Source organism: Coregonus lavaretus (genome assembly GCF_964263955.1).
Source record: "Coregonus lavaretus genome assembly, chromosome: 14".
Taxonomy (NCBI): Eukaryota; Metazoa; Chordata; class Actinopteri; order Salmoniformes; family Salmonidae; genus Coregonus; species Coregonus lavaretus.
The window spans coordinates 35597933-35710238 of NC_140001.1; the positions used below are offsets into that span (position 1 = coordinate 35597933).

Consider the following 112306-nt stretch of genomic DNA (forward strand, 5'->3'; position numbering starts at 1 on the left):
TAGTCTCCAGACGTCTCGTTGTCTTCCTGCCTTTGGAGTTTGGATTCATCTTTATGGTCGTTTCTGCTTGTCCCCTCTCTATTATTCGTTCATCCTCATCTCTGATGCAATAATCACCTTCCTGAATGATCACTGGAAGCTGAGGATAAACGTCCTTAAACTTGGCTTCTTTCTCATAAGGTGGGGGTGTTTTTGCTGAATCCATATATGAGAAAGGTGTATTGACTTCTGCAATCATTTTTTCTGTCACCTTCACCTCTTTTGCCATTTTCTCTGCACCTCTGTCTCTCTTATCTTTTGTGTCTTTTATCAGTTTTTGTCCTTCATTTTCAAAAAGCTTAAGAACACCCAGCTCTCTTTGTCTTTTTTCTTTACGAAGTTTTCCTTTCTTCCCCTTCTTTTGATCTGTCTTATACGTGGATACAAGCACTTGCATTATCTTGATGACGTCTGGATTAAGCGTGCCTTCCAATGGCCATGGTTGTTCAATGTCAGGCCAACGTTTATTCCATTTTTCAGATAATTATCGGTGTGCCCTATAGACACTCCCCACTTTTTGCGTTGTTCTCAACGCAAACTAATTTAGAAAATTTAGAATGGAGTTCCTATCACACAGCAAAAAGAACCAGCAAAATGCACGCATAAGTAATTTAACGGTACATCTTGAACGCACACACTCTGGACTCACAAAACGACCAGCGCCCAATGATTTAGTGATAAAAAGCTCACCTCTTTTGTTTTTTGCCGGCTTCTTTGAGCGGTAGTCACTTTGTAGCCCAGGAGTGGAATGCAAAGAAAAGACGTAACACGCCCCAAAAAGAATAAAAAATAAAATAAAACTACCTCGTCGCCATTAAATGTAGTGTCTAAAAGACACACCCTTGCTGGTCCATGCTGTAATGATAAGGAATCCGCCGACACTGTACTCTGTTTTCAAAGGTTTATTATAACAAAGGTTCCAGCATCAGCATTTGACAGATTCTGCAGATATCTGTGAGACAGCACAGCCAATCAGTGTTTTTGCTGTTCTCCCTTCTCTGTTCAAGACATGGCATTTATATCATACATGGCCAGAGCATGGCGTGATTCTAACATCCAATCCCTGGTCTTTTCTACCTTACTCCTCATATCATATTTCCATAAGTAATGATTTCCAGATGTTTCCAGCACTGTAGAATAGAGTTACCTCATTTTGCCACATCAGCAAAATCTTAGGGCCACGTTTCCTACTTTATCTAGACTGTTTAAGATACTACAGCAGCACCCAAGGGGCTTGAATTTTCGAGATCTACCCTTAGATTTGGCGGTGACGTGGTGTCCCCATGAGCAACAGAACACAGAACACAGAGCCAATCACGCCGCAACTAGAGAACATTACCAACACCTACGCTCCGTATTTTCTGCTGGCTGCCCAACCACCACAGAAAGCACTGAGCTAGGCTGAAACACCTGCATTTTGGAGCTGCCTTACTCAATAAAGCAAAAAGGAGACCATGTTTGTATCAAGCAAAGTGCTTTATGCATGCTCAGTTCTTGGGTCTCGGTGGCTGCCCGAGTGGAAATTTGAAATGGAAGTTATGGAACTCCCTAGCGTGGTTCTTTTTATGGGGAAAAGTCCTCAATGAAACTGACATTATTAGGCTAAATGTGGAGAATTATACATTTGTCTCTGTTGGCCATCAAGTAGCCTATTAATGTATATGCCATTGTAGGCTACCATTTGATACAATAAATATGTTGAAATAACGACATCACTGGAGTCATTGCAAATCAATTTGTGCCACTTGTGTAGCCTACCTGGAGCTGGCAACCAAAAGCCTATGACTTCAGTTTGTTGTTGTAGTCTTGTGTTGTTATGAACTCATTAGATTGACGGTAACAGGTGTCAGATTATAGGTAAAACAAATTCTAAAAAAATAAACACTGTTGTTGACAGGCATACTCAGTTCATATCCCAGGAGACTGCTGAGGGGAGAACGGCTCATAATAATGGCCAGAATGGAACAAATGGAATGGCATCAAACACCTGGAAACCATGGAAACAATGTGTTTGATGTATTTGATACCATTCCAGTCATTACCACGAGCCCGTTCTCCCCAATTAAGGTGCCACCAACCTCCTGTGGTTCATATACATATTGTTAATATTTAGTTCAGTGATTGAAATTATGACCCCATCCTCAGTAGCCTATTCCAGCAGGCTATTGGGAAACACAAGCACTTCTTATTGTGAAATAGCCTCGCTATTCATGTTGAATAAATTAGTCTGTTAATTTGAACTAAGCAAGCTGCTAAATCGTTCAGTTTACATCTTGCCTACATCTTGTCTAGGCTACTGTAGATCTGAAATTAGACGTAGGCCTATCAGGGGCTATAGACGACCTGCCTTTAGCTAAGCAAACTGGCAAAATTTGAATTACAATCATAAACCCAGATTTTCATCTGTAGCCTATGCCTATTGAAATGATAAGTCAATCTCGCAAATGGGCCATTTATTACGGGTTGTAGTGTTAACATCTGGCACATAATAACAGCACAATTGCCAGAAAATAGCCTAACATTAGTTTTTTTATGTTCATCCAAGTGTTTCTTGCACAGAGATTTCGAGATCCTCTGCCCAACTTTCATCACTCAAACTATCCTGTCGGATTTATCTTTATTTTTTTGGGGGGGTTGTATCATTTGATTTACACAACATGCCTACCACTTTGAAGATGCAAAATATTTTTTATTGTGAAACAAACAAGAAATAAGACAAAAAAACGGAAAACTTCAGCGTGCATAACTATTCACCCTCCCCAAAGTCAATACTTTGTAGAGCCACCTTTTGCAGCAATTACAGCTGCAAGTCTCTTGGGGTATGTCTCTATTAGCTTGGCACATCTAGCCACTGGGATTTTTTCCCAATTTTAGTCTCATCTGACCAGAGTACCTTCTTCCATATTTTTGGGGAGTCTCCCACATGCCTTTTGGCGAACACCAAATGTTTGCTTATTTATTTCTTTAAGCAATGGCTTTTTTCTGGCCACTCTTCCGTAAAGCCCAGCTCTGTGGAGTGTACGGCTTAAAGTGGTCCTATGGACAGATTCTCCTTTGGACAGATACTCGCTTTGCAGCTCCTTCAGGGTTATCTTTGGTCTCTTTGTTGCCTCTCTGATTAATGCCCTCCTTGCCTGGTCCGTGAGTTTTGGTGGGCGGCCCTCTCTTGGCAGGTTTGTTGTGGTGCCATATTCTTTCCATTTTTTAATAATGGATTTAATGGTGCTCCGTGGGATGTTCAAAGTTTCAGATATTGTTTTATAACCCAATCCTGATCTGTACTTCTCCACAACTTTGTCCCTGACATGTTTGGAGAGCTCCTTGGTCTTCATGGTGCCGCTTTCTTGGTGGTGCCCCTTGCTTAGTGTTGTTGCAGACTCTGGGGCCTTTCAGAACAGGTGTATATATACTGAGATCATGTGGCACTTAGATTGCACACAGGTGGACTTTATTTAACTAATTACAGTATGTGACTTCTGAAGGTAATTGGTTGCACCAGATCTTATTTAGGGGCTTCATAGCAAAGGGGGTGACGCACCACTTTTCCGTTATTTGTATTTAATAATTTTTTGAAACAAGTTATATAAAAAAAAATCACTTCACCAATTTGGACTATTTTGTGTATTTCCATTACATGAAATCCAAATAAAAATCTATTTAAATTACAGGTTGTAATGCAACAAAATAGGAAAAACGCCAAGGGGGATGAATACTTTTGCAAGGCACTGTATAAACCTGGTTTGAGCCCTGAATTCTGATTGGCTGAAAGCCGTGGTATATCAGACCATATACCACGGGTATGACAAAACATTACTTGTTACTGTTCTAATTTCAGTGGTAACCAATTTATAATAGCAACAAGGCTTTAAGCAATGGGGGGTTTGTGGTATATGGCCAATATACCACGACTAATGGCTGTATCCAGGCACTCCACGTTGCGGCACTCTTGTGCTTGTCTCCACCCCCCCACCAGGTGTCTCCCATTTGTCCCCATTATTCCCTGTGTATTTATACATTTTCATTTTAGTCATTTAGCAGACGCTCTTATCCAGTGAGTGCATACATTATTTTGATATATATTTATTTTCATACTGGCCCCCCGTGGGAATCGAACGACAACCCTGGGGTTGCAAACGCCATGCTCTATCAACTGAGCTACATCCCTGCCGGCCATTTCCTCCCCTACCCTGGACGATGCTGGGCCAATTGTGCGCCGCCCCATGGGTCTCCAGGTCGCGGCCGGCTACGACAGAGCCTGGATTCTGGATCTCTAGTGGCACAGCTAGCAGTGCCTTAGACCACTGCACCACTCGGGAGATGTTTTATACCAGTGTTTTCTGTTTGTCTGTTGCCAGTTCGTCTTGTCCCGTCATGTCCTACCAGCGTGTTCCCGTGTTTCCTGTGCTCTAGTTTTTGCTTTTCCTAGTCTTCCCAGATCTGACCTTTCTGCCTGTCCTGGCCCTGATCCTGCCTGCCTTCCTGTACCTGCCTGACTGTGATTTGGATTACGACTCTTTGCCTGCCTTGACTTATCTTTTTCCTGCCCCTTGTACTATAATACATTCTGAGACTCGTACTATCTGTCTCCTGTGTCTGCATCTGGGTCTTAGCCTGAGCCGTGAAACATATACCATACCCCTTGTGCCTTATTGCTTAAATCATAGCATTCAAAATAGTTAAATCGACATCCATTGATGGGAAATGATCTGTCGAGTTTAATAAAGGCAAATTATATTTTCTCTTGCCACATATTCAAATTCCTTTATTACGTCATAGCTTGCAATAATTATTATTTAGAGGAAAACTGAATTTAGCTTCTAACGTCGTTACAAGTTACTATGATATTCCTTCTTAATTGGCTCGATAACGTTATGGAAAAAGGGTTTATTGTATAGATATGGCTACTCCTCTCTTGCTGTGAAAAAAACTAAATTGGGGCTTTTGGGCTGGTTTTGCGTGGTCATTTGGCTAGAAATTTGAGCTTAACCTGGCAACCCTGTCTGCCTGTTTATGCATAGTTTCTGGTGTTGCACAGACAACTTCTCCCACCCTCGTTTGAGGCAGAATTTAGTGGGAAAAGTCGCTAAATGCTATCAAAACCAAAGAAACCCTCAGTGTCAAAACCCAAAGGCAGCCTGAAAAGTATCTGAATTTAATCGCTAGAATCTTTTACCAACAAAAGTCACTGGAGGGGTCTGAAAACTCCCTAAATATAGCAGCAAAAGTTGCTAAGTTGGCAACACATATATCATTCAGGTAGGCTACAGTAAGTGTAATGGAGTTTGGGCAATGAATGGGACATGTATAGCAGTAGGCTTTATTATTGACTTGGTCACTTCTTTTTTATGTCTGTCTGTTTGTCTGTATGTCTGTCTGTCTGTCTGTCTGCCTGTCACTGCATGTCTGTCTGTCTAACCTAACTGTCTGTCTGTCTGCCTGTGTCTATCTATACAACATAAATACAGTGATTTTATTATGTTATTACATTATCGGTTGAAGTTATTACACAAGTCATGAAAAACTTGTTACCCAGTCCAATAAAAATTTATTATATTAGGGGCAACAGATTATTACATTATTGGCTCAGCATTTTTATAATATTATTGGCAAGTTATAGAAATGAAATGGTTACTATATTATTGGCAGTTATTACATAATGGACTAGTCATAAATGGGGCAAAACAACTACACAAAATCAAATTTCTAACCTGCATCCAATGTGTTTACAAGATGTAGCCTAATGTTGAGCAAATCTCCCTTTTCAGGAGGAGTTAAAACGAGATCAAAAAGGTCTGGAACACACATCGCATCCACTCTTCTAGGAACACTAATGTGCCCAGTGGAATACCTGATGCCATGTTTTTAGCACCTAATTTGTGGAGTGCTGAAGACCACGTTGTCATTGTCCAACCCAATGACGATGACCTGAAGACCTGCAAGCAGGCCTGCAAGTTCCTGACTTCCATCCCATGTGATGAGGACGTTTTCGATCTATGCACATTTACCATCGATTACCATTACTATTACCATTACCATTAGGTTTTCCAAACAGTAAATCAGAAGCACTTGAGTTATATATGTCATTAAGGGATATTCTCCACCCCCAATTGTTTGAGTAGGCTTTTGTTCTGTCTGTGTCTGCCAATCTGGATGGATGGTACATCTCCTTACTCAACCTGTTCTTCCCGCTGATGGTACCCCTGTCGACCCTCACCTCCTGACAGAGGGAGATCCACGTCTGGGCCCCTCAGATGAACATTGTGGTGTATGTGGGAGACAGCAGCAGGGGCATGGTTATGATATGACACAACCTATTTGTTTGCTACATTTCATTCCCTTGTTGCTATGGTTTTAAGGAGCATGAACTACAGAAGACCACTAAGACCTTCACTAGTATATTTACTATTAGTCCAAGGGCCACCCACCAAGCACCAGAAAAGGGGTTTTGTGACCCAGAAATTGGAACTGCTAAATATTGACATCATTTTGTGGATAATGTTATTAAGTTGAAGAACTTGTGATCTACAACTTGTAAAATTTGCACATTAAAGAAATATTATAAATCAAATCAAAGCGCATATTGGGTAATTTCCCCTAGCAACATTATGAGGTTGCCATGTCACATCTTGGATACAATTGTTACACACGTTCCTTTGTCCATGCTTGCAGAAAGTAAAGCATGTACCGAACCGGAGGAATCCCAAAATAATACAAGATAAAAAGCTGTTGAAACACGCTAAATAGATTTTTCTCAGATGCCAGAACAGCGCTTTATTTAGCTTTCAGGTACCTTGCTTGTTTTGAGAGCTGTGTTAGCTAACGTTAGCTAGCAAACACTGTCTTTAGTTTGGCTAGCAGGCAAGAGCAATAATGGCCCTTGTAGGCTTAACCTTTTACTGCAGTGGGCTAAATCAGGGTCACAGAGTGATTCTTGGTAATCTTAAACAAATCTACTTTGAAACAAAAGTATACACCTCACACACATAGTTATGGGCTTAAACAAAAGACACATGTCAGATATATTGAATTATATTCAATTCTGAGTTTGCATCCCAATATTACACTTTATATACATCACAGAAGACTGAAATATAACAAAACTGATTGACATAGAAACACCAGATGTTTGTCGGTTGTAAGAACATTTATTTTATTAATTATGAAATTATGAAAACTATTAATAACATTCCACCCATGAAGCCAAAGAGGGTGTTTTTGGTTATTGACTGCAGGAAAGGGCTACTATAGCTGCTAAAATGTCTTAAATTAACTGGTTAAAACATATTTCCTAATTTTGGGGTTAATCTGGATCAGTGAGGCAATGTGTTGCTTGAGCTGATGCAAGGACAAACACCGAATGCAACAAATAGTTCTGTGCGCCAGTGTGCAACACTGGAAATCTGTTTGACAAATGGCACACTGCTAGTAAGGTAACTGATTTTAACTCTCTCCGGGAGTTAATCTTGTTAGAAGAGTTAAAAAATTGCTTACCCGAACACATTGTAGTTTACTTAAACGAACAGAAAGTATCCTCACAGTCGGAAGCATCTGAGTTTGTGTTGACGCACAAGAGCGTGTTTTCGGCTCGTATGGAGAGCAGGGCCGCGGAGTTGCTAACTCTTAGCCCTAGTCGTCCAGCAGTATATCCAGCATGCCCGAAAGATGTGCGTCACTGTTTCTATTGTCATAAGGTGGGACATATGGTTAATGATTGCTTCCTGCTTAAACGCAAACAGGGGATGCCTCTGCATGCCTGGCCGCCAATGAGTGTTGGGCTGATTCATACGGTTGTTACGCCGGAATCAAAACAGATGCCTAATAGTACATGTGGTTTGAAAGTCCCAGTCCCAGATCGCAGTTATGAACCGTTAATTTTTGAGGGTTTTGTTTCCATATCAGATGACGAAGCGTCTCAGCGTCCGGTTAGAATCCTTAGAGATACTGGTGCGGCGCAGTCGTTCATACTATCTGATGTGTTGCCCTTGTCCGATAATACATAGTGGTTCCAGTGTGTTAGTACAGGGAATTGAAATGGGATTTGTGCCATTGCACTTTGTGAACGTACACTCTGAGTTAGTCAGTGGATTGTTCAGATTTGGAGTACGTCCTATGTTGTCAGTAATAATGGTCAACGATATTGCCGGAGGAAAGGTGATACCCGTATTGGAGGTATTAGATGAAAGTGACCAGTCTCTCTCTGAGGAGCTGGCACAGAGTTATCCAGATGTGTTACCCGCTTGTGCTGTCACACGTGCTCAAGCACGACAAGTGAGTGACGTGATAGATTTGTCGAACACGATTCTATTCAGAGAGTGTGACCCAGAGGATAGCTTGTGTGCTACCTCTGGTAAGGTGGTGCGGTCTGACCAACAGCCCAGGGAAGGGAAGAAGTATATGGAACTTGTTGCTGATGCAATATAGTTACCAGTCACTCGTAAGCAGCTGATCGCTAACCAGAAGGTTGACATTAACCTGGCTAAATGTTTTTCTAGTGTTGTCTCAGTGGAGGAGCTAAAGAAGAAAAACATGGCATACTTCATTGATCAATCGAACATGTGATGGTTCAATCGAACATGTGATGGTTGATTGTGTTGGACCATTACCGAAGACACAATCTGGTAATCAGTTTCTGTTGACAGTTGTGTGTGGCCACCAATTACCCAGAGGCCATTCCTCTGCGAAGGATTACTGCTCTGGTGGTGAGTAAAGCTTTGATCAAATTCTTCTCAACTTTTGAGTTACCTAAGGTGGTACAAACTGATCAAGGTACGAATTTCCTTTCTAAGCTTTTCAAACAGGTGTTAAAATCCTTGTCAGTTACACACCGTGTGTCAAGCGCACATCACCCAGAGTCTCAAGGTGCACTTGAACGTTGGCATCAGACACTGAAGTCTATGCTCCGTAAATATTGTTTGGAATCTGAGAAGGATTGGGATGAGGGAGTTCCTCTAGTTTTGTTTGCTGTCCGTGAGACGGTACAGAATCCCTAGGGTTCAGCCCAGCTGAACTGGTGTTTGGACACACAGTGAGAGGACCTATGAAAGTCCTTAAGGATCCGTTTTTATCACAAGAGTTGTGTGCGAAAGAAAATGTGTTGGACTACGTTAGTCACTTTCGTGAGCGCCTACATGGTGCCTGTGCTCTAGCAAAGGAAGCGCTGTCTTCCTCACAGAGACGTATGAAATGGCACTATGTCAACCAGGCTGTTTCTCGTTCGCTGCAGCCGGGGGACCAAGTTCTTGTATTGTTGCCTGTACCAGGAGCATCATTGTCAGCAAGTTGCTCTGGTCCTTATGTAATTGAAAATAAACTAAGTGAAACTGATTACGTGATACAGTCTCCCGATAGAAAGTGCCAATCTCGTGTGTGCCACATTAACATGTTGAAGACATACCACACCAGACCCATCACCCAGATAGACAGTCCAGAGAAACTGTCCGAATCGGCTGTCTCTATTGCTGCTGCGGCTGTAGTGGGAGGTCATGTTAATGATGTGGACGGAGATGGTTTGGAGTTGCGCAATACTCAGCAGCAGTGTGCTAGATTGCCCAATTCAGAGATGCTGCTGTCTCTCCCGTCAAGCCTGATTAATTTAACGGACGGACAGTCAGATGATATTGTGAGGCTATTACACAGCTTTCCATGTCTTTTTAATGATGTTCCTACATGCACAAATATGTTAGAACATGACATTAATGTTGGAAACGCTGCACCTATCAAGCAACATGCTTATCGTGTCAACGTCTCTAAAAGAAAGATAATGAGGGATGAGGTCGGTTATTTGCTGGAGAATAACCTGGCTATGCCAAGTTCAAGTCCTTGGAGTTCTCCGTGCATTCTGGTTTCCAAACCTGATGGGACATCCAAGTTATGTACAGACTATCGAAAGGAAAATTCTGTCACAGTGCCTGACTCGTTCCCGTTACCCAGACTGGATGACTGTATTGACACTGTGGGTGCTGCTACTTATGTAACCAAACTAGATCTTCTAAAAGGTTAACCTCACGTGCCTCCGACATCTCTGTCTTTGTGACCCCAGACCACTTCCTACAATATTTATGTCATGGCATTTGGGATGGGGAACGCACCAGCCACTTTCCAACGCCTGGTTAACACAGTATTGGCTGGAGTTCCTAATTGTAGTGCCTACCTTGATGATCTGGTAATTTATTCAACTGAGTGGTCAGATCATATTAATACTCTAAGGGTAGTGTGTGAACGTCTAGCAGCCACTTCTCTAACCCTGAACTTAGTAAAGTGCGAGTTTGGGAAGGCCACTGTTACTTATCTCGGTAAACAGGTCGGCCATGGTCAGGTGCGCCATGTTGATGCCAAGGTCTCGGCTATAACTGCATTTCCCGCACCTACTACCAGAAGAGAGCTACGCCGCTTTTTAGGGATGGTTGGCTACTACCGTAGTGTCTGTAAAAATGTCTCTGCGGTAGTTGCTCCATTAACGGATTTGCTCAGTCCTGTGAGAAAATGTGTATGGTCTGCAGATTGTCACACTGCTTTCAACACTGCTAAAGCACTCTTATGTAGTATCCCTGTTCTTGCTGCTCCAGATTTTGAACGGCCGTTTAAACTTGAGGTAGATGCTAGTGCCAGAGGTGCTGGTGCTGTTCTACTGCAGCCGGACCAGAGTCGAGTGGACCTTCCTGTCTGTTATTTTTCGCGGAAATCTAACAAATGTCAAACTAACTATTCAACCACTGAACAAGAAGCTCTAGCTTTGTTGTTAGCTCTGCAGTACTTCGAAGTCTATGTTGGTTCCAATGCACTACCAGTGACAGTGTATACTGACCATAATCCCTTAGTTTTTCTCCACCGTATGTACAACCAGAACCAACGCCTTGTGCGTTGGGCACTTGTGGTGCAAAATTATAATTTGGAGATCCACCATAAAAAGGGTTCGGATAATGTGATGGCAGATGCTTTGTCTCGGGTTTAGAGATATAGGATTTATTTTCTATCCAATGAGGATGTTTTTGCTCTTTGAATTTGTTTTGTGTGTGGTGATAGTACATGAGTCGCAAACCATTGTAGGTTTGCTCTTTTTAAGGGTGGGAGTGTTACGGATATACAGTGGGGGAAAAAAGTATTTAGTCAGCCACCAATTGTGCAAGTTCTCCCACTTAAAAAGATGAGAGAGGCCTGTAATTTTCATCATAGGTACACGTCAACTATGACAGACAAAATGAGAAGAAAAAAATCCAGAAAATCACATTGTAGGATTTTTAATGAATTTATTTGCAAATTATGGTGGAAAATAAGTATTTGGTCAATAACAAAAGTTTCTCAATACTTTGTTATATACCCTTTGTTGGCAATGACACAGGTCAAACGTTTTCTGTAAGTCTTCACAAGGTTTTCACACACTGTTGCTAGTATTTTGGCCCATTCCTCCATGCAGATCTCCTCTAGAGCAGTGATGTTTTGGGGCTGTCGCTGGGCAACACGGACTTGCAACTCCCTCCAAAGATTTTCTATGGGGTTGAGATCTGGAGACTGGCTAGGCCACTCCAGGACCTTGAAATGCTTCTTACGAAGCCACTCCTTCGTTGCCCGGGCGGTGTGTTTGGGATCATTGTCATGCTGAAAGACCCAGCCACGTTTCATCTTCAATGCCCTTGCTAATGGAAGGAGGTTTTCACTCAAAATCTCACGATACATGGCCCCATTCATTCTTTCCTTTACACGGATCAGTCGTCCTAGTCCCTTTGCAGAAAAAACAGCCCCAAAGCATGATGTTTTCACCCCCATGCTTCACAGTAGGTATGGTGTTCTTTGGATGCAACTCAGCATTCTTTGTCCTCCAAACACGACGAGTTGAGTTTTTACCAAAAAGTTCTATTTTGGTTTCATCTGACCATATGACATTCTCCCAATCCTCTTCTGGATCATCCAAATGCACTCTAGCAAACTTCAGACGGGCATGGACATGTTCTGGCTTAAGCAGGGGGACACGTCTGGCACTGCAGGATTTGAGTCCCTGGCGGCGTAGTGTGTTACTGATGGTAGGCTTTGTTACTTTGGTCCCAGCTCTCTGCAGGTCATTCACTAGGTCCCCCCGTGTGGTTCTGGGATTTTTGCTCACCGTTTTTGTGATCATTTTGACCCCACAGGGTGAGATCTTGCATGGAGCCCCAGATCGACAAAGATTATCAGTGGTCTTGTATGTCTTCCATTTCCTAATAATTGCTCCCACAGTTGATTTTTTCAAACCAAGCTGCTTACCTATTGCAGATTCGGTCTTCCCAGCCTGGTGCAGGTCTACAATTTTGTTTCTGGTGTCCTTTGACAGCTCTTTGGTCTTGGCCATAGTGGAGTTTGGAGTGTGACTGTTTGAGGTTGTGGACAGGTGTCTTTTATACTGATAACAAGTTCAAACAGGTGCCATTAATACAGGTAACGAGTGGAGGACAGAGGAGCCTCTTAAAGAAGAAGTTACAGGTATGTGAGAGCCAGAAATCTTGCTTGTTGGTAGGTGACCAAATACTTATTTTCCACCATAATTTGCAAATAAATTCATAATAAATCCTACAATGTGATTTTCTGGATTTTTTTTTCTCAATTTTCTGTCATAGTTGACATATACCTATGATGAAAATTACAGGCCTCTCTCATCTTTTTAAGTGGGAGAACTTGCACAATTGGTGGCTGACTAAATACTTTTTTCCCCCACTGTAGATATCCTGTTTTTGTTTTATCCTCTCCTTCTGCCCTAATCACAGGTGTCCCTTGTTTTCCTGATTGGTGGTCGTTGGTGTGTCCCACCTGTCCGACATCCATTCGTCTGCTGATTGCTGAGGTGGACCAATCAGTGGACACTCCTCTGTATTGCACCACCTGTTTCTGGTTTTTTCTTACCATATCAAATCCCCTGGTTTTAAAAGCCAGTCAGTTATGTTTTCTGACAGAGACTCTTTTTCATTGTGAGTATGGATACTGTGGTGTCTTGTTTTTGTGTACTCACTCGTTTGCTGTCTAGTCCATATTGGACCTATGTTTGTTTGTGCCTGGGAAAAGGGGGGTTTAGCAAGTCGCCCTTGGGCATACACTACCCGTAGGAAAACCTTGTCTAAAAACACTAGTTAGACCTGAGCGTAACACACACTGTATTTTTTGTATGGTCAGCAGTAAGCTTAGCGGTTCTTGAGGCAGGCAAGATTAGTTTAGTTTTTTTGTACTTTATTGTTTCATTCCTTGGGTCCAGCTCAGCCCCTTTTCCCCAAACCGTTTTCCGTGTGTTTATAATACTTTTGTGTTTGACGGTAGCATTTGGTTGTCGGTGTATTTTGTTCTCACTGTTCCTCGTCAATATTCTAATTCGCATGAGTTATGTTACGGATCTCTTTTCCATCCACCCTTTTAAAGCCACGGGATTCGTAACAATGACAAAGCCACCAGCCACACTGCTCGTTCTGTGCGTGATTTCCTGCAAGACAGGAATGTCGGTTCTGCCATAGCCAGCGACGAGCCCGGATCTCAATCCCATTGAGCACGCCTGGGACCTGTTGGATCGGAGGGTGAGGGCTAGGGCCATTCCCCCCAGAAATGTCCTGGAACTTGCAGGTGCCTTGGTGGAAGAGTGGGTTAACATCTCACAGCAAGAACTGGCAAATCTGGTGCAGTCCATGAGGAGGAGATGCACTGCAGTACTTAATGCAGCTGGTGGTGCAGCTGGTGGCCACACCAAATACTGACTGTTGCTTTTGATTTTGACCCCCCCCCCATCCTTTGTTCAGGGACACATTATTCCATTTCTGTTAGTCACATGTCTGTGGAACTTGTTCAGTTTATGTCTCAGTTGTTGAATCTTGTTATGTTCATACAAATATTTACACGTTAAGTTTGCTGAAATTAAACGCAGTTGACAGTGAGGACGTTCCTTTTTTTGCTGAGTTTATATCCTAGACAAGGCATTAAGAAAAATCTAGCTCTCATTACCATATTAATTGGGATACAGTGGTGTGTACAAAAATCAGTGGTCATGGTTGATATGCATAAACATTTCTTCATAATAAAATGATACATCAGTACATTATCACTTATCTACCTACAATATATTTGTCTGGCTAGCAAAAACAAAGCAATTTTCCTCCGTTTCACTGTTGCCGTAGTTACTGCGTTTTGCCTTTGTAGGTCAGTATAGAGATGTGATGACTAGGAATGAAATGATAAAGTCATCAAATAAAACAAATGTAATACACACAACTGAAATATTTTATTAAAGTAATGCGAATAAATGATGGTTAATAAGTGATAAGCAGTAATGGGTAGTCACTACCATGATGGGACTTTGATTAATTGTTTTATTCTGTGTTACAGCATTTAACCCACATAATGCATAGTGCATTTAATGTTTAAAAAAATTATAGAAACCAAAATCGAAAACCGTGATTAATTTTAGAAATAAAACCGACCTCAACAAGCACTAACCACTCAGCACTACTACAGTGAGAATGCATGAGCAATCAATAAGGATGTACTGGGTGAAGTTGGAATCCTGTATTGACATCATGTACTACAGTAGATGATAGGTGAGTAGTTCAGTGCACCCAGTCCAGCCATAACGCTCTCCCTCCCTCTGTCATGTAGTATAGATTTTTCTGAATTACAAAAAGCTGTCATGGGTTAACCCATCCATAGACAACATTCTGACAATGTTGTTTCAACCTCCTGATGTGGGGAGGATATCATAAAAGTTAACATGAAGTAGGCTATTAGGCTAATTCGCTATAATTGAATCAAAAACATTGGACTACCTTAGTTTAATGATGATATGGTTGCCATAGTGCTGTGAGGTAGCCTAGGCAGAAAGCTCTGCAAATATTAAATTGTTTTTTTATAGCATTTTTGTTTTTTGTTTTTGATAACTTCTTGATAGATTTACTGAAATGGTGGTGACTCATGGAATTGCAGGACTGATATTTGGCTTATATGATTTGAATGATGCAGCAACACCAGATCAACAGCATCGGCTTTTGGCCAGCTGCCCCAGTACCTAGAGGGAAGTGGACTGTGGTGTGAGGGGATGCAGAGGCTGGCTTCGTAGGGGGCTTTTCTGGACCAACTGCTGAGGTGCGGTGGTCTTACTGCCACTTTTACAGTCACAGGAGCATCACACAGGTGGGGGCTACATTTCAGTAGTGACGATCCAGCCTACCTACGGAGGAGGAGGAGCTGTGACTATCGAAGACGACGAGATGCCCGACGAAGAGCTCCGTGGCCTGTCTGTCAGATATCTCTACCTCCCTGCCTGGCTGTACCATCTATGCTGCCTACTCTCATCATCCAAAGCTGTGGAAGACCAAAAATTGCCAGATCCCTATGTTTGTTTTGTCAAATAGTTTTGGTGATTTTGTTTTTAAAGTGACTTTGAAAATCTACTTGTAATGAAAAGTGCTAAATAAAAGCAATATTTTTAAAATTTTTTATAACTGATGGTTTGTGTGTGTGTGGCCCGAGGGCAATTAGTGTTCGATAGAAGTACAGTGGGGGAAAAAAGTATTTAGTCAGCCACCAATTGTGCAAGTTCTCCCACTTAAAATGATGAGAGAGGCCTGTAATTTTCATCATAGGTACACGTCAACTATGACAGACAAAATGAGGAAAAAAATCCAGAAAATCATATTGTAGGATTTTTAATGAATTTATTTGCAAATTATTGTGGAAAATAAGTATTTGGTCAATAACAAAAGTTTCTCAATACTTTGTTATATACCCTTTGTTGGCAATGACACAGGTCAAACGTTTTCTGTAAGTCTTCACAAGGTTTTCACACACTGTTGCTGGTATTTTGGCCCATTCCTCCATGCAGATCTCCTCTAGAGCAGTGATGTTTTGGGGCTGTCGCTGGGCAACACAGACTTTCAACTCCCTCCAAAGATGTTCTATGGGGTTGAGATCTGGAGACTCCAGGACCTTGAAATGCTTCTTACGAAAACACTCCTTCGTTGCCCGGGCGGTGTGTTTGGGATCATTGTCATACTGAAAGACCCAGCCACGTTTCATCTTCAATGCCCTTGCTGATGGAAGGAGGTTTTCACTCAAAATATGACGATACATGGCCCCATTCATTCTTTCCTTTACACGGATCAGTCGTCCTGGTCCCTTTGCAGAAAAACAGCCCCAAAGTATGATGTTTTCACTCCCATGTTTCACAGTAGGTATGGCGTTCTTTGGATGCAACTCAGCATTCTTTGTCCTCCAAACACAACGAGTTGAGTTTTTACCAAAAAGTTATATTTTGGTTTCATCTGACCATATGACATTCTCCCAATCCTCTTCTGGATGCACTCTAGCAAACTTCAGACGGGCCTGGACATGTACTGGCTTAAGCAGGGGGACACGTCTAGCACTGCAGGATTTGAGTCCCTGGCGGCGTAGTGTGTTACTGATGGTAGGCTTTGTTACTTTGGTCCCAGCTCTCTGCAGGTCATTCACTAGGTCCCCCCGTGTGGTTCTGGGATTTTTGCTCACCGTTCTTGTGATCATTTTGACCCCACGGTGGTGAGATCTTGCGTGGAGCCCCAGATCGAGGGAGATTATCAGTGGTCTTGTATGTCTTCCATTTCCTAATAATTGCTCCCACAGTTGATTTCTTCAAACCAAGCTGCTTACCTATTGCAGATTCCGTCTTCCCAGCCTGGTGCAGGTCTACACTTTTGTTTCTGGTGTCCTTTGACAGCTCTTTGGTCTTGGCCATAGTGGAGTTTGGAGTGTGACTGTTTGAGGTTGTGGACAGGTGTCTTTTATACTGATAACAAGTTCAAACAGGTGCCATTCATACAGGTAACGAGTGGAGGACAGAGGAGCCTCTTAAAGAAGAAGTTACAGGTCTGTGAGAGCCAGAAATCTTGCTTGTTTGTAGGTGACCAAATACTTATTTTCCACCATAATTTGCAAATAAATTCATTAAAAATCCTACAATGTGATTTTCTGGATTTTATTTTCTCAATTTGTCTGTCATAGTTGACGTGTACCTATGATGAAAATTACAGGCCTCTCTCATCTTTTTAAGTGGGAGAACTTGCACAATTGGTGGCTGACTAAATACTTTTTTTCCCCACTGTACATCTCGATCATTGATGGTGGAATTGGCATCCAGTGTTCAATTAAATGTTATAAATTTATAACTGACGATACACATACAGTGCATTCGGAAAGTATTCAAACCCCTTGACTTTTTACAAATTTTGTTACGTTACAGCCTTATTCTAAAATTGCTTAAATTATTTTTTCCCCTCATCAATCTACACACAATACCCCATAATGACAAAGCAAAAGCAGGATTATTTGCACATTTATTACAAATAAATATATTTTTTATTTAATCAATTTTAGAATAAGGCTGTAACGTAACAAAATGTGGAAAAAGTCAAGAGATCTGAATACTTTCCGAAGGCACTGTATGTTATGCCCTGGTCAGCTAAAAGGTACAGTATGTGAGTGAGTGAAGAAATTCCCATGGTCACATGTAGGATAGTCATATAACACATGAAGGTTGATCAGTCAACCCCACCACCACCCAAAACAGCCTGTAGCCCAGCCCCAATCCCAGTTGTCCTGTTATTGAGCCATCAGAGGGAGAGAGGGCAAGATTTGAAAGAGAGAGAGGGGGTTAGGAAGAGCGAGAGGGTCAGAGAGAGAGAGAGAGGTTGCGAACTGAGAACAACTTTTCCCCATTGTTTGGTTTGGTGTTGTCAATAGTTAATTAGATCTCCAGTGATAGGCTATTTTATCATTGATGCATCCCTGCAATTAACAAAAGACCTCTCTCTCTCCATTTGCTCATTTCAGGCCAGGAAACTACGCCAGGTAAGACATCTTATTTTATATATATTAACCTGTCCTCCAGGTGTAGTTTAGTATGCTTCCATTTGCAGAATCAAGACTCCCTTGCTGGAGATGGCATATAGAAACAAACGCAACTCACACTGTCAACTACTTACTGAAATATAGACAAGTCATGATTTCCTGAAGTCTGTATAAATTGTTGAAACTTGATGATTTATTAAATGAATTTGGGAAATATGTTTTACTTGTAGACTTTGATATTCCACCATATATATATATACTGACGTCTGTCAATGGCTCATATCTTTTTAATGTTCTTTGTGAAATAATGTTTGAACAGAAAATTGTTTAAAAGCAAAACTTCTAAAGCAATTTGGTTTAATGGAATAGCATTGCTGCTAACTGATGAAGAATGTATTAAAAACCATTTTCATCTCAATTACTGAACAGGCCTTAGGAAGCAGAATTTATTTATTTTAATATTGTAAGCACTTCTCATTATACTTTTATTTTAATATTGTAAGCACTTCTCATGATACTTAAAACTCAGAGGGGAGGCCTTTTTTGGGTGATAGGCTTGTGATTGTTTCAGCAACAAACATTGTAATATGTTAGGCAGATGTAACAATTGAATGTACATCAGAGAGAGGTGGGGTGAGATAGGAGGGGGAGAAACTGTGTGACAGGACTGTTGTGTGTGTGTAGTGCACGTGTATTGAGGGGGAGCGACAGAGGGAACGATAGAGAGACAAAGATAGACAGAGAGCGATAGAGAGAGAGATAGAGAGAGGGGGGGGGGGGGGGGGGGGGCAGAGCGCAAGATAGAGAGATAAAGGGAAAGAGAGCCAGAGGGATCGAGAGAGGAACAGAGAGAGAAGGGGGGGCATAGAGAGGGTGAGTGAGAGAGAGGCCCAGAGACCTATTTTTGGTATCTATCAGTGTGGCTGCATGTCCACATTAAGTGCATTTGCAGGCCCATCGATCATGCTGGTAGAGCAGAGAGGTGACGGCCTGCAGGTCCCACTCAGCCTGCCCACTGGGTGTGAAGGACAGTGATGTGACAGGACTAATTACACACAGGAAGCCAGCACGAACAAGAGCCACACAAACTCAACACAGCCTCGACAAAGCCTCAAAGCTATTCCCCACTCTGCCTGTTAAAAGAATAATCCACTCAAAAATTATCTTTGGGAATTTTTTTCATTAGTCCACTGTTGATACAGTCCCAAAATGTCAGCAATCAAGTTTAAGATATAAGACTTTAAAAAAGCTAATTGTAACTTGCCACATCATCATGATAATGCAAAACGCATCATCATGATGATGTGGCATCATGATGATGTGTTCTTTGGGAAAAGTAAGCCACAGTAACATGAGTAGCCTAAGTATTGCGAATGGCTTTCCCAGTTGACCCCATATCTAGTGGTATGTAAAAATCTAATGTGCTGAAGTACTCTGCTTATCTGTTTTAATTATGCATCTTTCCATTGAGTTAGCCTCCCATTTAATTATTTCCTCATTGATCTGTGATCATCAGCAGTCAATGCAGAGGTTTCAGCTGGGTCTCTCTCTCTCACACACACATGCACGCACGCACGCACAGACAGACACACAGACACACACACACACACGGACACACACACACGGACACACACACACACACACACACACAATAGTAGTATATAGTCAGTCACAACCGGACACTCTTCTACATATACAGTATCTACACTCCCCTCCATATGTATTTGGACAGTGAAAATATATTTTTTAATTTGTCTCTATACTCCAGAATTTTGGATTTGAGATGAAATGTTTAATGTGAGGTAACAGTACAGAATGTCACATTTTATTTGAGTGTATTTTCATACATATCTGTTTTACTGTTTAGAAAATGTATTTGGTCCTATATCCCTAGCATGCAATGACTACATTAAGCTTTAAAAACTTGTTGGATGCATTTGCAGTTTGTTTTGGGTTATGTTTTGCCCAATAGGAGCTGAATGGCGAATGATGACTGAGGTCATTTTCTGCCAATAGTGTGCAAAGCTGTCATCAAGGCAAAGGGTGGCTACTTTGAAGAATCTCAAATATAAAATATATTTTGATTTGTTTAACACTTTTTTGGTTACTACATGATTCCATATGTGTTATTTCATAGTTTTGATGTCTTCACTATTATTCTACAATGTAAAATATAGTACAAATAAAGAAAAACCCTGGAATGAGTAGGTGTGTCCAAACTTTTGACTGGTACTGTATATATATATATTTTTTAACATAATGGTTGTGTAAGCTGTGCTTAATATACACTGTTATTTTGCACGTCCTTCCCTTCATCTTGTTTTTCTTCCAGGATGGACCATGAGCGAATGGTAGACCGGGGTATGGGGGGCATTCACCATCGATATGAGGAGGAGGGTGAGTGAGATACAGTACATCAGGCTTTCACCTAATCTAAAAATACTGTTCCTCATTAAAACAAACATTTTGTATATGTAATATAGGCCTATCATGATGGAACAGGTCAAACTTTTTCTTGCTTACAAGAAGACATGAGAGATGTCTTAAAATAATCGACAAGACAGTTCAGATCAGTTATAATTTGTTTTTAATTGCGTAGCATTCATCATTTTATTGTATTTAAATATCTAATGTATATTTATTAGATCTAGTCATTTGTGTAAATGTGCAATTTATCTATTGAAGGATTAATTATGTTCTATGTGATGATAATTGGCAGTAACAAAGATTAAAGATCAACATGTGATGGGCATTGGATACCATTTTATATGCAAACATGGGTTTGCATGTGTGTGTCTGTGTGTTTGCGTCTGTGTGTGTGCGTGCATGCGTTTGTGTAAACGTGTGTGTGTTTGCATGTACTTTCAGTTTGGATCACTATGTCCTGAGCAGGCCCCTATCTATCCATTTGCCAGCAGGGATGTGTGTTGTTCCAGCAATGATTTCTCTGTATTTAGCTTTGCACTGAGGAGGATGTCACAGAGTTAGTTAGTACTAGGCTTCGCATGCTAGGATCATTTTTGGCAAGCTTCCGGGCTCCTTTAGGTAAATAATATTCAATTATTTCAACACATTATTTTGCCAATAATGTTTTACTGTAGTTGTTGCCTCAAATGAACTTGATCATGCACTGATATTCAAAAAGGAGCCCATTGGAAAGCTACAGTACAGTCGGTATCAAAGTAATATACAACAACACAAAAGTTGCCATGGTTCTTGTTGTTTGTAGCTGACAGGGAAACATGACAAAGTACAGTGGGGAAAAAAAAGTATTTAGTCAGCCACCAATTGTGCAAGTTCTCCCACTTAAAATGATGAGAGAGGCCTGTAATTCTTCATAGGTACACGTCAACTATGACAGACAAATTGAGAAAGAAAAATCCAGAAAATCACATTGTAGGATTTTTAATGAATTTATTTGCAAATTATGGTGGAAAATAAGTATTTGGTCACCTACAAACAAGCAAGATTTCTGGCTCTCACAGACCTGTAACTTCTTCCTTAAGAGGCTCCTCTGTCCTCCACTCATTACCTGTATTAATGGCACCTGTTTGAACTTGTTATCAGTATAAAAGACACCTGTCCACAACCTCAAACAGTCACACTCCAAACTCCACTATGGCCAAGACCAAAGAGCTGTCAAAGGACACCATAAACAAAATTGTAGACCTGCACCAGGCTGGGAAGACTGAATCTGCAATAGGTAAGCAGCTTGGTTTGAAGAAATCAACTGTGGGAGCAATTATTAGGAAATGGAAGACATACAAGACCACTGATAATCTTCCTCGATCTGGGGCTCCACGCAAGATCTCACCCTGTGGGGTCAAAATGATCACAAGAACGGTGAGCAAAAATCCCAGAACCACATGGGGGGACCTAGTGAATGACCTGCAGAGAGCTGGGACCAAAGTAACAAAGCCTACCATCAGTAACACACTACGCCGCCAGGGACTCAAATCCTGCAGTGCCAGACGTGTCCCCCTGCTTAAGCCAGTACATGTCCAGGCCCGTCTGAAGTTTGCTAGAGTGCATTTGGATGATCCAGAAGAGGATTGGGAGAATGTCATATGGTCAGATGAAACCAAAATATAACTTTTTGGTAAAAACTCAACTCGTCGTGTTTGGAGGACAAAGAATGCTGAGTTGCATCCAAAGAACGCCATACCTACTGTGAAGCATGGGGGTGGAAACATCATGCTTTGGGGCTGTTTTTCTGCAAAGGGACCAGGACGACTGATCCGTGTAAAGGAAAGAATGAATGGGGCCATGTATCGTGAGATTTTGAGTGAAAACCTCCTTCCATCAGCAAGGGCATTGAAGATGAAACGTGGCTGGGTCTTTCAGCATGACAATGATCCCAAACACACCGCCCGGGCAACGAAGGAGTGGCTTCGTAAGAAGCATTTCAAGGTCCTGGAGTGGCCTAGCCAGTCTCCAGATCTCAACCCCATAGAAAATCTTTGGAGGGAGTTGAAAGTCTGTGTTGCCCAGCAACAGCCCCAAAACATCACTGCTCTAGAGGAGATCTGCATGGAGGAATGGGCCAAAATACCAGCAACAGTGTGTGAAAACCTTGTGAAGACTTACAGAAAATGTTTGACCTGTGTCATTGCCAACAAAGGGTATATAACAAAGTATTGAGAAACTTTTGTTATTGAACAAATACTTATTTTCCACCATCATTTGCAAATAACTTCATTAAAAATCATACAATGTGATTTTCTGGATTTATTTTTTCTCATTTTGTCTGTCATAGTTTACGTGTACCTATGATGAAAATTACAGGCCTCTCTCATCTTTTTAAGTGGGAGAACTTGCACAATTAATGTGCAGAAGAAGAAGAATCTTTTATAGAATGCAAATAATTAATAACAATGCATTTGATTTGTCATTCATGATATAAATAAATGAGTGGTTTATTCATGAGGGAAACAGACATGAACACTGTATCATCAGTTATTCATTGTTTGTTTCAATGATTGAACATTTATAGAAATGTTCCTTTGTGTACCAGGGGTTAATGAATGATGTGATGGGACTCAGTCATTGTGTGTGTCTGTCAAGGTTGTTGCTTGGCTTTTCTAGGTATTGTACAGTACAACTGTTATTAGGCCTTGTTTGATGGATTTTTCATGTTTTACAGTACATTTCCCTCAGTGACTTTAATACAGTTTGTTTCCAGACCATTAGTCCATCTGCTTTGGTGTCCCAATACCCAACTTTGATGTTAACATAACTTTGCATTACTGTTCGTCCACAGACCAGCAGAACATCTACATCGGTGTCCCGGTGCCTCGTGGGTACAGACGGAAGCGCCGGCGAATAAGTTCTGCAGGGGGCCGTGAGGCGGGGAACATGGAGAGGGGGGACAGTCACTATGACCACCACAGACACCATGACCACGAGCATGATGACAGGGACAGATACAGAGATATAGACATAGAGGAGGGACTTGGGGACCCACACGGCATCCAAGTCCCTCAAGACATCAACTGCACAGGTAAGTCATGGTCTGCGTCCCAAATGGCACCCTATTCGCTATGTAGTGCACTTATTTTGACCAGGGCCACAATCACATTACACTCCAATGCCTATGCACCATAACAACCAATGATCAGTGGCGATTTTAGCATGTAAATCTTGGTGGGGCAAACTCAACATTATTTTTTTAAATGCATGCCAGCAAAGCCACTACACAACCCAACACAACACTAAACAATACATTAATTGCACTATAACGGTGACAAACGGTGCCCACAAACTGTCAGGGCCTACATGAAGCTTTCCAACAGCAGAGCTTTCTTTTCAGCACCTTGGAGTGAATCCTTACCACTGCTACACCTGGCTATCAGCGGAGCCTTGTCTGGCAGCGAAACAGTTCATTCAGCCTCATTTAGTGCCTTCAAAAAACATAGCTGACATGGCTGACTTGCTTAAACAAATGTGGTTTCTACTGACAACTGGGATGTACAAACTATGGCATAAGGGAACGATGAGCAGATAAGAGGCAATCTGTAATTTTGATTAAGACATTAATGAGCAAGCTAAGACGGACGTAGTCAATATAACTATTTGTTCATCACTTTTGAAATGTACAGCGATAGAATTCAGAACATGGGCTGTTCTTACAGTATTCTCCCTGTAAACTAAGTCAGAACCGTAGAATAAATAAAGGGGGCATATAAGTGTGAAATGAAAGTATTCAATGATGACATTTATCTAAAACGGGCTATAGGCTACACGTGCACCACCAAGTCAGAACAGTATGCTAAGTTATAAGGGGGAAAGGGACCATATTATTAAGGTGAGGCACATGGGCTACTAACAGCTTACTACACATCATACACTTAGTATTACTTTCTTAGCTACAGTATACATATCTCCCTGGCGTATTACATCATTTATGCAGCAGCATACAAGACATTTCCGGAGTCACCTTGTTGTGCTGTGCCCACTTGAACAGGAAGGTTGCGCGGCGGTCCTTCTTGTAGGCAAATTTTGTCATCAAAGCATGGCATTCTCTGGATTTATGGTGCTTTCAAGACAACTGTGAACTCTGATAAAAACAAGGTTGAATCATGACGTCATTGGTCTTCAAGTCGGAGCTCTAGAAAGAGGCCTGAGTTCCCGACTTGGAATTCCGAGTTGGATGACCATTCAAAACGTATTTTCCCAGTCGTAGCTAGTTTTTTTCAGAGTTCCCAGTTGTTTTGAAAGTCAGATTTCACAGTTCCAAGTTAACAGTTGTTTTGAGCGCAGCACAAAGTATGCAAAGCATGCTTCATTGACAGCATGGCCAATGTTGAATGTTTATAATTTTAAGCTTGGAAAAGAGACCCTTAATCACAGACTTGGGACCACACAGCCACTCCACTGAATAGCAGGCTAGTGATTGCTTTGCAATGCTTGCATTAGCCACTGATTCCTTCCAAACCACTCATTGTTGAATTTGCAATTTCCAACATGTCGTGTAATGTTTAAGTCCAATGGCTGATGAGCACTGATACGTTTTATCTATATTTTCTCTTCATATGACAAGGATTGAAAAGGATTTGCCAGAAGATTGTCTATCGTGCTAGCTAAGATTTTGAAAGTATGATGTTGACATGATCAGTCCAATCAAAGCTACGGTAGATATAACGTCATTTGACGTCATTTTATCTGTGGCCAATGACCTTGAGCCTTCTTGGATGGGCACTTCTAATGTAAATCTCTGGCAGCACCCAAGGGTCTTGAATTTTTGACCACTCCCTGGAGAATTTACGGTGACATAGTGTCCCCATGAGTGACAGAACACTGAGCCAATTACGGCGCAACTAGAGAACATTACCAACCCCTACGCTGGCTGCCCCACCACCACAGAAAGCACTAAGCTAGAATGAAACACCTGCACTTTCGAGCTGCCTTAATCAACAAAGCAAAAAAGAGACTATGTTTGCCCCACCTGCCCTGAATGATGGGTCGCCACTGCCAATGATGTATATTTATGGGCAATTCCATGATAATGGAATTGCGCTGAGACTCAGATTTTTCACTTAAAATGTATGCCAAACATTTATTGGAAGAACTGTGCAGATGCAAAGTAAGATTTACACCCGGTAATGGAATTGAGGTAACGGAATTTCATCATGGGTCCCTGATCTGTACTTCACAGAAATGCATAAATTATGGATATGAATATCATTCTCTTCAGGGTGATGTATCTTAAATCGGTAGGCACACAAAGGTATAAATATGCATGTTTTGATATTATTCTACACACTGGCTATTATTTTAATGAGCTCTGCCCCCGAACAAGACCCAATTTGGTTGGTCCGGACTGGACCAAATCTGAACCAATCATAGACATGTATGTTTCACAAGTTTGGACATCAAAGTACAGCATAGAAGAGTATAGTAGAGTTCAGTTCAGTACAGTAGACTACAGTACAGTACACTACAGTAGAGTTCAGTGCAGTAGAGTACAGTAGAGTTCAGTACAGTACAATACAGTACTTGTGTACTCAACTCTAGTGTGCTCTACTGTACAGTACTGTACTGTGCTGAATAGGAGTGTAACGGTACACATATTCGACCTCGGTTCTGTGTGCACTGTGAACCCAAACGAACACATAAAAAAACATTGTAGGCTAGAGCCTATGCACACATTGTAATGCACACGCCTATGCACACGTTGTAATCAAAATTATAATCTTAATTGGCACATTTCAAACTATCCTTTTGTGAGGTGCAGCCAGGGAACTAGTTCTGTATGATGGCGAGTGGTGGGGTCGATAAACCAGAATTGGAGGATCCTCTATCATTGTTTAAATCTCCAGTTTGGGAACCAGTAGCAGCCAAAATGTATTGAACTTAGTAGGTAATCAGCTAAACGTTTTGAATTTATTAGAACATTAATTAATTTGCCCAAGATGATAAGACATGAATGAACAAAATGCATAAGTGATTCGTATTTTCCTTTTACTGTCTGAAGAGGCAACAGCGTGGGAATGCCCTGTCTGTGTGTGAGCGTTTGACGACCACTACAGTATGTATCCGTTAGCGATGATGCTAATGACAACGTCTTCTGGTAGATGAAAGGCTTTCCCAAAAACCTTCTCAATTAAATGTTAGCTACAAAGTAGTCTATGCATACCTGGCCCGATGATATCATGATTATTTGCATCAATCCAGTGGTGATTTGTTCAGCAAACTCTGCAATCACATGTGTGCTTCAGAAACACCGTTAACCAAGCAAGGCTCTTGCTGGTGGCACCTAAATTAAAAGGTATGTACACCCAGAGTGTTTCTGAGATTTTTCCCAGAGCTAAAAAAAACTCCTGATGTGGTTTCATTATAGTTGTGGACTTAGAACCTCCACATGAGTTGTTTTTCTTTTCAGAAAGTGTGATTTTGAGAGTGAAAACCTGAAAAACATGGAAAATCTGAAACCTGGAAAAACAAAAACTGAGAAAATGGAATAACGCAAAAAATACAAACGATTGTATAGGGTCCTACATCATATGGCTCAAGATCTATTCCTGGGTTAGTTTTACATATTTTTCCAAAACAAAAATGAACTACAGTAACTGTTTGTTGTGATGAGTTTCTCGGGTATCAAGTAATTCATGATGCAAGAAGATATTTAACACTTAGCTGGGGAGTTCATATAAATATTTAATAGGTACCATGGTCCGCAAAACAAACAAAACAGTGCTTTGCCTCTTGCCATTCCGAACTACTGAACAAAGAAACCCTCTCATTTATATACCCTCTGTTACACGTTTCTTCAACCACATCTGGTAACCATCAGTGGGCACTCCCTTCTCTGATGTTATTCCCCTTTACCCAAGTCAGTATATCATATCCATCAATCATTCTAATATAAACATCAGTAATCTCCCTTCACATAATGGAATGCAGACTCTGTGGCACCAAGAATCATTTATCTACTAACTTTAACCTGGTTCCCACAACACTATGAAAACCTCATAACGATCCCCCTTTTTTCTCTCTCTCTTTTGTGGTAAGTAACATTACTCAGATTTAACATCACTTAACCACAACAATTCACCTATAACTTCATAAAAATAAAATGTTCTACAATCAGTAGTATAGATATACATGTACTAGATCAGAGTCTAAACCATGCTACCAAAAAACATACATAGAAATACATTCTTAACATCATGACATCACCCCCAAAAATACAAAGATACATGACACTTCCTAAGTTGCATGTATATTACAATATATTCAAATGAATATATCTAAATAAAAATAACTTCAGTCTTCTTCATCCATGTTCATTCAGAGGAACCCCAAGCTATTCTCTGGTCATTTGGGGTGCTATTTGATCGACTGAGATCTTCAATCCTGTAAACCTTAAAATCCACGTTATACATTTCCAACTTAACATTCCCCATTCCTCAATCAACATTATTAATGGACTCTAAACTGGAATAAGATGATATATATTAAGAATTATTACTCTTAATGCCTTCCTGCATGTCTCTAATATTTCCCATAGCTTTAGTTAAATTCCCCAAGACCTTCCTAATCTTGATGGCCAGCATGTACAACATGTATCCCCTATTTAATCAAATACATTCCCCCTCTATCTACTATAATAGCATCCAATGCTATGCGATTATCAATTGCATAGTCTAATGAGTGACATCTCAAACCCAATTTCTTGAAAACCCATAATTGTTAAAAGGTACCATGTTCAACTCTGACTTTGTTCTCCTAATATGCCTGAGAAGACATATACAGTATTCACTCTGTTTTCACTCCCTGTTAAATCAGTACATCCTTGAACTAGTTAGGATTGAAAAATTCAACCACAATCAGATCATATGAAAATAGCATAAACATTCCTATGTCTCAAATGCCAAAACTCCATGATAGGAACCAGTTAAGTACTTGCCTAGCAACATATATGTACCACTCTAAACATCCATATCAATACCACCCAATACTCCAAATGTATATAATGACTAATATGATAATACGTTAACGCGTTTCAGTCACAATCCTCGCATTAACTTCCATGTTTCAAACAGTATGATTCAACAATGTCTACTCAAAATAAATCATATAAGTGTATCTTAAGACATTAACATAATGTATCACTGTTTTAACATAATACCTATATAAGACAGTTCTCAATTGTTGAAGCAATATCCTTCATCTTGAAAATATTTATACAAATACATACTAATGATTTACTTAAATCACTCAGTCATCTTATAAATTATAACCCAAAACCAAATTACTTAACTCAACCAAATTTAGAATGACAATTCTCATTAATTCACTTGGTCCTTATCAATGAAAGTTAAAACCCTCAACTTTATCACCCATTACAACTATCAGAATATACACTTATATTAACATACAGTATAAATATCCATAATTCTATTATGATCTTCCTCATTCTGATAATAAATATAGATCACCCTCTCAATGCATTCTTAATACTATTAATTTAGCAGTGTATATACCTACTACACAAATTAGCAAATTTAGATAAATCAAATTTTTTATTAACACAGCTAAGCAACCCCTTTTTTCTCCCAGCACTTAAATCTTCTGGCGTCTCTCCATTATGTTCTACAGACAGCTTCATAGTTCAAAATGAATTGCCCATGACAATGTCACAACTACAATGTCTCATCCGAGTCACCAGCATCTCTACACCCCATTGTGTCTTATCCATTTGCCAACCATTATACCTACAACATTAGAAATGTTGCCTTTGAACATATATTTCTCCATTCTCACTCAATGGTGGACTCCTTTCCCACTCATTTGAGATAAAAACATGATAAAATCCATTGATAGCTTCTATTGGCTGTTGTACACAAGTTGCATATAGAAGTGGTGCTTTACAGAAACATCTTCAACGCCTCTGATATTCATATTCTGCCGGTTCATAGGTTGTTTCTTTTATTTAGGTACACACCCTTCTAGGCCAAATTATCCCTGCTATGCATCAAGACACCATCTGTTTTTACCTCACTAGAAGACAAAACAAAACAGTTTAATTGATTTCATTTCTAATCCAAGAAATCCATATAAACATTTACTATATGACAAATTATTACCAATTATTCTTAATACCAATTTCTAATATCCTCCCCAATTTCTATTAGGTAAACCCTCCAAATACATAGAACTGAATGATGTGCTAGTAAGGTGCTTCTTGAAATTCTGGAAGATCTTGAAGTTCTTGGAGGTATGTAGGTATGTCCCTCTAACGAGGAATCAGCGCGAACACTTAGCTCATCAGTAGCATTCTCCTTGACATCGTCTTCCATCAACTGATCCTTGTCAGCTCCAGCATCCTCAACTCCCTCATCTCTAGGTCGTCGGTTCCTTGTAGTACTCTGTTACAGTGTTTTACATGATGTATTTGGGCGACCAGGTATGGTCCTTTTATCTCTGAATCTTCTTCCGTCACTATATCTTTTACATTTTACCTTTTTTTTTTTTTTTTTTTTGTCTTATCCAGAGCGACATACAGTTAGTGAATGCATACATGTTTTTTTGTTTTGTATTTTTTATACTGGCCCCCCGTGGGAAACGAACCCACATCCCTGCCGGCCAAACCCTCCCCTACCTTGGACGACGCTGGACCAATTGTGCGCCGCCCATGGGTCTCCCAGTCGCGGCCGGCTGCGACAGAGCCTGGACTTGAACCAGGATCTCTAGTGGCACAGCTAGCACTGCGATGCAGTGCCTTATACCACTGCACCACTCGGGAGTATGGTCTAGGACAGTGGTCACCAAACTACGGCCCGCGGGCCGGATACGGCCCGTCAGCACATTTGGCCCGGCCCTCTGAACAATACCAGAGACGCTATCGGATTTTTTTCCTATTTGGCCTCCAGAAAAAAAATCCTAGGCCCGGCCCTGTCAAAGAGAGAACGGAATAATGGCGAAAAGGTTAGGTAAGAGAAAAATTGATTCAGAATGCAGGGTATTTAACCTGCAGTGGACAAACGATTATTTTTTTGTTCAATGCAAAGAAAAGGCTGTTTGTCTCATCTGTCAAGAGACGGTGGCGGTATTCAAAGAATACAATCTTCGCCGACACTATGAATCCCGTCACAAAGACAAGTACGATAGCTTGCAAGGCCAAATACGAGCAGACAAACTCTCAAAGCTAAAAAGTGGACTACTATCTCAGCAGAATACATTTGTACGCCAAGCTCAGCTGAACCAGGCATCCGTTCGGGCCAGCTTTCGGGTTGCTAAACTGATAGCAAGCAGCGGTAAGCCTTTCACTGACGGAGAGTTTGTTAAGAAATGTATGGATGCTGTCGCGGAGGAGGTGTGTCCCGAGAAGAAAGATGCATTTAATGCCGTAAGTCTGTCGGCGAGTACAATCACCAGACGCGTTGAAGAAATCGGGAGTAATGTATATGCCCAGCTGCAGCAGAAGACGAAAGAATTTGACCTTTTTTCATTAGCACTGGATGAGAGCACGGACGTGCAAGACACAGCGCAACTGCTCATTTTTATTCGTGGAGTTAGCGCAAACTTTGAGATATGCGAGGAGCTGGCAGCCCTCCAAAGTCTCAAAGGGACTACAACGGGAGAGGATATTTTTGACAAAGTGTGCCAAACCATGGAGAAGTTGGACCTGGACTGGTCAAAGCTAGCTAGCATCACGACTGACGGGGCTCCTAGCATGGTGGGCGAAACTCGCGGTCTAATAGGACGCATGAACCGGGAGTTGGAAAAAAGGGGTCTCACCGCCCCGCTACGAGTCCACTGCCTAATTCACCAGCAAGCACTGTGCTGCAAAGTGTTGACGTGGGATTCTGTAATGAAGGTTGTGGTGTCGTGCATAAACTTCATCAGAGCAAAGGGACTTAAACACAGGCAGTTCCAAGAATTCCTGTCTGAACTGGAGTCTACGCACGGAGATGTGCTGTACTACACAGAGGTCCGATGGCTGAGCCGAGGCAGAGTTTTGAGGCGTTTTTACGAGCTGCTACCCGAAATTAACGCATTTCTTCATTTAAAAGACAAAACGGTCCCAGAGCTGATCGACCCAGAATGGAAATGGCACCTCGCATTTTTAACAGACGTGACAGAAATACTTAACAGCCTTAACTTGCAGCTACAAGGCGAGGGGAAACTCATTTGCGACATGTATTCACACATAAAAGCATTTGAGGTGAAATTAGCGCTGCTTTTGGAACAAGTGAAAAAGCGCAACTTCGTCCATCTTCCTGCTACCCAAAACCTGTCGACAGAGAACCCAGCGGTCCCGTTCCCAGCTGAAAAGTGCGTGGAAGCACTGGAAATGCTGAAGGCGGAGTTCGGTGTGCGATTCAGTGAACTACATGTTCATGCAAAAGAAATCCGTCTTTTTCAGAACCCCTTTGTTGCCAACATTGATGAAGCCCAGCCTTCATATCAGTTTGAGTTGGCTGAGTTACAGAACTGTGATGTTCTGAAAGACGCATTCAAGCCCAACAGTCTCATTGACTTCTATGCCGCCCTCCCAAACGACACATATCCAAACATCAAAAAACACGCAATGAAAATGTCCACAGTTTTTGGCAGCACGTATATCTGCGAGAAAACCTTTTCTCGCATGAAACTGCTGAAAACTCAGATGAGATCAAGATTGACAGATGAACATTTGCATCAGTGCTTGAGACTGGCTGTAACTACAATGGAACCTGATATTCAACTTCTCACCAGCCAGATGCAGGCCCACAGTTCACACTGATGAACATACATAGGTAAGCTCACTTTTCTGACTTGAATGAGTCATTCTGAGCATAAACAAATATAATCATAATAAAATCTACTGGGATAAAATCCATCTTTACAACCATACTGGTAGTGAAATGTATTGTGCTGTGTAGGTGCTGTATCACTTAGTTCAGTTTCTCAACCTGCTTCCTTTGTGGTTTTCACAGGGAAGTTGATGAGAGAGAGCTGCAAACAGCGGTGTCTACAAGCCTACTGGAACCTACAAAAGGATTATAAGGAAGGAACACAAGAACTTTAAGAGACTGCTCATATGTGTCAGAGAGATTCTGCTCTGACAACTGAGCTGAACTTTTATCTGTTAAGATTGTGCATGGCACAACAGAAAGTTAATGTTCCATGGCTTTTTTTTCTATGAAGAACCCAGAGAGAGTTATTTAGTTATTATTTATTTCATAAATAGTGTTATTTATTTCCTGTTTTTTCTGTGAAGAACTCAGAGAGGGTTATTTAGTTATTATTTATTTCATTAATAGTGTTATTATTTGTTTCCTGACTTTTTTTCTGTAAAGAACCTGGAAAGGGTTATTTGGTTATGTGTGGCTTTCTGGAAAACAATACATTTTTTAAGCTCCCCTACGATCGTCACACTTTTTCTGTTACAAACTGACACCGGCCCCCCATCAGAGAAGGGAAAAGTTATGTGGCCCTCACAGGAAAAAGTTTGGGGACCCCTGGTCTAGGATCATGCATAGTCCTTCTCCATTTATCAACATCGCTCTGTGGAGTGTGTCCTTCTCGCATCTTACCACTAGGGAAGTTGAGATTCACTGCAAAAACACACAGACACAAACACAAAAACAATGCTCCGCAGTGGCGATGCCATCTTCCTCCTCTGAGTTAGAATAGTCTTACATTGGGATACATAGATCTGGGAATCTGTCTCTGCTACTTTCCCCTCCATCAAGGTAGCCAGCAACACCTATTACTGACCTCTCCACCTTGAGATTAGCAAGTGCACATTCTTGCTTGTTGCAGTCATCAGTTTCATAGACAGGCCTCCTCTACATCCTGCCTTATACCACAAATACATATTCACCTAAAACATTTAATCTAACCCATAATACATTAATTATTACTGCTCATATTCTTACTACAATATGCAAATTCACCAAAAAATCCTCATGCCATCAGTACTTCCCCCCTTTGGACACATGACTCACATCGTGATTCATGCGTTCAAAACAAAAGAACAACATTGTTTATTAAACCAAAATAATAAATGAAATTAAAATGACAACATTTGATAATACCTTAACTTACTTGTATCCCATAAAGTAATTCAAGTAATATCCACCTTGACTAGCGACAGTTATCCCTCATTCAGGGATAGCGCTCTCTCTCTGTCCTTGTCATGGTTCGACTCATATACAGTGAGGGAAAAAAGTATTTGATCCCCTGTTGATTTTGTACATTTGCCCACTGACAAAGAAATGATCAGTCTATAATTTTAATGGTAGGTTATTTTGAACAGTGAGAGACAGAATAACAACAAAGAAATCCAGAAAAATGCATTTTAATGAGGGAAATAAGTATTTGACCCCCTCTCAATCAGAAAGATCTCTCGCTCCCAGGTGTCTTTTATACAGGTAACGAGCTGAGATTAGGAGCACACTCTTAAAGGGAGTGCTCCTAATCTCAGTTTCTTACCTGTATAAAAGACACCTGTCCACAGAAGCAATCAATCAATCAGATTCCAAACTCTCCACTATGGCCAAGACCAAAGAGCTCTCCAAGGATGTCAGGGACAAGATTGTAGACCTACACAAGGCTGGAATGGGCTACAAGACCATCGCCAAGCAGCTTGGTGAGAAGGTGACAACAGTTGGTGCGATTATTCGCAAATGGAAGAAACACAAAATAACTGTCAATCTCCCTCGGCCTGGGGCTCCATGCAAGATCTCACCTTGTGGAGCTGCAATGATTATGAGAACGGTGAGGAATCAGCCCAGAACTACACGGGAGGATCTTGTCAATGATCTCAAGGCAGCTGGGACCATAGTCACCAAGAAAACAATTGGTAACACACTACGCTGTGAAGGACTGAAATCCTGCAGCGCCCGCAAGGTCCCCTGCTCAAGAAAGCACATATACAGGGCCGTCTGAAGTTTGCCAATGAACATCTGAAAGATTCAGAGGAGAACTGGGTGAAAGTGTTGTGGTCAGATGAGACCAAAATCGAGCTCTTTGGTATCAACTTAACTCGCCGTGTTTGGAGGAGGAGGAATGCTGCCTATGACCCCAATAACACCATCCCCACCGTCAAACATGGAGGTGGAAACATTATGCTTTGGGGGTGTTTTTCTGCTAAGGGGACAGGACAACTTCACCGCATCAAAGGGATGATGGACGGGGCCATGTACCGTCAAATCTTGGGTGAGAACCTTCTTCCCTCAGCCAGGGCATTGAAAATGGGTTGTGGATGGGTATTCCAGCATGACAATTAGCCAAAACACACGGCCAAGGCAACAAAGGAGTGGCTCAAGAAGAAGCACATTAAGGTCCAGGAGTGGCCTGGCCAGTCTCCAGACCTTAATCCCATAGAAAATCTGTGGAGGGAGCTGAAGGTTCGAGTTGCCAAACGTCAAAACCTTAATGACTTGGAGAAGATCTGCAAAGAGTAGTGGAACAAAATCCCTCCTGAGATGTGTGCAAACCTGGTGGCCAACTACAAGAAACGTCTGACCTCTGTGATTGCCAACAAGGGTTCGGCCACCAAGTACTAAGTCATGTTTTACAGAGGGGTCAAATACTTATTTCCCTCATTAAAATGCAAATCAATTTATAACATTTTTTACATGCATTTTTCTGGATTTTGTTGTTGTTATTCTGTCTCTCATTGTTCAAATAAACCTACCATTAAAAGTATAGACTGATCATGTCTTTGTCAGTGGGCAAATGTACAAAATCAGCAGGGGATCAAATACTTTTTTCCCCTCACTGTAGGTCAATAGTGTCAATGTAAACGTTTTGCTTTCCTTCCCAACATGGTCTTTAACCAGGGACCCTCTGCACACATCGACAACAATCACCCTCAAAACACCATTACCCGTCGCTCCACAAAATCTGCGGTCCTTGCAAAGCAAGTTAAACAACTACTTCCATGTCACCACTCTAAATGCCACTAATTCGCACCACTAACTAGCTAGCCCTTTCACACCGGTAACATTCAACCCCCTTTGACTTCCTTCTCCTCAGCAACCATTGATCCTTGTACTCCAAACGTAACCCATTATGTCCCTTACAGCTCTCTCACATTTCAGCAAGCCTCAATGGCTAACACCCGCAGACAAAAACATGGAAATTCTTCCATTCTTTTACTAGTAGACCAAATAAAACACATTTTCAAACAGCGTTCTGCATTTACCTCTATCGTAGGGTTTAAAAACGAACTTAACAACATTAACAATCCTAAATTGCTGTAGTAACTTCATTTTGGTACAGTTTATCTGTTACGATATTGTGTCAGTAATACTTCTGTAGTTACCTCAACCCAAAATTTGCTATATTCCTCAGTCAATGTTATCTTTCATACTCTGCTTCCTTCCAACACTGCTTCATTATTCCTGGTGTTTGTTTCTAAGATCTTAGCCACAGCTCTTCTGAAACCACCAATCCGCCATTATTAGAATACAGCAGATCTAGGTAACTGTCCTTTCTAAGTAGGCTACAAGTAATACCAAACACTTGCTGTATTTGACCAGCATATATTGAATTTATATCCATAGTATTAATATACCATTTATAGATTGACATTACGCCACCATTCTCAAATCGTTTAATCTAGCAAACCCGTAGGCAATGCAAAAAAAGACTACCACGAAATCGTCTCGCTATTCCTGTTAAATAAGTGAGTCTATCAATTTTAACCACGCACGCTTCAAACCTTCTCTTCGACATCACCAAACCAAATACTCTGTAGTATCCATTCAAGCAACACATACCAGCAGCTGAATTACTCTCAGAAACCCAGATTTTACTCTATGCCATTGAAATGACAAATAAATCCACAAATAGCGCAAATACAATGGTTTGTCATCTTACCATCTGATACAAAATGAAGTTCCTTCCCTTCACCACCTTAGCTCCACACTGATAATTTGTTTAATGGAAACCCTAAATTGGCTTTCTACAATATTATAACTTACGTCTATAAATTCCACTCCTTATCTCTATCACATGATCTAACAACGGTACAACTTAGAAAACACGTATTCATTATTTCCCCATCCATGACGTACGTCTACGTTTGTGTGAGCAAGTTAATACATATATAACGTTAGAAACTTCTAAGTACTCACATCCAAGAATCCCTTCGTGGTTTTTAATCAATTCTCAATTGACACAAATCACCTTTTTCAAATACAATCCCAGCGGAACCAAAAAAAACTGACTGTAGTTTCCACTACTCTTTAAAAGATCCTCACAATCTCCATACCACTCCTTGATATTCTATGACTTAATTCTGTTATATATCGTAACTTCTTATCCAAACTTCTATCAAATTATCATACCCATTTTTACAACTTATTATGCACCCCTCAGATTCAAATTACTTTCTGCTATTTGTTCATAAGATAGCCCATGTTGTCCCATTCAATTACTTAACTTCGTTAGCTGACTTTTTCTCCTTATTACTTATATTTCCTTGCCATTGTGCGCTCATTAAATCGCATGCTTTATACGCCTCTTTCATATAATGTATATTCCATTTCGTGTTGCTTATGACGATATTGTCAATTACATATTTTCGTGATATCTGTAACTTATCCCTTTAAAAAAACCTTAATCATTATCTGTCCATGGGATAAATCACCAACATATGGTCCCCCATTGAAAAATCCTAATTTACTTAACATCTACAGTCGGAAGTTTACATACACCTTAGCCAAATACATTTAAACTCAGTTTTTCAATATTCCTGACATTTCTAATCCTAGTAAAGATTCCCTGTCTTAGGTCAGTTAGGATCACCACTTTATTTTAAGAATGTGAAATGTCAGAATAATAGTAGAGAGAATGATTTATTTCAGGTTTTATTTATTTCATCACATTCCCGGTGGGTCAGAAGTTTACATACACTCAATTAGTATTTGGTAGCATTGCCTTTAAATTGTTTAACTTGGGTCAAACATTTCGGGTAGCCTTCCACAAGCTTCCCACAATAAGTTGAGGTCATTGTCCATTTGGAAGACCCATTTACGACCAAGCTTTAACTTCCTGACTGATGTCTTGAGATGTTGCTTCAATATATCCACATGATTTTCCTTCCTCATGATGCCATCTATTTTGTGAAGTGCACCAGTCCCACCTGCAGCAAAGCACCCCCACAGCATGATGCTGCCACCCACGTGCTTCACGGTTGGGATGGTGTTCTTTGGCTTGCAAGATGCCCCCTTTTTCCTCCAAACATAACGATGGTCATTATGGCCAAACAGTTCTATTTTTGTTTCATCAGACCAGAGGACATTTCTCCAAAAAGTACGATCTTTGTCCCCATGTGCAGTTGCAAACCGTAGTCTGGCTTTTTTATGGCGGTTTTGGAGCAGTGGCTTCTTCCTTGCTGAGCGGCCTTTCAGGTTATGTCGATATATGACTCGTTTTACTGTGGATATAGATACTTTTGTACCTGTTTCCTCCAGCATCTTCACAAGGTCCTTTGTTGTTGTTCTGGGATTGATTTGCACTTCTCGCACCAAAGTACGTTCATCTCTAGGAGACAGAACGCGTCTCCTTCCTGAGCGGTATGACGGCTGCGTACCATTGTTTGTACAGATGAACGTGATACCTTCAGGCGTTTGGAAATTGCTCCCAAGGATGAACCAGACTTGTGGAGGTCTACAATTTTTCTTCTGAGGTCTTGGCTGATTTCTTTTGTTTTTCCCATGATGTCAAGCAAAGAGGCACTGCGTTTGAAGGTAGGCCTTGAAATACATCCACAGGTACACCTCCAATTGACTCAATGATGTCAATTAGCCTATCAGAAGCTTCTAAAGCCATTACATCATTTTCTGGAATTTTCCAAGCTGTTTAAAGGCACAGTCAACTTAGTGTATGTAAACCTCTGACCCACTGGAATTGTGATACAGTGAATTATAAATGAAATAATCTGTCTGTAAACAATTGCTGGAAAAATTACTTGTGTCATGCACAAAGTAGATGTCCTAACCAACTTGCCAAAACTATAGTTTGTTAACAAGACATTTGTGGAGTGGTTGAAAAACTAGTTTTAATGACTCTAACCTAAGTGTATGTAAACTTCCAACTTCAACTGTAGACTCTTAGCTTTCATTTGACACCCAATTTGACATGCTCCTATGAACTTCACATATTGGTGCTCTTGGGTCCTTTTACATGAAAATTACCGTATGTCTAATCACACATCACAAGTGAGTCATGATCACATTAAACATGGTTTCTATTTGTTTGATACCATTCCATTCACTCCACAAATGAGTCACATCACACTCCAGTGACTGTTGTCATCATAACAACGCTGACGGACCGGAAATGTGACACTACAATATTTCAGCTTCAATAGCCAGCTGTTATTTCCCTTGAGATAACTGCATATGTTGTCCTGTTTTGGGGAGTGGATCTGTGACTTACAGCAAACAAAATAGAGAGGCTAAAATATATAATAAATCAGGGGGAGTTGGAATTGCATCCCTTAGCCAGAACACTTACCTCGTTGAATGGAATTGAGGCTGTTTTCACTATGTGAGGATGTCCACATTGCTCAATGTGATGTAATTGAGTTCAATGCAGCACAATAGCTTGAATACACAGTTGTTATTTTCAGTCAGCTTGTTAGCTGGTTTAAGAGGGACAGCTGCAATCTTAGCAGAGGGCTATTATACTGTATATACAAGAATAATAGGAACACTGAGTCTGAATATTTGAGAGAAGAAATACAAAGACATTCAGGACAACAAAGTGTTGGGAGATGAAAGCTTAGAAAACACTAAATAAAGAAAAGTAAAATAATTTTGGGAAATAAAGAATGTTTTAAGAACTAGACCATTTGATGTCCCCAATCTCCCTTGTGTGAATGATACTACTATGGTGACAGGCCCTCTGTCTACCAGTACCAGTTAGTTTCTCACACTGTGGTTCTAAACTGTTTGTGTCAGCGAGTTTCTTACAGTTGCTTACAGTTGGATAGGGTTTTTAAAAGTGTCAAAGTTGCGTCAATTCAAATCTGGTATTAGGAACAAAAGAGGTCAACACGACTTCTAAGATATACTAGTATTTTAATTAATGTAAAACCTTCAATGGTAAATATGTCGTTCGTATATACGGGCTCCTTGAAATACCTCGCAGGGCACTCAGAGAACTAATCCATTGTTTCAGATTGTTCTTCAAATACGCTTGACAGTTCTCAGTTCCCGCTCTCTGCTGGCCAATCAGAGTAGAGACTGAGCGTGGTTTAGACTTACTCAGCCAATCCGTTGGCGCACCGGCTAGTCCCAGCCCCTTGGCGCATCCCTGTTGCCAGGCATAAGTTCTTATCATAACAACCTGTCATGGTGAGAAGAGCCAGCTCCCCTAGACACCATTCCTACGTCCAAGAAAGGTTCACAGATCACAAAGAAACAGTATAGTCTATTATTTGGAGACACAAATTATTATCTTATCTTACCCCCTAAAACAGCTCTTCACATCAATCACAGCTTGCCAGGTGACACAACCCACATCAGCACAGTCAAGAATGCATTCTTTCTAAGTTAGTCATCCCATCAATTATGAGAATAATAAATCCCCCACAAAAGTAATATCTGAAATTAAGTTGACTTTGTTGTACCAAATGTCAGTAGCCTACTTTGTTCTGCCTACTAATTGTACCTAACCACTTTGTTAAATGAGCCCTCTAACTTCTCAACCTTGTCCAATGCAAGTGGATAGAGAACAGAGCATTCCTCTAGTCTACACAGTGCATTGACCATAATAGACTGGTCTCTCCCTTCATCCATTGATAGATCATGGATGATTTTAACCAGTTGGGTAAAAACTTTATCCAATGGTTTTTCCTATGCTGAATATTTGTTTGCCCAGTAGTTTTGATGTTTTCTTTGTTGGGAAAAATTAAGCATTCAGCAATACTGTCCTTCCTCATAGAAATAGAATCACTATAGTGATACGATTATATTTATATTATCCTTTCCCATAGGCTGACTAATTAGGTACTTTGTTGGGACTAATGCATATAAACAGGCAATGAAACAAGAATTCCCTCCCGGGTTGGTTCCTGTTGATACAATGATTTAAAGCCATTGATCCGTCATGGTATTTTACAGCTCAGTGTGTTATTATAGAAGGCAACATCCATCCATGGTTCCATCCATAGGTTAGGTTAGAACACTGTGACCACCAGCTGCAGTGCAACACTCGCTACCCCCTCTAACTACAACCCACATATGGTGTGCGTCCCAAATGGCACCCTATTCCCTATTTAGTGCACTAGTGTGGTGCCAGGACAACAAACTCTCCTTCAATGTTAGCAAGACAAGGGGCTGATCGTGAACTACATCGATGGTGCTGTAGTGGAGCGGGTCGACAGTGTCAAGTTCCTCGGTGTCCACATCACTAAGAATCTATCATGGTCCACACACACCAACACAGTCGTGAAGAGAGCATGAACATGCCTCTTCCCCATCAGGAAGCTGAAAAGATTTGGCATGGGCCCTCAGATCCTCAAAAAGTTCTACAGCTGCACCATTGAGAGCATCTTGACTGGCTGCATCACCGCTTGGTATGGCAACTGCTTGGCATCCGACCTCAAGGCGTTGCAGAGGGTAGTGCGTATGGCCCAGTACATCACTGGGGCCAGGTTCCCAGCCATCCAGGACCTCTATTCCAGGCGGTGTCAGAGGAAGACCCTAAAAATTGTCAAAGACTCCAGCCATCCAAGTCATAGACTATTCTCGCTGCTACTGCATGGCAAGTGGTACCGATGCACCAAGTCTGGAACCAACAGGACCCTGAACAGTTTCTACCCCCAATCCATAAGACTGCTTAATGGTTAGTTAAATAGTTAACCAAATAGCTACCCAGACTATCTGTATTGACCCTTTTTGCAGTACCTTTTTTGACTCATCACATAAGTTGCTGCTAATGTTTATCATCTATCCTGCTACCTAGACACTCTATCCCTAGTTATATGTACATATCAGTGGCGGTTGGTGCCGTTTAAGATGAGGGAGGATTATAATTTTTTTAATGAGCATGGCCTTATTTCTATTACACCATATTGGACTGCCATTCATATTCCATTCACCCAGCTCAATGTAACATCAATAGGTTTAGGCTACTAAATGATACTTGAATTTACCTGATACTCATCAAGAGGTTGCTACAACCTGATCTAGGGTGTAATCATTAGTCTAACAGTTTCAAACAAGAGTTACAATTGGACAAATTCAGGTATGTTTATCCCCGTTTAGTTCCGTTTGCTTCCATTTCAGAAACGTGTTTCAACAGAATCGGCGGAATGAATACACCCCTGATCACACACTAACACAGTTCACATTCATAGCAGCCACATACAAACAGCATGATCCCTTTGACTGTTGTATAATTCCTTCTCACATCTACGTGCTCTCCTCCTCTCACCTTTTCCCTTCACTTGTGGACTTCAGTGCACAACACATCAGCTGTCTGTGACCAGGCAAAATAAAACGTTCCAAGCCAAACCTTCATATCATAACCGCTAACCGCTACACACAGCCTACATCATTGTCACCATATTAGCTAACGTCATAGTCAACATAGCTACTAGAACTAATGCATTAGTAAACCCACTACAATCATGCAGTACAGTCAGCAAGCAGTTTAGCAGTTACACCGGCGGGCCCCGGTGTCAATAAATGTAGATGGGTAAAATAAAATAAAAAAGCAGACATTGAATATCCCTTTGAGCATGGTGAAGTTATTAATTACACTTTGGATGGTGTATCAATACACTCAGTCACTACAAAGATACAGGCATCCCCCCTAACTAATTTGCCGGCGAGGAAGGAAACCGCTCAGGGATTTCACCATGAGGCCAATGGTGACTTTAAAACAGTTACAGAGTTTAATGGCTGTGATAGGAGAAAACTGAAGATGGATCAACAACATTGAAGTTACTCCATAATACTAACCTAAATGACAGAGTAAAAAAAAGGAAGCCTGTACAGAATAACAAATATTCCAAAACATGCATCCTGTTTGCAATAAGGCACTAAAGTAAATCGCAAAAAATGTGGCCAATAAATGAAATTTTTGTCCTGAATACAAAGGATAATGGCGCCGAAGGAGATGGCTGCCGTTTTACGGGCTCCTAACCAATTATACTATTGTGTGTTTTTTCACGTTATTTATAACTTATTTTGTACATAATGTTTCTTCCACCGTCTCTTATGACCGAAAAGAGCTTCTGGATATCAGGACAGCGATTACTCACCTCTTACTGGACGAAGATTTTTTCTTTAACGAGTTGGATGCGAAGGATTTTCTTCAGACACCCGACAAGGCCCAAATCCCTGACATTCGCATGAGAAAGAGACAGAGATATCGGGGACGTAGGTCGGGATGCCTTGTAAGGATCCGACAGAGAGTACGTAATCTGCCTCTACCATCAGTCCTATAAGTCAACGTACAATCATTGGATAACAAAATAGACAAACTAAGATCACGGATATCCTACCAACAGTACATTACAAACTGTAATATCTTATGTTTCACCGAGTCGTGGCTGAACGACGTCGTGGATAACATACAGCTGGCGGGATATCAAATCAAATCAACTTTTATTTGCCACATGCGCTGAATACAACAGGTGTAGACCTTACAGTGAAATGCTTACTTACAAGCCATTAACCAACAATATGGTAAAAATAGCAAATAATTAAAGAGCAGAAGTACAATAAAATAACAATAGGGAGGCTATATACAGGGGGTACCGGTACAGAGTCAATGTGCGGGGGCACCGGTTAGTGAAGGTAATTGAGGTAATATGTACATGTGGTTAGAGTTAAAGTGACTATGCATGAATAATAAACAGAGTAGCGGCAGCGTAAAAGAGGGGGATGGGGTGGGGTGGGGTTGGAGGGCAATGCAAAAAGTCTGGGTAGCCATGATTAGCTGTTCAGGAGTCTTATGGCTTCGAGGTAGAAGCTGTTAAGAAGCCTTTTGGACCTAGACTTGGCACTCCGGTACCGTTTGCCGTGCTGTAGCAGAGAGAACAGTCTATGACTAGGGTGGCTGGTGTTTTTGACAACTTTTAGGGCCTTCCTCTGACACCGCCTGGTATAAAGGTTTTGCTCATCTGAGGTAGAGTATCTAATGATAAGCTATAGACCACACTATTTACCAAGAGAGTTTTCATCTATATTTTTTGTAGCTGTCTATTTACCACTACAAACCGATGCTGGCACTAAGACCGCACTCAATGAGCTGTATAAGGCCATAAGCAAACAGGAAAACGCTGGTCCAGATGCAGCACCTAGTGGCGGGGGACTTTAATGCAGGGAAACTTAAAGCCATTTTACCTAATTTCTACCAGCATGTTAAATGTGCAACCAGAGGGAAAAAAAACTCTTGACCACCTTTACTCCACACACAGAGACGCGTACAAAGCTCTCCCTCGCCCTCCATTTGGCAAATCTGACCATAACCCTATCCTCCTGATTTTTGCTTACAAGCAAAAACTTAAGCAGGAAGCACCAGTGACTCGGTCAATAAAGAAGTGGTCAGATGACACAGATGCTAAGCTACAGGACTGTTTTGCTAGCACAAACTGGAATATGTTCCATGATTCTTCCGATGGCATTGAGGAGTACACCACATCAGTCACTGGCTTCATCAATAAGTGCATCGATGACGTCATCCCCACAGTGACCGTACGTAGAGCGAGACTCTAACCCAGACACTTATAAGAAATCCCGCTTTGCCCTCCTACGAACCATCAAACAGGCAAAGCATCAATTCAGGACTAAAATTGAATCGTACTACACCGGCTTCGACGCTCGTCAGATATGGCAGGGCTTGCAAACTATTACAGACTACAAAGGGAAGCATAGCCGCGAGCTGCCCAGTGACATGAGCCTACCAGACTTACGTCTATGCTCGCTTCGAGGCAAGCAACACTGAAGCATGCATGAGAGCATCAGTTGTTCCGGACGACTGTCTGATCACGCTCTCCGTAGCCGATGTGAGTAAGACCTTTAAACAGGTCAACAGACTGATTACCAGGACGAGTACTCAGAGCATGCGATGATCAACTGGCAAGTGTCTTCACTGACATTTTCAACCAATCCCTGACTGTGTCTGTAATACCAACATGTTTCAAGCAGACCACCATAGTCCCTGTGCCCAAGAACACTAAGGTAACCTGCCTAAATGACTACCGAACCGTAGCGCTCACGTCTATAGCCATGAAGTGCTTTGAAAGGCTGGTCATGGCTCACATCAACACCATTATCCCAGAAACCCTACACCCACTCCAATTTGCATACCACCCCAACAGATCCACAGATGATGCAATCTCTACTGCACTCCACACTGCCCTTTCCCACCTGGACAAAAGGAACACCTACACTACCAGTCAAAAGTTTGGACACACCTACTCATTCAATGGTTTTTCTTTATTTTTACTATTTTTTATATTGTAGAATAATAGTGAAGACATCAAAACGATGAAATAACACATATGGAATCATGTAGTAACCAAAAAAGTGTTAAACAAATCAAATAATATTTTATATTTCAGATTCTTCAAAGTAGCCACCTTTACCTTGATGATAGCTTTGCACACTCTTGGCATTCTCTCAACCAGCTCCATGAGGTAGTCACCTGTAATGCATTTAAATTAACCGCTGTGCCTTCTTTATAGTTAATTTGTGGAATTTCTTTCCTTCTTAATGCGTTTGAGCCAATCAGTTGTGTTGTGACAAGGTAGGGGGGTATACAGAAGGTAGCCCTATGTGGTAAAAGACCAAGTCCATATAATGGCAAGAACAGCTCAAATAAGCAAAGAGAAACAACAGTCCATTATTACTTTAAGACATGAAGGTCAGTCAATACGGAACATTTCAAGAACTTTGAACGTTTCTTCAAGTGCAGTCGCAAAAACCATCAAGCGCTATGATGAAACTGGCTCTCATTAGGACCTCCACAGGAATGGAAGACCCAGAGTTACTTATTTCATAGTTTTGATGTCTTCACTATTATTCTACAATGTAGAAAATAGTAAAAAATTGAGAAAAACTCTTGAATGAGTAGGTGTGTCCAAACTTTTGACTGGTACTGTACGTGTGAATGCTATTCATTGACTACAGCTCAGCGTTGTGTCAGCCTATTAATTATGAAAATATACAAAATTCCTTATTACTAGGCTATTCAAAATCAAATACAAATACAAAAACTGTAAGCCGCCCTGCACAATCAATGAACCAACAGCATCCCCTAGGGCTGGCTGTTCGCTCCCAGACTCGTGGATAGAAATGTTGGAGCGTAGCATAAGGTAACCAGTCTATCCAGTATGCATAATAATACAGTCCACACTCAAAGGCGAATACTCACATTTGTTTAATTTTGAAGTATAGGTTAGACCAATTATGTTCCAAAGACATCTTTAAATCAGTTTTGTTTTCTGCTTTTCTGCCATGCGTAATATGTAAATAATAATTATAAATAATATGTGGTAGGTTATGTATTGTATAACAACACCACAATCATCATTTTAATTCATGTTTTTTTTTTTCGGGCTTGGGCTCATAAGCCTATGCATATGCATAAGCTCTAATAGGCTATGCATATTGTGTTTTGAATGAATCATCACCTTAGAAAGCCTGTCCATTTAGTTTCGTTGTGTTAGGCTTTGAAACAACATCCACAACGACCATGTTTTCCACTCAGTTTCAACCTGCTTTTGAACTTTCTTCAAATTGATCATCACAGTGAGGTGAGTTTTTAAAGCATGATACTGTTTCCATGATAAGTGTGTGATGTGATTTTTTTTGCATTTGCATTGATGTCAGAATGGTTAGAGGGACAATAGAGCCCTGAGTACCAGGCCATTAGCAACCTGATGGTGGTTAGGGTACTACCAATGTATGTCCTGAGTGCATAAGAGATTACCTTGACTCAACGGTAACGTGGAATTTTACTGCGATCATGACTCATTACTGCCGGTGTGATGGTAATGTTGTCACTGCAACAGCCCTATTCCTGAGTGGCCTAGTTACAGTTTTGATTTAAATCGGCTTGCAAATCTATGGCAAGACTTGAAAATGCCTGTCTAGCAATGATCAACAACCAACTTGACAGATCTTATTTTTTATTTATTTTTTATTTAACCTTTATTTAACTAGGCAAGTCAGTTAAGAACAAATTCTTATTTACAATGCTGGCCTACCAAAAGGCAAAATGCCTCCTACGGGGACGGGGCTGGGATTAAAAATAAAAAAATTGTACAAAACACACATCAAGACAAGAGAGCCTACATAAAGAGAGACCTAAGACAACAACACAGCATGGCAGTAACACATGATAACACAGCATGGTAGCAACACCACATGACAACAACATGGTAGACACAATCTTGAATAATTTTTAAAGAATAATGTGCAAATATTGTAAAATACAGGTGTGCAAAGCTCTTACAGACTTACCCAGAAAGACTCACAGCTGTAATTGCTGCCAAAGGGGATTCTAACATTTATTGACTCAGGTGTGTGAATACTTATTGTAGTGGCAAGGGTTCATTATTCTAAAATCCCACTTCTATAAACACCTAAATACAGGTTTGGTTCCTTATGGGTTTCCATAGATGAGGCATTTTATAATCTGGAACATTAGCAACTACATAAGTAGAATACTATAGAGCTACTAGGCCTCTTCCATCAGGTGCAATCACCTGTCCTAATGAGTTACTGACACTTATCTTTACCCATAACCCTTCATTCTCTATTCTTACAGGTAAACCATAGGTGTCCACCAGGTGTCACAATAGCATCCATAAAAGGCTTCTGATATACATACTGTATTTAACATAATGAACATTGTACATACATTCATCTACAATAATAAGCATTTTCTATAGATTTCTATATCTTTCATAAAACAACCCAAATAAGTTAAATACTTTTTTTTTCATTTTTAACACTTATGTAAATGATATATTTCTGTATTTCATTTTCAATACATTTGCTAACATTTCTAAAAATACATGTTCAGTTTCTCATTATGGGGTATTGTGTGTAGATGGGTGAGGAAAAAATCAATTGAATCCATCTTTAATTCAGGCTGTAACACAACAAAATGTGGAATAAGTCAAGGGGTATGAATACTTTACCTCACTGTATGTCAGGTCGCTGAGTTGGCCTAAGCATTGACCCCTCATGGTAGAGACCAAGCCCTCTGGTCACAGATGTTCCTGTAGGATTGATAGAAATGCTGTCAAGCTCAAGATCAGATCATTACCATTGAAGTGAAGGGTAAGAGAGAACAACACGTTTTTACACTTGCTGATCCAATTTATCAGCTTAATTTATCAGCTTACCATCCCTTCATCCCTGTGTGTCTGTGAGGAAATATAACAACCCAGTAAAAATTCAAATATTCAGCTTGACCTTTTAAATATTAGGAAATGTAATCATTACCATCTGTTGTTACACAATTGCTTGAAACTCTCCGCTTAATAAGTGGGCAGACAGGGCAGAGATTACGCATGTTTATATTTCAGATCCATAAAAGTCAAAAATCTCCAGAGTAAATATGAGTCTGTCAAGCAGTAATGACGTCTGACGTGTGTGTGTGTGTTTGTCCCAGTGTCCCCTGCAGCGGAGCGTCTCCGCTATATCCTGGGAGAAGACGATGACATGCCCACCCCCACCCTCTTCACTGAGATGGACACGCTGCAGCAGGACGGGGACGAGCTGGAGTGGAAAGAGTCTGCCAGGTGACTTCTGACCCATAGATCACATACAGACATACAGAAACATACAGTAAAAGCCAGCCTTGACAGCCAATATCAAGTATGTCAAGTTCATGCCAAGATTTTGACAGTCTATGTTATAGCTATAGCTATCAACTACTGAGTCACCTGTAGTGTAGGCTAATTCATATTTTAACATGCGTATGGTGATACCAAAAATACATTTCATAGAACAAATTGTCCCACTCCTTTATCATAGACGGATGTCATTCTAGAACCCACCAATTTTGTCATGCATTTCATGTTTATTATGGCATGCATGATGAATTAATGTCTTATTGTTAGCATGTGTCATTCCCAAGACAAGCAGTCAGTGTTTACATCATACCAGTTTCGACGTGAATTATTTGTCCCTTCCAACTCATTTGATGCCTCCAACTCATGCCCTCTTTCTGTCCCTGTACTGGGGTCCAGGTGGGTGAAGTTTGAGGAGAAGGTGGAGGACGGAGGAGAGAGGTGGAGCAAGCCCCATGTGTCCACCCTGTCCCTGCACAGTCTGTTTGAGCTCAGGACCTGTCTACAGACCGGCACTGTGCTGCTGGATCTGGAGGGATACTCACTGCCTCAGATAGTTGGTGAGCAACACAAATTCCCCTTTACAGAGCACTAATGCATACCAAATAAGTATTGTGTGATTCGTACCTAATGTTTAGAGATAGTACTGTAAATAATTTCAATTCTCTGTCACAAATGACAAGCAGAGGTGTTATCCCTTCTAAGAACAGTTAGCCTAGTGTGTACAGTGTATTTTAGTGATGCTAACAGCATCCAGTAGTTGACAAGAAAGGCTGTTGGTTGTGAGTGATACTACAAACAGTACTAAGACAACATTCTCCTGCAGATGAAATCATTGATCGGCAGATAGATGAGGGCATGTTGTCTCCTGACCTAAGAGAGAAGATCAGCTTTGTCCTCCTGAGAAAGCACAGGCACCAGACCAAGAAGCCCATCCACCGCTCTCTGGTTGACATGGGCAAGGCCAGCGGTGGTGGTGCCCGTGAGTGTCCCTCTCCTCTATGGTCAAGTATGGCCATCGGTATCCCTATACACGTTATAGTACTTCCTAAGTTTTACACTTGCAGCCTACTTATATACATTTTTAAAAAAGTGTATTATGCCCACTGTATAGGCTTTCTTACACTTTCTTTAATTGCAAATTATCATCATTTCATGCAGTCATCTCAGTTTTATTCAATTGAATTAAATAAACTTTATCCCCAAGGAGAAATTATAGTCTATCTCCGTAAACAGTCTCCTGTCTTCCTTACTTGTATTTCCTCCTCAGCTCGTAGTCCAGGTGCAGCGGCCGCATTCAACCGCTCCATTGAGGACCTCCGCATGAAATCACAGTCAGGAGGCTATGGTCGTCTGCGTGAGTCTCTCTCTCATCATCTCTCTAGAGCCTGTCTGTCTCTTTTTCTCTTTCTTTCACACTCTCTTCCTGTGACTTCTTGTATCGCTCTTAAAGATGCACTCTGCAGAAATCGTTCCTCCATTTCCTGGTTGCTAAAATTCTAATAGTTTGCCTAATTTCAGTTTATGTGACAAAACAAGCAAGTATAGTGGAGAGATTCATTGTACCATCTAAACGCTATGAAATATATTTTTCATAACCAAAACTATTGTATTTTCAGCTGTTTGAAGCTGGTGTACAAAACCAAAAGTAAAAGACGCAAAAACAAAACTTAAGAACTGGAAGCATAGAAATGGTGCACATAGAACAGATCTACCGCTTTTTATACTTGCTTTCAATGAGAATGACAGATCTATAACATACATATTATATGTGCATTTGGTCGGGTCACCCAAAAAGTTACATATTGCAGCTTTAAATATCCTATTATTCCCTTCTCTCTTTTTAGATGTGTTTGAAGCTATAGAGAATACTACAGGGTTCTCCCCAAAGAATGTAAGAGAGGCGCTGCACCACTATGTAAAACAGTATATTATTTGTTATCATATAAGGCCATATTTTGCTCTAGGTTGCAGGAAATGGCAGTTACAGGTGTTAAAAAATTTAAAAGTCTCGGAGTCCAATGGGGAGCACTGACCCCCTCCTGGCCTCCTCCCCGGCCATACTCAGCAGCACCACCTTGTTAAAAAATCTTGAGGAGAACCCTGTACTGATAATATTTAATCCTCTTCACGGCACGAATTCCTTTTATTTGAAGAAGAGAATCTCAGTTGATTTGCACATGTGTCTTTGATACATAGAACACTCTCCATATCCTCAACATTGATATGATAAATTATTCACATGTACTGTGTTGCTTTACAGGTCATGCCCATAGTAGGAGTATGAATGACATTGCAGACACTCTGAGCACAGACCAGGTGACCCACTGATACAACAATACAACTCAGCAGGCTCAATTCAATCAAACATCATCCTTGCAGAGCGAAACTACAGGTTTTACGGAATTATTGTCATAATATAATTTAGGTTTTCTAATCTAGGTTAATTTAGGTTAGTTTCATTACTTAAAATGTGCACTTCCTCTGTGCAGAAATTATGTTAGTTTTCCGCAAAGATGTTTGATTGAATTGCAACCAGAGTGTTTGTAGGAATTCATATTCCTTCTTTTGCAATGGCAAAACGTGTTGAGTTTGTGTATCCATACAGTATGTGTTTGTGCCGAATTTTCAAAATCCATTTAACCAGTAAATGTGCTGAATTTGACATATACAGTGGGGAGAACAAGTATTTGATACACTGCCGATGTTGCAGGTTTTCCCACTTACAAAGCATGTAGAGGTCTGTAATTTTTATCAAAGGTACACTTCAACTGTGAGAGACGGAATCTAAAACAAAAATCCAGAAAATCACATTGTATGATTTTTAAGTAATTATTTTGCATTTTATTGCATGACATAAGTATTTGATCACCTACCAACCAGTAAGAATTCCACGTCTCACAGCCCTGTTAGTTTTTCTTTAAGAAGCCCTCCTGTTCTCCACTCATTACCTGTATTAACTTCACCTGTTTGAACTCGTTACCTGTATAAAAGACACCTGTACACACACTCAATCAAACAGACTCCAACCTCTCCACAATGGCCAAGACCAGAGAGCTGTGTAAGGACATCAGGGATACTCATTTCTCTCTGCCTCCTTCTTTCCACTCCTCTCCTCTTTTGACCTCACCCTCTCACCGTCCCCCCCTACTCACAAGGCAGGCAATACGCTTGACCTCATCTTTACTAGATGCTGCTCTTCTACTAATCTCACTGCAACTCCCCTCCATGTCTCCGACTACTTTGTATCCTTTTCTCTCTCGCTCTCCTCCTACACTACTCACTCTGCCCCTACACAGATGGTAATGCGCCGCCGCAACCTTCGCTCTCTCTCTCCCACTACTCTCTCCTCTTCCATCCTATCATCTCTTCCCTCTGCTCAATCCTTCTCCCTCCAATCTCCTGATTCTGCCTCCTCAACCCTCCTCTCCTCCCTTTCTGCATCCTTTGACTCTCTGTGTCCCCTATCCTCCCGGCCGGCTCAGTCCTCCCCTCCAGCTCCGTGGCTTGATGACTCATTGCGAGCTCACAGAACAGAGCTCCGGGCAGCTGAGCGGAAATGTAAGAAAACTAGACTCCCTGCGGACCTGGCATCTTTTCACTCCCTCCTCTCTACATTTTCTTCATCTGTTTCTGCTGCTAAGGCCACTTTCTAACACTCTAAATTCCAAGCATCTGCCTCTAACCCTAGGAAGCTCTTTGCCACATTCTCCTCCCTGCTGAATCCTCCTCCCCCCTCCTCCCTCTCTGTGGATGACTTCGTCAACCACTTTGAAAAGAAGGTTGACGACATCCGATCCTCGTTTGTTAAGTCTAATGACACTGCTGGTCCTGCTCACACTGCCCTACCCTATGCTTTGACTTCTTTCTCCCCTCTCTCTCCAGATAAAATATTGCGACTTGTGACTGCAGGCCGCCCAACAACCTGCCCGCTTGACCCCATCCCCTCCTCTCTTCTCCAGACCATCTCCGGTGACCTTCTCCCCTACCTCACCTCGCTGATCAACTCATCCTTGACCGCTGGCTATGTCCCTTCCGTCTTCAAGAGAGCGAGAGTTGCACCCCTTCTCAAAAAACCAACACTCGATCCCTCTGATGTCAACAACTACAGACCAGTATCCCTTCTTTCTTTTCTTTCCAAAACTATTGAGCGTGCCGTCTTTAGCCAACTCTCTTGCTATCTCTCTCAGAATGACCTTCTTGATCCTAACCAGTCAGGTTTCAGGACTGGTCATTCAACTGAGACTGCTCTTCTCTGTGTCACGGAGGCTCTCCGCACTGCTAAAGCTAACTCTCTCTCCTCTGCTCTTGTCCTTCTAGACCTGTCTGCTGCCTTTGATACTGTGAACCATCAGATCCTCCTCTCCACCCTCTCCGAGCTGGGCATCTCCGGCGCGGCTCACTCTTGGATTGCGTCCTACCTGACCGGTCGCTCCTACCAAGTGGCGTGGCGAGAAGCTGTCTCCGCACCACGTGCTCTCACCACTGGTGTCCCCCAGGGCTCAGTTCTAGGCCCTCTCCTATTCTCGCTATACACCAAGTCACTTGGCTCTGTCATATCCTCACATGGCCTCTCCTATCATTGCTACGCTGACGATACACAACTAATCTTCTCCTTTCCCCCTTCTGATAACCAGGTGGCGAATCGCATCTCTGCATGTCTGGCAGACATATCAGTATGGATGACGGATCACCACCTCAAGCTGAACCTTGGCAAGACGGAGCTGCTCTTCCTCCCGGGGAAGGACTGCCCGTTCCATGATCTCGCCATCACGGTTGATAACTCCGTTGTGTCCTCCTCCCAGAGTGCGAAGAGCCTTGGCGTGACCCTGGACAATACCCTGTCGTTCTCTGCTAACATCAAGGCGGTGACCCGATCCTGCAGGTTCATGCTCTACAACATTCGGAGAGTACGACCCTGCCTTACACAGGAAGCGGCACAGGTCCTAATCCAGGCACTTGTCATCTCCCGTCTGGATTACTGCAACTCGCTGTTGGCTGGGCTCCCTGCCTGTGCCATTAAACCCCTACAACTCATCCAGAATGCCGCAGCCCGTCTGGTGTTCAACCTTCCCAAGTTCTCTCACGTCACCCCGCTCCTCCGCACACTCCACTGGCTTCCGTTGAAGCTCGCATCTATTACAAGACCATGGTGCTTGCCTATGGAGCTGTGAGGGGAACGGCACCTCCGTACCTTCAGGCTCTGATCAGTCCCTACACCCAAACGAGGGCATTGCGTTCATCCACCTCTGGCCTGCTGGCTCCCCTTCCTCTGCGGAAGCATAGTTCCCGCTCAGCCCAGTCAAAACTGTTCGCTGCTCTGGCACCCCAATGGTGGAACAAGCTCCCTCACGACGCCAGGAGAGCGGAGTCACTCACCACCTTCCGGAGACATTTGAAACCCCACCTCTTTAAGGAATACCTGGGATAGGATAAAGAAAAAAAAATTGTAAAGTGGTTATCCCACTGGTTATAGGGTGAATGCACTAATTTGTAAGTCGCTCTGGATAAGAGCGTCTGCTAAATGACGTAAATGTAAATGTAAATGTAAATAAAATTGTAGACCTGCAGAAGGCTGGGATGGGCTACAGGACAATAGGCAAGCAGCTTGGTGAGAAGGCAACAACTGTTGGCGCAATTATTAGAACATGGAAGAAGTTCAAGATGACGGTCAATCACCCTCGGTCTGGGGCTCCATGCAAGAACTCACCTCGTGGGGCATCAATGATCATGAGGAAGGTGAGGGATCAGCCCAGAACTACACGGCAGGACCTGGTCAATGACCTGAAGAGAGCTGGGACCACAGTCTCAAAGAAAACCATTAGTAACACACTACGCCGTCATGGATTAAAATCCTGCAGCGCACGCAAGGTCCCCCTGCTCAAGCCAGTGCATGTCCAGGCCCGTCTGAAGTTTGCCAATGACCATCTGGATGATCCAGAGGAGGATTGGGAGAAGGTCATGTGGTCTGATGAGACAAAAATAGAGCTTTTTGGTCTAAACTCCACTCGCCGTGTTTGGAGGAAGAAGAAGGATGAGTACAACCCCAAGAACACCATCCCAACCGTGAAGCATGAAGGTGGAAACATCATTCTTTGGGGATGCTTTTCTGCAAAGGGGACAGGACGACTGCACCGTATTGAGGGGAGGATGGATGGGGCCATGTATCGCGAGATCTTGGCCAACAACCTCCTTCCCTCAGTAAGAGCATTGAAGATGGGTCGTGGCTGGGTCTTCCAGCATGACAACGACCCGAAACAAACAGCCAGGGCAACTAAGGAGTGGCCTAGCCAGTAAGAAGCATCTCAAGGTCCTGGAGTGGCCTAGCCATTATCCAGACCTGAACCCAATAGAAAATCTTTGGAGGGAGCTGAAAGTCCATATTGCCCAGCGACAGCCCCGAAACCTGAAGGATCTGGAGAAGGTCTGTATGGAGTAGTGGGCCAAAATCCCTGCTGCAGTGTGTGCAAACCTGGTCAAGACCTACAGGAAACGTATGATCTCTGTAATTGCAAACAAAGGTTTCTGTACCAAATATAAAGTTCTGCGTTTCTGATGTATCAAATACTTATGGCATGCAATAAAATGCAAATGAATTACTTAAAAATCATACAATGTGATTTTCTGGATTTTTTTTTAGATTCTGTCTCTCACAGTTGAAGTGTACCTATGATAAAAATTACAGACCTCTACATGCTTTGTAAGTAGGAAAACCTGCAAAATCGGCAGTGTATCAAATACTTGTTCTCCCCACTGTACATTTAATTTAGCTTGGCAAGCAGCTGTATACTGCAGAGGATTTGTATTGCAGTTCTATTTCATTGTTGCCATGGGAGCCCGATGAGAGCCAGTATTGTTATAATTCTCATAAAATCTTTGATTGTGTTTGTTTTAGTGTTGGTGTCACAGTGCAGTCGGGAGCAGGCAGCCTCACAACTCAGTCTTTTCTAAGGGTGATTTAAAAGGAGCATTTAAACCCAGTGAGACAGACGGCCCCTCCGTAAACACAGGACAATTCCATTGTTAGCAGGGTTATTATGCTGTGAATGATGGTGACAGGGACAGGCATTGCTAAGCATTGGGTTGAAACAGTTGCCTCTTTGAGAATCTTATGCCCAAATAATTGTCTTGAGATAATGTGCTGGACAAATACGTTGGGTTTAACTCAGTAGATATGTGAATCAATACATCTCTGGGAACTTGACTGTTTCTGCATCTATTTGGCTAGTGTAAAGCAAAAGCAGACTGGCTTCCAGGCTATCCCAATCTTTTCAAACTGCCCTCACTGTTTAGTCTATGGTTGAGTGGTTTATACTACACGTAGGGGCATACATGTATACAGTAAGTAATGTACCAGTGTGGAACTGATAGACTAGGCCACATTTCACATATTCAAGCCCCAGGATTTAGGATTTTTTACATTAATTAGAATTTACGCTCAGAGACTAGTTTTGTTATCCATCAAAAACATATGCTGCCAGGAGAGCACTGAGGTGAAATGTAATGATGTTCTTCAAACAGATCATTGAGTGGATAGATAGAAGCCTAAAGGCATTGTTAGAACACAATGACAATGTCAAGAAGGAGAAAACTATTGTATGCACATATTTTATGCTTTCACTGTCGGATTTGAATAATTTATTAGTGTCATATAGTGATATTTATGTGGGTATATAAAAGAAAAACTAGGACTAGGACTTGAACTTGAAAATATGATGCAATTTCACCTTACATTTTTGTCAGTTATGCTGACAAGAAATCCAGTGTCCATACCATACAGTATATGCCATGATGTATCATCTCTCTCTGACTCTGTCCTTCTTGTCCCTCCCTCCCTCCATAGCTAAGGAATAAGTTCATGAAAAAGATTCCTAGAGATGCTGAGGCGTCTAATGTGCTAGTGGGTGAAGTGGACTTCCTGGATAAGCCCTTTGTAGCCTTTGTCCGCCTGGCACAGGCCACCACTCTGGGAGGACTCACTGAGGTTCCTGTGCCCACCAGGTAATGGCTGTCTGCCTGCCTGTCTGACACATTAGCATGTATATTCACATTACCCCTTACTCCTCTCTGTCTGTCTATCTGTTTCTCTCTCTCTCTCTCTCTCTCTCTCTCTCTCTCTCTCTCTCTCTCTCTCTCTCTCTCTCTCTCTCTCTCTCTCTCTCTCTCTCTCTCTCTCTCTCTCTCTCTCTCTCTCTCTCTCTCTCTCTCTCTCTCTCTCTCTCTCTCTCTCTCTCTCTCTCTCTCTCTCTCTCTCTCTCTCTCTCTCTCTCTCTCTGTCTCTCGCTCTCTCACTCTTTTTTTCTGTCTCTAGTTTTTCTCTCCGTATCTGTTCTTATGCCCATGCAAACATGAGCCCTAAACCATTGTTGAGGTGTCTATTTTATCCCCACTACCTAATCTATCCTTAGTTGAATGCACTGCATGTAGGTCACACTGGATAAGTGTCTGCAAAATGACAAAAATGTACAAAATGTTGGTCTGTGGTCTGACATAGTTTACACATACTGTACATAATTGCTGCCTTTCCTACTCCTTTGTATCTGTTCTTATGCCCATGTGAGCACATCTTTTGACATTTTGTGAGCCATTGTTGAGGTGTCTTTTTCCCCACACTACCACAGATTCCTGTTTCTTCTGTTGGGGCCCACAGGAAAAGCCAAGTCCTATAATCAGATTGGTCGAGCAATAGCTACTCTAATGGTGGATGATGTAAGTTTCTGTCAATGTGTTTTTTTTTCTTGAATACAGATGACATGGAAATACAGGCATGATTGTCTGGCAACTTGAGTCAGCCAAAAATGTGTGGACTTCACGTACTGATAATGAGGCCTCCATGGCTTGCTGTTGGTACCGTTCAGCCTCACCTGTCACTATCATGGACATTGACATGTTTTGAACAGAGTCCCACCACGGTCATAAATTAGGAATAGTTCCCTGGGTTTACATCCCATTACTTTATGAGGGGACAGGACAGGTCCTAAATCAGATAGGTTGTGCAGCAGTGCATAATAATGATCTATCTTTCTTTCTCACTCCACCCCCCCCCCCCCCCCCCCTCCCCCCTCTAGCTCTTTAGTGATGTGGCGTACAAGGCTAGAGATCGAGAGGATCTGATTGCAGGTATAGATGAGTTCTTGGATGAGGTAATCGTGCTGCCACCCGGAGAGTGGGACCCCAAAATCCGTATCGAGCCCCCTAAGAAGGTGCCCACGGCTGACAAGAGGTTGGAGTCATATTTAGGTTTTCTAATCTAGGTTAATCTAGGTTAGTTCCATTACGTAATCATTTCCCCACACTACAAAAGTCACTTCTGACCTCTAAGACCCAGATATGAGGTCCTTCTCAGTATTTCTGCCATCAACACTTCCCTTCCCTCTCTTCCTGTGTTTATTCCTTCTGTGTACAGGAAGTCAGTGCACTCTCTGAATGAGCTGGGTCAGGCGAACGGTACGGTGGGAGGAAGTGGAGGCCACGCGGAGGATGAGGAGATGCCAGTGGCTCACGAACTGGGAGAAGAGCTGGCACACACTGGGAGGTAGGCTACTGGTTGAGAACTGGGATTGACACCTTTTACATGTATGTTAGGAGATTAGGAAGAATGATAATGTGAAAGGAACTGGGTCTGAACTGGGATAAGAGAGAAATGCTACTGAGTGAATTGAGATATGAGGTAGAGTACTTGAGTGGAACTGGTACTAGAGCTGGGGAGGGTAGTGTGTTTTTTCCCTGTCTTACATTCGCACTTTTGGAGGTTTTACTATATAATGTCTTCCATCCTAGACACATTTCCTCATCTGCTTGCATGCACCTCCCCTATATCAAGGTGTTTTGGTACTTCCCTTATGCACTATGCTTTTCCGTGTGCTAACTTTTACTATAACATAGGTCAGTATAGTCTACCAGTCTAACAGTCTATCCTGCCCTCTAAGCGCATGAAAGAACAGTGAAGACATGAGAATAAGAGCACCTCCTCCCAGCTGCCCACTGCACTGAGGCTAGGAAACACTGTCACCACCGATCAATCTACGATAATCGAGTATTTCAACAAGCATTTTGCTACGGCTGGCCACGCTTTCCACCTGGCTACCCCTACCCCGGCCACCAGCTCTGCACCCCCCGCTGCAACTTGCCCATGCTTCTCCTTCACCCAAATTCAGATAGCTGATGTTCTGAAAGAGCTGCAAAATCTGGACCCCTACAATTTGGACCCTTTCTTTCTAAAATTAGCCGCTGAAATTGTCGCAACCCCTATTACTAGCCTGTTCAACCTCTCTTTCGTATCGTCTGAGATCCCCAGAGATTGGAAAGCTGCCGCGGTCATCCCCCTCTTCAAAGGGGGTGACACTCTAGATCCAAACTGTTACAGACCTATATCCATCCTGCCCTGCCTTTTGAAAGTATTTGAAAGCCAAGTTAACAAATAGATCACCAACCATTTCGAATCCCACCATACCTTCTCCGCTATGCAATCTGGTTTCCGAGTTGGTCATGGTGCACCTCAGCCACGCTCAAGGTCCTAAACGATATTATAACCGCGATCGATAAAAGACAGTATTGTGCAGCCGTCTTCATCGACCTGGCCAAGGCTTTCAACTCTGTCAATCACCACATTCTTATTGGCAGACTAAATAGCCTTGGTTTCTCAAATGACTGCCTCGCCTGGTTCACCAACTACTTCTCAGATAGAGTTCAATGTGTCAAATCGGAGGGCCTGTTGTCTGGACCTCTGGCAGTCTCTATGGGGGTGCCACTGGGTTCAATTCTCGGGCCGACTCTATTCTCTGTGTATATCAATGGTGTCGCTCTTGCTGCTGGTGACTCTCAGATCCACCTCTACGCAGACGACACCATTTTGTATACATCTGGCCCTTCATTGGACACTGTGTTAACAAACCTCCAAACGAGCTTCAATGCCATACAACACTCCTTCCGTAGCCTCCAATTGCTCTTAAACGCTAGTAAAACTAAATGCATTCTCTTCAATCGAACGCTGCTTGCACCCGCCCGCCCGACTAGAATCACTACTCTCTGCGGGTCACGCTGCCAAACATGCCCTCGTAAAACTGACTATCTTACCGATCCTTGACTTAATAATATAATAATAATAATAATAATAATAATATGCCATTTAGCAGACGCTTTTATCCAAAGCGACTTACAGTCATGCGTGCATACATTTTTGTGTATGGGTGGTCCCGGGGATCGAACCCACTACCCTGGTGTTACAAGCGCCGTGCTCGACTTCAGTGATGTCATTCACAAAATAGCCTCCAACACTCTACTCAGCAAATTGGATGTAGTCTATCACAGTGCCATCCGTTTTGTCACCAAAGCCCCATATATTACACACCATTGTGACTTGTACGCTCTCGTTGGCTGGCCCTCACTACATATTCGTCGCCAAACCCACTGGCTCCAGGTCATCTATAAATCACTGCTAGGCAAATCCCCGCCTTATCTTAGCTCATTGGTCAACATAGCAACACCCACCCGTAGTATGCGCTCCAGCAGGTATATCTCACTGGTCATCCCCAAAGCCAACACCTCCTTTGGCCGCCATTCCTTCCAGTTCTCTGCTGCCAATGACTGGAACGAACTGCAAAAATCTCTGAAGCTGGAGACTATCTCCCTCACTAACTTTAAGCATCAGTTGTCAGAGCAGCTTACCGATCACTGCACCTGTACACAGCCCATCTTTAATTAGCCCACCCAACTACCTCATCCCCATATTGTTATTTATTTTGCTAATTTGCACCCCAGTATCTCTATTTGCACATCATCTTCTGCACATCTATCACTCCAGTGTTAATACTAAATTGTAATTATTTTGCACTATGGCCTATTTATTGCCTTACCTCCATAACTTACTACATTTGCACACACTGTATATAGATTTTCAATTTTTCTATTGTGTTATTGACTGTACGTTTTTGTTTATCCCATATGTAACTCTGTGTTGTTGTTGTTTTCATTGCACTGCTTTGCTTTATCTTGGCCATGTCGCAGTTGTAAATGAGAACTTGTTCTCAACTGGCTTACCTGGTTAAATAAAGGTGAAAAAAAAAAAAAAAAAAAAAACACACAGCAAAAAAATATCCCCTATTGATCTTATTTAGGGGCAATAAAATGATCCTACCTAGACTAGCCTACAACACCACAATGCAATTAATAATTGCATTATTGTTTTCAAGTGAGTACAACATTCTATAGTGAAAATGTAATTTGAATAACAGATCAGTTGTGGGTCTACACTCAACAGTTTATAAGGACTAGAAAGGCACAGTAGCAGGCCAGTCTGGCTGTATTTTTACTTCTGATACTGAATGTGCTGTCTGTTTCAGATCATCATTCTCCCAAGTCGTCCTGTAATAAGGTGGCCACATATGCTCACGGCAGGCCCAGTTTTTAAGGAAAGCTTAACACATGCTCTGCCTCCTCTCCAATCCGAGCAGCTATTCCTCACACACCTAGAACCTAACGCTTCAATATAGCCTATTATCATTTAACTTATAAAATGTATGACTTTTTATATGTGGCATGAACATAACCAGTCACAATGTTTTAATCTGATTAGGCTACTTAAAAAGTATCCTGTAGGCATGTGCACAATAATCCAAAATATAATTCCAGCATCCTCAAAATGGCTTGACATTAACCAGTTTTCCATTCAACCTTTTTATGCGAGAAAAGTAGCCTACATGTCTGATAAATGTCACCACATCATGGGAAAGCATGCAGTTTATTAGGCTACAGATTAAATAAATTACGATGAACTTCACAGGGTGGTGAAAGTGCACAGTGATGAGGTTGATGCTCCTTTCAATAAATATCGAGGGTCTTATTCTGGTGACATGATGATCGATGCTTGGCTGCCATTTGACAAATACAAATAATCTCACTTCTGCCCATAATAATCTCATCATGTAGTAGGCTATGCCTGCACTGTATCTGCAAGATGTTGGCTAGAGCGCACATGCCAATACCAGAGTGGGCACATTCGCTATACCTACTCAACATTTTCTGTGAAAAAATCATCATCAGTATGCCTAGAGTTGAAAATGCCATGGAAACCAATTTTTTTATTTGGTATATGGGAATTTAACCTCAAACTGTATTTTTATGTGCACTACATATTTACAAACAGACTTTTATCTGAAACAAGTCAATTTGATGGAAACACAAGTCTGATGGGAAAATTCTCCAGGGTTTCCCTTAGCTGGTAATTGCTGGCATTTGGCTGATAAAAAAATTAAAAGCTAATAAATTAAATTGAAGCCAAATTGTCCAGGAGAGGTTGTCTATCATAGCTGACACCCCAGATTTGCGCTTCAGCACCATTCTCTCACGCCTTGCGGGCACATGCGCCTGCTGCTGAGGAGAGAGAGAGCGAGAGAGGAGCCTTGGCCTAGGCCACTGTTGATTGTGAAGATGGAGGCCTTTTTCATTGAAGTAAAACAAAAGAGAGGAAAAAGAGTATGCCTTTAGTGAAAAGCCTACAAGGGGAATGTAATATAAGTTTCAATATTGTAGTGGACTAAGATGAGAAGAATGTAGGCTACTGTACAACTCCTTATTTAGGTAGGATGCAATTTTGGAACTTACATTTATTTATAATAATTAGTTTTTATCATTTGTATTATTATTATTGTATATCATTGTTATTATTGTAAGCTTATTTACTGAACAAAAATATAAACGCAACATGCAACAATTTCAACGATTTTACTGAGTTACAGTTAATATAAGGAAGTCAGTCAATTGAAATAAATTCATTAGGCACTAATCTATGGATTTCACATGACTGGGCAGGGGAGCAGCCATGGGTGGGCCTGGGAGGGCATAGGCCCACCCACTGGGGAGCCAGGCCCAGCCAATCAGAATTAGTTTTTCCCCACAAAAGGTCTTTATTACAGACATAAATACTCCTCAAATTCATCAGCTGTCCAGGTGGCTGGTCTCAGATCAAATCAAATCAAATTTTATTGGCCACATGCGCCGAATACAACAGGTGCAGACATTACAGTGAAATGCTTACTGACAGCCCTTAACCAACAGTGCATTTATTTTAAACAAAAAAGTAAAAATAAAACAACAACAAAAAAAGTGTTGAGAAAAAAAGAGCAGAAGTAAAATAAAATAACTGTAGGGAGGCTATATATACAGGGGGGTACCGGTGCAGAGTCAATGTGCGGGGGCACCGGCTAGTTGAGGTAGTTGAAGTAATATGTACATGTGGGCAGAGTTAAAGTGACTATGCATAAATAATTAACAGAGTAGCAGCAGCGTAAAAGGATGGGGTGGGGGGGCAGTGCAAATAGTCTGGGTAGCCATGATTAGCTGTTCAGGAGTCTTATGGCTTGGGGGTAGAAGCTGTTGAGAAGTCTTTTGGACCTAGACTTGGCACTCCGGTACCGCTTGCTGTGCGGTAGCAGAGAGAACAGTCTATGACTAGGGTGGCTGTAGTCTTTGACAATTTTGAGGGCTTTCCTCTGACACCGCCTGGTATAGAGGTCCTGGATGGCAGGAAGCTTGGCCCCAGTGATGTACTGGGCCGTACGCACTACCCTCTGTAGTGCCTTGCGGTCGGAGGCCAAGCAGTTGCCATACCAGGCGGTGATGCAACCAGTCAGGATGCTCTCGATGGTGCAGCTGTAGAATTTTTTGAGGATCTGAGGACCCATGCCAAATCTTTTCAGTCTCCTGAGGGGGAATAGGCTTTGTCGTGCCCTCTTCACGACTGTCTTGGTGTGTTTGGACCATGATAGTTCGTTGGTGATGTGGACACCAAGGAACTTGAAGCTCTCAACCTGTTCCACTACAGCCCCGTCGATGAGAATGGGGGCGTGCTCAGTCCTCTTTTTTTTCCTGTAGTCCACAATCATCTCCTTTGTCTTGGTCACGTTGAGGAAGAGGTTGTTGTCCTGGCACCACACGGCCAGGTCTCTGACCTCCTCCCTATAGGCTGTCTCATCGTTGTCGGTGATCAGGCCTACCACTGTTGTGTCGTCGGCAAACTTAATGATGGTGTTGGAGTCGTGCCTGGCCATGCAGTCATGGGTGAACAGGGAGTACAGGAGGGGACTGAGCACGCACCCCTGAGGGGCCCCCGTGTTGAGATCAGTGTGGCAGATGTGTTGTTACCTACCCTTACCACTTGGGGGCGGCCCGTCAGGAAGTCCAGGATCCAGTTGCAGAGGGAGGTGTTTAGTCACAGGATCCTTAGCTTAGTGATGAGCTTTGAGGGCACTTTGGTGTTGAATGCTGAGCTGTAGTCAATGAATAGCATTCTCACATAGGTGTTCCTCTTGTCCAGGTGGGAAGGGCAGTGTGGAGTGCAATAGAGATTGCATCATCTGTGGATCTGTTGGGGCGGTATGCAAATTGGAGTGGGTCTAGGGTTTCTGGGATAATGCTGTTGATGTGAGCCATGACCAGCCTTTCAAAGCACTTCATGGCTACAGACGTCAGTGCTACGGGTCGGTAGTCATTTAGGCTGGTTATCTTAGAGTCCTTGGGCACGGGGACTATGGTGGTCTGCTTGAAACATGTTGGTATTACAGACTCAGTCAGGGACATGTTGAAAATGTCAGTGAAGACACTTGCCAGTTGGTCAGCGCATGCTCGGAGTACACGTCCTGGTAATCAGTCTGGCCCTTCGGCCTTGTGAATGTTGACCTGCTTAAAAGTCTTACTCACATCGGCTACGGAGAGCGTGATCACATAGTCATCTGGAACAGCTGGTGCTCTCATGCATGCTTCAGTGTTGCTTGCCTCGAAGCGAGCATAGAAGTGGTTTAGCTCGTCTGGAAGTCTTGTGTCACTGGGAAGCTCACGGCTGTGCTTCCCTTTGTAGTCTGTAATAGTTTTCAAGCCCTGCCACATCCGACGAGCGTCAGAGCCAGTGTAGTACAATTCAATCTTAGTCCTGTATTGACTCTTTGCCTGTTTGATGGTTCGTCGGAGGGCATAGCGGGATTTCTTATAAGCGTCCGGGTTAGAGTCCCGCTCCTTGAAAGCGGCAGCTCTACCCTTTAGCTCAGTGCGGATGTTTCCTGTAATCCATGGCTTCTGGTTGGGGTATGTACGTACGGTCACTGTGGGGACGACATCATCGATGCACTTATTGATGAAGCCAGTGACTGATGTGGTGTACTCCTCAATGCTATCTGAAGAATCCCGGAACATGTTCCAGTCTGTGCTAGCAAAACAGTCCTGTAGCTTAGCATCTGTGTCATCTGACCACTTTTTTATTAACCGAGTCACTGGTGCTTCCTGCTTTAGTTTTTGCTTATAAGCAGGAATCAGGAGGATAGAGTTATGGTCAGATTTGCCAAATGGAGGGCGAGGGAGAGCTTTGTATGCGTCTCTGTGTGTGGAGTAAAGGTGGTCTAGAGTTTTTTTTCCTCTGGTTGCACATTTAACATGCTGGTAGAAATTAGGTAGAACTGATTTAAGTTTCCCTGCATTAAAGTCCCCGGCCACTAGGAGCGCTGCATCTGGATGAGCGTTTTCCTGTTGATTTATGGCCTTATACAGCTCATTCAGTGCAATCTTAATGCCAGCATTGGTTTGTGGTGGTAAATAGACAGCTATGAAAAATATAGATGAAAACTCTCTTGGTAAATAGTGTGGTCTACAGCTTATCATGAGATACTCTACCTCAGATGAGCAAAACCTTGAGACTTCCCTTAGTATTTGATTTTGTGCACCAGCTGTTGTTTACAAATATACACAGACCACCACCCCTTGTCTTACCGGAGTCAGCCGTTCTATCCTGCCGATGTAGCGTATAGCCCACTAGCTGTATGTTGTCCATGTCGTCGTTCAGCCACGACTCGGTGAAACATAAGATATTACAGTTTTTAATGTCCCGTTGGTAGGATAACCGTAATCTTAGGTCATCCAATTTGTTCTCCAATGATTGAAGATTGGCTAAAAGGATTGATGGGAGCGGCAGTTTACTCGCTCGCCGTCGGATCCTTACAAGGCACCCCGACCTACGTCCACGATATCTCCGTCTCTTCCTCATGCGAATGACAGGGATTTGGGCCTTGTCTGGTGTCTGTAGGATATCCTTTGCGGCCGCCTCTTTGAAGAAAAAATCTTCATCCAATACGAGGTGAGTAATCGCTGTCCTGATATCCAGGAGCTCTTTTTGGTTATAAGAGACGATGGCAGAAACATTATGTACAAAATAAATTACAAATATCGCGGAAAAACACACATAATAGTACAATTGGTTAGAGGGCTGTAAAACGGCAGCCATCTTCTCCGGCGCTGTTCTTTCATGATCCCGCAGGTGAAGAAGCCTGATGTGGAGGTCCTGGGCTGACGTGGTTACACGTGGTCTGCGGTTCTGAGGCCGGTTGGACGTACTGCCAAATTCTCTAAAACGACATTGGAGATGGCTTATGGTAGAGAAATGAACATTCAATTATCTGGCAATAGCTCTGGTGGGTATTCCTGTAGTCAGCATGCCAATTGCACACTCAATCAAAACTTGAGACATCTTTGGCATTGTGTTTTGTGACAAAACTGCACATTTTAGAGTGGCCTTTTATTGTCCCCAGCACAAGGTGCACCTGTGTAATGATCATGCTGTTTAATCAGCTTCTTGATATGCCACACCTGTAAGGTGGATGGATTATCTTGGCAAAGGAGAAATGCTCACTAACAGGTTTTGTGCACAACATTTGAGAGAAATAAGCTTTTTGTGCATATGGAACGTTTCTGGTATCTTTTATTTCAGCACATGAAACATGGGACCATGTCACGAACGTTGAGAGACGGGTCGGACCAAGGTGCATCGTGAAAAGCGTACATGTTTGTTCACCCAATAAACACCAAAACAAGAAACAACGTAACGTGAAGTCCAAAGGGCTATACACACACCAGCCTAACAGGAACACAAACAAGATCCCACAACCCAGGCAGGAAAACTGGCTGCCTAAGTATGACCCCCAATCAGAGACAACGAGCGACAGCTGCCTCTGATTGGGAACCACACCCGGCCAAACATAGAACTACAAAACTTAGATTTTCACACCCTGACCAAACTACCCAGATAATAACAGTCTCTCCAGGTCTGGGCGTGACAGTACCCCCCCCCCCCCCCCCCCCCCCCCCAAAGGTGCGTACTCCGGCCGCACCAACCTGACTCATTAGGGGAGGGTCCGGGTGGGCTTTCAGCTTCGGAGGCGGATCCGGCTCCGGGCGTGACGACCTCTTCCTCTCTGCCTCCCCGTTGCATCCCTGGTCTGGTCTGGACCTCGGCGCGATGCTTCCCCTCTCCTTCCTCCCACGATGCACCAAGCCCTGTCTGGACCCTGGTGTGGGAGACCCGAACCTGGAGAGAGGCTGACGTCTGGGCCTGGATCGGTAATCCTCCCGCGATGCACCAAGCCCTGTCTGGACCCTGGTGTGGGAGACCCGAACCTGGAGAGGGGCTGACGTCTGGGCCTGGATCGGCAATCCCCCCACAATGCACCAAGCCCTGTCTGGACCCTGGTGTGGGAGACCCGAACCTGGAGAGGGGCTGACGTCTGGGCCTGGATCGGCAATCCTCCCGCGATGCACCAAGCCCTGTCTGGACCCTGGTGTGGGAGGCCCCGACCCTGGAGAGGGGCTGACTTCTGGGTCTGGAGTGGAGCCGCTGACCGGAGCTGAACTGGACCTCGGTGGAGCGGACTGCTCTGGCTCCGGAGTGGAGCCGCTGACCGGAGCTGAACTGGACCCCGGTGGAGCGGACTACTCTGGCTCCGGAGTGGAGCCGCTGACCGGAGCTGGACTGGGCACCGGTGGAAAATTCCAGCCCTGTAGTAGGACTGGTTGCCGGCCCCAGACTGGGCACCGACACGTTTAGGAGCTCCTGCTCCAAAACGGAGATGTACGTCGTGCCCAACGAAAAATGTACGAATTAGCATCCTTCTATACATCTATATCTGTATAGCAGATGCTGTAGCCATCTGACATAAAGAAATGCATGTCGGTGTCATAGCATGCCGCGGGCATATCTCTCTCTATCTCTCTGGGGCTAGGCCTAAGCTTCTCTTCCTTTATATAGGCTATATATTTTTTTTAATATGAATATCTTACAGTGGACACATCAGCATATAGGCCTATGCACTGCACTGATGCTTAGTGCTCAAATCTCTGAGTGAGGTGGACAATTACTGTTTCAGGAAAGTGGCCTAAAAACCAATAAAAAAAGGTGCCTATGAATTTTTGCATATGCTACACATGGAAACACAATGAATAGTGTTTTTGTCATTTGTTATAGGTTGTTTTTTAGGACACGTAGCCTAATTGTGGCTCATTTGACCAATATCCCTCTTTTATTGATGGATGGCGCTGGCTGCGCCAAGTCGGATCTGAATGCATATGGATGTCTGGTAAATTTCTCCAATGTCTGGTCAATTAAAATTAGCTGGTCACGTTGTCCGGGTGTCAGATTTTCCTAAAGGAAACCCTGAAATGTGCATATTGTTTTTATGCTGATTTTAGAATATTTGCATGAAATATTCTGGACAACACCCTGTCTGTCACGAATTCTGCCGAGACTGCTCCTCCTCCTTGTTCGGGCAGGCTTCGGCGTTCGTCGTCCCCGGAGTACTAGCTGCTACCGCTTGATGTTCTCTATGTTTGTTTGGTTTTGTCTTGTTGGTGCACCTGTTTTGTATTATGTATTGATTATGTCACCTATAAGTTTCCTTTGGTTTTGTTTGCAGTTGTGTGTTGTTGTCCACCTGTCCGCTGGTGAATGTTATTTGTTTTCTAGTTGTTAGTGTTTTACGCACTGTTTGCGTAATCGCTCGCCTCCTGTGTTTTGAGGCCCGTTATTTTGTATTTGTCTTTGTGACAATTAAAGTAGTTTTCGACTAAGCTTCTGTGTTCTGCGCCTGACTCCAACACCGCATCCACATCAGCTTCTGACACTGTCGTTCTCTGTAAACATCAAAGTGGTGACCCGCTCCTGCAGGTTCATGCTCTACAACATCTGTAGAGTGCGACCCTACCTCACACAGGAAGCGGCGCAGGTCCTAATCCAGGCACTTGTCCTCTCCTGTCTGGACTACTGAAACTCACTGTTGGCTGGGCTACTCGCTTGTGCCATCAAACCCCTGCAGCTTATCCAGAACGCTGCAGCCCGCCTGGTTTTCAACCTTCCCAAGTTCTCTCATGTCACCCCGCTCCTCTGCACACTCCGCTGGCTTACAGTCTAAGCTCGCATCCACTACAAGACCATGGTGCTGACCTACAGAACAGCAAGAGGAACTGCCCCTCCTTACCTTCAGGCTATACTCAAACCCTACACCCCAACCCGAGCACTAAGTCCCCAACTTTATTGTGCAATCCTGGTCACTTTTACAATTATTTGTGTACATAAGTATTTTTTTAACTGACAAATCAAATCAATCAATCAATCCAAACTGTGCAGAGGCAATTTGATGAATGGAAAGAGACATCTGTTACAAAACACCAAAAAGTTTAATGACATTCAGAGATTGTCAAGCCAAGCCTTCGATACTGGGTAAGTTTACAAGGTAGGGAGGTATGTATTTTCTGTTTGTCGAGGTTGACATAGTCTATTTATTGTGGTGTTGAAAATGCAAACCATGTTGGTATGTTTTGTTTATTGGTGTGTTGGTACATATATGTTGCATATATTTTATATAATTATAAATATGACATCAAAATGTTGAAAATCTGATTTCCCCCTAGCTGTTCATTGTCTGCAACCGGCTCTGATCGTGAAGTAATGAAACAGGCAGGGAGAGTGAGCTCCTCTGTAGTGGTCGGCGAACCCTCAACCTTCTGGCTCATAGCCCTGCGTGGCATCGACTGGGCCACAAAACAAAGTAGATATCCACGTTTATAAACCCAGGGTCGCTACAGTTAATGTTATTTGTGGTCATAAACATCATTTTGAGTTATTTCTATGAGGAGGGGGGGTGTTACATTTATTTTACAGTACAAGGGGAAGGTCATGTTAAAATATTTTTGACGTTGGGGAGGGGGGTGCAGTTTATTTAATGACACCTTGAGTTGGATCTCTCCTGGTCAGGCGTTCAGTAATATACTATTAGAAAAAAGGGTTCCAAAGAGGTTCTTCGGCTGTCCCCATAGGAGAACTGTTTTTGGTTCCAGGCGGAAACCTTTTTAGTTCGATGTAGAGCCCTCTGTGGAAAGGGTTCTACATGGAACCCAAAAGAGTTCTACCTGGAACCGAAAGGGTTGTACCTGGAACTAAAAAGGGTTCTTCAAAGGGTTGTCCTATGAGAACAGCCTAATAACCCTTTTAGGTTCTAGATAGCAAAATCTAAGAGTGTAGCCAAGATAATCTCGTCTCCTTTCCTCATCGGCCTGATATTATAGTTTTAAATCATCATCGGTTCAATTGGCCCATCCTGTCACACTGTGAAACGACAGACAGACTGAAGTGAGTCAGTGTGATGCATTAAACAGATGATAATGCGTTTTAAACAGAGCATGTGCGCCATCATAACCAGAGTGTTTGTGTCTGTGACAGGCATTTTGTGACAATTGCTGATGTAAAAAGGGCTTTATAAAATATATTTGATTGATTGACTGTGTCTGTGGCAGGTTCTGCATCATAACCAGAGGGTTTGTGTCTGTGGCTGTGTCTGTGGCAGGTTATGTGGAGACCACAGTGTTTGTAGCTGTGTCAGGTTCTGCATCATAACCAGTGTCTGTGTTTTTTTCAGGTTCTGTGGAGGTTTGTTTCTGGACATCAAGAGAAAGCTGCCCTGGTTTCCTAGTGACTTATACGAAGGCTTCCACATCCAGTCCATCTCTGCAGTCCTCTTCATCTACCTGGGCTGCATAACCAATGCCATCACCTTCGGAGGCCTGCTGGGGGATGCCACAGACAACTATCAGGTAGAGCTGATGTAGCCTGAAATCCAGAACTGTTTTGTGTTAACATTCCACCCCTTGTAATCTGTGTCATATGCCAATATGTTTGGCATATCAAGGAGTACAATGAGTGAAATGTTAGCCCAAACAGACTGGTACCCAAGTTAGGGCTGATGACCCTTGAATAAATTTATATTTAGTTAATTTACTGATTCAAATACATTTTTTCTGAGTCTGTGATTTGCTAAATAATGTTTTTAGTATGGAACATGAGCCCCAAAAATTGTATGGTAGCTAACTCACTCTAGCAGGTGATGTACAGTGGGGGAAAACAGTATTTAGTCAGCCACCAATTGTGCAAGTTCTCCTACTTAAAAAGATGAGAGAGGCCTGTAATTTTCATCATAGGTACACGTCAACTATGACAGACAAATTGAGAAAAATAAATCCAGAAAATCACATTGTAGGATTTTTAATGAATTTATTTGCAAATTATGGTGGAAAATAAGTATTTGGTCACCTACAAACAAGCAAGATTTCTGGCTCTCACAGACCTGTAACTTCTTCTTTAAGAGGCTCCTCTGTCCTCCACTCGTTACCTGTATTAATGGCACCTGTTTGAACTTGTTATCAGTATAAAAGACACCTGTCCACAACCTCAAACAGTCACACTCCAAACTCCACTATGGCCAAGACCAAAGAGCTGTCAAAGGACACCAGAAACAAAATTGTAGACCTGCACCAGGCTGGGAAGACTGAATCTGCAATAGGTAAGCAGCTTGGTTTGAAAAAATCAACTGTGGGAGCAATTATTAGGAAATGGAAGACATACAAGACCACTGATAATCTCCCTCGATCTGGGGCTCCACGCAAGATCTCACCCCGTGGGGTCAAAATGATCACAAGAACGGTGAGCAAAAATCCCAGAACCACACGGGGGGACCTAGTGAATGACCTGCAGAGAGCTGGGACCAAAGTAACAAAGCCTACCATCAGTAACACACTACGCCGCCAGGGACTCAAATCCTGCAGTGCCAGACGTGTCCCCCTGCTTAAGCCAGTACATGTCCAGGCCCGTCTGAAGTTTGCTAGAGTGCATTTGGATGATCCAGAAGAGGATTGGGAGAATGCCATATGGTCAGATGAAACCAAAATATAACTTTTTGGTAAAAACTCAACTCGTCGTGTTTGGAGGACAAAGAATGCTGAGTTGCATCCAAAGAACACCATACCTACTGTGAAGCATGGGGTTGGAAACATCATGCTTTGGGGCTGTTTTTCTGCAAAGGGACCAGGACGACTGATCCGTGTAAAGAAAATAATGAATGGGGCCATGTATCGTGAGATTTTGAGTGAAAACCTCCTTCCATCAGCAAGGGCATTGAAGATGAAACGTGGCTGGGTCTTTCAGCATGACAATGATCCCAAACACACCGCCCGGGCAATGAAGGAGTGGCTTCGTAAGAAGCATTTCAAGGTCCTGGAGTGGCCTAGCCAGTCTCCAGATCTCAACCCCATAGAAAATCGTTGGAGGGAGTTGAAAGTCCGTGTTGCCCAGCGACAGCCCCAAAACATCACTGCTCTAGAGGAGATCTGCATGGAGGAATGGGCCAAAATACCAGCAACAGTGTTTGAAAACCTTGTGAAGACTTACAGAAAACGTTTGACCTGTGTCATTGCCAACAAAGGGTATATAACAAAGTATTGAGAAACTTTTGTTATTGACCAAATACTTATTTTCCACCATCATTTGCAAATAAATTTATTACAAATCCTACAATGTGATTTTCTGGATTTTTTTTCTCATTTTGTCTGTCATAGTTGACGTGTACCTATGATGAAAATTACAGGCGTCTCTCATCTTTTTAAGTGGGAGAACTTGCACAATTGGTGGCTGACTAAATACTTTTTTTCCCCACTGTATGTGTGTGACGGATGGGGCCAGTGACTGCACTAAATCCATTTGTTGAGCTCAACACATACTGAAACCATTTAGGATAAGTGCTCTGGCTGGCTGCTACTGATGATTCACACAGACTGTCTGTCAGATTGAAATACAGCAGGCTCTTACTGCCTCTCTCTAACACATGCACCACCACTTCTCTCTGTCTGTCTCTCTTCACCGCTCTCTCTCTTCTCTCTCTCTCCCTACTCTCTTCCCTACCCGGTTTCTCGCCCTGCCCTCCCTTCTCTCTCCTCTATATCAGGGTGTGATGGAGAGTTTCCTGGGCACAGCGTTGTCAGGAACAGTGTTCTGTATGTTTAGTGGTCAGCCCCTCATCATCCTCAGCTCCACTGGACCCATCCTCATCTTCGAGAAACTGCTCTTCGAATTCAGCAAGTGAGAGCTCAACCCCACTTCAAAGTCAGACTGTAGCCCAGGGGTGTCAAACTCATTTTGCCCAGGGGGCCGCATTCGTTCTTCAACGAGGTCCAGAGAGCCGCATTGAAAAATGGATATATTTCCTTGCCGTCAAAATATACATTGTTTTTTGAATTTTCGATGCTCCCTGACTGTTTATTGATTATTAGCGAGCTGGACAGTCATGAAACTGTGTGAATATAGGTCCATTATCATTTCTACACAGTTTCAATTTGTTTTAGTCATTTTAAAATATATTGAGTTCGTCCCCCTCTCAATTTTTTGGGGACACCTCTGCTGTAGCCTATACAGTATGTAATATCTTAATACAAATGGTTCCTCCCTTTGATTTGAAAGACAATTCAAACACCCACATCAGACATTATATACTATTTAAGGCACAATGGTGAGATTTGATATGTCATATTGGAGAGTGTGTCCATTCCAGCTTTATAAAAGGACTGTTTTACCTTCCACTTTCTGCCCTATATCAATGTTCTTATTTCTAAGGAACAATGGTATAGACTACATGGAACTGCGTCTGTGGATAGGAATCCACTCCTGTATCCAGTGCTTCCTCCTGGTCGCCACCGACGCCAGCTACATCATCAAGTACATGACCCGCTTCACAGAGGAGGGCTTCTCCAGCCTGATCTCCTTCATCTTCATCTCTGACGCCATCAAGAAGATGGTGAGTCACACGCAGGCATGCGGACGCACACAGACGCAGGCACGCTCACACTTAGGCACACACGCACACAGGCACACACACACTTAACTGTTGATGTAATGTTGCTACAGATGGGCTCCTTCAAGTACTATCCCATCAACACCGAATTCAAGCCCGACTACGTCACCGCCTACAAGTGCGAGTGCCTGGCCCCAGACCCCAGTGAGTCCATCTTTGGCTATATAGTATATCATTATAGTACAGTAACAACACAGTTAGCCAGAGTTCCCAGCAGGGGGCATAGAGTTTGTTATAGGGTTGGAGAGGGTAGTAATGGGGCATCAGGGCCTAGTAGCCTGGATGCCAATCTGTTTCTGCTCTCATGTCAACTCCTTATGGAATTGTCATGCCAAACATGGCAAAAGTTTGACTTGCAATGACAGAAATGGAGTTGGCAAGAGCACAAACAGATGGGAGTATAAACAGGACCTGGCTACTGCTAAGGGGTTTGGGGACATAAAGATGATAGTATGGCTTGGTAATATAATGATGTATTATACCTTTGTGCCTCTCTGGAGATGTTCATTGCATTGGGAAATCGTTATGAGAATTGACTTAAGATATTTGACTAATGTAACTGATTTGTCTTATATTTGTTTTTGCTGCACTCACAAATGGCTGCTGTCTGATGCAAGTGAGTAACACTTTGTATGCATGAGCTTCAACTAGTTACTTTCTCTGTTCAAGGTCTCAAAGTCTACCTGATGAATTCTTATTCCATTTTGCATTTCTCTTGTCCTCTGACTCTGCCCTCTCATTGTTTTCACTCTCTGCATCTCAATTTCTCCTTCATTACCCCCCTCTCTCCGTCTTTCTCCCTTCTTTTCACTTATTAAACAGTGGCTTCAATGATCTTCAATGGTTTAGTGCCAGTGCCAACTGATAACACCTCTAGTCTCTTTGGAGTAAGTGTTTTTAAAAATTATATTTTCACTTTGTCATGTCTATTTATAGAGATGTTAGAACAGGCGTAATGCCCCTAAATGTTATTTGTCATTTGTTATGTTTCCCAGCAAGAAACCAAAAATTGGGGCTCAAACAGAAGGGGGAACTAACAAAAAGTCACTAACAACAACCAAAACTAAACAGGTGGGGGTTCTAGGAGGGGTTCTGAAAGACACTCATGGGGGTGTCTACTGAAAGTTGACTAGCAACAACAGCTAGGACCTAAGACACCCACCACGAGGCCCACTAAATTTGCCAAAGAAAGGCAAACAAAATTTAAACCCACACCAAACTTAAAGACAGGAAGCAAACCAAAAAGTGGACCAAAACGAAAAACAAGGAAGATCAGATAAAGGATTTTTTTTTTTTTAAATCAAATAGGGAGAGCCAACTAAAGGTATTAACCCTCCACATCTCTCAAGCCAACTGGAGCACTTGGCCAGCACAGGTGAAATGCCTTCTGACTAATGAGATGAAAAGCCAGCACAAGTGTAACACATACTGACTAATGAGGTGACACCAATCGGTGTGTCGACCATGCTAACGTGCTAACGTCTAACATCAAAATATAAATGGAAAAACCCAAGCCTGTAACACCTTCCCACTTAAGACAACAAATATACAAGTTTGCTCACAACCAACAGAAAACAACTTCCATTTCTCAAGATGATCAACTTAAATGCATTGCTACTTAAATGCTTCGCCTTCTTCAATATAAACATGGTGTCTACTGGCTGTCAATAATTAAATGTGTTGACAGCCAGTAGACATTGTGTATTTGACTGTACGTTTTGTTTATCCCATATGTAACTCTGTGTTATTGTTGTTTTTAGCACATTGCTTTGCTTTATCTTGGCCAGGTCGCAGTTGTAAATGAGAACTTGTTCTCAACTGGCTTACCTGGTTAAATAAAGGTTAAATAAAATAAATAAAAAACACCATGTTTATATTGAAGAAGGCAACACATTTAAGTATAGACAGTGCATTCGGAAAGTATTCAGACCCCTTCCTGTTTCCCACATTTTGTTACATTACAGCCTTATTCAAAATTGATTAAATAAACAATTTTCCTCATCAATCTACACAATACCCCATAATGACGAAGCGAAAAAAAAACTGAAATACCTTATTTACATAAGTATTCAGACCCTTTGCTATGAGATTAGAAATTGAGCTCAGGTTCATCCTTTTTCCATTGTTCATCCTTGAGATGTTTCTACAACTTGATTGGAGTCTACCTGTGGTAAATCCAATTGATTGGACATGATTTGGAAAGGCACACACCTGTCTATACAAGGTCCCACAGTTGACAGTGCATGTCAGAGCAAAGACCAAGCCTTGAGGTCGAAGGAATTGTCCGTAGAGCTCCGAGACAGGATTGTGTCGAGGAACAGATCTGGGTAAGGGTACCAAAAAATGTCTGCAGCATTGAAGATCCCCAAGAACACAGTGACCTCCATCATTCTTAAATGGAAGAAGTTTGGACTCTTCCTAGAGCTGGCCACCCGGCCAAATTGAACAATTGGGGGAGAAGGGCCTTGGTCAGGGAGGTGACCAAAAACCCAATAGTCACTCTAAAAGAGCACCAGAGTTCCTCTGTGGAGATGGGAGAACCTTCCGGAAGGACAACCATCAGGACTCCACCAATCAGGCTTTTATGGTAGAGTGGCCAGACGGAAGCCACTCCTCAGTAAAAGGCACATGACAGCCCGCTTGGAGTTTGCCAAACGGCAGCTAAAGGACTCTAAGACCATGAGAAACAAGATTCTCTGGTCTGATGAAACCAACATTGAACTCTTTGGCCTGAATGCCAAGCGTCACGTCTGGAGGAAACCTGGCACCATCCCTACGGTGAAGCATTGTGGTGGCAGCATCATGCTGTGGGGATGTTTTTCAGTGGCAGGGACTGGGAGACTAGTCAGGATCGAAGGAAAGATTAACAGAGTAAAGTACAGAGAGATCCTTGATGGAAACCTGCTCCAGAGCGCTCAGGACCTCAGACTGGGGCAAAGGTTCACCTTCCAACATGACAACGACCCTAAGGTCACAGCCAAGACAACGCAGGAGTGGCTTCGGGACAAGTCTCTGAATGTCCTTGAGTGGCCCAGCCAGAGCCCGGACTTGAACCCGATCTAACATCTCTGGAGAGACCTGAAAATAGCTGTGCAGCGACGCTCCCCATCCAACCTGACAGAGCTTGAGAGGATCTGCAGAGAAGAATGGGAGAAACTCCCCAAATACAGGTGTGCCACGCTTGTAGCGTCATACCCAAGAAGACTCGAGGCTGAAATCGCTGCCAAAGGTGCTTCAACAAAGTACTGAGTAAAGGGTCTGAATATTTATGTAAATGTTATATTTCCGTTTTTTTATCTGTAATACATTTTCAAATAAATGTAAAAACCTGTTTTTGCTATGTCATTAATTGGTATTGTGTGTAGATAGATGAGAAGAAAAATAAAAAATCAATTTTAGAATAAGGCTGTAACCTAACACAACGTGGAAAAAGTCTTGGTCTGAAAACTTTCCGAATGCACTGTATATATATATATATATAAATACAGTGAGGGAAAAAAGTATTTGATCCCCTGCTGATTTTGTACGTTTGCCCACTGACAAAGAAATGATCAGTCTATAATTTTAATGGTAGGTTTATTTGAACAGTGAGAGACAGAATAACAACAAAGAAATCCAGAAAAACGCATGTCAAAAATGTTATAAATTGATTTGCATTTTAATGAGGGAAATAAGTATTTGACCCCCTCTCAATCAGAAAGATTTCTGGCTCCCAGGTGTCTTTTATACAGGTAACGAGCTGAGATTAAGAGCACACTCTTAAAGGGAGTGCTCCTAATCTCAGCTTGTTACCTGTATAAAAGACACCTGTCCACAGAAGCAATCAATCAATCAATCAATCAGATTCCAAACTCTCCACCATGGCCAAGACCAAAGAGCTCTCCAAGGATGTCAGGGACAAGATTGTAGACCTACACAAGGCTGGAATGGGCTACAAGACCATCGCCAAGCAGCTTGGTGAGAAGGTGACAACAGTTGGTGCGATTATTCGCAAATGGAAGAAACACAAAATAACTGTCAATCTCCCTCGGCCTGGGGCTCCATGCAAGATCTCACCTCGTGGAGTTGCAATGATCATGAGAATGGTGAGGAATCAGCCCAGAACTACACGGGAGGATCTTGTCAATGATCTCAAGGCAGCTGGGACCATAGTCACCAAGAAAACAATTGGTAACACACTACGCCGTGAAGGACTGAAATCCTGCAGCGCCCGCAAGGTCCCCTTGCTCAAGAAAGCTATATACATGCCCGTCTGAAGTTTGCCAATGAACATCTGAATGATTCAGAGGAGAACTGGGTGAAAGTGTTGTGGTCAGATGAGACCAAAATGGAGCTCTTTGGTATCAACTCAACTCGCAGTGTTTGGAGGAGGAGGAATGCTGCCTATGACCCCAAGAACACCATCCCCACCGTCAAACATGGAGGTGGAAACATTATGCTTTCAGGGTGTTTTTCTGCTAAGGGGACAGGACAACTTCACCGCATCAAAGGGATGATGGACGGGGCCATGTACCGTCAAATCTTGGGTGAGAACCTCCTTCCCTCTGCCAGGGCATTGAAAATGGGTCGTGGATGGGTATTCCAGCATGACAATGACCCAAAACACACGGCCAAGGCAACAAAGGAGTGTCTCAAGAAGAAGCACATTAAGGTCCTGGAGTGGCATAGCCAGTCTCCAGACCTTAATCCCATAGAAAGTCTGTGGAGGGAGCTGAAGGTTCGAGTTGCCAAACGTCAGCCTCGAAACCTTAATGACTTGGAGAAGATCTGCAAAGAGGAGTGGAACAAAATCCCTCCTGAGATGTGTGCAAACCTGGTGGCCAACTACAAGAAACGTCTGACCTCTGTGATTGCCAACAAGGGTTTTGCCACCAAGTTCTAAATCATGTTTTGCAGAGGGGTCAAATACTTATTTCCCTCATTGAAATGCAAATCAATTTATAACATGTTTGACATGCATTTTCTGGATTTTTGTTGTTGTTATTCTGTCACTGTTCAAATAAACCTACCATTACAATTATAGACTGATCATGTCTTTGTCAGTGGGCAAACGTACAAAATCAGCAGGGGATCAAATACTTTTTTCCCTCACTGTATATTTATCAACTTTTGCATTTTTTTTATACTGAATCTTATCAGATCTTCAACCAAAACCAAAACATAATATTAGATAAAGGGAACCTGTGTGAACAAATAACACAACAATTACATCCTTACTTCATTTATTTCATAAACAACGTTATGCTACACCCAATTTCCCTCTGTGAAAAAGTAATTTCTCCCTTACTCTCAATAACTGGTTTTGCCACCTTTAGCTGCAATGACTCCAACCAAACGCTTCCTGTGGTTGTTGATCAGTCTCTCACGTCGCTGGCCACTCTTCCATGCAGAACTGCTTTAACTGTGGGTTTGTGAGTTTTCAAGCATGAAATGCTCGTTTCAAGTCCTGCCACAACATCTCCATTGGGATTAGGTCTGGACTTTGACTAGGCCATTCCAAAACTTCAAATGTGTTGCTTTTTAGCCATTTTAATGTAGACTTGATTGTGTGTTTTGGATCATTGTCTTGCTGCATGACCTAGCTGCGCTTCAGCTTCAGATCACAGACGGATGGCCTGACATTCTCCTGTAGAATTATCTGATACAGAGCAGAATTCATGGTTCCTTCTATTAAGGTAAGTCATCCAGGTCCTGAGACAGCAAAGCATCCCTAAGCCATCACACTACCACCACCATGCTTTACTGTTGGTATAAGGTTCTTACTGTGGAATGCAGTGTTTGGTTTTCGCCAGGCATAATGGGACTCATATCGTCCAATATATATATACTTTTCTTTAAACAATCTTTTTGTTATTTTTTTTTAATTTTCTTTCCATAGCAGCCTAAAACTCTGAAGTTTTGAGAAACAGAGGTAAAATCAATTACGTTTCTATAACTCTTATCCCCTTGAAATGAGCCAAACCAAAACAAAACTAATCTCCAGTACAGCAAAACTTGCAGTCAAAACAAAATGTGTGCTAGGGCTAGACTCTGGCTAAACACAAAACACAAAACGTATGACTGCCCACCCTTGAAAGACAACCAGCAACAAAGTTGTCCTTACCACGGACATATCTGATTTGAAGGGGAAACTCCTGCAATATGAGACTCCAACGAAGGAGTCAGCGATTCGTGGAGCTTGTCTTTTGCAGGAAAACGAGAGGGTTATTATCGGTATAGACCACCAGAGGGGTAGAGACCGATACATAAACCTTGAAGTGCTGAAGAACCAGTACCAAAGTGAGCGTCTCCTTCTCGATAGTCGAGTAGTGTTTGATATGAGGCCGATTTCTTTGAAAAGTACCCCACAAGGTGCTCAACATGTTTATCTTTTTTTTTTGTAGCACAGCCCCTGCTCCTACATCGCTGGCATCGGTGTACAAAGCAAATGGACGATGGAAATCTGTAGCAGCTAGCACCATTGCAGACACCAAAAGGGTCTTTGTCTTCAAAAGCCTCCTGACAGTTGGGGCTCCGACGGAAAATGACTTTCAGACTGGTCAAAATCTTTAAGTGGCGCAACAACCTGGGCAAAGTTCTTGCAAAATGGAGTGACAAAAGCAGACAACTCTTTGGCGTGATCAGTTAGAGGGACCTGCCAATATCCCTTCCACAGATAACATTTGCTAATGTACTTAGCAGCGCCAACACGGCCTGGGCAAAGGGTCGACCCTGGACAAAGGGTACGAGTCTGGCTTGGTAACGGCATTGCGTTTGCGAAAATCGGAAACAAAACCGCAGAAACCCATCCACCTTAGGTACTAATATATAGGGCGACCTCCACAGACTGTTGCCATGTTGTGCAATGACGTGCTCAAGCATGAACTCCACCCCACTGCAGAGTTTTTCTGTCTTTTCAGGGTTCACTCGATAGGCATGTTATTTGATTGGGGCAGAGTCTCCAACGTCAATGTCACGCTCTAGTATATTTGTCTGAGTTGGCACATCTGAGAATAAACCCTGATATTCTAAAAGCAGTGCAACAATCTCACCGGAGGTAGGTGTGCCAAAGATACAAGGTTTTCCAGGATCTCTGAGTTACTCAGCCGTCCCACAGGCACAGGGTGTATTGGGCTTTCCTCGTGCTCTTGAGGAAGACTATAGTCAACGGTAACAGCAGTGGACACAGGCAGAAGATCACTACCGGTTTCCCCCGACTTCTCCGCCTGATCATAGTGGGTGAAATATGGTTTCAACATGTTGACATGACACAGACGTCTTTTTTCTCTGCGCTCTTGTGTTGCGATGAGGTAATCCAGATTAGCAATTTTTATGGGCCTGGAGTAAGGGCCGTAAAAGCAAGCTTGCAACAATGAGCCCAGAATGGGCAGCAAAACCTGGACTTGGTCCCACACATCCAAAGGGCGGCTTCGGGACTTTCGATCCTACCAAATCTTATTTTTCGTTTGCACCTTCTCCAGATTCCCACTGGCAAACTCACAGGCACGGTGAAATTTGTGTCAAAAAGTGCTATAGTGCTCAGAAAGATTTGTTTTTGGGGTGTTGTCCTGCAACAACCTCTCTCTCAGCAAGCTCAATGGACCTGTGTCCAAACACGAGCTTATTTTGAATGAAACCAAGCGATTCCTGAACAACCTCCCGCACTGCAAACAGCACAAAAGGGACCCTTTCATCACAGTTTTTCTCGAACACAAAGCAGTAAGCTCTCAACATAAACTTCAAAGTCGAATAAAATCTCTCAAGATCACCTTGAGACTCTGTGTGGTAGGCACTAGAGGGGCAATGGGTAACACCCAACTGCTGTAACACTTGCTGGAAGACCTTTGAATTAGGTTGGGGTCCAGAATTTCCCCAGCCGGAACCCAGCTCCTCTCCTCAGGGCCATACACCTCCCAGTCCACCAAGTAACGGAGCCGTCCCCCACGGAACCTGGAGTCCAGCCGATCCCTCACATCATACGCCGGACTCCCGTCAATGTCCAGGGGCGGAGAGGGCGTACCCCGGGGGACAGCATCCACCAGAGGACCAGGAACCACCGGCCTGAGGAGAGACAAATGAAAAGTGGGTGAGACACGGTAGTGAGGGGGAAGGAGCAGCCGATATGACACCTCATTAATCCGCCAGAGGACCTTAAATGGCCCCCAAACCGGGGGCTCAGTTTCTTGCAGGGCAGGCGGAGAGGGATGTTTCGAGTGGACAGCCAGACGCGATCACCAGGCTGGAATACTGGAACCTCACTGTGGTGGCGGTCAGCTTGGTCCTTCTTCTGACGAATGGCCCTCTGGAGACGGACATGGGCGGTGTCCCAGACCTGTCCGGCCCTGTGGAACCACTCGTCGACAGCGGGCGCATCGGTCTGTCTGGGTGTTCAAGGGGCCAGGGCCGGCTGGTACCCCAGGAGGCATTGGAAGGGAGTGAGCCCTGTGGAGGAGTGAACGAGGGAGTTCTGGGCATATTCTGCCCAGGGAAGAAACCTCGCCCACTCACCCTGTGGGTCCTGACAGGGGCCTACAGTGAGGGAAAAAAGTATTTGATCCCCTGCTGATTTTGTACGTTTGCCCACTGACAAAGAAATGATCAGTCTATAATTTTAATGGTAGGTTTATTTGAACAGTGAGAGACAGAATAACAACAAAAAAATCCAGAAAAACGCATGTCAAAAATGTTATAAATTGATTTGCATTTTAATGAGGGAAATAAGTATTTGACCTCCATCAATCAGAAAGATTTCTGGCTCCCAGGTGTCATTTATACAGGTAACGAGCTGAGATTAGGAGCACACTCTTAAAAAGAGTGCTCCTAATCTCATTTTGTTACCTGTATAAAAGACACCTGTCCACAGAAGCAATCAAGCAATCAGATTCCAAACTCTCCACCATGGCCAAGACCAAGGAGCTCTCCAAGGATGTCAGGGACAAGATTGTAGACCTCCACAAGGCTGGAATGGGCTACAAGACCATCGCCAAGCAGCTTGGTGAGAAGGTGACAACAGTTGCTGCGATTATTCGCAAATGGAAGAAACACAAAATAACTGTCAATCTCCCTCGGCCTGGGGCTCCATGCAAGATCTCACCTTGTGGAGTTGCAATGATCATGAGAACGGTGAGGAATCAGCCCAGAACTACACGGGAGGATCTTGTCAATTCTCTCAAGGCAGCTGGGACCATAGTCACCAAGAAAACAATTGGTAACACACTACGCTGTGAAGGACTGAAATCCTGCAGCGTCCGCAAAGTCTCCCTGCTCAAGAAAGCACATATACAGGCCCGTCTGAAGCTTGCCAATGAACATCTGAATGATTCAGAGGAGAACTGGGTGAAAGTGTTGTGGTCAGATGAGACCAAAATGGAGCTCTTTGGCATCAACTCAACTTGCCGTGTTTGGAGGAGGAGGAATGCTGCCTATGACCCCAAGAACACCATCCCCACCGTCAAACATTGAGGTGGAAACATTATGCTTTCAGGGTGTTTTTCTGCTAAGGGGACAGGACAACTTCACCGCATCAAAGGGACGATGGACGGGGCCATGTACCGTCAAATCTTGGGTGAGAACCTCCTTCCCTCAGCCAGGGCATTGAAAATGGGTCGTGGATGGGTATTCCAGCATGACAATGACCCAAAACACACGGCCAAGGCAACAAAGAAGTGGCTCAAGAAGAAGCACATTAAGGTCCTGGAGTGGCCTAGCCAGTCTCCAGACCTTAATCCCATAGAAAATCTGTGGAGGGAGCTGAAGGTTCGAGTTGCCAAACGTCAGGCTCGAAACCTTAATGACTTGGAGAAGATCTGCAAAGAGGAGTGGGACAAAATCCCTCCTGGGATGTGTGCAAACCTGGTGGCCAACTACAAGAAACATCTGACCTCTGTGATTGCCAACAAGGGTTTTGCCACCAAGTTCTAAGTCATGTTTTTCAGAGGGGTCAAATACTTATTTCCCTCATTAAAATGTAAATCAATTTACATTTTTTTTTACATGCGTTTCTATGGATTTTGTTGTTGTTATTCTGTCTCTCACTGTTCAAATAAACCTACCATTAAAATTATAGAGTGATCATGTCTTTGTCAGTGGGCAAACGTACAAAATCAGCAGGGGATCAAATACTTTTTTCCCTCACTGTATATCCGGAAGTGAGGCTGCCCGTGGCCCCGATCTTCTCCAGGAAAGCTTTCCACACTCGGGAGGTGAATTGGGGGCCACGGTCCGAGACGATGTACTCCGGAAGTCCATAGTGCCGGAAGACCTGTTGGAACAGAACCTCAGCAACCTGGAGAGCAGAAGGAAGACCAGTTAGTGGCAAAAAATTGCATGATTTTGAGAACCGATCTACGACCCCCATGACTGTGGTGAAGCCGTCAGAACATGGGAGGTCGGTGACAAAGTCTATGGACAGGTGTGACCAAGGTCGCTGAGGCACTGGTAGAGGAACTAGTTTACCTGCCAGGGCGTTCCGAGGTGTCTTCGTTTGGGCACATACAGAACAGGAGTTGACATAGCGAGAGACATCAGAAGCCAAGGTGGGTCACCAGTATTTTTGTGCTCGAGAATGCAGGGTGCGCATAATACCGGAGTGCCCTGCCGTAAGGGTGGTGTGCGCCCAGATCAGCAGGCGGTCACGGAAACTGGTGGGTACATACACACGCCCTGGAGGGGCGTTGGCAGGCGCTGGGTCCTCCTGAGCTGCCTGTCCCAAATGACAGGTGCAACGATGAGAGACGGGTGTAGTATAGGACCCCCCAGATCCTTCCTCTCTCCAGTATGGTGCATCCTGGAGAGTGCGTCGGCTTTCACATTCTGGGATCCTGGGCGGTAGGACAGAATGAATTGAAAGTGAGTAAGAAATTGGGCCCACCTGGCTTGACGAGAGTTCATCCGTTTCGCTGCCCATATGTGCTCCAAATTCCGGTGGTCAGTAAGAATCCGGAATGGATGGACTGTGCCCTGACAGCCAGTGTCTCCATTCCTCCAGAGCGAGGACCACGCCAACAGCTCCCTGTCTCCAACTCCATAGTTCCTCTCTGCGGGGTTAAGCTTTTTAGAGAAAAGGGCACAGGGATACATTTTCTCTGGCTTACCGTGCCGCTGGGGGAGGACCGCACCCACGCCCTGCTCCGATACATCCACTTCCAGGATGAAAGGACAAGATGGATCTGGGTGTTTTAGGATGGGCGCAGTGGTGAACCTCTCCTTCAGCCTCTTGAAGTCAATGTCAGCCTCATGGTTCCAGGCCAGCTTCTGAGGCCCACCCTTAAGGAGAGAGGTGAGCGAAGTGGCTATGGAGCTGAAGGACCTGATGAAACGCCGGTAGAAATTGGCGAAGCCCAGGAAGCTCTGTAGGCCCTAGATGGTGGTGGGGACTGGCCATGACCTTACGGTGTCCGTCTTCGCTCTTTCCATGAACACCCCCTGAGGACTGGTCCGGTATCCCAGGAAGAAGATGGCCTGTTGGTGAAATTCGCATTTCTCCCCCTTCACCAACAGGCTGTGTTCCCGGAGGCGGAGTAGGACAGCTCTGACGTCCCTGATGTGCTCCTCAAACGTAGCCGGGTAGATCAGGATATCGTTGATGTACACCACCACCTGTCTACTCAGCATGTCTTGGAACACGTCATTGACGAAGGACTGGAACGCAGAAGGTTCGTTGGCGAGGCCATAGGGTATGACGCAGTATTCATAGTGACCTGAGGTAGTGCTGAATGCCGTCATCCACTCGTCTCCTTCCCAGATTCGGATCAGGTTGTAGGCACTCCTCAGGTCTAACTTGGTAAAGTACCGGGCCCCTCGTAGCTGATCGATGGCCGACGGAACCAGAGGGAGGGGGTACCGGTACTTTGTGGTGACTGCGTTCAGCCCCCTGTAGTCAATGCACGGCCTCAGTCCTCCATCTTTTTTGGCCATGAAGAAGAAGCTGGTGGAGGCAGGAGAGGTAGAGCGTCTGATGAACCCCTGTTTCAGGGTCTCCTCCACATACTTCTCCATGGCCTCAGTCTCCGCCATGGAAAGGGGGTAAATGCGACTCTTCGGGGGGTGTTGTCCCTCCAGCAGGTCAATGGCGCAGTCCCAGGGCCTGTGAGGAGGGAGACACGTAGCCTTTGATGAAGAGAAGACATCGGAGAGATCTGCATACTCACATGGAATGTTGGGCTGGAGGGCAGACTCCGGACTCTCCACTGACGTGGAACAACAAACCACCGGCAGGCAGGTCTTCCGGCATGAGGTGAACCAGGCTGTGATCCTCTTGGTGATACAATTGATGGTAGGGTTGTGTAGTCTGAGCCATGGCAATCCCAAGACGATCCGGTGAAGGGGTGATGTGACGATGTGGAATGACAGCTCCTCGTGGTGCTCCGGTAGTGTGGGAATGGTGATGGTGATGGGGAGAGTGACGTGCTGAAGGTGGCTGATCCTAGTGGTTTATTGTCCAGCGAGGTGACGTGTAGCAGAGAAGTCAGTGGCACGGTGGGCAACCCCCATTCAGAGACCAGCTCCCTATCTATAAGGTTCCCTGCTGGAAGAGAAGGAATAACCATTCACCGTTATGGGAACTAAAAACAATGGTTTTGTGATAGGAGATGACATAACACTCACGGAGCGGCTACGGGAGTCATACCGCCTAGATTGTGAGCCGCCAGGAGATCTGTGGTCCGTGATGGTGTAGGGGGTGCTGCACACCTCCATGGGTGAGGACTCAGAGGCAGGGCGACTTCCATAGCTCAGATGGGGTGAGCGTCGAGGCTCCAGGAGGTGTTGGGAACGCTGTCTGTCTCTCAACATGTTGTCAAGACGGGTGGACGTGGCGATGAGGGTATCAAGGTCCATCTCGTCGTCCCGACATGCGAGTTCTGTCTTGATGTCCTCCCGTAAGCCTCTCCTGAAAGCCGTGCGCAGAGCACGCTCATTCCAGACGGAAGATGCCGCCACTGTGCGAAAACTCAGAGCGTACTCGGACGTGGGCCCCTCTCCCTGTTGTAGCTGGAGGAGATGCTCACCCCCGTCCTTTCCCTCCATGGGATGATCAAACACCACCCTGAACCGAGCGAGGAAGGTGGAGTAGGGAAGCGCCATGGCCTCACCTCCTTCCCAGACTGCCGTGGCCCAATACAGCGCCTTTCCTTTAAGTAGCGAAATCACCAGCGCTATCCTGGTTTGGTCAGATGGATATGCCCCAGGCTGACACGCCAGATAAAGTGAAACCTGTAGTAGGAAGCCGCTACATTTAGTAGATTTACCGTCATAGCGCTCCGGTAGGGCAAGACGTTGGTGATAGCGCGGGAACAGGGGGATTGGGTGCACTCTCCGCTCCCTGAGGTGGAACCAGACCGCTGGGCAGATTATGCAGAGTTTGGAGCACTTCCTGCATGGCGCCGTTCAACTTGGCAAGCTGCTGGTGCTGGTCGAGGCACTGGGAAACTCCAGGAGGATTAACTGCTGCATCCATTTTCGTGAGTGGTGTGTAATTCAGTGACGAGCACTGAGGATACGAAGAGGCAAGACGCAGACGCAGGAATTAATAAGGTAAAGGTTTACTTAACAATGAGAAAGAGAATAACAAAGAGTGAGTAAACGACACGACGTTAACAATTACACACAACAATGAACGTCCAGGGCTATATAGTGGTGGTGATGAGATGATGAGGTGCAGGTGCGCTGGAGGTGATTAGGGTGTGTTGGGTTTCCATTCCTGTGTTAGCCGAGGTGGTGCGCTCAGACCGGTGGCTCAGTAGACCGGCGAATCAGAGCACCAGAGGGGAGCAACGGGAGGAGACGTGACACTAAGATTGAATCCTACTACACCGGCTCTGACGCTCGTCCGATGTGGAAGGACTTGCAAACTATTATGGATCACAAAAGGAAACCCAGCTGCGAGCTGCCCAGTGACGCATTCCCCCGCACATTTACTCGGTACCGGTACCCCCTGTATATAGCCTCGTTATTGTTATTTTATAGTGTTCCTTTTTTTCTTATTTATGTCGTATAATTTGTATTTATTTTGTAGTCAATATTTTCTTACATAAAATCTGCACTGTTGGTTAAGGGCTTGTAAGTAAGCTTTTCACGGTAAGGTCAACACCTGTTGTATTCGGCGCATGTGACAAATAACATTTGTTTTGATTTGAACAATACTGGGAGCTGAGATTTTCCTCAGTGGAATGGCCTCAGAGAAATGAGTGGCAGCGTACCTGATTGTTAAGAGAAACTGGTTACCACTCTTTGCTTTGGGCAAAGGACCAACACAGTCCATCAAAACCCTGCTGAAAGGTTAGTCAAAAGCAGGAATAGGCTGCAAAGGTGCAACCGGTACAGCTTGGTTTGGTTTACCCGTCCTCTGGCAAACCACCGGATTTACAGTAAGCCACAACATCCTGTTTCAGACCAGGCCAGAAGAAGTTACGCAAGATACAGTCATATGTCTTGTTGACCCCAAGATGGCCTGCCATACTACCATCGTGAGCCAACCTCAGTGGTGCGAGAATTCAATTTCCTCATCAGAACACCATCTTTGTCAAAGTATCCAACATGAACTTAATAAACTCCTCCTCTGGATGTATCTCAGCAAAAAGAGGGGAGAGTGAAACATCTTTACTCTGTACAGCAATCAGCTGCTTCCTAGACATCGAAGTGTCAACTTTAGGTACCCTCTCTTCCTTCAGTGGTCCTACAAACTCGCTCACCTTTGAGGTTTTCAAAGGAGAGGTCAACTTAGGAGGTTTACCGAAATCAGGATCACACAGAAACGTCTCGTACAGATCGAACATGGTGGGATCGCTGACATCCTCCTCAACCCTAGACTTGCTCCCAGCAACGTTTTTAGACATGGCACAAGTAATGGCACATGCTGGGAAGACTCTAGGGTACATTTCTGATAACCCATCAGGTTCCTCCACTCTGGGTTCCTTACAAACGACAAGATTTGGCACGGCCTTCCCTTCAGCCAAATCGTTGCCCAAAATGAATGAGGCCCCCTCCACTGGTAGGCTAGGCCTCACCCCAACGACAATGGAACCTGAAACAAGATCAGACTCGAGTTCCACATTATAAAAGGAACAACATTATACATGCAACCCATCTCCACACCTTGAACTTACATACTGTAACCAGTTGTTGAAGTGTCAGACAAAAGCAAAACACCCTCCAAAATGAAGGATTGGGCTGCCCAAGTGTCTCGTAGTATCTTCACCGGCTGCTTAACAGCATTGCCGCTCTGCAGAGACACGAACCCTTCTGAAAAAAAGGGTTCATACACATCTGATCCAAAATCTTGTTTAGGAGATACATCCATCCCAATCAGAGATTTGATGGGCTGGAGTGCTCCCACAAAAAGAAACGGCTGTTTCTCTCTTTCATTTTTCTGTTTCAACTTAGGACACAGAGACAATGTGTCCTTTCTCACGGCAGTAATAACAAACTGTCGGATACGAAAAACTAGTTTTCTGCCGATCGTTATCTTTAGGCACTGTAGAAAAAGACTAAAACCTTGCAGTAGGGGGTGAATTCTCTGGATTTCTTTTTGCGTAGGGATAACTACTGGGTGCTTTGTTTGTGAAGGTAGTTTTATGTGTCAAGGACTGCAGCTTGAGTCTTGTGCTCATAAATGTAGGTAGCAACCCTTTCGTGAAGGCAATTCTTGAACTGTTCGAGTAGTATGAGTGCCTTTAAATCCTCAAGGTCCTTGACCTCTTGAGAACCACACTACCAATCAAAAATACATGCTTGTTCCCTTGCAAATTCAACATGGCTTTGTGATTCTATCTTTCGTAATTTACGGATCTATTGTCTGAATGCCTCTGGGACCAACTCGTAAGCCCGAAGGATAGCAGCTTTAACAATGTCATAATCTGGTCAATAGATAAAGCAGTGTTTTTTGGGGGGGGGCTTTTCCCACAAGAACACTTTGGAGGGGCAGTGACCATTTTAGGGATGTGGCAATCCGCTCAAACAGAGTAAAATATACATCCACCTCCTTTTCATTGAAAGATGGCCGGCTGTTCCAACCAAGATCAAACTCTGTTGAGGGTGCAGGATGGCCTGACTTGATTCTGAGTACTTCCAGATCTATCTCTCTTTGTTGTGCTACCAGCTCCATCTCTTTTAATTTAATGGCATGCTCATATTCCTGTTCTTGTCTGGCTGCACGTTCTCTTTCCCTTTCCTTGTGCTTGAGCTCTAATTTCTGTTGCTCCAATTTCTCCTCAGGTTCCCTTTCACTTTCATAGTTGAACTCAAACCTTAAATGATACTCCTTAAAAAGTAGTGTTATGACACTTTATCAGCCAAGTGGGAATTATTTGTTTACAGCGAATGGCTTTCCTATGAGGAGTCTGAAAAATAAGTCGATTAGCTCCCTTTTGTTCTCTTGCACTCTCTTATATTATCTCTCTCTCTCTCTCTCTCTCTCTCTCTCTCTCTCTCTCTCTCCCAAGAAACCTCACATCTTCACAGCCATGTCTCTCCCCTTCACCTTATTCTTCGACGTCTAAAACGGTGTCCTACTCCCTGCCCCCCTCTCTCCCTCTCTCCTCTTAGTGGAACATCACAGGCCTGGACTGGAGCCAGCTCAGTAAGAAGGAGTGTGTGAAGTACGGAGGCTCTCTGGTGGGCAACACCTGTAAGTACGTCCCTGACCTGGCCCTCATGTCCTTCATCCTGTTCTTCGGGACCTACTCCATGACCGTCTCCCTCAAGAAGTTCAAGTTTAGCCGCTACTTTCCTACCAAGGTGAGACTAGAACAAATTGAAGAGGAGCTAGATGTTTATACAGTGACATACAGACTGAATCGCAAATGGCAGCCTGATGCAGCCACAGTTTCATATTTTTCAAGACAAAGATTATCTATTTAAAACTCTTGAGGCAGATATGATTAGGTGTAATCTGTGGTGATTTGGTGTAATCTCTATGGAGATATGGTGTAAATAAGAGCAATGACCGAAACATGTTTAGATCTAAACTTTTGTATACAATTGTCTCCCCAAACTCCTCAATGTACGTACTGGATCCCCTGGTATCCTGAAACTGCATGTTCCTAACAGACAGGAATATTCTATTTCACCTATATTACAGCTGAATACAATTTCAATGCGTTGTGTTGAGATGTGTTTGTGTCTCTGCATTTGAAGAGTTTCATTCCAAAACGCTATATATCCATTTTCAGACATGTTGGTAAATTAACTTTTATTGTTTAAAGAAATTATCAAAGAGATTGGTGTGTTTTTTCACTATCTAATCATGGCATGGGGCTATCCAATGACAGATATAAAAAAAAAAACTTGATGGTTTCATTTCAGAGAGACAAATATGTTTTTTTTGCTAAATGCAATATATCTGCCTCTCTCAGAGAAATAAGTAGTACTGCTAGGTTTTACAGTCAAATGTAGCAAATAACTACATTTTTTCAATATTTATATATATTTAAAAAAAAATCAATACTGTAATATGAGATCTGTATGTAAAACTATTACATTTGACGTTTTAGTCATTTAGCCGATGCTGTTATCCAGAGAGACAGTTAGTGCATTCATCTTAAGATAGCTATGTGAGACAACTACATATCACAGTCGAATATACAGGATACGAACATTCCATTCCAGCTAAACAATGGATATATAGCGTTTTGCAAAAAAACATATTTTCATACACATCTAAAATCCATGAATTGAGAACAGAAATATTTGACACACATGAAGGTAAACAATCATTTCTGATGAAAAAACACAAATGTGAAAAATGTGTGGATATAGTGTTTTGGAAATAAACTCTTCATTTCTTTTTCTTAGAGAGGTTATTTATGTTTCTCACTAGACTTATATTGTATTTTTTTCATTTGCTTTGTTCTGTCTGTGTCTCTGTCCTTGTCTCTGTCTATTGTGTCCGTCTGTGTTTCTGTCTGTTGCTCTGTCTGTGGCTTCTGTAAACAGCTGCGGAAGCTCATCAGTGACTTCTCCATCTTCATGGCCATAATGACCTTCGTGGGTCTGGACAGGTTAATCGGGCTCAAAACTCCCAAGCTCATCGTTCCCACAGAGTTTAAGGTAAAGGAACGGGTTCAAAATAGCCACTCTTTTTATTAGTTATGTTCCTGACCATACCCTGGGCGTAAACCTAATATTGAAACAGTTGTGTATCATTATACATGTCTGTTTTTGTCCTTTAATCAATGAATGGTCACTCGGACACTGTCCCTTACTGACTCCCTTTAGCCCACACGTCCAGACCGGGGTTGGATAGTGCTGCCGTTTGGGAAGAACCCATGGTGGGTGTATTTGGCCAGCTTCGTCCCTGCTCTCCTGGTCACCATCCTCATCTTCATGGACCAGCAAATCAGTGCTGTCATTGTCAACCGGAAGGAGAACAAACTGAGGGTACTTTGAGGGATGTTTTTATTTATTTATTTAACATGTATTTATTGGGGAAGTCCCATTGAAGGCATACCTGGATGTGCTCTATTATATACACAGCCAACTCTGTTATAGTGAAGACATTGATAGCAAGTTTAACCTCAGCTTTTGGAGATCACAATCGGCATCACACATGTTGTTTGCCATAATCTCGGTTAACCCAGAACTAAAATGTTGTGGAATTTGGTCAGAATCTGTCCATGAGAGATGATATTTGCCACAATGAGCAATTTATATTGTAGATAAGAGATGTACTCGTAGGGGTAAAATATAGGTCCTAGAACCTTAATTGGGCTTTGGTGTCATGTTGGGGCCTACATAATGCATAGGACAATTACTTCAATGACATCCCCCAGTGTGAGTTCGTCCTACTCCGCTCTGTGTGTCCCTCCACCTGTGTGTCCCTCCACCTGTGTGTCCCTCCCTGGCAGAAAGGGTGTGGCTACCACCTGGACCTGTTCTGGGTGGGGGTGCTGATGGCTGTCTGCTCCTTCTTGGGCCTGCCCTGGTACGTGGCCGCCACTGTCATCTCCATCGCCCACATCGACTCACTGAAGATGGAAAGTGAGTCCAGCGCCCCTGGGGAGCAGCCCCAGTTCCTGGGTGTCAGGTGAGGGAGCATTGAGCAGTAACCATAGAATGTGACTATGGAGGATGTACAGTGCCTTGCAAAAGTATTCATCCCCCTTGGCGTTTCTCCTATTTTGTTGCATTACAACCTGTAATTTAAATTGATTTTTATTTGGATTTCATGTAATGGACATACACAAAATAGTCCAAATTGGTGAAGTGAAATGGAAAAACTAACTTGTTTCAAAAAATTATACAAAATGTATAATGAAAAAATGGTGCGTGCATGTGCATTGCTATGAAGTCCCTAAATAAGTTCTGGTGCAACCAATTACCTTCAGAAGTCACATAATTAGTTAAATAAAGTCCACCTGTGTGCAATCTAAGTGCCACATGATCTCAGTATATATACACTTGTTCTGAAAGGCCCCAGAGTCTGCAACAACACTAAGCAAGGGGCACCAACAAGCAAGCGGCACCATGAAGACCAAGGAGCTCTCCAAACAGGTCAGGGACAAAGTTGTGGAGAAGTACAGATCAGGGTTGGGTTATAAAAAAATATCCGAAACTTTGAACATCCCACAGAGCACCATTAAATCCATTATTAAAAAATGGAAAGAATATGGCACCACAACAAACCTGCCAAGAGAGGGCCGCCCACCAAAACTCACAGACCAGGCAAGGAGGCATTAATCAGAGAGGCAACAAAGAGACCAAAGATAACCCTGAAGGAGCTGCAAAGTTCCACAGCGGAGATAGGAGTATCTGTCCATAGGACCACTTTAAGTCGTACACTCCACAGAGCTGGGCTTTACGGAAGAGTGGCCAGAAAAAAGCCATTGCTTAAAGAAATAAATAAGCAAACACATTTGGTGTTCGCCAAAAGGCATGTGGGAGACTCCCCAAACATATGGAAGAAGGTACTCTGATCAGATGAGACTAAAACTGAGCTTTTTGGCCATCGAGGAAAACGCTATGTCTGGTGCAAACCCAACACCTCTCATCACCCCGAGAACACCAACCCCACAGTGAAGTGTGGTGGTGGCAGCATCATGCTGTGGGGATGTTTTTCATCGGCAGGGACTGGGAAACTGGTCAGAATTGAAGGAATGATTGATGGCGCTAAATACAGGGAAATTCTTGAGGGAAACCTGTTTCAGTCTTCCAGAGATTTGAGACTAGGACGGAGGTTCACCTTCCAGCAGGACAATGACCCTAAGCATACTGCTAAAGCAACACTCGAGTGGTTTAAGGAGAAACATTTAAATGTCTTGGAATGGCCTAGTCAAAGTCCAGACCTCAATCCAATTGTGAATCTGTGGTATGACTTAAAGATTGCTGTACACCAGCGGAACCCATCCAACTTGAATGACCTGGAGCAGTTTTGCCTTGAAGAATGGGCAAAAATCCCAGTGGCTAGATGTGCCAAGCTTATAGAGACATACCCCAAGAGACTTGCAGCTTTAATTGCTGCAAAATGTGGCTCTACAAAGTATTGACTTTGGGGGGGGTGAATAGTTTCACAAAAAAAAGTATTTTGCATCTTCAAAGTGGTTGGCATGTTGTGTAAATCAAATGATACAAACCCCCCAAAAATCCATTTTAATTCCTGGTTGTAAGGCAACAAAATAGGAAAATGCCAAGGGGAGTGAATACTTTCGCAAGCCACTGTACAGGACAGTATAGTCCAGGCAGGGCTTGTCTCTTGTCTGCTGTCTATTACAAACGGAAAGGTTTGCTGGTAGTCATCCTCTCTCTCTCTCTTTCTCTCTCACCCGCTCTTTCTCTAATGAACAGGGAGCAGAGACTGACAGGGATTCTAGTGTTTGTTCTCACTGGAGTCTCCATCTTCCTGGCTCCCATTCTACAGGTCAGTAAAATATATTAATTTCCTCTGACCTAAACAAGGATTTTGGATGAATAATAACAGTGGCTGCGCCCCAAATGGCACCCTATTCCCTATGGGCGCTGGTCAAAAGTAGTGCACTGAATAGTAGTGCACTTGCCATTTGGGGTGCAATCAGTGTGTTTTCTATACCACCACATGCCATTAAAGGGGTTCAACATGATAATGTGCTGATGTTGTCTATGTGTTTAACATGTGTGTTCGCCCTCTCTTCCACAGTTCATACCCATGCCAGTACTTTACGGTGTGTTTCTCTACATGGGCGTGGCATCTCTTAGCGGCATTCAGGTTTGTATAGACCAGAAAACAAAGTAGACAGCCAGTGGTTGTGTCAATTGAAAGTCTCATGGTATGCGGTTCCTCCTCTGACATGAATTCAAATCTCCAAATTAAGATACATTCTCTGTGATGTCGTTCTTTTCCTTATCAGAAACCGTGTGTCTGGAGGGAAGGTGACTGTATTCTAGCAGCGTCTAAAGCAGCAATTTGGAGATGCATTTTGATGAGGGTGTTAGGTAGGCTGCTCAGAGCAGTGCTAGGAGATCAGGGAAGGCTCAGTGAGTGTTTGTGTGTGTGGGTGCTGTTTGACTGCACCCTGCCAATCAAAGGGAAATGTCACAGACGAAAGAGTAAAATGTCAACAGCAAGGTGAACAAACATTAGACAGGGTCCATGAAAGTATAAATGGAAAATGTCACAAGCCTATTGTCCACAATCCATAAACAATTGTGTGTGTCTCAGTTGGTAGAGCATGGAGTTTGCAATGCTAGGGTTGTTGTCCTGCTGCGATTACCCATATGAAAATGTATACACACATTACTGTAAGTCACTTTGGATAAGTGTCTGCTAAATTGCATATATTCTATAGATAAAACCTCGGAAATGGGAATAACGCAGGCAGTGATGAGTGTGTGTTCTCATTGTCACTCCCCTGTAGTTCTGGGAGAGGATCAAGTTGTACATGATGCCGTCCAAGTACCAGCCAGACTTCCCTTTCCTGCGTCACGTGCCTCTGAGGAGGGTCCACCTCTTCACCCTGGTCCAGATCATCTGTCTGGCTGTCCTCTGGGTGCTCAAGTCCACCGTCCTGGCCATCCTCTTCCCTGTCATGGTATTATTCATTACTCGCTTTTGATTGGAACAAGCATTAATACAGGGCTGTCAAACCCATTCCATGGAGGACTGAATGTCTGCTGTTTTTGTTCTTTCCTTTCAATTTGTGTCCAATTAAGACCTAGACAACCAGCTGAGGGGAGTTGTTACTAATAAATTAGCTTAACTGATCAATCAAGTACAGTACATGGGAGGAGCAAAACCTGCAGACACTCGCCCCTCAATGGAATGAGTATGACACCCCTGCATTAATGCATAAAAAAAGATGGTCAGCTCTCACAAGCTAAAGTTTTACTTAGATTTATAACCAGCAATCACAACGGACATACATTCGGCTATACATTCAAGCACCCATCAACATACAAATGACCTGTGATGTAAATGCTGGTTACTTATGAAGAGTTTAACTTCTTTCCTGTTGATGTTATTTTCTTGTCATGGAAGTTATGTAAGAAAGGATCATGTGCTTGTGTGGTTAACAGATCCTGGGGTTGCTGGTGGTGCGTAAGATGCTGGACATGGTGTTCTCTCAACACGACCTGGCCTGGATAGATGATATCCTGCCCGGGAAAGACAAGAAGAAGGATAAGAAGAAGAAGGGCGTTAAAGATGACACGAAGAAGAAAGACAAGAAGAAAGTGAGAGCAGACGACAGCAAAGATGAGGTGAGAAACGTTAAGTTTTACTGCCACCAACTGGTTGGCTTAGAGAAAAAGAAACCTTGCTAAATAATGTATTTCTGATGGCTGTGTTTTGTGTGTGTGCTTGTGTGTGTTTGCATGCAGGAGAAGTACCACGCTTACTCCAACTGCTCGTCCAGGTCTGAGTCTGACGTGGACCGCAGGTATTGTGTGCTTAAACTACACGTCCCCTACAGAGACCTCCTTCAGCCCGCTGACGCCCAGTCACAGTGGGCCGCTCACTGCCAGCCAGGCAAATACTTCCCCTGATACACAGATTACATAAACATGAAACATCAGCCTGGCAGATATACGCAGACACCCAAAACATGCACGCACACACACACACATGGGCGCCTGACTTTGTCTTAAAGTAAAATCAAATAAAAAGAGTTAAACATTTTAAAACCATTTCCTGCAATTGTACACTGTTTCTTTACAGGTGGAATCCATATTTATGTACAGAACACAACCATTTTTCTTAAGTTAAATTATATTGAGGTCGAGTACATTTATCTAGGCCTATATGCCAACAGTGCGCAACAATGCCTAATTTATTATAATCATTACAGATAGCAAATCCTAAATTGCTCCATAGTCAATAAAAAACAAGTGCCATTTAAGATTGATTTGTTGAAACCGTAATATCAACTGGTTATATTATATTGTGGAACACAATCTTCAAAAAGGCAGTAACCTCAGCAGTGGAGTTTCTTGTATAAGCCTATTGGCTGTGCAATGGCATAGCCTTGTTTTGTTAATTTAGCAAGACACTCTTCTTTCCTGAGCCCTTATCACAGTCAATACACATATTTTGTAGTAAAAAGACAATGTAATATTACAGAATAAAATCCAACAGAGTATTATTCCAAATGAAAAAAGTACGAAGTGAATCGCATCTGGTGTCTGGAATAGTTATTCTGAAAGAGTGATCATTTGAAACGGGACTCAATTTGGCGAGTTGAAAGACCATTTTTTCATACAGACATTTTATTTAGTTTATTCTGCATGTTTGGAATTTTCTAAATGGACAATTCCACGTGATGAATTACAGCCACAACATATTTTTGCAGTAGGCATAGGCTTAATGATTCTGATGAAAATACGGTCTTTGTCTTTATCAAACTAATGTTTTTACATATTTTCAGTGTGGAACCTGTGTAGCCAAGCCCTAGACTAACAAATTCTAAAGGGCACTAGCAGTTCACAAAGTAGCGAAGCAGAAAATAGAAGGAACGCAATTATTCCAAAACTGCAGCTCATTGTTGGAACACATATTTCCCTACTTCAATCAATCAGTCCATTTTGAATTTGTGATAAAACTGTCATCATTTGGCAAGGAATGTAGCTTGTGTATCCCATCAGTTAGATTCGTTTTTTATAGGCATGTATTTCTGTAGGCCTAATGGGAACGTGTGTGCCCACTCAGGACGCCTGTGTAACGGGAGCAGTCAGAACGCAATTGAGTGAGTGAAACATGGAGCGGAAAGGGAATTTAGGGAGAAGAACTGCTTGATGCTTGGCTTAGTTTATTTTTAGTTGTGCCCCGCAAATGCACACGTAGGCCTATGGAACAATAGAGTCAAAGCAAATTAACGTTGTCTTCAAGACAACTAAATAGTTGTACTGAATTTCATTTTTTAAACATCTCTGGTTAAAGGTCGAGTTTTGACGTCCGTCAAGAGACTCATGCCCATCCCTACCTCCGACATGGATTTTTTAGTTTTTTAAAACGTTGTCACAGTGTCACCATGAAAATGTTAAAAACTGCTGCTTTATCGGGGTACAAATATCCTGTGCTTTTTAATTTTGCACATATGCGCATGCACCTTGGTTACATTGTAACCGTGAAGCAGCCAGTGTTGCCAACTCCTCAGTAAAGAAAGTAGCTATTGGCTGTCCTAAAAGTCGCCAGGGTGGGGCCCACCGCAGCACCCGCTGCTCGTTGAGAAGAGTAAGAACGATACGTGCTTTCACGTCAGAGTCTCCAATAACACCAGAAAAAGTCCCTAGAGTTGTCGCTAGTCACTTTTTTGAAAATGTGTTGCTAGATGGGTCTGAAAACTTGCTAAATATAGCGACAAAGTCACTAAGCTGGCAACACTGGAAGCGGCCACGTGCGCTTGGTGCACTCACATATGGGGCTCAACCAGGACTGTTACTTTTGTAACTGAATTAAAACATTTTAGCTATGTGATTTAACCGATTGATACTGAATGGTGTTAAATGCCTGTAAACAGCTATATATACAGTGGGGAAAAAAAGTATTTAGTCAGCCACCAATTGTGCAAGTTCTCCCACTTAAAAAGATGAGAGAGGCCTGTAATTTTCATCATAGGTACACGTCAACTATGACAGACAAAATGAGGAAAACAAATCCAGAAAATCACATTGTAGGATTTTTTATGAATTTCTTAGCAAATTATGGTGGAAAATAAGTATTTGGTCAATAACTAAAGTTTCTCAATACTTTGTTATATACCCTTTGTTGACAATGACACAGGTCAAACGTTTTCTGTAAGTCTTCACAAGGTTTTCATACACTGTTGCTGGTATTTTGGCCCATTCCTCCATGCAGATCTCCTCTAGAGCAGTGATGTTTTGGGGCTGTCGCTGGGCAACACAGACTTTCAACTCCCTCCAAAGATTTTCTATGGGGTTGAGATCTGGAGACTGGCTAGGCCACTCCAGGACCTTGAAATGCTTCTTACGAAGCCACTCCTTCGTTGCCCGGGCGGTGTGTTTGGGATCATTGTCAAGCTGAAAGACCCAGCCACGTTTCATCTTCAATGCCCTTGCTGATGGAAGGAGGTTTTCACTCAAAATCTCACCATACATGGCCCCATTCATTCTTTCCTTTACACGGATCAGTCGTCCTGGTCCCTTTGCAGAAAAACAGCCCCAAAGCATGATGTTTCCACCCCCATGCTTCACAGTAGGTATGGTGTTCTTTGGATGCAACTCAGCATTCTTTGTCCTCCAAACACGACAAGTTGAGTTTTTACCAAAAAGTTATATTTTGGTTTCATCTGACCATATGACATTCTCCCAATCCTCTTCTGGATCATCCAAATGCACTCTAGCAAACTTCAGACGGGCCTGGACATGTACTGGCTTAAGCAGGGGGACACGTCTGGCACTGCAGGATTTGAGTCCCTGGCGGCGTAGTGTGTTACTGATGGTAGGCTTTGTTACTTTGGTCCCAGCTCTCTGCAGGTCATTCACTAGGTCCCCCCGTGTGGTTCTGGGATTTTTGCTCACCGTTCTTGTGATCATTTTGACCCCACGGGGTGAGATCTTGAGTGGAGCCCCAGATCGAGGGAGATTATCAGTGGTCTTGTATGTCTTCCATTTCCTAATAATTGTTCCCACAGTTGATTTCTTCAAACCAAGCTGCTTACCTATTGCAGATTCAGTCTTTCCAGCCTGGTGCAGGTCTACAATTTTGTTTCTGGTGTCCTTTGACAGCTATTTGGTCTTGGCCATAGTGGAGTTTGGAGTGTGACTGTTTGAGGTTGTGGACAGGTGACTTTTATACTGATAACAAGTTCAAACAGGTGCCATTAATATAGGTAACGAGTGGAGGACAGAGGAGCCTCTTAAATAAGAAGTTACAGGTCTGTGAGAGCCAGAAATCTTGCTTGTTTGTAGGTGACCAAATACTTATTTTCCACCATAATTTGCAAATAAATTCATTACAAATCCTACAATGTGATTTTCTGGATTTTATTTTCTCAATTTGTCTGTCATAGTTGACCTGTACCTATGATGAAAATTACAGGCCTCTCTCATCTTTTTAAGTGGGAGAACTTGCACAATTGGTGGCTGACTAAATACTTTTTTTCCCCACTGTATTTCACAGATTTAATCATACGCAGCTCAAATGATAGGTAACAACACCCTGAGTGCATTGGACAAATGTAACAGCACAACAAAATAGATAAACAATTGTATTTTGCAGGTGCCTTTTCATTTTAAACACCAGTGGTGTAACTAGTGCTTTCTAACTGCACTGAAACAAAAAGGTGGTGGGCGGGAGTGTAGCAAAAAATGTCCAGAGGGCAAAACCATTGATGCAATCTGTTAACTATTATATAATATATAAAGTGGACATATTTACTATTTAATACAAACTAGCTCAAAACATTACTAATCATTGAAAATGACAAATTACCCAATGGATCATGATACTTTTCTGGTAAAAAAGTGGGGGTGCAAAAACATACGTTAGCACCCTTATTTTGAAGGTGGGGATGCAGCTGCTCCGTTCGCGCCATTGCTCAGGCGCCTATGCACACACACATACACACACACAGTCTTGTACAACTAACCTTGTGGACACACACAATTCAATCCCATTCAAAATCCTATTTTCCCTAACCCCTAACCCGTACCCGTACCTAAACTTAACCCTAACCTTAACCTTAACCCGAAAACCCTAACCCTAACCCTAGCTCCTAAGCCTAACTCCTAACCCTAAACCCCCTAGAAATAGCATTTGACCTTGTGGGGACTAACAAAATGTCCCCAGTTGGTCAGATTTTTGTTTGTTTACTATTCTTGTGGGGGCTTTTGGTCCCCACAAGTATAGTTAAACAAGCACGCACACACACACACACACACACACACACACACACACACACACACACACTTATAAATACATACATCTATAAATACACACAATTTATCACAGACACAGTGTTCCATATTGTTCTCAGAGAATATACCTTCATACCCTTCTCTCCATGCACTTTGATGCAAAGCAGATATTATGTTGGGTTTGGTAAGCAACCCTTGCTGCTATTTTTCCTGCACTCGTATGTGCTGCGTTATGAAAACTAGTTGTGTAATTTTGTGTCAGTGTTTCTCGATATGTGTACACACATCACAGGCACATGCATGTGCATAATTCCAACAAGCTAGCCAATATCCATACACTATCTCCTATGTATTTTCAGGCACTGGCTTGGTTTATATTCTGTAGAAATGTTTACCATATTGGAATAGATGAATAAAAGTTTTAAATGATATTTGTATGTAGTGGATACACAGTATTTGAGAGTGAACAGCGTTTGGCCCACTGTATGTGTGCATCCCCATGCCACATGCACCAGGCTTCTCTCAGAGTTTTGGTTGTTTCTTTTTCCTCCATGTGTTGTATGTACCCAATAGTCTAGTAGTCTATCTATGGGTCCCATTCACAAACAAAAATGATTTGTTTAGTTGTGTCTTCATCTCGTATAGTTGCATATTCTTCCCCCTCTATCCTTTTAGTCATGTGTACCTCTGCATGTTATTTTTGAATAAGAACTATGATAACAATTCATGTCTGCATTACTTTTAAGGAAGCATGGTTCAGAATAGACTTACGCTTTATCCCAACCCCTCTGAAAGACACACATACAGATTAGAGATGTTGGAGCAGGGGGCTGCCACACTGGGCACACGTGGAGCAGTTGTTGTGGGGGTTAAGTGCCTTGCTCAAGGGCACAACGGTAGGAAATGGCATCTAGGATTTGATACCAGCAACCCTCCAGTTGCCAGCTCACTTCTTGACAGATTTTTTCCATTAGACCTGGGATTCGATCTGGCAACTCTCCAGTCGTTGGTTCGACTCTAACCGCTAGGCTACCTGCCGCCCTTAGACATACATGGTTTAGACCTACGCCTTTGCTAGTGGTTTTTCTAAATAAATTAGGAAAGGGAAAACTGCAAAGTAAGGAGAAACTTTCATTTAGTGAAGCTTCACATTTATTCTTCACAAACTGTACATTGAATTCATTCCCACCCCTCACATTTCCCATATTGTGTGCGCTGATCAAGAAGGGTGCAATTGCAGACCGCAATTAGAGGTGTTTTCTGATATAGGTGTTTCTTGATATCAAGTTACACCCATTGATGCTCGCCATAGGTCCGTGGCCATTTCTTTCACGTCGGGGACAACAGTTGCTGACAACTGTAGCATTGTAGCTAACCCTAACCCTTTTCCTAACCTTAACCTCAGTCTACTAACCTGCCACGCTAATTCACCTAACCTGCCACGCTAAACCGCCTAACCTGCTACGTTGATTATCCTAACCTGCCATGTTAGTTATCCTAACCTGCTATGTAAACAAATAACGTGTGTCGAGAAACCATCAATCTCACAACACCGGAACTGACCAATGGCAGGTATCAATGGCCGTTTCCTGATATTAGGGAACTCCTACATCAAGTAATGCCCCGAATTGCAGTTTGCAATTGCACCATATTCAGCTGATCAACAGAAAGGCTTGAAACACTATGGCATAAAGAACAGACATCAATCACAGTTGACAGCCAGCCTAACTCCCTGTCACGCTGTTTCACATTAGTTTGCCCAACCTCGCCTCTAGTCTAATTTACTCTCTGGTACTATGAACCAGATCCAGATTACATCTAACTACTGACTACCTCCCTGTCTAGCCCAAGGTTAACTTACCCCTCTCCTGTCTCCAGTCCCTCCTTCCTTCTGCGTTTCTTGCCTCTCGCTGTGTATGTCATATGTCATTTAACAGAATATTTTATCCAAAGCTACTTACAGTAGCATGCATACATTATTGTATATGTAGCCCCAGTGGTAAACAAACCCATCTTAGCCACACAGGACGACATGAATGTATGATAACTGGAACTTGCCGTTCCTCAGCATCACCCTGCATCTGAAGATCTCCTGTCCCTCGTCCCCGACGGTCCCTATGGCCCATGGCCGTGGCATGGCCTTCCCTGTGCCCCAGGTGAAGATCGAGATGGAGTCGGACTAAGACACGGACACTGATCACCCCCGCCACAGGGACTTGAGCAGCAAAACAACGCTTAAGGCGAATGACAGACAAAGTTGTCACCTGTAGGCACTGACTGCTGTGTGACCGAGCACAGGCATACAATGGTCCACCGCGGACTCTGTACAGTACATAGCCATAAAATGCTGACCCACTCACACACTAAGACTCTTCTAGAATGCCTGCAGAGGACAATACAAGGTGGCATGGACTAACAGCTGACAGCATATGACACCTAATATAAATAAACTGTGAATACAACATGTACATGGAATAACTTAGCTCAAATGTACAGTACATTTTTACTTGATCTGATTCTTCACATAGCTGTCAATTTCAATGTGTCCAAAATCCCAGTAACAGCTTCTGCTTTTAAACTAGGAGGCTCTTTGCTGAACTGTCATGGATATCTCTGTAAAGAACATGTTGACTGTATAATTTTCAGGACATGCTTAAGTTTAGAAACACAATGGAGGGATATAGGAGAAAGGGGAGTGAAGGATCTCGTCTGTATGTGCTGTATATGAGAATATTTTGTGTCAAGATATTTCTATTTATATAAATTATAAAAGGATATAGTATGTATTTTTCACTGTTCATATAGAGAGATATATAGTAAGTATGAAGTATGAGGTCCAGAATAACTTTAAGTGCAATCCAGAATTTCAATGTCAGTAAAAATGGCCTGCCTTTTCATGTGATAAATGAGTTCTTGAATATCCTTCTTCAGCAAATAATTGTATTTTGGTGTGTGTGTGTGTGTGTGTGTTGTTAGGTTGTATGGTGCCTCTTCTTGTAGCAAACGACCGTTCCTATTTCCTCTTGTGTTTTCAAGCCACTGGAGAAAAAAAGAAACAACCAAAACATGTGAATAGCCTACTAGACTGAATACTGTTTTTTTTTAGTGCTGAAAATGAATGATTTGTTAGTAACATGGTTGAATACAGCGTTTTGCAATCATGCTATTATTCCCTACTGCAGGGGTCATCAATTAGTTTCAGCTGCGGGACAACTTTTTCTTGAGTGGATAGTGGGGGGGCCGGAACATAATTATAAATCATTTGTACTCTGCAAATTGAAGCAAGAAGCCCAAACCAGGGTTCATACACATTTTGACAGATGGAATTTCATGACTTTTCTAGGACTTCTCAATTACTTTTAAACACATTTGCATGACCAACAATTGGTGGTGTCTCTATGTACAAAAAATGTATGCATAAATGTGGTATCGACACTGGGAGGCTGCTCTCTGATCCCATCTGATCTCCTGTCGTTGTGCAAGGCACTTACCCCCCCCCCCCCCACCCACCAAGTAGAATACCTGTTAGGTAACTGTATAAAACATGTGTTCAATCCTCAGTCTGGAGAGCTAATGTGTGTGCAGGCTTTTGATCAAGCCCTGCTCAAACACATCAGAGTCAGTTTATCAAGGTCTGGTGGAGAAGCTCATGTCTAAAATGTGGTTTGTTAGAGGGGGACTGGAACAAAAGCCTGCACACACAGTAGCTCTCCTGGAAGATGGTTGACTACCCTTGATGTAAAACATTGCAACTTTACAACCAAATATGTTTTATGCCTTAATAAAATAATTAATTAATTAAATATATCAAAGATCAAATGACTATGATAGGCTACAAATATTTGTATTCAGCTGAAGCAAGCACACATATTTCTTCAGGAAATGTACTTTTTTAGTTTAGTCATATTTATTTTAGCTAGGCCTACCTCAGAAGTGTTTACTTTGCAGACTGACAAGCATCTATTGAGTTGCAATGTCCCATACATTTGATGCCCAAATCAACTGGAAGTATCTACAAAAACAAGTTTTGCAGCCACATAATCCAAAATATTTTTTCCTAAAATTAGTGTTCGTGATTCACAAATGATTATTTTGATTCACATGACTCGATTCACAACGATTGAACAGAATCCCAACTATTACAATGGTGAATTAGTGAATCGTTCATTTCATCAAAAATAATCGTTTCAATTACTCATTTGTATGGCACTTTGTATGGCTTTTTCCGCTATCCTGGCTGACGTTTTATATATATATATATATATATATATAATTGATAAAATATTTTTAAATGGCCTAAATAAAGTACCTTTCCATGACTTTTCCCATACTTTTCAGATTTGATCATTTTCCAAACTTTTCCAGGCCTGGAAAACACAATATTTAAATTCCATGACTTTTTCTGGATTTTCATGATGTACGAACCCTTGCCAAGCAAAAATTGTATTTGACAAAAACATAATCATTTCAAACCTTGATTACATTGGTACATGATCATATATATTTCTGTTTATGAGTGGAAATACATGGGAATAGATTTACTAAATTAAAATAATTTTTGTATTTTATGTTCAAAAAATTATTTGTAATAATAATTTGGCCCGCGGTACGCCAGTTGACGATCCCTGCCCTACTGTGTGTAAATGACTGTGGACACTTACTGAGCAGACACCTAACAATAACCCAAAGACGATGTACAAACTGTATTCTTGTGATATTTGCTGTGTTGTTAAATGTTGATCCTTTCAATATGATTGATTTTACCAACATATAAACGCCTGTGCATTATAAAAAAAGTTTGTATGCATTATTACAGATTTAGTAAGACCATAACTACAGTTATGTATTTATTATTATACTGAAGAAAATTATATGGAAAAGAAAATGCCATGGAAACCAATTTTTTAATTCGGTATATGGGAATTTAACCTCAAACTGTATTTTTATGTGCACTACATATTTACACACAGACTTTTATCTGCAACAAGTCAATTTGATGGAAACACAAGTCTGATGGGAAAATTCTCCAGGGTTTCCCTTAGCTGGTAATTGCTGGCATTTGGCTGATAAAAAAATAAAAAGCTAATAAATTAAATTGAAGCCAAATTGTCCAGGAGAGGTTGTCTATCATAGCCGGCACCCCAGATTTGCGCTTCAGCACCATTCTCTCACGCCTTGCGGGCACATGCGCCTGCTGCTGAGGAGAGAGAGAGCGAGAGAGGAGCCTTGGCCTAGTCCACTGTTGATTGTGAAGATGGAGGCCTTTTTCATTGAAGTAAAACAAAAGTTATAGGAAAAAGAGTATGCCTTTAGTGAAAAGCCTACAAGGGGAATGTAATATAAGTTTCAATATTGTAGTGGACTAAGATGAGAAGAATGTAGGCTACTGTACAACTCCTTATTTAGGTAGGATGCAATTTTGGAACTTACATTTATTTATAATAATTAGTTTTTATAATTTGTATTATTATTATTGTATATCATTGTTATTATTGTAAGCTTATTTACTGAACAAAAATATAAACGCAACATGCAACAATTTCAATTTTACTGAGTTACAGTTCATATAAGGAAATCAGTCAATTCAAATAAATTCATTAGGCCCTAATCTATGGATTTCACATGACTGGGCAGGGGCGCAGCCATGGGTGAGCTTGGGAGGGCATAGGCCCACCCACTTGGGAGCCAGGCCCAGCCAATCAGAATGAGTTTATTACAGACAGAAATACTCCTCAGTTTCATCAGCTGTCCGGGTGGCTAGTCTCAGACAATCCCACAGGTGAAGAAGTCGGATGTGGAGGTCCTGGCCTGGCGTGGTTACACGTGGTCTGCGGTTGTGAGGCCGGTTGGACTTACTGCCAAATTCTCTCAAAAAACGAAGTTTATGGCTTATGGTAGAGCAATTAACATTAAATTATCTGGCAACAGCTCTGGTAGACATTCCTGCAGTTAGCATGCCAATTGCACGCTCCCTCAAAACTTGAGACATCTTTAGCATGTGTGTCGTGTGGCAAAACTGCACATTTTAGAGTTGCCCAGAACAAGGTGCACCTGTGACACTGCATAATGAAGTTGGTAGTGAGGTGTTTTGTAGAAGTAATGATGAGCCTCCCTATGTTCCTAATGTCTATCACGTTTCCTCTCCACAACTCTTCTATGGCACATGCGATAATCTCTACGATAAGCAAACATCCAGACAATAGTTACACTAACATACACAAATATACATGGACCAGCAGCATTAAGTCAATGCAGGTCACATGATACATTCTGTAGAAGAGATATCCCTGTGTCACTTGTGAAGCCGTCTGCGAAACCCTCTCCTTCGACCAGGGTGGGTCTCTTGTTGCACATGGGGCACAGTTTGTTCCTCTCCTGTGAGGCCCTCATCCAGACAATGAGGTTCCAGCGCTGGCCAGAGGAGATGGGCAGGGCACCGTGCATGTGTTGTCCTCTGTGGAGGAGACCCTCTGTCACTCTGTGCTCTACCTCCACACATGCTGTCTCACTCAGAGGCACCTGCAGGGGCAGCAAAAACCCTATCAGCCACTGAGCCACACTAAACTAACAATGCAACTGTTTACTAAAGGGCTGTGGTGACTTTAGTTCATGCAACTAATAAATCTGTGTGCGATTTCACAACCTAAAATATAACAGTGTGTAACCTGTGTGTACACTGGCATGGTTTTTAAACCACAGTGTGTGTGGAATTAATGAGAGATAGTATGAATCTAAACCAAGAGCACAGCTCCATTTGTTATTTCATTCTACATAACACTATTGTGTGTGGTCCTCTGTAGCTCAATTGGTAGAGCATGGCGCTTGTAACGCCAGGGTAATGGTTTCGATCCCCGGGACCACCCATACGTAAAAATGTATGCACACATAACTGTAAGTCGCTTTGGATAAAAGTGTCTGCTAAATGGCATATTATATTATTACACTTCCCCATCTTGCTCTAATGAGGCACCTGTCTCATGTCACCAAAGTAGAGATTCCCCTCCTTGAACTCTTTCCCCAGAGACACGTTGAGAGTGACCTCTGCATTGTCGTAGTGGTAGCTGAGGTCCAGGTCTTCATGCATGTCATATTTCACCATGAAGGCCTTGTGGCTGTCCAGGCAGCGTCCTCCACAGTCATGGTATAGCAGAGATGTGAGAGGCTGCAGATACTGCTCACGGAGCGGGATGATGAAGCCTTCGTCAAACCCTAACTCGTTCAGGAGGATCTGTGTGGACAAAAGAACATCACCAACAAAAGTAACATGAGTTACCACAGGTAACACTTGATACATTGAGCATTTTGCCTGAAGTCTCCAAATCTAATATTCTACAGATTTCTCTCATATATAAGAGGACGTGTACCCCATAGTTATTCATGGTGTTCGGTCTGCCCTTGGGTGATGTAGATTGTTCAAAGTGTTCCATCTCTTCTATCAGCTCCTCACAGAATACTTTCTTGAACACAGGAAAGCGGAAGACCCTTGCGGCTTCAGAAAATGAAAGATAATGAGTTAGCCCTAATGTGGACCATGGAATAAAAATGTCTATGAAGTTGAACAGTCATGACAGGCACCACCTATGTCAACTATAAACTCTAAGGAAAATTCACCTGCTTCTGTCTGCATTAAACTCAACAGTCCCTCTTTACTGGCCTCATCACTTCGACAATAATCCACCATCTGTTTAAACTCTGGGGCCATATAGGACTCCTAAAGAGATAGACAATCTAAGTCAATTACACTGTACAGTAATACCACAGATCAAAGGGTTAATTATTAGTATCCGTTTATGGATTTGAAGACTGCAGTATTGTATGATTCCTACCTGGAGATGGTAGACATGGTCATGGAGAGGTTTATAAATCTCCTTAATGGCAGCAGCTCTCTCAGCTGACTTCACACCAAGGCTCCTGCGCCTTTCAACTTCTTTGGCAATCTAGATAGGAAACATTCAACCCATACATTACAATAGATTGATCATTCAGTCCAATTTTCATAAAATACTCAAAATGCATGGGCCTACTTGCCTTTTTCAGGATGTCCTCGAATTCTGTGTCAGTGGAGCAGCCAAGATTTCTTAACACCTGGAATGTAAACAGAAGTAAGGTTACTAACTTTACACTTATCTAACAAGATCTGTAACGTGACAATCGTTTGTAGATCTACTGCCTAGCTAGGCCAGATCCCCACCGCTTGATAATCCGTTCTAAACTGGTGCTCTGATAGAAATCTGACATGAAGTTTGAACTCCTCGAGGAAAATATTGTCAGTGCTAAAACAACTACAAGTGTAAAATGTTGCCTTGGAATCCTTGTCGTGTTGCATGACTATCCTATAACGAAAATACAAATAAACGTATTATAGGACAAATCACAATAATATTGGCTAATATAGCAGTTAAACGTTGGTGGTATCGCCCCCGGAACTCTAGTTGTTTGATGTGATCCAACTGTGTTATGTGTCCGATGTGAAACGATACTCTCAGCATTTAGTTTCCATGATTTGTTATCAACAAAAGAGCTTAAACAGAGACACATTGCTGAATATAAAATATACAAATATCAAACAGTACTCTATTATTTAAATATGTGGACATTTTTCTATCTGTTGGTGTAAAATTGATTCAAGAGGAAAAGTAAACTTCGAATTTCGTTTCCGGGTCTGTCAACATAAATCCTCTGTTCGCAGAATACTAAGGCAACATGCGAATCACTAATCCGTTGATTGAGTTCTTCTTTTGTCATATTCATATTTGTTTGCACGTAAGTCGGTTTCTCCTTGTAATATATAATTTGGCTCGCATATTTACTGTGGTTTGAGGTCCCTTTTTTAGCTTCTGAGATGTTGAGTGTGGATTCGTTGCAAGTGGTGGCTGAAGAGGAGGTGGTGGAGTCGAGCTCAAACCGACTGGGTGACATCTACACGTTTGTGGCCGAGGGCTGCTACCCCCAGACTATGAATCCTATACGAAAGAAGAATCTCAAAAGATATGCTCAGAAATTCATAATTGATGGTAAGAGAGTGAATAGATAACAAAAAACAACAACAAGAAAAGGCTTAATGTGTAGAGGGGGGTTGAAATGTGTGTTGTTGACTAGGCTAGCATCTCTTTCTAATTGCATGTTTGCATGTTGTCTGTGTGGTTTTGTTGTTCTAGAGGATCTACTGTACTATGTGGGGCCCAAGAAGGAGGAGAAGCGAGAGGTGGTGATTGAAGCTGAACGTAAGAGGCATATATTCTTAGAGTGCCACTTCAATGACATCGGTCATCACCTGGGACAAAAGAAGACTGTTCACAAGATCCAAAGCAAGTATTACTGGCTGGGTATTGTGAAGGACGTCGTGGACTGGGTATGTGCATCTCTTTGGACTTCAGTGTAATAAAATAATACAGCTTGGAGGCATATCATTCATTCTTCTTACAGATTGTGTTTGTGCATTTGTGTGCCTTAGATAAAGGTATGTGAAACCTGTCAACACACGGAGAGGAACAAAAACATGACAAGGACTGTTAGGCCAATCAAAGTGGATGCTCCCTGGGAAATTCTAGGGATTGATATATTTGGTAAATAAACTTCTCAGAAATGAAACTACTCAGCTAGTGTAACCAGTGTAAAATGACTAGCTAGTTAGTGGTGCACGGTAGTAGTAGCATTTCAATCGGGGACGTCACTTGCTCTGAGAATTTGAAGTAGTTGTTTTACTTGCTCTGCAATGGCCGCAGCTTTTGTGGAGCGATAGGTGATGATGCTTTGTGGGAGGCAGTTGTCGATGTGTTCAGAGGGTACCTGGTTCTAGCCCAGGGTGGGGAAAGGAGAGGGGTGGAAGAAACACTATTACACTAGTCTCAGAACAATAGATCAAGATTTTAAATGGTTGTCTGACTTTATTGAATTTGTTCTTCTTTAGAAGAAAAGGAAAAGCTGCACACACTAATAGCTCCGATGCAATATTTTATTTGCCAATGTTTTGAGAGAAAGCTGTCTTCATCAGGGTTTCATGTCAAGCACTGCAGGTCACCAGTATATATAGGTTTCCATTCGACACACGCAGGTGTTTGCAATCATGGCTGGCTATGGCATGACATCATTGGTCAATTTACACATAACAATAATATAGAAAAAAGCATGAATGGATACACAATGATCATAGCCTACAATTACATTATAAGTAGCCTAGTGTACACAATTGAATGTACAATCAATGGAAAAATCACAAATAGCCTACATCATAAGAAGCCTATAACATTTTATTTCACAGGAGTTTCTGATCAAACTCAATGTTCAGACCAAAGGAAGCGAGGGTCTTTAAATTAAAAAATTGGTTCTTCTTTTCACCAGGCCCCTTCCCAGAAACCCAGCAAGGTAATTCCAGCATGGTAATCGTCACAGATTACTTCAGCAAGTGGGTGGAGGCATTCCCCATTCAAAAGAGAGATTGCCTCTCTGTTGCCAGATGTATTTCTACATCCATTTACAGGTAGCCTAATTAAACACACACATTTTAATACTAATTTGAATATTATCTGCAAGATACAACGTGAGTGGACATGAGATGGCGCTTAATCACCATATCCCCCCCCCCCCCCCCCCCACCAGGTTTGGGGCAGCAAAAACAATTATCTCCACACAAAGCGTTGACTTTTGTGATGAGGTGAGAAGTTATTAGCCTGTGTCTATTTACAAACTTAACGAAGTGGATAGGCCGATATCAACATTTGTCCTGTAATGTTACTTCCAGGTGACCAAGCACCTGTGTGACAGGTGGAACCTAGTGCAGAAAGTGTCTGCTGTGGAGTTGAACCCGCTACACGACCGCAGCAGTGGCCTACTGAAGGAGGCCATCACACAGGTGGTGGCAGAGAAGCAGGCAGAGTGGGACGATTTCCTGGACCCTGTTTTATATCTGTTTAGGATGACCATCGACCCCACAACCAAGTTTACACCCTATTTACTAATGTTCAGCAGGGAAGCCATTTTACCCAGTGAGGTGATATGTTTTTTTTGTGTCACTTTGTTGTGGTTTAAAAATGCATCAAATTGTGTTATTACTATGTTATTGTTCATGTTTAGTTGCTAATTTTCGATTTCTTTTGTCAAGACAAAAGCTGGTCCTTTCAGTTACGATCAAGAGACGGATTTGTATCACTCAAAGAAAGAGGCCTCTGCTTGTATGACAGTGATGCAGGAGCAGCAGATCTCTGTCAAGCAGCTGGTGAGTTTGAATTGGAAATGGAATATCTTCCCATTTGGGAGACGCTGTGCTGCACTGCTAAAGAGAGCCTGATGAGCTTGTTTCATGGCTGCTACTTCACTGCTGACTTACTTGACTTCAACCCTATTGCTCTTTGGGGTGCATAGGTCATCAGGACATACTGTAGGTCATGTGTGAAATTCCCATGTGAGCTTTCTCTGGATTCCATTGGAAATTGTAAATAGTTGTTTGTGTTTACAGGTGATCGCCAACATGAATGCGGCCTACAAACAGGAGAAGAAGAATGCCAAGAGAAGAGCTCGGAACATGCCCTCCATCACCTTCAAAGTCACCAACCCTATGTTTTGCTCGGGAGAGTCACCCTCCCAGAAGAAACTGAAACCGAGCATTTACTTGTCTTTCCCTGTGGAAACAGTCCTCGTCACTAAGGAAAGCAGCTCAGATGTAAAAAAAAGTGACTTGGAATACCCCTTGGTTTCTGATGTTCATTGAGGCCTGCTATGCTGGGGTTATGGTATACAAGGGACAAAATTGAGATGCATACAGTCACTGTATTGATGGATCAACTATTCGTCTCGCTTCAGTGCTACGATGGAGACATTCTGTCCACATAGCTAAGCAGTGAACATAGAGGCACCGACATCAAGAATCCTGACCAAAAATATTGAAACAAAATTATTGTCTTGGTCACATGTCCAAATACATAGGTTCTCTCTA

The 112306-nt window shown here is 42.8% G+C and overlaps 2 protein-coding genes across 2 annotated transcripts; one reads left to right on the plus strand and one right to left on the minus strand.

The window, feature by feature from the left end:
• Window positions 1-20195: 20195 nt before the first annotated feature.
• On the plus strand, window positions 20196-102557 carry slc4a5a (solute carrier family 4 member 5a; the record flags this gene model as incomplete). The annotated part of the gene is made up of 26 exons (XM_084177191.1): window positions 20196-20259; window positions 23123-23362; window positions 47950-48079; window positions 48530-48690; window positions 48957-49112; window positions 49401-49487; window positions 50394-50449; window positions 55974-56131; window positions 56752-56839; window positions 57199-57353; window positions 57537-57665; window positions 69856-70030; window positions 72214-72347; window positions 72879-73059; window positions 73170-73260; window positions 73966-74003; window positions 89638-89829; window positions 91027-91140; window positions 91309-91470; window positions 91938-92116; window positions 93874-93946; window positions 94202-94270; window positions 94920-95093; window positions 95578-95760; window positions 95881-95939; window positions 102443-102557. 26 exons carry the CDS (start codon window positions 20196-20198, stop codon window positions 102555-102557), a joined length of 3363 nt encoding a protein of 1120 aa, XP_084033317.1.
• A 3348-nt stretch (window positions 102558-105905) lies between these two features.
• Window positions 105906-108828, minus strand: LOC311141828 (2-oxoglutarate and iron-dependent oxygenase domain-containing protein 2-like). The gene is made up of 7 exons (XM_084177315.1): window positions 108566-108828; window positions 108403-108459; window positions 108201-108311; window positions 107986-108085; window positions 107739-107863; window positions 107345-107602; window positions 105906-106893 (listed from the first exon to the last, which is right to left on the minus strand). Exons 1-7 carry the CDS (start codon window positions 108698-108700, stop codon window positions 106621-106623), a joined length of 1059 nt encoding a protein of 352 aa, XP_084033441.1. The 5' UTR covers window positions 108701-108828; the 3' UTR covers window positions 105906-106620.
• Window positions 108829-112306: the final 3478 nt, after the last annotated feature.

Coding starts and splice junctions, on each gene's coding strand:
- LOC311141828 (XM_084177315.1), bottom strand. CDS start 108,700: ATGCAACACGACAAGGATTCCAAGGCAACATTTTACACTTGTAGTTGT. Junction 108,312..108,402: donor TCGAGGACATCCTGAAAAAG/GCAAGTAGGCCC, acceptor TTTCCTATCTAG/ATTGCCAAAGAAGTTGAAAG. Junction 107,603..107,738: donor ACACCATGAATAACTATGGG/GTACACGTCCTC, acceptor TTGTCCACACAG/ATCCTCCTGAACGAGTTAGG.